Raw genomic sequence first — 117,826 nt, 5'->3', positions numbered from 1 at the left:
ATTTTTCTTACTCAAGAATAATAATAATAATAATAATTATTATTATTATTATTATTATTATTATTATCATCATCATTATTATTATCATTTTATCTAGGCTATTTAAAAAAAAGGGGGGGGGGGGCAATCCACACTCATAATAAACAATATAAGTGGTGGGTGTAGTAAACAGTGAAGGCATGATCCATTAGGTCTCAAAACTATACGCCCTTGCTGCTCTAATAATAGAGTATTATTTGGCGGACAGCAGGCCTGTACGTCTCAAACGTGCTTTTGCCATAGCATATTCACTTCTTAAACAGCCCCAGCTCGCCCTCTAGCGGTGAAACTGAGGATTTAGGGTTCAGTTGATGTGTTTCACTTCCCATTCTCACGTGATTGACAGCTTTAAAACCCCTTTTAGGTGAGGGTATGAATAACAGCTTCAGTCCAAGTAAGAGACGTGATATGTTCAAGACCTTCTGTAATACTGGCTGTCGCTCTGCTGGCTGACCCCATGTAAACCCGACTGGTGGGAAATATGGCCACCTCTGCTTTCATATGTAAGCCAGATTTTGAAGGAGAGAATTGGGCATCTATTAAAGCATAATAAGAGTGAGGACACAGCTCTGAATCTACAGTTTTAAGGCCACCTCAGAGGGCAAATCAGTTCTCCTCATTAATGCGAGATATAAACCATTTAGGGCAGGTATCTTCAAATCTCATTGGTGTGAGGTCATGGGCTCAGGCAGTATTTGTGGCATTTTTAAAAAGCTGCCAAACATGTCAGAATAACTACAGAGGCATAAGTACTAAGTACTACTGCAGGTATGAGTAATGACAGTAGATTTTGGCACAAAGTTCCAGCCCAAATTCTTTTTTAGAAAAGGTTCGACGACCTCAGTGTCAGCAACTCCTTGTTTTATGACTGTCTATCCTTCCTGCAAAGCTTAGATTAGGTAGATGCAAAATGAGTTTCTCTCATCTACTGAGCCCTAAGATCAGCCATTTTCACCCCTGCTGTTGTTATCGAGTACATTCAGGGTTTGTAATTCAGTACTACTACTTCTCTTAGGATAAAAGTGGCCTTTGTCTGGGTTACTGTAAGCTTTTTGCTGGCACTTTTAACACAGGAAGTGGTTATGAATATGCGTTTATAATCTTTCTTATTCTTCCTTAAAATAAGTTTTATGAATGCTGGAAAAGTTAAAACAGCATTCCCAGCGCCGTGGTTTGGATGAGTAATGGAGCTTACGCATTAGCTGGGTGGAAAGCTGTTTTCAAGCTCCTCGACTGAAAGAGTAGCAGGAAGTGTGAGAAATATATAAATGTGTTTTGGATTTATTTTACTACTAAAAAAGAAAATGAAGATGTGGGCAGTACAACCTCTTGAAAAAAAATGTATAGTATATTTGAATTTTTTTTACATTATTTACAATATTTACAAATAAATACATAAAAAAATCTCTTTAAAAAAACAAAACAAAACAACAGCAACAACCTTGAACCAATAAACCCAGAGCGGCTCAAACTTTGCATGGATATTTATATTTTCTTATAAAACACATTCAGATTACACAGCTTGTGTGATGTGCAGCAGTGTTTTAGACAAATCACTTAAGGTGGCGCCATTTGATTGGTTATGCATGCCTGGATTTTACAGCTTTGTTTTTGACGCAGCGCGGTGGAAAAAGATCTGATTGCTCAGAATGAATGTTGGAGCCAGAATAAAGGAGCGGGCAGGTTTTAGAAAACAAAACAAAACAGGCAGTTGTGGTCCATAAAGCAGATGTCTGTTTTGTAGATTCTGATGGTGTTTGTGCATCTCTTTTTCAGGTGGTGATCCAGAAAGAACAGATATTTTTCCTGTAAAGATAAGAATGATTGCACCATTATTACCCTTTGACTTTATCCAGACCATGCATGCAAAATACACGTGTACACACCTTCACACTGCCTATGTACAGCATAGTAATGAACACACTATGAAAACTGTTTTTTTTTTAAAAGAATATGATGCTGAGTTTGACATTTAAGAGCTACACAGAGTTAATGTAAAATAGTCAAAAAATGATCAGGAGTATCAGGAAGACAGGTAAACCGATGGACTGCCATGAAATATTTAAGCTTCAGCTGTACCTGCAGTATTTTGTGCCACACTCTAGGTGATCCCTGCAGCTGGCACCGACAGGCTTCAGACTGTTCCAGCGCCACAACAGTGAACGTTTGGTTCGCTGAATTAAGCCATGCCACTCGTCAGGCACAGGCATTGAATGAACCTGTAAAGGCAAATACTTGATCCTTTAGCTTTGTCATATAAAACACTGATTAGAAAAAAAAATATTTCCATGAAAGTTCAACAAACAATAAATAACTTACCTGAACGACACATAACAAAGACAGAAAAACAGAAAGGATGATAATTTTTTCCTGGAGAGTCCTCATGCTGCTTACAGATGACGTTCAAGACTGGGGCTGTTTTGCTGCAGGCTTGGTTTGTGAGCTACGCCTGTATTAAAGGTTTTAATTGGGTTGGGGAGGAGTTACCTTCTGAATAATTCATTAATTTGTTACTTTATTGACTAAGGCGTAAGGTTTGGCAGACTGAGCAGGTCAAGTCAAAGTCACCGATGGGAATCTGTTGCACAGTGGTATTTATCACAAAGGTGAAGACAAAGTTTATCTATGTGACTCCAAAGTACACTTTGGACCTCAACCTACTAAATGAGGGCAACTCCACGTCGGAGGTTTCTAAGTGAAACCCTAACGTGACTTTAGACTACTATGCATTTAGCCATTTGCTCCACCCATGGAGTCTTGCCAGAAGGAACTTAAAAATTTAAATGAAGTTGCTTCATTAGATGTCCAAGATCTGACGAAGTGACTTCCTGAAGATTCCCTGAATTTCCCCCTTTCCCTACAATCAGTTTAGTTTCTGCCCAAACAAAACTTTGAACAGAGAGACCGCTTCCAGACTTTAAGCTAAGCTAACTAATAACACAACTTAAAAATCATTCAGATATGAATATGCAATTCCCCAAATTATGCAAAATATTCAATAATTTAGGATTTTGTGCACTGAAGTTTACATGAAGCTGGAAAAAAAAAAGAAACTAACAGTTAATGCAGATATAAACAACCATTTCTATTGGAAAAATTTTTTTATTACACCATATTCACCCGTAAATATCAGGGGTTAAACTGCAGTTCACTGACAGACCACTTGGGGCAATAAATAAAAATGATTTGATAAATATCTTCTTGCTATGATATAGCAAGTGTATTTATAGCGTATGCATGTAGAGATGTCTTTATGCATCATAAATATTACAAATAAAGTTATTATTATTATTATTATTATTATTATTATTATTATTATTATTACTACATCCTCCTTAATGGTTGGGCCATTCTGAACAAAAGTCTTCATGACCATCACCACGCATTGATTATTAACATCTATATGTTTAAAAAAAAAAAAAAAGATTTATTGTTTCACGTGTTGCCCATATGTAACAATGGTCACTAATATTTGTATTCATGACGAATTTTGTTCGAAGAATTAGAAATAAAGTCTTTAAATATCACAGATACATAACAGACAAAAATTCCAATTCTGGCGATGCTGAGTATTTTTACGACGACCATCAGGACTTGCGTGAATGCTACGGCAAGTACTGCTAAGTTTTATGTAAACCTTTAATTGTTGTTATTCATTCCTATATTACACATGTCTGTTCGGCATGTAGCGATATACCGATTTAAAATATAGATGAAAGACAGTGAAGGCAGCATTTTAATCTAAATGATCAGCCTGTGGGCAAACTTAGATCAGCAGCCATGATGTGAATCCCGAAGGATACAATACAATTGGGTTGTGTGTGTGTTTTTTTTTTTTTTTAATGATTACTACCGGCCACACCAACATTATGGTATTACGGTTTTCCACGTAAACATTAAAACCCAAGGTTTACAGGTTAAGTTTTTTTTCCCTTAAAAACTAATCAGGTTTTCTCAAAAGCTTGCAAAGACAATGACTGAATATATCTTTATATTGTTGTTACAACCAAAAAAGACGTTTTGGTTATCAGCCTACATACAGCACTATATTAAAGAAGCGAAAAAGCACCGTAGGCTAGTCCATGTTAAAATGGCAAACTTAAAATAACAAAGCTTCAAAGGCATGCATTTCTGTAACAGAGCACCTCCTATGGGTGCAATGTGTAGGTGGCCCAGACTTTGGGCATTTAGATTGTTACCAGAAATGGTTTTATTCACTTTAAGCAGATTTGTAGGTGTCAGCCACGAGTAATGTAGCTGTGAATAATAAAGTTTCAACACTGAAATGCAAACAATGCATTAGTCAGACCTTCCTCTAAAGTTTGTCATAAAGCCAGTCATGCTTTATTGGTCCTCTGCAGAGCAATGATTCAATACTTTTGCAATGTCAGACAGGAACTACAAACACACCTTCAGGGAATAGCATAGAAAGTTTATTGTTGAGTCATAGCGAACGACAACGTGCAAACTGTCATACATGTGACCCTAATGAGAGATTTGTGTATAAATCGTGATTATAGTTAAGTACTGATTTTGCCAGGGAGTAGTAGTAGTGTAAACAATGTTCTCTTTTAGGCACAAAACAAACATACACACTCAAAAAAAAGAAATTGAACACAAAAGATTTTGTCAGCGAAAAATAGTGACTGAAATGGCAAAAACATCTATATTATAGTGAAACTGTGTGCAACGTTGGATAGAAAAATAACATTTAGTCATAAGTGCTCTAAAAATTCATAGGCCAATAGGAAAACAATGCGTTTATTATTAAAAATGCTTCAATAAAGTTATAAAATGCTACAGAAGTTAAACTGGGGAAAAAACAAAATCAGTCTAAGTGCTTCAAAAGTTTTTGTGTGTTTGTCAGTGTCACTACCACAAAGCTTCATACGCCGGTTTCAGCAATGTAAATCAGTAGAAATTATATTAACATATTTATGACAGTACTGGAATTAAATGAAATAATATTGTATTAGACATTCACAACAGGCAGAAAGCCATCCTGTCATTGTTGGGTTAATACTGATTGGATCACAAGGGGGACACACATGTATATATACACTAGGGCTGCCACAAACGATTATTTTGATAGTCGACTAGTCACCGATTATTTTTGCGATTAGTCGACTAATCAGATCATGCATCCATTGGACGTAAAACCTACAGCTTATTGCACCAGCATGCATCTGCTCTTATATAACTATCATTAGCTTACAGCTTGAAGTGTTTAAGGTAAGTGCTAACTAAAAATAAAGACAAGATGATAGTTTATTAAATGTTAATGACATTTGCAGATTGTTTCGGTGAAGTTTAATAAACTCCTTGCCAGGGGCGGAGCGTGGGAGTGGCTTACTGGGCTTAAGCCCGGGTTGTTTTGTCAGAAGCCCGGGGTCTTTTGGAGTGTAATTTTTTCATAGTTAGATGTCTGGCTGACAACTGTATAAAACAAAAAGTACACACAATATTCGAAGCACATAGTGCACACTGTGGGAATTTACGACTGTGCGTGAATCCCCCCTGATATTGGTATGATCCGAGCTCAGGCACTAAGCGACTGAGCGAGAGGGCGGGGCAGCTGCTGCCTGTGAGTGCGCTGTTGGAGAAACGGAGCCAGCCATACTAAGGAGAGCTTAAGTTTGACCAGGTACCAAAGCAAATCATTCGTACCATACAAATAATGTAAATATGACGGTGTATCACGAAAGATTGATATCAAACTGATCACTTGACCAATTATTACGTTACTTGCTCTTCAAGTGAATCAACAACTGGCGAAATGAAAAGCCGAACAAATGCTATTTTTTTAGAGAGTCTTAGCTTACGTGTGTTTATTTCATATTTTCAGTTCTTACCCTCCCCGACTAAATCAGTTTCAGTTTTGTACTGAAATATAAGAATGGACATTACAGGGTTCTTTCAAAGAAAAAACTCAGGTAAATGTTATTTTATATATTATGCTTTGTATGTTGTTCAGTATATTTCTATGCAAAACAAGAGGGATTTCAGTACACAGCAGTATATTCACATTTGTAACCAGATATTTACATACACTTTAGGGAGAAAACATAAAACATTTTTACTGTACAACATCAATTTAGAGTAAACTTTTGTTTTAGATAAATATTGAAATATCTTTTGAATTAGTTAAATGTCAGAATAAAGAGAGACAGAGCTGTCTATTTATTATCACTTTCATCAAATTTAGGAGTACATGTACACTAAGTTTATTGTTAATTAATAAGAAAACTCCAGAGGATTCCATTCTGAGCTGAAGAAGCTTCTGATAGGTTAGTAGAGTCCATGTGAGTAAATTGGTGGCACACCTGTGGATGCATATAAGGCAAAACACAGAGCCTGTTTCTGTGACATGGGAAAATCAAGAGATGTCAACCAAAACACCAGAAAAAGAACTGTGGAGCTCCATAAGTGTGGCTCAAGTTTGAATACAATTTGGTGCCATTTGCAATTAAGAAATACAGATAGTTTCTCTCTTTACTCTTAAAGTTAACAAATATGTTTTTATATTTATCAATCTAAAAAAAATAAACATTTAGTCTGATTTGATGTTACAATTAAAAAAGTGTTTGTGTTTTTATCTGAAGAGTGTGTAAATATCTGTATATTTGATGATTGTCAGCACAAAGAGGGAGAGAGAGGAACAGAGAGGGAGAGAGAGGAGAATGAGGACAGAACAGAGATGGAACAAGAGCAGGTGAGACACACATGTTAGTCAAATGGTCGTTTACCAAAAGTATCACCGTATCATAGGTACTCATGTATCTCGTACCTAGTGTTTCTTTTTAGGTTTGCTATTTTTCAAATTCTACATTTATTAAGTTATGCAGGCTTGTTTGCACAACAAGACTAAATAATTATATAAACTTTTCTCAATCTAAATAGTGGACTTTGGTAGAATTAAAAAATAAGTGTAGTGCAGGTCTATGATGATTTTAGTGCTACTATCATCTAGTTCTAATTCTGGTTCTGTCTTGGTTAAGTCCTAAGTAGTCCTGATTTTGAACTGTTGTAGTCCTGTTTTAATTCTGGATCAGTTCTGGGTCTGGTTGAATTGGGGTTTAGTCCCTGTGTCTTGATACAGCCCTGACCTTGTTCTGCCTTGCTGCTTAATTAAAAAACTAGTTTAAGGTGTCCTGCACATGTGATATATATTTTTCCCTATATGAAGTCATTCTTTTTTGAACAAAACTCAAAACAGAGCCAATTAATCTTTCAGTCATTTCTACCCCCCCCCCCCCCCCCAAAAAAAAAAAAAAATCCCACATGCATACTACCCTTTTGGGCTAAGCCCCGGGTGTTTCAAATGTCTGGCTCCGCCTCTGCTCCTTGTTATCTAAAATATAACAGGACACCGGAGTATATTCTCGAGCATCTCACACTTCTGATAATCAGTTGTCTGCTTGACGTTTATTCAGCTGTGTAAAAACTATAACTTTAATCTCAGCCAAACCGATTTTACTCAGGAACAAATAAAATACTAAAAAAAGCCAAACAATAACATTTTCAAGTTATCTAAGTGACTTATATTACATGTTTAACCTGAGTAGCGAAAGACGGCGGTGGGTTTGAAAACGATTTGCCGGGAATCCGGCGTTCCCGGTGAACCCCGGGCTAGCTATCGAGCTGGTGGGTAACAGACGTCTCCGAAAATGTCGGAGCGCTTTTGAAAATATGTGGTGTCTTGATAAACTGAGCAGATATTTGAGGTTTACACAGCTACATTCTCGCCTGAAAATATGTTAAACGTTTATTTTGTGACCCAAAAAGAATAATAAGAGTAATATTAAAACTAACTAGCTGCTGCCATTGTTGGAAACTGCTGGATGGGACAGAGTTACTTCTTCTTCGGGGTTTAACGGCAGCTGGCATCCTTGTACATGCAGTGCTGCCATCTTCTGTTTCAGTCCGTTATTACACTCTTAAATCCTACTACTTATTCCTGCGTCTTTTGTGATCTTACAAAGCTTCAAACGACGCGTAGACTATTAAATCAGTCGTGACTAGTCGACTAATTGTGGCAGCCCTAATATACACTGTAGATTACTGAGCTTGGCTACACAGAACATCATTTTAAAATGAACAAGACCACATCGCCAGAGCATCTGAAGCCAAAAGGCTAAAAGACAAGCCCAAAGTAATCTGCACTTCAAACGGGCTGCACTACTAGACTGACTTTTTACATCCACTTCATTATAACATACAACCAACCTGGCTTCTTAATACTGTTTTTTCTTGCTTTTTAAAACTAACTCTGACTCCCAAACTAGTCTGGGAATCTAGTAACTGTTCAAGCTCTAGCCAGTTGCCTTGTAGATAGACACAACGTCTTTTATATTCAGAAATGCAGCAACAGCTCACACATATATGGCCACTTTGCAGTACAGTGTTTTTCCCACTTCCAGGATGTTTGATTAATTCAAAGCTGGGTTGTTTAAGGGGGTTAACTAACCTCATGTTAATCCAATTCAAAAATCCCATAGTTAGGAGTTAAAATAAAAACAAGCTCAATTTAAGATTGACTGGAAAATCTGGATTTCAGCATCATTACAACTTGAAATGAAGACATTATCCTCCAAACCCAGCAACAAACACAACAAAAAGACAGTTTTTACCACTTTCTTAAAACCATGAATGCGAAAATAGATTCAAATATGAAAACCACTGTATTAGTGTTACTTGAGAATTAATGGGTGAACCTCTTGAATTGTATTGCAACCAAGGCAATCTTCCTCTTTCCACGTTCTGTTTGCTGTTACGATGAGAGCAGGGGCTGTCGTTCGGCAGCAGTGCTCTGAAAAAGAAAAATATAAAAAAATATATATAAAATGCAAATATATTACAACTTAAAGTACTGAGAGAGGAACTGTGCTGCTGCATGAGTAAGTCAGGAATGGCAGTGAAGTATGTGAGAGTTGTTCAGGACATGCATGTAAGGAGTAGATGGAAGAGATCCTGGAGTGGTGGAGATATGCAACAGAGAGAAGAGGGATTTAAATTCACAGAGGACAAAATGCATGTGTATGAATGAGACAGATGCATATAGATCGATAAAGATGCAAGAAGTAGAGCTAATTAGGGGGAATGAGTTTAAGGTAAGTTAGAGAGGCGAGGCTGAGATGATTTGGACATTTAAAGGGGAAGGGTAGTGGAGATATTGGACAAAGGATGCTGAAGATGGAGCTGCCAGGCAGGAGGAAAAGAGGGAAACCGCACACAAGGATATAATGTAGGAGGGACATGCAGAGGGTTGGTGTGACAGGAGAGAATGCTAAGGATAAGGTCAGATGGAGGCAGATGATCCAAATACCTAAATATCTAATCAGACAATGGCCTGTATTTGTATAGCGCTTTACTAGTCCCTAAGGACCGCAAAGCGCTTGACACACTCACACAATCACATGGCAGCAATTGATTAGCTGCTGAAGTTCAAACTGAACATCAAAAGGGGGGCAAAAGTTGATTTGAGTGACTTTGAACATTGCATGATTGTTGGTGCCAGTAGGGCTGGGCATTTCAGGAAAATATCCAGTAAGCAGCAGTTCTCTGGGTGCACATGGCTTGTTGATGCCAGAGGATGGCCAAAAAATGGCCAGACTGCTGCTAGCTCATAGGAAGGCAACAGTATCTGCTCTGAATAGTCTTAAAATCTACTACAATATTTGAATTAGGGCTGCCGCAAACGATTATTTTGATAGTCGACTAGTCACCGATTATTTTTGCGATTAGTCGACTAATCAGATCATGCATCCATTGAACGTAAAACCTACAGCTTATTGCACCAGCAGCATCTGCTCTTATATAACTATCATTAGCTTACAGCTTGAAGTGTTTAAGGTATGTGCTAACTAAAAATAAAGACAAGATGACAGTTTATTAAATGTTAATGACATTTGCAGATTGTTTCGGTGAAGATTAATAAACTCCTTGCTATCTAAAATATAACAGGACACCGGAGTATATTCTCGACCATTTCACACTTCTAATAATCAGCTGTCTGCTTGACGTTTATTCAGCTGTGTAAAAACTATAACTTTATTTCTCAGCCAAACCGATTTTACTCAGGAACAAATAAAATACTAAAAAAAGCCAAACAATTACATTTTTAAGTTATCCAAGTGACTTATATTACATGTTTAACCTGAGTAGTGAAAGACGGCGGTGGGTTTGAAAACGATTTGCCGGGAATCCGGTGTTCTCACGGGCTCTAGTGAGCCTTGAACCCCGGGCTAGCTATCGAGCTAGTGGGTAACAGACGTCTACGAAAACATCGGAGCGCTTTTGAAAATATGTGGTGTCTTGATAAACTGAGCAGATATTTGAGGTTTACACAGCTACATTCTCGCCTGAAAATATGTTAAACGTTTATTTTGTGACCCAAAAAGAATAATAAGAGTAATATTAAAACTAAAACTAACTAGCTGCTGCCATTGTTGGAAACTGCTGGATGGGACAGAGCTACTTCTTCTTCTTCAGGGTTTAACGGCAGCTGGCATCCTTGTACATGCAGTGCTGCCATCTTCTGTTTCAGTCCGTTATTACACTCTTAAATCCTACTACTTATTCCTGCGTCTTTTGGGATCTTACAAAGCTTCAAACGACGCGTCGACTATTAAATTAGTCGTCGACGATTTTGATAGTCGACGTAATCGTGACTAGTCGACTAATCGTGGCAGCCCTAATTTGAATAGACTCACCCATTAACTGATTTCAGTTAATTCGGGGTTTTTTTAGTTGTAGTTTGTAGTTCTTTAGAGTGGAGCGCAGTATAGCATTAATTAAACAGGTTTGATTTGTATTTTCTAAGTTTATTTTTCTTGAGCATTTATAGGGCTTTTGGGGCATGTTGTGGACTAATCTAGGGTGCTTCATAATGAAAAATAAATCAATTTATTTGAACTATATTTTAGATTATTTTAAATTGACCACACACACCATCATAAATCTGAATGAAAAAAAATGAGCCATCCTGTATGAGCAAACACAGAACCAGGCTCAGGCCATCTGTCCCAACATAATGACATCACACAGTTGCTTTTTGCACAAGCTCACCTCGGGGACTTTCTGTTGACACACCAAGAACATGAAGATTCCTCCCACAATGATGGCCAGGCCAATCAGCATGAAGGGAATGTTCTCCACAACGTTCTGCTGAACACCAATCGCCTTTAGCTTCTTGGCTGCTGTGTCATCAATGGTGGCGCTCTGTTAAGACGGTAAGAGAGAAAAGATTGTGTTATAGCACATAAGAACACAAAACACAGCCCCTACAAAAGTAAATGGTAAATTTACGGCCCTTTCATTTACCGTCTGTTCATCTTTGTGTTCAAGTTTATGAAGAAACTGAGACCATAAGAATTTTATAAACAAGTAATATTAAATTTACTGATTAGTGATTTATATTAGATTAGTCTTCTGTAGCTTTGATTTTGTGGAATCATAGTATCTACCTCTGTATTTTTCTTTTTTTGCCTCCACACAAGTTAGATTTACTAATTTGCAGTCTATCTGAGCAGGATTACACAATGCTTTAATACATAAAAGAGATAAACGCGAGGTACATACTGAAAACAAAATTGCCCCCTTTAACTACAGGGTACTCAAGGGAGTCTTTTCCCTTTGAATCATTTGTATTTAACTGAGAGTTATAACAGAAAATGTATATAAACCAGAGCTCAGACAGCTTTTGTGGTGTGTGTGTACGGGTATTAACATCATTGTGGGGACCAAAAATTGGAAGTTTACTTTACAGGGAGTGCAGAATTATTAGGCAAATGAGTATTTTGTCCACATCATCCTCTTCATGCATGTTGTCTTACTCCAAGCTGTATAGGCTCGAAAGCCAACTACCAATTAAGCATATTAGGTGATGTGCATCTCTGTAATGAGAAGGGGTGTGGTCTAATGACATCAACACCCTATATCAGGTGTGCATAATTATTAGGCAACGTCCTTTCCTTTGGCAAAATGGGTCAAAAGAAGGACTTGACAGGCACAGAAAAGTCAAAAATAGTGAGATATCTTGCAGAGGGATGCAGCAGTCTCAAAATTGCAAAGCTTCTGAAGCGTGATCATCGAACAATCAAGCGTTTCATTCAAAATAGTCAACAGGGTCGCAAGAAGCGTGTGGAAAAACCAAGGCGCAAAATAACTGCCCATGAACTGAGAAAAGTCAAGCGTGCAGCTGCCAAGATGCCACTTGCCACCAGTTTGGCCATATTTCAGAGCTGCAACATCACTGGAGTGCCCAAAAGCACAAGGTGTGCAATACTCAGAGACATGGCCAAGGTAAGAAAGGCTGAAAGACGACCACCACTGAACAAGACACACAAGCTGAAACGTCAAGACTGGGCCAAGAAATATCTCAAGACTGATTTTTCTAAGGTTTTATGGACTGATGAAATGAGAGTGAGTCTTGATGGGCCAGATGGATGGGCCCGTGGCTGGATTGGTAAAGGGCGGAGAGCTCCAGTCCGACTCAGACGCCAGCAAGGTGGAGGTGGAGTACTGGTTTGGGCTGGTATCATCAAAGATGAGCTTGTGGGGCCTTTTCAGGTTGAGTATGGAGTCAAGCTCAACTCCCAGTCCTACTGCCAGTTTCTGGAAGACACCTTCTTCAAGCAGTGGTACAGGAAGAAGTCTGCATCCTTCAAGAAAAACATGATTTTCATGCAGGACAATGCTCCATCACACGCGTCCAAGTACTCCACAGCGTGGCTGGCAAGAAAGGGTATAAAAGAAGAAAAACTAATGACATGGCCTCCTTGTTCACCTGATCTGAACCCCATTGAGAACCTGTGGTCCATCATCAAATGTGAGATTTACAAGGAGGGAAAACAGTACACCTCTCTGAACAGTGTCTGGGAGGCTGTGGTTGCTGCTGCACGCAATGTTGATGGTGAACAGATCAAAACACTGACAGAATCCATGGATGGTAGGCTTTTGAGTGTCCTTGCAAAGAAAGGTGGCTATATTGGTCGCTGATTTGTTTTTGTTTTGTTTTTGAATGTCAGAAATGTATATTTGTGAATGTGGAGATGTTATATTGGTTTCACTGGTAAAAATAAATAATTGAAATGGGTATATATTTGTTTTTTGTTAAGTTGCCTAATAATTATGCACAGTAATAGTCACCTGCACACACAGATATCCCCCTAAAATAGCTAAAACTAAAAACAAACTAAAAACTACTTCCAAAAACATTCAGCTTTGATATTAATGAGTTTTTTGGGTTCATTGAGAACATGGTTGTTGTTCAATAATAAAATTATTCCTCAAAAATACAACTTGCCTAATAATTCTGCACTCCCTGTACTTGTGGGGACCAAAATCCCGGTCCCCATGAGTTTGAAGGCATTTTTGAGACTCAAAATGTGGTTTTAGTGTCAGGGTTACAATTAGGTTATGGTTAGGTTTAGGGTAAGGGTCAGAGTTAGGCGTTCATTTTTGATGGTTAGGATTAGGGTAAGTTGCTAGGGAAACCACACGTACGTGTGTGTGAGTGAGTGAGAGAGAGAAAGAGAGAGTTTGTACCTCATTCAGATAAGCCACAGGGAAGACTACTGTCCTTACATTTCCCGTTTGACTGAAAGAGAATGACATGATAATCTTTAACTATGATGTAATGAAAAATAGCAATTTGGAAAACACAATATAATATACTTGTGTAGTATAAATATACTTATACAATATCTTCCCGGGCAAGTTCTGTAAATACATACTATCTATATAAAGCTTGATTACGTATTAATCTCACACCATAAATTATGTGGAGAGTTACATAATTTATTTTTGGACTTCAAGCTCAGTCTCTAGTACCTTTAATTTGAAACAGAATAACAGATATAACATAAAAGTGCCATATCTGGGCTTGTTGGCATCAAAAGAACTGCACAAACTTTCCTTTCAAAGTTCAATATTGCACAAAAGAGCAGACGCTTGGCTAGGGATTGAATTTGATAAGATTTTACTGATATCAGCCCCAACATCAGTTCTGTTTATAAGTTAGATTCTATATTTACTCCCTTAGGCCTCAGAGACAGGGGGCAGCCTCTCTCTGACCAAAGTATTCACCATTGTGAGTGCTTTTGCTGCTAGCAGATAGCAGCAGTTGCCTGTAGTTTGCACCAACTCGTGTGCAAAACACTCACCAAATACTTGCTAAGTGGTAGTGAAATTAGAAACAGTGTGAGTTAGCGCGGTTAGCTCGTCAACGCGTTAGCGCGGTTAGCTCGTTAACACGTTAGTACTGTACAGCCCCGCGCACGGGGCGATCCGCGCTAACTCGCAAACTGAGATTTGCCGCGTTAACGTCATTTTAACAAGATTAACGCTGGCAGCACTACTTTAAAGTAAAACCTTCACCTTTTGAAACATGCTGGTGTGTTGCAGAAAGGCACAACTTTTACTTGTCTAAAGATTTTGCAATCTATTTCACAGCAACCGCGAGCAACCTCCAGGAACTGCTCGTCATCCAAGCAGGAAAAACACATTTTTCCCTAATGACCAAAGACTGGTTTCTAAGCCTCAGTTACTGGGGGCTTATGAGCATTTGTTCCATGGGAAAAAAGTAGATTTGAACAGTTTTTTACCAACAGCATAAATACTTTTATTATCTGAGTTTAACTACAGTGAAAAAAGAGAGTATAAAGAGGTTTTCTTCACTGACTGGCATCATTTTCTTTGTAATGCACAACACTGTGGTTGTTGCATTCACAAAAGTAAGTGTGGACTGTGTAGCACCCATTCGAGACTACAGTACCTACAGTTAGCTTACTTGAAGTTAAGAGTTTTCTGTCATTCCGAGTCATAAATAAAGTGACTGTGCAAATGAAAATGAGAATAAAAATCTATTAGAATGATACAAAAGTTCATGTTGCGGCTGCAGTGATGCGGACGCTGTACCGATCCATCGTGGTGAAGAGAGAGCTGAGCATAAAAGGGAAACTCCTCCTTCCTGGTCCATCTACGTCCCCACCTTCTCCTATGGTCACAAGTTTTAGGTAGTGACTGAAAGAACGGGGTCGTAAATACAAGCAGCAGAAATTAGCTTTCTCCAAAGGGTGGCTGCCCTCTCCCTTAGAGATAGTGTGAGGAGTTCGGCCATCCAAGAGGGGCTCAGAGTAGAGCTGCTACTCCCCCACACTGGAAGGAGGCAGTTGAGGTGTTTCGGGCATCTGACAAAGATCCCCCCCTGGGTGAGGTGTTCCTGGCATGTCCAGACCCAGTACACGCTGGAGAGATTAGATCTCTCAGTTGGCCTGGAAACGCCTTGGTTTTACCCCAAATAAGCTGGAGGAGGTACCCAGGGAGAGGGAGGTCTAGCCTTCTCTGCTTAGGCTCCTGCCCCCACGACCTGGCGCCAGATAAGCGGAACAAAATGGATGGATTCGCAAAAGTTAGTTTGCCAAAAATAAAGAGGTATATTCTAAAAGCAGAAGGCATGCACAGGACAGATCCAAAATAGCCTGGTGGACAGAAGAGCACAAATCTTGTAGATGAAAGCAAAATGATTTGCATGGGAAAGAAAGGCCCCTTCATGACTCTATGGCAAATTACAAATATTCTCCAGGATGTAGGCCAATGTGTTTCCTTGTACATAAAAAAAAGCCAAACCTCATAACCAGAGCCAATTATCTACTGATGTCAGTACGTTTAAGAGACATTGTTAACATTATTCAGTATAATAAATTCTGGCCACTAATGTTGTCTTGAGGGCTCCAACCTTATACATTTTAAAATATTGATGTAAACCTACTCACATTAAAGCTGACTCGCCACTTTAATATAGCTTTTGTTATTTTATCTTATTTCAAATAAAAATAACAGTAATGTGTAACTATCTAAACACATACAGTCTCATTATCTTGCTGCTAGTTCCTTCTGAATTCAGATAAACACGTAACAAGTGAGCCAGGTCTGTGCAAAAGTCCACCCATAATGATGATGGTGGCATTATTGCTTTACAATTAGCTTACTGGCAGCCCTTCACAGACATGGGTACTCATGCAGCTATTGCGGCTTCACTCTTCATACTAATATAGTGAAAGTGAAATTCATGAAAATTCAGGTTATTCAGCTGCTTGAACTGATGGAAAGAGCTGCTGATTACCTGAAGGTGGGAATTTGCTCTACATAGACGTTAATCTGGAGTCGCTTGGCTGTTTGGAGAACCACTCCTGTTAGCTGTAAAACACAAATTCATTTTATTAGGGACACAGAGAATGTGGGGAAAACTCCTGTCACTCCTGATGTATGAACACGTATACCTAAACACCTAAATAATTGTTTTCTGCCCACACTGTATTATGGCCATAATCTTTATAGTAACATGTTGACATTATTTGTAAACCAACAAACCACTGGATAGAAAAACACAGAACTATGCAAAGGTTTTTAGTTAGGTACAGTAGATTTTCCATCCATTACATAATACCATCAGGGAGGCATGTGCTCTGTTCCAGATTCCTCATGCAGCTTGAGAATGACCTCAAACATACAGCTGGAGTGATAAAAAGGTAACTTCAGTGAAAAGAAAAGAAATAAACTGAGTTAATCTGAGATTATGTGAAAAAACGGAAGGCGGTGAGACATGGCAGCTGTCAAATAAACCTAATTGGGAGTTTAGTCGTTTCTTTCTTCAGTTTTCTGCATTTTGAAAAACTTAAAAGAGAGAAAAAAATCTCAGGATGTATCATGTATTTATCTAAAGTTACCCCAAACTGTTTGCATAGTATTGCCTGTAGTTTTAATATCTTTACTGTAGGCAAAAATAACTTCACAGCTCTGGGCAAGCAGGGAAGACGGCTGAGGGCATCACAACCCAGCAGTTATGATAAAAGTCACAGGACTTTGATCAATCTTAATGATATCATGCCGTGACAGAGTGATCAAGAAGGATAAACACAAAAAATGGTAGCTTGTTTATTGGATTCAATACTTTTGTAACCGTAAAACCACCACTTTATATGTGGGTGTGTGAAATAATTAAGTGTACTTTTGTACGAAAGCGTGAGAGCGAATGTAAGAAAGAGTTCTGTGTTAGACTGGTCAGACTGGTGTACAAAGAGCATCTTAAGAGTGGCGTGGCAGTAAAGACGAGCAGAGGTACACCAATCTGCAAAATATCGCATCTGCAAATTGTGAACAAAAATCCGAAAAATACTGCACAATGTAAAAATGCTAAGACTTTAAGTATCTCATCATCTAATAACATGATCAAAAGACTCAGAAAATCTGGAGAAATCTCTTTGGTGTGACAAAAAAAGAAGAAAAAAAAAAGTATTTTCTCTTAAATTTTGAAAACATGGTCGCTGCATCCTCCAGATTCAAGTGGAGAGGGATCATCTGGCTTGTAAATTAGTGTTCAGTTCAGAAGCCTGCATCTCTGATGGTATGGGAGTGCATCAGTGCCCATGGAAGCCATATATAAAGCTATACACAGGCTTTACATTAACATATGCTCTAATCTTGTCTGGGAAGAACTGCCATATTTCTGCAAGACAATGCTAAACTCCATACTGCATCTATCACAACAGCTGTAAACCAACTGAAAACATCTGGAGCATCATGAAGAAGAAGAATGCTTTCTGTCTTTTATTGTGAATGTAATACAGTTTATTTATTTTTGGGAATTTCACTTTTTATTAAACTTTTAACTATTGCAGAATCATTCATCATTTTTTTTCTGTTTTCTCTGAAAGTGTATCATGTAAAATGTGTAAAAATAAATAAATAAATAAAATCAGAAGATTATATCATATAGCAATTGTTAATTTTTGGCTGCTGTGGCATAAATCTTTCATTGGATGGTGGTCTAATACATTTGTTAAGCATTACACAGTATGTTCAGCTACACGTTGTGCTGCTGGAGGTGTTTTTTTCAGTCTGTCTCTCGCTATCAAGACTTTACTACAAGTTCAACCAGGTAATTAGAGTATTATTATCATGATAAGAGCAGTTAGAGCTTATCTTTCGTGACAGCCCCGTACCACATACCTCTGATTTAATTTTTAACCACTATTTTAAACAGAAGCTCAACTATTGGCTAGTCATGACAAAAAAAAAAGCTGAGACACTACTCCATCTAGTGTTGAAGATTTAATACTATATAAATCATAATTGTATTAGACAAAATATGTATTATAAATTGAAGAGAGATTCACAACAACACGAGAACAAATTAAACATTTAAACTTTAAAGTTGTGATTCCTACCGGATTGATATCAATGGCAGTCTGGTGCTCTTCCTTGTTTGGCGTCATTCCGAATACATCCTGAGCAAATTTCTCATCTGCCTGGTAGAAGTGTGGTGAAGACATTATGATAGGAGCCCCTAAACAGCAGGAAAAACATTACAGAAGGTATTAACAAAGCAGAGGCAACATCTCACTCAACATGAGGAAAATATGCCATGTGTAAAACATCACTGTTTAATATTCTAATAATGCTATGGCTTGTAATAAACACAGCGTACACTTGTCAGGGACACTGCTAAAGTAGGCCCCAGAAATTACAGTCAGTGAATTAATTTCAGGGAGTCTTTTGCTAAGTGTTGACTCCATATTCTTTACAGTGCAATGAGGAAATGATACAAGTTATTACTCAGCACTAACAACCATAGTTTGTTTGCTTTAAATCAGATGCACCAGAGCTCATCACAACAAACCACAAGAGAACTTTCACTTCACTTATTCTACTGTGTCTGAGGAGCCAGAAAGTAAATATGGGAACAAGTTCTCGTGCTTTGGACTAGTGGATGCATTTGTAATGGAGACGGTCTCTGGCTAGCAAGCATTACTCCTTTTGTGTGTTTGTGTGTGTGTGGGGTGGGGGGTGGGGGGGAGACGACACACGGCTGACAAAAGGAGCGGTTAGCTGAAACTTGGTACAAACTGATACAACTCGGTCAGATCATGTTTTTGCCACAAATAAACATTTCCAGAGTTCATTGGTTTAGTTATTTTATTTTAAACACAATTAAAACACAATTTCTTTATTCTCACCTGTCCACACAAATCACACCATGGGGGAAAGAAATGAGTCTGAACTAATGTAAGTTAAAAAGCAGCATATCAAAGATCATTTGGCTATGTTTAACACAGTAAAACATTGTCTTACCTTCTTTACATACAGACACATTCAGCAGGCCAGACCCCAGGCAATTACCAGCAGGCACACAAAAGCCTGCGTTGTCTGGGTTCACAGTCAGATTGGCGAACACTGAGCTGGGAGGAACAAATCGATACCCAGTGATCCCCTTCACTGTCACATCCTCCTCATACACTGTGTACAGAGACCTTAGAAAGAGAGTTACATGCTTGTTAATCTCTGGATGCACTGCGTTACTGGACAATGACACATGGTTTGAATTCATGAGCTCAGCGATAAGCTGATTTACAGAAAACCTGCATTGAACAAACTGGTTACACCATTGAACAAACTGGTGTAACCAGTTTGTTCAACGGTTGTGTTGACACCTCTTATTAACTAAGCTGTTAGATGACCTGTAAATGTGACTTCTGTTTCTAATATATTAACAATCACAGAGGACTGACATTTGTTGTTTTAAGCAGCATTAAATAGGCTGTGGCCTCATTTAGGAGGCTAACACTGACCAGCCTTGAAACCAGCCAAACTAAATTAGGATCCTTAATCCAATATTCAGACCAGGGAAAGGCTCAGGAAGGCTGTGGGGGGAGCCATTTCACTAGCTCAAGCCAAGAGGGAAAATACAGCAAATGCTGCATGAGTCAGCAGAATATGGCTTGAAACTGAACTGAAATAACCTTCATATGAAACTAAAAAAGTCCAGATGCTCAGCTGAAAAGCATATTCAGCTACAATGACTAAAATAGAAACAAACATTTACAATGAATGTTTTATACATTTCTAAATTCAAATATTTTAAATTTACATTTAAGTTTTTTGGGTTTTTTTTTTTTAAATACACAACCTTTTAAATTCAAGTGGCGTATTAAATGTGTCTTTCTTCAATAAAGAACAGAACTGTTCTTTATTTTATTTAAGAATAATCAAAAAAGAATAATTACATTTTGAGTCACACGGCTTCAATCCAAATTTGAAGGTTTTGGAGGTTGGCCTGCCTAGAGCCCGACCTCAACATTACTGAAGCAGTGTGGGATCGTCTTGACAGAGAATGGAACAAAAGGCAACCGGCATCCAAAGAAGAGCTTTGCATGTCTTTCAAAAAGCTTGGAGAACTTTTCCTGAAGACTACTTCAAGAAATTACAAGAAAGTTTGACAGAGTTCAGGCTGTGTTCAAGAATAAAGGTGGTCATACCAAATATGGACTGGAATGGAATTTTTTTTTTTTCAAATCATGAATGTGTTTCATTAAATTACTGCAATTATTTCCCAATTTACTAGCACACCAGTAAGAGATGAGGGGTGGCTCAACACTTTTGCACAGTACTGTATATGCAATCAAAAGATTTAATCTTTCACTGGTACAGCTTTTTGCTCTACTCACCTGCACAGGTCAGACGAGAAAATGTAGAGCATATCATTCTTGGTGATTACAGGATGGAAGGCTGTTCCAATGGTTCCATTAATCATGTTGCACTCATCAGACGTCCACCAATTCAAGGAGCTGCACAGATATTCAAAATGTTACAAAGTTCGAAGGTTTAAAAATGTTTCAGACATTTAGCATGCCCAGCTAAAAGCCATGGAAAGCCATTTGCTGGGCAAAGAGGACTGGATATATTTGTAGGTTAGGAAGCACACTATAAAATAAGTGTGTTTCCCAAAACTGCTGCTTAAGGTACAACAGCCTAGTCTTAAAACAATTAGGTTTGTAAGACAGGCAGAGATAAAAGGCAGTGCAAGAAAGACGATCATATTTTGGGGGTTTAGTGAGTACAGATGCAGAGCCGATGGTTGGCTGTTCTTCTCTGTGACAAAGATAAGAGAGTTTGGTGCTTTACCTAAGTAGTTATTTCATTATTGATTACATTTTTTAAAATGATGTTAAAGGGAGAAACATCAGCGTTTGATCCCTGCAGTGAGTGATTCTGTTTTGCTGTTGGGGGGATTTGGCTAACATGGTTTGACTTTCCTCATTTAATGGCTATGAAATGAAATGATAATTATAAAAGGTATATAAGCCAAACTAGCAGCCAGTGGTTATTTTGGTCACATGTCTGTAAACAGACTCAGTTTCAGTGTCCTATCGGCGGTGATATAAGAAAGAGAACGAAAACTCAACAGGAACACAGTTAAACCCACCTTGATCATATGACACAAATCACTTGGTGTGCATCCATTAACTTCATGTCACCAACAAAACTCACTGATGAACAATTTTACTATTAAACTGTAAATCCAACATGTGCTACAGGTGAGAGGAGACAATTACCTTTCACCTTTCCACATGTCCACTCTGGAAAAGTCCCTATAGTTCTGCTGACCAGTGAAAAACACATATTCTCCATCATTGGAAGCATTGTTCTGTAAGATGGGGAAAAAAGTGTTTTTTGTTTTTTTTTTAAATATAAAAAAAATTTGGTTTACACAAAGAACACAATTACACATTTATGTGCATTAAAGAGACCTTATAGAAAAGTCCAAAAACATCATCCAGATCAGGTCTAATGGTTTTCAAGGCTTTAAGAAGTCCATCTTCATATCCCCACAGCAGCTCTCCCACTGTACGAGTGGTAAAAAGGCCTTGCCCGGTGCCCCTCATGTAGGCAGAGATCAAGTTGGCTTCAATGAAATTATCCTTGAATCTTTCCATCACTGTCTACCAGGACAAAAAAAACAAAAAAGGGAGAAGAACGCCGTTACAGGATTATTAGTTTGAATAAACATAAAGCATACAGCAGGCCATGTAAGTAAATATTGAGGTATATATATATAACACATTAAGAAAACAACTTCCTTATTTAATCTTGCTGATTGACTGAGGTTTTGCAGACATGTGAACACAAACCACATGCCCATGTGCCCATTAACCATGTTACGTGAACTTCTCCACAATTTTGGACAAGTGACAATCATGGTGACAATGTAGGATCAAGTGACTAAGCCCCCAGTCACACAGACCTAGATATTGACCCTCTGGCAACCACCAGTTGCTAGGAAAAAACATCTCATCTCCAAGCAAAAACCTCCATTTGACTGCTATCCATCAATCCTCTTCTGCCTACCCAATTAAGGGTCACCAGGTGGATGGATCCTATCCCGCTGCCATAGGGCGAGAGGTGGGGTACACCCTGGACAGGTCGCCAATATGTTGCAGGGCTAACACAGAAAGACAGAACCATTCGCACTCATATTCACACCCGTGGGCCATTTGGAATCACCATTTAACCTCCATTTAGATTGTGAATGGAAGTGATAGACTTGTCAACAAATACTACCCAACTACTCTCCAAACTGTAGTGAAACCGTAGAAAGTGCAGCACAAACCAGAAATCTACCCCCTTTGAAACATGTTGACTGTAGCGCTGAGGCAAAACATTACTTTGAAGACAAACCTTCTCCATATAGGAAATGCTCCACAGGAAATGCTATAGGCACTGGGCAACCTACTAGCAACCAGAGCAAGACCCCTAAGAGGTCTTTTCTGCAGCACTTTCTTTGCAACCAACATGCAACCGACAACCAGCAACTCCTGTGAACCACTCAACAACCAGTTGAGGAATATACATAAGCAATGCCCACATGTGAGAAACCTTAATATTCATCCTAATGTGAGAAAACTATAATACTGTGAGTGGCAGATCAGATCGGTGCTGTAGACTTCTATTGCTCACCATGCCAGGGATATTAACTGTCCTGACGAGGTCACTCTCTGGACCTCGGGACATGTTACGCTGAAAAATGTAGGTTTTAGTGTTGACAGCTGTTACTTTAGTGCCATTATCCTGAAAGTCAATTTGCTCCATAGGCCGGTACTCTCTGTGGAGGAAAAGCAAAACATTTTTAGACAAGAGAAAAGATTCTTTGTTACAGAGCTGCAGCCAAATATAACAACTAGCTTTGTTTGTGATTAAAAAAAAAAGCTATAGCATAACTCCCTACTTTGCATCTGCACTCTTTAACACGCCATGTTATATAAAGCACAATACATGAAAAAAGTGTGGGGATATTAAGATGTGCAGTTCTTCACATGACTGATAATGTCACATTTACTCTACATGGAAAGTGGGTTGAAGATTGTTCGTCTTTTGTGGCTCATTTCCCTTGACACACATCTGTGCAGTGTGTTTGTGACTGTGTTTGTGACATGTGACTGTGATGCAATTATTGGAAAAAAAGAAGAAGCTTTTTTTTAAAACCATAAAACGTGTCAATGGTGAGTTGTTTTTTAATAACTCAATAACAATTTCCTAAAACTGCTTTATTTTAACTGATTTGGTGACCCAGATAACGTATGTAAGTATTTACGTTAGCTTTCAGTGCTACTGAAAACAAGTCAGTGCCAAAAGAGATAAGATGGTTATCAGCTGTGTGCAGCGATATATTATACTATCACTGGGTATATAGATAATATGAATCAAATAAACTTTCTTTTCACCTTACACGTATATCTAGTTCAAAGTGCTTTACAGGTAAAAAAAGGCAAATTAAAATTGGCATATATTAAAAGAAAATTAAACAGAATAAACTTTAGAACATGTATACACCAAGTGAACAAAATAAGGCCAATAAAAATTAATTTTAAAAACGTAACGCTACATAAAACAGGAAAACCAAACTGTCAAATGATTAAACCAATAAATTAACCTATCAGCGAATAAAAATAAAAAGATCTGAAAAGGGAAAACAATGAAATAACATCATGTCAAACAGTAAGTTAAAAATGTAAAACAAAGTAAATAATATATGTAAAGCACGTTTAATCAAAAGCCAGTTTTATGAACGTTGAGATCCTGTGGGTGTGGACTGGGTAGAAAATAAACTGCACATTGACCTTTCATGGCACAATACCACTGAATGAACACAATAAAAAAAACAATAAAATGTGCTTTCGGAAAAATAAACGTCTCCGTGTCACAGTTCGTAAGTCTCAGCACCAAAACTAGTACAAAAATGCTGTCTCTCAGGTGCTTACAGGTATCCAAGCACAGGATTGCTCTGCATCTCTTTAAATTTATCTCTAAAAACATTCACGTTTTTTTCTTAAACACACTATAGACCAGGGGTGGGGAACTCCAGGCCTCAAGGGCCAGTGTCCTGCAGGTTTTAGATATCACCCTGGATCAGCACACCTGAATCAAATAATTAGTTCCTTACTAGGCCTCTGGAGACATGTGTCCAGAGACTTCAAGACATGTTGGGAGGTAATTTAGCCATTTAAATCAGCTGTGTTGGATCAAGGACACATCTAGAACCTGATAGACAGTCATGAGAAAATGAGAGTGTTTGTGCGACGACAGTGTCCTGTGAGAGCTAAGCACACCCTGGGATTCAAAAGCTTGAGCAGAAATGACTTGATGTAACAATTTTCTGTATTGACTTTATCACTTCGTCACATTGTTGTCGAGGAATTTTGGCCTGCTCTTTTCACAGCATTGTTTCCGTTCATTGAGATTTACAGGCTCAGCTCTCTTAAGGCCCTGAAACAACATTTCAGTCAGGTCGATGTCTGGACTTTGACTGGGTCATTGCAACACTTTGATTATTTTCTGTTTTCAGCCATTCTGTTGTAGATTTGCTGCTGTGGTTGAGATCATTGTCCTGCTGCACGACCCAGTTTCAGCTGAAGCTAACTGTCAGACAGATGGCCTCACATTTGGCTCTAAAATACTTTGGTATACAGAGCAGTTCATGATCTAATCAATGACTGCAAAACAAGAACAAATCATCACTCCTCCAAAACTGGCTGAAAATTTGTATGAGGCGTTTGTGCTGATACACTGTGTTGGGCTTTCTCCTAAAAGTAGGGCTGTGCATTGTGGCCAATCATCTCTTTGGTCCATCTGAAAAAAGCACAGTGTTCAAGAAATCTTGTGGTTTGCTCAGATGCAACTTTGCAAACGTAAGCTGAGCTGTCATGTTCTTTTTTTTAAGAGTGAAGAGACTTCTGCCTGGAAATCCTGCTAAACAAGCCACGCTTGTTCAGTCTTTTTCCAACTGTCATGAAGTGTAATATTTAGATGCTAACTAATGCCATCTGATTAGCCGGACCTGGCTGCTATTTACCTGCTTAATTACTATTGTAGTGTCTTTTTCTGGTCTTTTTAACTGCTCCACGGTTTGTGTGCAGCAGTGTTGGCTTTGTTACTTTTATCAGGTTGTTGATTTTCCAAATCAGATGTATTGTGCTTTTATAAACCTTTTTCATCTAACTCAACACCTTCACTAGTCAAACTTATTACTAGTCAATAAATTTGTATCACATTTATTCTTAATATACATCGTAAGACTGGCACCACTGGATCTTAAAAGCTCCCATTATGGGTGCTGATACATCATTGCTTTGCCTCCACCTCTTAAAATGTTCCAGTAACTTGACACTTAGTTTTTTTTTTGTTGTTTTGTTTTCTTTAAATCAAGAGATGAATGGAGAAACAAATGTTAAGTGTTTCTCCTTTTCCTCCCTCACCTGTATGTATACGGTCCAATCTCCACCACAGCTGGCCTCTCCCCATCCAACACCTCTTGGGGATTTGTGAGATTGAAGAAGTAAAACTGCATGTAGATATGTGCCGGTGGATCCTTCCAGGCCTCAAACGCATCTGTATCGTTTTTCAGAACGACTTGCTAATGGGGGACAAAGGGCGGTGGGGTTAAAAATGTTATTTTAGATGACTACTGTGCTGATGATATGCAGTTTCACTTCACGTTACAGGGTATGAACCTGCTGAAACAGATGAAATCATCATTTGGTGTCATGACACACACACACACACACACACACACACACACTCACAGGCCACTGCTTTTCGGCACAAATACATAATCAACTCAATGAATTTAGCAACGTAGCCATTCTCAAGAGGACCTGCTGAAGTTCAAACTGAGTATCGTAATGGGAAAGAGACGTGATTTAAGTGACTCTGAACATGACTGCTGGTGCCAGATGGGCTGGTTTGAGTATTTCAGGGAATGCTGTTTTACTGGGATTTTCCCCAAACAACTAGATTTTACAGAAAACTGTGTGAAAATAGAAAGAATATGTAGTGAAAGGCAGTTCTCTTGGTGAAAATGCCCCGTTGATTGTGAAGGTTAGAGGAGAATAACTAGACCACTTCAAGCTGATAGAAAGGCAACAGTAACAGTAATTACGTGTTACAACCAAGGTATGATAAAGAGCATCTCTAAACCCATAACACATCAACACAACCTATAAAATTGGAAACTTAGGCTACAATTCACACAGACTCACCATAATTGGACAATAGAAGATTGAAAAACTAATGCCCAGTCTGAGGAGTCTTGATTTCTGCTACAACATACAGGTGGCAGGGGCAGGATTAGGCTGGAGCTGATGGTGTAATGGTGTTTAGATATGTTCTTTGACCTCTTAGTACCATTGACTGTAGAAAACAGTTTTCTACAGTCAATGCTTAGTACCAGTTGAGCATCATGTAAATACTACAGCCTATCTGATTATTGTTGGTGACCATGGCTATTGCTTCAGCAAGATAACGCAGTATGTCACAAATCATCTCAAACTGGTTTCTTGAACATAACAATGATTTCGCTGTACTCAAAGGGCTTCCACAGTCACCAGACCTCAATCTAGTAGAGCACCTTTGAGATGTGGTTAAACATGAGATCCACACTATAAATGTGCAGCCGATAAATCTGCAGCAGCTGTGTGATGCTATCATGTAAATATGGACCAAAATTTCAGAGGAATGTTTCCAGCACCTTTTTTGACCATGTGAATTAAGGCAATTCTGAAAGCAAAAGGATAGCAAAAGGATATCCAATCTGATACTAGTAATGTGTACCTAATAAAGTGTCCAGTGAGTGTTTATGCCACATATGATACACAATATTTGGTGAGAATCACAAAGCACAAATAAAAGGCAAAATGATCAAATGCGAAATACTGAGATGGCATCTATGTCACATGTTAAACTATATTTAACAATGAATGTTATAAAAGCATACAATACTCTCTGTGCCAATTGTCGAATAAGCAGTGGAGAACTTTTTTTTTTCAACTGATCCACACAAAATTTAATTTAATTCAACTGTCTACAATACAACAGATCTGTCTAGCAGATAATCACCTGTTCTCTCATGTAAATATTTTTAGACCCTGTACAATCAAAACAGTTAAGACAAACTCAAAGCTCTTACTGCACAGCACTGCCTGTGCCCATTTAAAATCATCTGATTTACTATCCTGATTTTTATTACAGTTGAATTAAATTAAATTTTGTGTGGATCAGTTGAAAAAAAAAAAAGTTCTCCACTGCTTATTCGACAATTGGCACAGAGAGTATTGTATGTAAAAAAAAATAAGCGAAATGGCGCAAATTCAACAAAGTATTACAGAATGTAATACGTCTTTGTTGAATTTGCGCCATTTCGCTTATTTTTTTTTACAATTACTTAATAGGTCTGAACCATACTGAGATTTGGGTTTTGTCAAATTATGTTTGCTTTTACTGAGCGGTTATTGATATATTATTCTATTTATTTAAACTATTACAAGCCGTGTTAATTTTAGCTGTGCTACCAAAAGATTTCCGCATGTTTAGGATACATAATGTACACATTGTGTGATCTCATCTTTTCAACCCTAGAAATAAACACTGCTACTTAAGTAAATGGGTGACAGAACAGATCTGAAATTGTATCCTAAGGCGAGCCATTTGTAAAACATTCAACATTCAAACCTCAAACGCTTAAAACTGTTAAAAACACTTCCATAAATAAATTCTACGCTGTATTTCTTAGACGCTAAATGAGCTAACTTTAGCTACTATGACAATGTCTCACGTTAGCTTATCTGAGGTTAACGCCTACTGCAAAGGCTAGCCTAAATTAGATGCTTACCTTTTTAACCATCGACTGTACTAAATGTGGAAACACGCTGGTCAAAACCAACGAAATGCCGAGAATCAGCATCAGTACAGAAACAACTCCGACGCTGTAAACGCAACATGACTTTAGCACCATGACGAGGCAGTAAAAGGCTAAACACTTCTCTCAGCTTTCACTGACAGCAGCTACCCACTGTTTGCTGTTTTTGTTTTGAGAAGCCAGGAACTTGCTCGGTAGAGCAAAGACTCACTTCCGGAATAAAACACTTCGCTCCTACCACATCCGGTTTCATAGACTGTCGATAGGGTCAGTGAGCATTCAGCCGTAAAAAAGAAGCTGCAGTGATTTTAAATAATCCGTTTAACCTTTGTTATGGGTCTCAATGGTGAAATATGATGTATGAAAAACATAACAAATTAAACTCCCTCCACAATAGCTGGTCGTTATTATAGCTGAACCGCAGAACGAGTAGGCTATCTATCTTGAAGGCAAACATTCTTTGTTTTTTTTTTAATCTAAAGCAGTAGCAGTTTAAACCTTTTGTTACGGACTTTAAAAAAAACAAAAAAAAAACATATTTGTTAAATATGAGTATAAAATTGTGTCATTCATTTCAGTGCGACTCGGACTAAGCTTTTTTTTAAAAACAACAAACTGCAATAAAGAGACAAGAGGAAAAGACAAAAGAACCAAGACAAGCCAACTGTCACGAGGGGCAGGACGGACAGGTTCAGTCTGCGAATCACAAATTACAGTTCTTTATTCACACAACACCAGGCGCTCTATATACAAGTGGGGGAAGAGGGTGTCCAAGGATTCCGAGGTTCACGGGAAGCGTCGGGCTTTCCAGTTTCTTGAGTGTGTGATTGTATCTCAGCAGTTGTGGCTCAGGAGGTAAAGCAGGGTGTCTACCAGAAGGTCAGTGTGTCAGTTCTGATCTGCATGTCAAGCTGTCCTTGGGCAGGATACTGAACCTAAAGTTGCCCTCCTGATTTGAGTAGTCTAGAAAAAGTGCTTGTATGAGTCTCTGTGTGAGTTTACATAGGGTCTGGTAGTTTCAAATGTTCTTCTTACTAAATAAAACCGTGAGTTAAAAACTGCAATTTGTAATTTATGCATTTGTCTAATATTAAAATTAATTGAACAATCTCAATCTTTCTGTGTGGATTTTTCATGTTCTCCTGATGGACAACACTTCCCACCCCATGAATCATGAATTCCATGCTAACGTGATCAGCTCCCTCAATAACAGGCTGCTTCACCCTCAGGTCCTCCCTTCCTGCAGTGGTCACACTATACATTCAACACTAACCACAGTCTGATAACAACACTTAACAACAAGCACATAGTTATTCTTGTGAAATAGTAGTGTGAAATAAAAATGCATGTTAATAATGTAGGTTACGATATTATTTTATTGATAATCTTGGCATTGCGCCTTTTTTAATTAATTTATTTATTTTAAACAAATACAGATGTATGTGCGATTTCTTTAGTCTACGCTACCACTCAAAATGATCTTATCTCATATACTCATCTAATATATCTCACAACTTGAATTAAATATTCTACGTTTTAGGAAGTGGCATAGCAGTAAACAGCTTCTCCACTAGATGTCCGTGTCTTACCATTTACTAAGATTTCTGGTTCTCTTTGCTGCCTCTAACCTGGAATTATAGCGGACCTTATACCGGGGTTGTCATTCGGCTAACCAGACTAAACTATGAGTAACAACGTGTGTCAGTCTTTGTCTCACTTTGTTTTCTGTTTTTTTTTTTTCTTCTCTGATCAGAAATTCCCAAATTAGACCGCTTCATTAAAAAATGCTGCTCATTTTCATCTGAGAAGCAGATCAGAACACACTTTATATTAGTTTATTATAAAAAAAAAAATACCAACAATTTAGTAAAAATGTATAGTTTACAAGCACAAAAACCCTAAAATTAGGAAGAAAAAAAACTTTGAAAGAATGGCTACTATATGACACAGTGAGCTATCCTAGCATACATTATCACATCTTAACAAATGACATAAACGTCACACCCTTACAGCTCAGACAGGTTCACACCTGTATTATTACGTTTCACCGCAGTCCTGTTGCAACATAGACCCATAACATCAACATGACTTGTTCAGCTAGCAGCATTTCTCAACTTCAGAGATGATGCACACTGAATTTACAGCCTGGAGACCAGGTGACACCCTGTGCACAACTTAAACAAACACCCATTCACAATCTTTGGGGCACTGAGAGTCCAGATTTGTGGAGGTTGAATAATATTAGGGTAGAAATGTTATGATATATTAAGTCCTGCTGTGTTGATCTTCACCATCCAACATAAAATACAATCAAAGTTTTATTTCTGTTGCTTTTCTGTCTGGTAATCATCTTTGTGTTTTACTCAGGATTTATCCATACATCAGTGTTTTTCTTTCTGAGTAAGACTCAAGTGTGTTGACTTTTTTTTTTCTTAAAAGGAGTGGCACACCAGACACAAGAAATTAGACTATTTAATCAGTGTACAATAATTGGTGTAAAAAAAACACTGGGTATGGAGTTTGGGCTAGTGCACAGCCCTTTTTCCTTGTACAGTGAAAATGACAGAGTTTCAAAATTATTTTCATTCAGTAAGTGTTTTGCAACTGTTTAGAAAATCAGGTGTCTAGCTCCCTTAAATAAAGCTTGTCGGCCAACCTAAGTGACCAAAAAATGTTTTAGTCCTGCAATAGACTGGAGACCCACCAAGGGTGTACCCCATCTCTCAAACCAAGACAGCTGAGATAGGCTCATCTGTTTTGCGGTTCAACCCCAAATTGGATAATTGGATGAAAATTAATAGATGCTTTAACATTTGCAAACTATTAGCAGTTAAAGCTTAAAGATAATTGGTATCAGTACAAAGTACAACATTTGCATCTAAAATATAGTGAAACATTACATAGAATTACTTAAATAAAGCACATCCCCTTAAAGCATTTGAGTAAATTTCCTGAGCTATGTTCCAAAAAAAGAGAAACAAAAGAAAAAGAAAAGAGACACTGGACTTACCATAAACAATGCTTTTCGAGTTTCAGGAAAGCTCTAGGGTTTCATCACTGTGATGTGTCCTTTCTAAATAATAGACTTTTCTTAGAATGTAACATCAGTGGCACATCTCCAGGGGACCATTATTTTACAATATTTAGCTTACATACATACATAAAACATTTGTCGCTGTGGCTCAGGAGATTGAGGTGGTCACCTGTAGTTAGAAGGTTGGCGGTTCAGTCCCTGGGTGCTCCAATCTGCATGCCAAAGTGTCCTTGGGCAAGATACCTAACCTTGACTTGCCTCTGATGCATTCATTGGAATGTGAAAGCACATAGATGTAGAAGAGAGTGAATTTGTGTGATTGGAAGAAATGAGACATGTTGTATAAATGCTTAAGCAAAAACATGCTACGTCATGTTTATAATAGATTTGATAGTTTTATATAATTACTCCATTTTAAATGTAAAAAAACCAAAACATATTTTTGACCTGATAAAAGCACAGCTCTTACGCATGATACCTGCCTGTGGCACTGATGGCAAAGGAAGCTGTAATTGTTCAAAACACATTTTATTTTATTTTGTTTTAACAAATAAATAAATTGTAACCCTAAAGTGTTTTTCAAGTGTAATATCACTATAAAAGCTCGAGACATTTTTTTTTGCATTAATATTATTATTATGTAGTTGAATTAATAGCTGAAGCAGAAGTTTAATGCATGAAAACGCGTGACCGCCTGTTCTGTGGGCGAGGGTCCAAATGTTCTCAAATGTGCGCCCCTCCGGTGGGGTTTTGTGGGAAATGCCCCTTTAACCACAACATGAATGGGGGGTACAATAGAGAACAGAACAGGGCTCGCTCGCCGCGGTCACGAGAGCTCCAGGGGAGTGACGTCACTTTCCTAAACCGGGCAGCGGCCGTTGAGTTGAGTCCCAAACCAGAGACGAGCAGGAGTCCACCAACAGCTCAACTTTTAATGAATGCGGGCCGAGGAGAGCCGCCGTGAAGGGTCGCTCCGGTTTCGCCTTCCGTATGCTCCCTCCTGGTCGACATAGCTCCACATAGACTCGCTGTGTTCACACTTGTTCAGCGGCTAATCTGGTTTTAGCTATTTTTAAAAAGCGCTTGTCTCTTCTTTTATGTGTCTCGCGCTCCCCGCGACTCTCGGCACAAGGACTAGGGTAAGTGTGTCCAGTAATTTCACATCATGTAAGCAGTTTAGGTCGAAATGATGCTTAAGAGTTGAACTGTGTGTGAGTCCCGTTGGTGAATTTAAACGGAGCACAGCTCTCGTGTAAGTCCAATCTGATATCCAAGCTTTAACCGTGTCTCTCCGCGTATTCATAATATCCGTGTACAAAAAAAAGAAGAAGAAGAAAAAAAAATGTGGCTGTTTGATGTGCAGTGAGGCAAATATGCAAAGGTTAGTTGCTTGAGACGCTCGGGTCAGAGATGCTTGTTGACAGCAGTCAGTAGTGAAGTTTGCTTTTCAGCGGGACATCCTGGACAATTATTTTTTATTCTACTCCCGTGCTTTCTGCAGAGAAATTATAACAGCACACGCCAGTTTCATTGTACGCAAAGCAGGATCAAGGTTGCCTTATGAATGCGGTTGGCAAATAGCTTGAATGTTGGCTAGATATTGCAGGAGTTATTTTGCACCCTCCCACTTCTCTAATAAGACTTAAAATCTGATTAACTCTTTCTAACTTATGCTTCTGTGCTTTCTACACATTTAAAAGATGTTTATTCCTGCACCCAAGACTGCCAGTAATGTTTGCAAAGAATCTCAAATTGCTTACACTGTGCTCTGAGTTGTAATACAAGCAGACCTTGGAAATAATGAAGTAAGTTAGATGCCCAATTTCGGCAGGAATGTGCCAAAGGATATTTGGGGGTTAAATCACTGACAAGGTCATTTCAGGCTTGAGGAACTGAAAATTACTTGAGGCAGTCAGGCTGCAAAAATACAGTCGCCAGACATCCTCAAGGGTTCTGCTGTGATTTATAACATCCTTGTAGGAAACGATAGAAAGCGAGGCATCGTAATCAGCAACAGGTTTAAAAGAGAATTGCATGTGGTACTATAAAAGAGGAGAAATTAAATGAAAAAGTGCTTCTGACATATAACAAATGTAGGACTCTTTTTGTCCCTTAGCGCTACACTACAACTCATTGATGAGGCTTTAGCAAACACTGCTCTTTAGTTTTTACAGACTACTGTTTGTCTCTGCTTCTGTGCTCTGTGTTTACAGCTCACCAAGGCTAACCTATGCGAATATAATGTTACAAAAAGCCCAAAAATCAAGTCTTCAGAAACACTGAGTCACATTTAAAATGGGAACTAACATCACAGAGGCTAAGTTTAAACATCTGTGTGGCTTTTTTTCCCTCCCTTCTTCGCAGTCTCGACTGAGCGATTGAGTGAGCGACTGCATGGGTCGGACTGAACATGAAGAGCCTCAAAGCCAAGTTTAGAAAAACTGATGTAAGTAATGTAACATGTGTTTCTGGCTGTGTATGTTGTGTACATGCAACCGTGTGTGCACATGTGCATGTCTGCATGGATGAGTCACTGTCTGTGCATGTATGTCTTGAACAGTCGGCAATGATTTTTGGCAGAATTCCTCAGTTTTTGGACTCCGCAGCAGAAGCCTGTGGCTTGTTGATATTTTGATATTTGCTGTAGAAAAAAATAAATGGGTTTAGAGAACTAAAACAAATCATGATGCCCGTGTAATCCATTTTGGAGCTCTTTATAAACATACTTGATTTCGCTTGGCATGTCATGGGATTTTAAGGGCCCAAAAAAGGATGCAGAACTATTTACTGTGGTAGCTTTTTGCTTTTTTTACCCTGCTTGACAACGTAGAAGCTATATGCGTTTCTCTTTGAGTCACTTTGGAAACTTTTTAAATGAATCCTACAAAAACCACAGATACGTCTGACTCTGCATTGCTCCGAATGAGAATTTGATCCTGCTGACTATGAATCATTCTTTTGGGAGGAATTGCTCCAAGGTAGTTCAGTCATTTGTTCGGTCACAGTCTGAGATGCTCCACACTCACAGGAAGTTAGGCGTCTCCACAGCGTCTGACTCATCTTTTGTCACAGTGACCCTAATGACACAGAGCCAAACGGCAAGACAGGAAAGGTCTGCAGAGTTTACTGGATTTAAGGAGGGTGTGTCAGAAGTGGAGACGTTGGCAGCTGTAGTGAGGAATGGTATCTAAATGAGACGCTTGGTTTATGTAAACAGTTTCCATGTGATCAAGTGTGTGGTGGGGCAGGATGGTGAGCTCTGATTTAATGGCATGCTCTGCTGAGAGAGAGGGAGAGAGACTGATCTGCAGAGGAGGAATTAGGTGAAGTACTTGCACCCTTTTATTCAATTATACCCACAACATGAGCTGCAAGGCATAACACGATTCGGGATTATTGTGTAGTGGGCTAGATGTGTGCTAGTGTGGAGAAAATGAAACCCCCCCCTCTAGATCCACACCTAAAACATCAAGGAAAACAATAAAATGTGCACTTAAAATTATTCTGGGAACAACAAAACAGTATCAACAATTTATTCCTAATGTTTGATTCCATTTTTTTTTTAAAGCTGTGTCATTGCATATAAAATCAATCAAATCTTAGATAAGGTCCCCCCCTTGGAATACATTTTCTGTTTTTGTGCAATAACATCAGAATATTTAACGAAACCATTAAAAATAAATGGTTGTTATTATGAATATTTTCTCAGTTAATGGTTCCCAAAGTCTGGTGCTTTTTAATTTGAGTTATTTTTTTCAAGCATTTTGAGCCTTCATAACTTTTTAGGTACACAGCTGAAAGGTTTGTCAGAATGGAAATCATTTTTACACCTACTCCAGATGTCACAACCTAAACCCTAAATCACAATTATTCAGCTAAATTTTTTTTCCTGCAAGCGACATTGAGCATACATTATAGTTTCAGTAGCAAGCCTGCACCGAATTAGCATCTGTGATAGAAAGTAACAGAAAGAAGCATTGGTACCCTGGATTTTTGCTTTGTTTTCTGATAATTAACTGACGAAAACTTCAAAATACCTAAGTGATTTTGGGTAAACCTTTAAAGTGTCACACCACCATGTGGGCTGGTCTTAGCACGTGCTGATTTCTCACAAAAATGACCCAGTTTTCTCTGTTATGTCTCTACTGCCGAATATCAGTAAATTATTGCAAATTCATTCATTTATGTGGGAGGAGTACAATAGTGTCCATTGTTCTTGAAAATGTGGAGTCCAGCACTGGGCTCCAAGGTCAAACAGCTCCTTCACAGTGCGTGTAATGGATGGTGTCTGCGTCACCTTTGCCAGGTGTTTTCCTGTCTAAGCCCCTGTTATATCAGTAGCAGTTGCAAATTGTTTGAGATGCTTTTACAGTGAAATGCCCATCCTCACTAAAATAGCCAGTCGTAGGTGGAATGAGAGAGGAAAGAGAGAGCTGTGGATGTGAGCGTTGCTTAGAAACAGAACCGATGCCGTTTGCTGTCATGCATGCCTTTGCAGACCTGCCACCCACATACAGTACACTATTGCACTTTTGATTGCTTGGACAATTCATTGGTTTGTCTCCTACTTTATGTAATTGGTCCCCATTTTCGTATTTGTAATTTGATGTTTGGACCTGCACTTCTGCGCCATGCATAAGTCATAGACAGTCTTTTGATAATAGCTGTCTCTCTTGTAAAATTCCATGTCAAACTGACTATATTCAGGCAATGTTTTGCTGAAAAGTAGGCCATATTTTTAAATAATTTAATAACCTCCTTGATCTCCCTGCAAAAGTGTCTGTTTCTTTATGGTACACATTCCTCACCATCAGTCAGTATAACACCCTCAGTGTGTCTTGTATTGATTTTACTATATTCAGAAAAACAGTTTCTGTCTTACTGGCTGCTTGAAAAGTACAGTAGCCAACTTTTTTTTTTTCTAAAATGTTAGATTTTTTTCACCATTTAATTAAGAACAGATGCTTAAAAGAAGCTTACTTAATTTTTTATTTTAAAAGCAAGAAACTTTCAGTAAAGCAGACACTTGTTTTTATGCTGTAGAAAACTGGTTGAAACAGTACCAGGACTTCAGTCCACACAGAGTGATAAAACCTACTGGTCGTGATTAGGATATGCAGCACCAAAGTTTCACAGGCTGCTGTGTTTACCTTAGCCTATAGTCATTCCATTGCTTTTTACAGAAACCCTTAACAGCCATTAGTACTATTTCAGTCTGGCAGTGACAGATGCTCAGGAATGTCTCCCTGAAAAACAGAGGCTCCTTTAAAAGAGAAAATCAAAAAACAATAGTAACAGAAAGTTTATAAATAGCTTTTTTATGACATTAAGGTATTTCCGGACAATGTGCAATGGAAACTGTGGTTCAGTGTCAAATCTTAAATAAATGCTTCACTTTAATGATCCTTCTCCAGCTCAGCCAAACAAGCCTACAACACGAGGCTTAACAGGAAAAGACCAGCCTGTGTTAATGTCACAGTGTGATTTATGAGCTATAGAAGGTCAATGATAACACACTGAATACATGTTTTTTTCCAGTTTGAGAAGGGTTCATGATGAAAATTTATTCAAGCCGTAGCGTAGCTGTATATGACCTGTAAACTTTGTAATGACACATTTTATTCACATAAGGAAAAGCACGTGAAACAGATTACTTTACCAAAATTAAACTTCTATTTAAAACCAGGAAAACACCCTGTTCGTGTCTTTAATGCCACGTCTCCCACTCAGTTTTGTTCTAACCATTGCATTGTTAGAAACTGGGGTCATTTATTTTGAATATTTACTGGATTGCACTCTGCTTTTTTCTGACGTCCTGTCCTCCTTACCGTCATAATAATAATAATAATTAAACTTACTATTACTATTAAAGTTACTATTAACTATATATAACTGCTCAAACAAGTGAAGAAGTGGAAAAAAAAAGAATGCATTCAAATGCTATGCTCTCAAGCTGTTTCATGTGTTGTTTCACATGATATCTGGATTGGGGCAATAAACTTATTTGTTTCTTTCTCACCAACTGTATCTACAGAGAGGAGAGAATTTGAATGTTCAAAATAGGCTTTCACTTGAGAGAAAGCTGTGCTTTTTCCTATTATTTCTGGCTATTTTATATACAAAATTGTATTTTATAAACAAATTAAACCCCATTTAAAAAAGCTAAGTAATTTGTATCAATAAGTGAAACCCTTTTATGCTACTCTTCCTTCTTCTCATGCTTACTTGCAGAAATTGTGCAAATGTGACATGCAGAATTTTCCATTTAGTGCAGCATAACAATTAGAAGTGTAATCTTAAAGTTTAATATTTAAACCTGGTATACAGTAACACTAATATGTTTATATGACATAACACCTGATCACCCTTTACACTCCCTTTGTGCCAGTTGCCCCTGCACAACTTAATCTGCGATAAAGACATGGACACAAACACTTTGCGTGAATAGTGAATATTAAATGTGTTTATCATGGGAGTTACGTTCTAAAAATAACCTGCGATAGGTGAAATCCGCGAAGTAGCCAGCTTTATTTTTTGCAATTATTATAGATGTTTTAAGGCTTTAAAACCCCTCACTACACACTTTATACACTTTTCTCAGACAGGCACGAAGATTTTCACACTTTTCTCTCTTGTTTAAACATTCTCAAAGTTCAAACCTTTGTAGAAAAATAAGTCCAGTATTATAGAATGAAACCAAAGATCAAACCTTGTTTTCAGGTCCAAAACATGGGAATACAGCAGCTGTGAGAGAATTCAACATTAATGAATCAATGGTACGGAAGTAGAGGAAGCAAGAAGAATGAGTTGAGTAAAGTTTGACTTATCTGACGGATTTGATTCGCGCCTTATAATCCAGTGCTCCTTATGGTGTGAAAAATACGGTAACTTTACCTTCCTTTAGCATGTCCAGAAGTCCAACTTTTTGTGCGATGGTTAGCATCTTCGTCTGCCTTTTGGGTGCTACCGCAGGTGCCTTTGACGGTGCAAAACGTTTTGTGGACATTTTTGTGTTTGTTGGGGAGAAAACTTACAAACATACAGTACAGCACTTCAGAGTCACACTGCTAGCGATCGAAGATTTATGTAAATTTGACAAGCTGAATGCATTCTGTGCTGTACAGGAGACACGGCACAGGATTGATTGACAATGGTCTACAGCCAATCAGGACGCAGAACACAACGTGCTGTTTTTACAAAAAAAAGCATGCAAAATTGCACACAAAAAAAAATTCTGCGAAACAGCAAGGCTGCGAAAGGTGAACTGCGTTATAGCTAGGGACCAGTGTATAGTGTGATCTTTCTTTGACCTTGTGTTTACTTGGATAAAAAGTTAACAGTTTTGACGACGTCAAACTTGGCATGAATAGTTAAAACACCTCTGTCTTTGTGGTGTGTTGCTTTAATGTTTAGGCTGCTGTGGCAGGGTGTGTCACCTTCAGGTTTAAGTGTGATTATTTGTGAAAGAGAAGATGGGAAGAAGCCATTGGGGTTAATTGATCAGTTTTTAACCACACAGGAAAAAACCATTGCCCCTGTGTGATAGGATTTTTTTTTTGCCATCCTTGTGCTATATAGACTCACTGAAACAGTGGGTATAGAGCCCAGACATTGTAATTGGTTACTAATACAGCTAAAATCTGATATTGTGGCATATAAAACTCTGTTTGAGTGAAATGCCACCTCTATCATAAGTCAACATTTGCCATTTTCCACTATGGCTTTACTAAACTGGTGTCATCATCTCTATTATCCATGACAGAAACCAGGGCTTTCTTTCCTCATTATGTTTAGCAAATCCAGTATCATTTACTTGAATTATTTTACAGCATGTAACAACAGGTTTGATGAAATAATAGACATGAATGTAGAAACCAGCTCAAAACTGTACAGTCAGGCACACTCAGCAGAATATGCAGGCAGGTTAAGTAGATCAGCTTCCTCAAATGCTGCGCTGTGAATGCACTGTGAGGCTGAGTAGTGTGAAAATGCCTCCTACGCTTGAGGTGATCATGCATTTCCAAGTTTAATATTAAACAGCGTTAATGCTGTACAAAGAATTGACTGCGAACACAGGTAAATGTGTGATTTTTGTCACAGATTATACAGCAGCGATAATAACATGGGTTTTTCTGCACTGGGGTCATCATGGCTGAGCTGTGCTCTGTCTTTTGACACAAATTCAGTGCATACCAATGCTTGATATAGAGGGAGTGGCGCCATTTTTGCTTTATCATAATCTGCGAGCAGGTGTGCAGTTATGCAAGGTCAGTGAATCAGAAGAATTTCTCTTTACTGTTAAATGGAGAAATACCACAATAACTATGTTTGTAGCTGTAAGCTTGTCTGCTAGACTTTGTGTCTGCCTTGTAGTCCTTGTGCCTGAGCATCTCTTTGGACTATGCTACTGACATTTTGGAATTTGTGGATCATTTCAGCTAAGCCTATTTACCCAAACAACCAGTATAATGAGGTGTGTGTGTGTGTGTGTGTGTGTGTGTGTGTGTGTGTGTGTGTGTGTGTGTGTGTGTGTGTGTGTGTGTGTGTGTTGGAGAGAGGCTTGTGTTTAAGAAAAGCAGACGGTGTAATCTGGTTTCTGGGAATGAGTTTGGCAAATAGCCACAGTGAGATTTAAAGCATTCTGCTTCAGCCATGTCTGAACAGTCAGCTTTCAAAAACTGTGCATTGGCAGTGTTATTAAGAAATATTTTAACTGTCTTGTTAAAATGAATTAAAACATAATTTAATTTAAATTCAGTTAGGTCAATGTTACTTTATTTAAACATGTAAAAAAAAAAAAAAAAAAAAAAAAAAAACTGAAGTAAGCCCAAAACCTTCTTTAAAGTAAGGTACCCTAAGGATGTAAACGCCTTTCAGTTTATTAATAACCAGCTTTGCAATGTAATATTAATGTACTTTTAATTAATTTAAGTCTAAGCTGAACTGTCAAAGATTAATTAAGTGTAGAATATAGGCCAATGCTCAGAACCATATGTGGTAACACTTCTATCATATGTTACATATAATCTGTATATTTAATACATGTGTTATATATTGTGTTGAAATAATGTGTTGGCAAGTGTTATCTTAGTTCTGTATTAGTGTAGATGAATATGGAAGTACTCAATATGGGAGTATTGCAAAATCACATTTGAATTTCTCCACCCATACCAATAGTAAGCTTTCCTTACTGTGTGTTTAATATGATTGTTTCGTGCAAGTCTGTTTTCTCTTTAACTAAGCTTAAACTATGTACTATTTTTTGGATTTAAATGTTTTGTGTAGAAAGCAGCCTTTTGGCTTTTAATTTGGAAGAGAACAAGTATTTCATTCCAGCACTGAGTAGCTTCTTTCAGTTCTTGGTCGTGCAAACACTTTTTGGTTGATAACAGAAATAATTGAGATTTCAGAACGCCTCCCAAATGCTACTACAGTATAATACATACTTACAGTGATATGATATGAACACTATTCTAAAAACATGTACACTCTAACTAATGTCACAGTTAAAAACTGTCAGTACACGGTTACATTTACAAGGTTTTAACTGTTATTTTACAGCGTACCTATTCAAATCTATGGCAACAGATTCTTACTATAAAAAAGTAGTACTTTGCTCTAGAATATAGACTTTACAGTCTAATACTCTCAGCTTTGTTGCTGTTGTAAAAATAAAATTACAGTATTCCTGCTGTAAACTTGGAAGCTACTGCAAACACAGTAGGAATTGGCAGTGCTGGATCAAAACTGTTACTGTTAAATTAGCATTAGCATTAGAAAAGTACATTTTTGTAGTCACTTTCCTGAGTGTTACAATGTCACTTATTATCTATTGTATCTACCATAACCACATATCCCCACATATCAAAAAAACAACTTGCATAAAAATTAGAGATGGCACGATACCACTTTTTTATGTCTGATACCAATATCATAAATTTGGATATCTGCCGATACCGATATGAATCCGATATAGTGTTTTTTAATCAACAAAACTGTTTTTTTTAAATATCTTGCTGCATTTTGTATAAGTTCATACTCAAGTTTAAAACAACAACTACACTAAAGCTATTCTGTTATACCTGTATGCAAAAAAAATATTTCATAGTTCAGCAATACTGATCAATCTAATAAACTTAAACCTACTCCATCCTCCCTATTCTGGTATTTTAAAGAGTACTTAGCGTAAATATTAAGCGACCTAACTAATAGGGTTCTAACTCCCAGCAACAACAAAAATAAATAAATAAAAAATAGGGAACCACCCCTCACGCTCCACCTCATGATGCTTAATCGACGTAATCAACCTTAATTTGATGCAGTGTGAAAAAAAAAATGCACAGAAATCAATTATTTTTCAAGAAATATTAAATAGATTCAACATCTTTCTTCAACAGAATTGCAGACTGCACAGATGGTACCTTCCCAAAGGAAAAAGTACTATAGCTTACTAGGGTATATATATTAGACTTAATAGTTACTATATACAGTAATGGACTTCTATTCATTTTACATCAAATTAAAACTTTGGGTGTCAGATAATTATTTATTAAAAGCTAGACATTTTAAATGAGAATAAGAAAGAAAAGTATGTCTTTGTGCTCCCCTTTTCCCTGTTAATGCCCTATCGGCCCCCCTGGCTAAACTTTGCTAGATCCGCTCCTGCACAGTTACCAGCATCAGCTATGTAGAAAAAGATCCTGGTGTAGAAAGTAATATTAAATAAATTCTAACAACAGCTTATCAAGCTTAAACGTGCTGCTGTTGTTTATCCACTGGTTTCCTCTTTCTGGTGCAAAGTGGGCCAAAAACAAACAAGAGAGACGGACTCGCGACAGAAAAGCCGATCAGCTGATCATTAAGCAGTTTCATGATTGAAGTAGCAGCAAGAAGAGGCAGTCGCTCCATATATCGTTTGTTAAGCTTAACGCAGGAATGCTTTACAAACATTCAGAGATGGACTTACACACTTGCTTTACTTCTCTCGGGATAACTTTGTCGGAGATGAAATGCCAGGGTGCTAGCGAAGCTCCAAATGCTATCCAGACCACCAACAGGTCCTGCATGCCACAGCCGCTCTATCACGTGATGCATACTGCTCCGACGTGCTAACGTTCTGAGGCGAGTTACGGCGTGTTGCAAGTTTTGTGAGGTGCTTTCGTGATATTTAATGGATCGGATTACATTTTTTATTTTTCTCCGATATCCGATCCAGTAATTTAGGTCAGTATCGGACCGATACCGATACGTAATATCGGATCGGTCCATCTCTAATAAAAATACTCGATGTACATGGCATATGCACAACAGAAATATAATTGAACGCAGCATTGGGTTGTTGTATAAAAAGTGCCTATCACGTCTATTGTGCACCAGGTAATCTACACAATTTCCCTGTTAAACTGTAAATTACAGGCAGCTAGATTTGATAGCTTTTCACTTTCATTTTACACTCTGTCTATTGTAATCTGTAATCTAAAACAACCGTTTTAGCACAGTTAGTTTGTTTGCTGGTGTACTGTCCAAGAAATCGTCTTTGTTCTAGTTGGCCTATTTCCTGCACTGCAGAGTTATGATAATGCTGCCGTTTTAACAAACATCCTGAAGACAGCTGCTGGCCAGTCTGGTTGCCTATTACTAGCTAAACCTTAACACTCTTTTTTTTTTGATGGTTTCTAAGAACAGTGTTTCCATCAGTTTTAAAGCTTGGAAAAGAAAGAAACTATTGTATTATATGGCATTAAAAGTTACAGTAGCATACTGTCAGTATTGTTTCTTCCTCAAAGGCATCATTCTTTTAATTATTTAACTTTTCACCAAAACAGCGTAATTTTTTTTTACAGTGTCATGTAACATTTTTGTAGCATACTTTTTCTTGATTGTGTCATTAGTTTGAGAAATCTTCACTGACTCTCGTGTGCTTCGACCTTTTGAGGCCGCATTAACAGCTTGGTCCCTGCGGTTTGAGCAAAGCTTCTATAAATGAGTTACCTTGCTTTAGCTGTTATCTGACTCTCAGCGTCTTACTACCCTCCCCCAAGCACATTTTCACAAGCTGGACAGTTGTGGACTGAGATGCAGACACATACTTACACACACACTGATTGACTGCATGTTATTGTCTGTGTATTCAATTATTGTTGACAGTGGTCCTGGTGTTATATCCTCTTCCAGCCCTTCAAACTGCCAGACTGCTTAAACCTGCTCCCCCAGCTGCTGGACTAAGCAGGATTACTCAAGGCTTACACACTCACACACATTCAAACACATGCATATATTCACATTCATGCGCAAAGACCACTATCAGACACACACATACCCATGCCTTATCATCCAGCCTCTCTGTGTCTAATTCATGTGTGGATTATGCGGTCTCCTCTCACTTGGCACAGCTGTTCCATAGCATAAATTTAACAGAGCTGTTAGAATCTAAACTGTACACGTAGCTTTTGCTGTATTTTTGCCATATTCAGAATATGTAGCGTCTGTATGTGGTTGTGCAAAAACGGGAGGAATGAATGTCCATTTCATCAGTCCTTATCAGGAGTGATGAAATGTGTCCACTGTGTTAACTGGTGCAACAATGCAATCATAATCACATGCTGATCATCTGAAAACATTTATAAAAGAATGCCTTTTGCACTGGGTGGTTAAACATTGAACCAAAAGAATTTACTGGGTTATAAATGCAGAACATCAAGGAAAATCTTAGAAAAACATTACATTCTATTTTTCCCCCCTGTAAAGTGTAAGAATCACTGTAATATATTTGTTCTTCAATTAAAGAAGTTTTCCTTATAAGTAAGCCATAGACTGCACTTGGCAGTGTTTGATTAGGCCCAGTCTAAGTTGGTTTGGCATTTAATGGTTTGTTCTGGCTGGGTGTAGTGAAAAGGGTATTAGTACTGAGAGTGACAGTAAACCCTTAGGGACAGGCGGGCATTAATCTGGGAGACTAGGAGGAAGGGTTTGCATCTGTCTGTGTGTGTGTCAATTGTCAGCAGGAGATTAGGGAGTACACAACTCTAACGGATAATTATGACACTTGCTGCATACAATCTGAAAATATTGTATCTTAGAATCAGTTGAGAGAATATTCCAAAATGTCAAAACGCACATGTAATGGTGATTATAGGTTCAAAACACTTGCCATATAGTCACAGGAGCTTTAGAAACCTGGTACGGCTCACCAGCATGAACAATGAAATGGAGCTAAAAGCTTTCATCACTTAACCATTTAATTGATTGAAAATTGGTCATCTAGCTGGATAGTGAGCCTTTGAGATGCATGTTTAGTATACCAGTATTGGTTCTTTATAGGCTGGAGTTAGTTAACTGCTGACTGCACTTGCAATGCTCTCATCATTCCAGATTTACTCCACAAGAATATTAAAGAATACAGCCTTGAACTAGTTTCAATTAATCCAAGGAAAGGCAGAAGAAAATAGCTTAGGGTCTGCTTAAACATGGATCCAATTAAAACAGGACTTTCCCATGGGATCCCTTTATTTCTTATCGCCTGTGCACATGAACTGCAGACACACTGCTAGAAAACCTGCTCGTCAGCAAATACATGAAACGCAGAGCGTGTAAAGAAGAGCCGGGTATGACGATCCTGGTGTCTGCATGTGTTTGCATGCTCATTTATGTGTGGGTGTATGTTTGTGCATGGGCTAGTTTGTTGTCTCATGTGGGTGTGAAGACATCAGTGGTGATGTAAGGTTAGCCTGTTGGCTGCCTTGTGTGAGTATTGATGTAATCATGTCTGAGAGAAAGGACATTTATCAGACTGGGTTTAGGAAAAAGCATGTGTTACATCCAGCATAGCATGACTGCACTACATGTAGATGAAGTAATGAAGTAAGTAAGACCCAACAAATCACTGATAAAAATGGCAGAACCTTTAAAACAGACAGAAACCGATAAGGTGAGTGAAAGGAGTTCAGTTAATGGGGAGTAGGGAATGAAGACTGCGATGAAGTCATCATGAGCAAAATGTGACAAAAAGATGATATTACAAGAGCAAAGAAATGGTGATTGTAAATGATGAGGAAAGGATGAAACTGTGTAAGAAAAAGCCTATTTCTCTGAGAAGGGTACTTAGGCTCCCTGCCCCCAGTTCAGTTCAGACGGGTTGTTTACTTTGGCCTTCTCTGAACAACTGGAACAATGTTCATGCTAGGAGATGGATGGAGGGAGGGTTAGACACAGTTCATCTGAAAAAACTGAGACTTTCCTTTTTAAGAGACTTTTGGCATTGTACTTCTGAGAACAGTTTGCGAGACGTGTTTCTTGTTCTGTGTAATGGTTTAAAATTAAGTGAAGCAACAGACAGGTTTATGTATAAGATTGGCGTAAAGAGTTCTAGCTTTTAGCTCAACACAATGTCTTTTTTTTAAAAAAAAAAACAAACAAAAAAACCCCCAAAACTTGATACACATGAGAGTCTACAGTTGAGTGTGTTTAAACTGGCTCCTATCTTGACTGAAGTGGAACTGTGTATTTTTTTTATACTCCCTCAACTTTATGAGCAACCCTCTAGTGTAATGAGGCTGGTCGCTTTCCAAGTCTAGCAGTGTTTATTTATAGGGCAGGAAAAGCTATTTGTGTCAGGAGGAAGTGTTGTACGAGAACTATTTTTTAACTGGAGGTCCCCTTGCACACACAAAGCCCCCATGCTGGACATCCTATGCAGTCCTTTGGCTTTAAAATTGATTCGAAGTAGTGTATTTTATTGAAAAAAAAATTGTTAATGGGTTTCAAGTGATCTACTGCCTCTTTATAGTCTAAGGAGGTTGCAGTCTGTAATACAGTTGGTTCATTAAAGCTTTAGCTTGTACACAATTAGCTGATCCTTGTATTCACAGCAGATGTGAATGAGAACATAGTTACAGTGGGCTTTGCTCAACAGTTGGTCTTATTGTTCCTGTAACTGCACAAGTTGTTTATGACAGGAGCACAATTAAAGCTATAAAAGCAGAGGCAATTAGGAAGGTTGACTAATTTGTGTTGTTAATTTGTGTGTGTGTGTTTTAATAAGACAGTGCTTAGTGAAGAAGTGAAAAGAATGGAGGGAATTTATGGATGTGCTCACAGTTTTGTTTTTTGTTTAGTTTTTTTTTCCTGTCTTTATGTGTACTGCAGTGTTGGCTAGTGATTTAAAAAAAACTGGGAAAGATGGAAAGAAAAGCAAACATGTCAACCATTGTCATGTCTTGTTTTAACACAAGTCAGCTACTTTATCTACTTCCCTTTGATTAACAAAAAGTTATGCAGTAAAACACAATGCAAAGAACAGAGCATTCACTACTTACTGTGGAAATTTAATGACTTCTATGACTGAAACAAAAATGCTGGAAATTAATTCAATCAAATTGCATTTGTATATAACAGTGAGGCAGGCCAACATAGTCATGCAGATGTAATGCATTTGAAATGTATGTTTGGTCACTGAATCCAAGACAAATAATTCTGCATGGCAGTGTTGGTTTTTGGGTAAGTTGGCACAAATTAATAAATAAATCATCTTCATTGGCCGACATCAGGTGTTAATGAGAGCACCATTTAACTAAGTTCACTATTTTTATACAATGGAGTCTATTTACAGGTCATGGTGAATATTGTATACGTTTGGGGGAAGGAAGTTGTGTAATCTTTTTGTTGCGTCAGAGGGAGCTGGTGAGTCTGATAAATTGATGTAAGTAATCCATTAAATAAGCATGGGTAGGTTCAACATATTAAAGAAAATCTCTAGGTCATTGTTTTTGTTGGCTTCTGACCACTTTAGTCACCACCACTAGTGTAATACACCCAAATCTGTGATGCAACTATTAGTGGTTGAGTTGTAGTGTGAGGTCCAGGTTTGGACAAGAAAGAAGACCTCGTGTTTTCTGTTCGTTTCTTTAGTTTGTATTCTAATTCTCCAAAAACTGTCCACCAGGAATTGGACAGTATTATAGATATACTATAGTGAATCTTGTAGTCTTTGTAACTACACAGCTAACTAATGTTAGTTAAAGGTCAGTAGTAAAGTATGTCAGGCAGTTTTTCACAGTCACCTGTGAAGCGAGCTGGCTGAGTGCTCACTTACAAGTATTTATTTATTTATTTTTCAACAAAAATGTGTCTACTAGGGCTGGGCCATATCATACCGTTCACAGTAATACCGGTATAATGTTGGGCAACGATAAGAAAATAAAATCTCGCGATAGACTATGGGTAAAACGCGCATGCGCAGTGCCTTTTATTTTCATACGCACATGGCGGAAAAAGCATGGCGCAGAATGAGAAGGGCGAAAGCGGATCGTTGAATGAAACGGATGAACCAGAATTGGTTTGTAAAAATGCTGCAACTTCAGTGGTGTGGAACTGGTTTAGCTTTCGTCCGTCAGATACACAACAAAGTACTATTTTTGGTAGAGCATGCTAGCGGGCCGTCGTTATTACCATGTTTTTTTGGAAAATACGGCACACTTAAAATCAAACCTTTGATTTTTCTGAAAATCGACAGTGCCCCTTATAATCCTGTGAGCCTTATGTATGAATTCTAGTTGTTTACTGACCTCGAAATGATTTTATGTCGTACACGGCGCTCAAAAATCTGTCAAATGTTTTAGTACGACTTTGCTAAGCTACGAACCCGCACCGCTTGATGGATTGTCGGAGCATTACGGCTATCGTAGGCAGGAGCCTCGCTGAGTGATACATACTGTGCTTCAACATAATATTACCATATTGTGTGTGTATAACTTCTTAAGTTTTGTGGATATTATACATGGTTATGCTGAGGATATGTCGGCCAATTTCCACTGGAAATGCCTTTTGGTTAAACAGTCAGCAAGGAATTTGCATTTGTACTGTTAAATTTTTATATAACTTTAATGCACATAAAAAACAGCTGCTTGTTTAAGTGAAAATACATTGATGGGGTTTTTTGCACTAATAAAGTTGTGGAGTTGTAAAGTATTTTGTCTAGTGTGTCTTATATCGTCAGTTATATCATTATCGCAAATTTTCAAGTGTATATCGTGATAAATATTTTTGGTCATATCGCCCTGCTCTAGTGTCTACCAGTTTGTGTTTTGTCCTCATCTCTATATACTCCCACCTAGCCAACCTCCAACCCCACCACCCCGAGCTGGACCAGGCAGGCAGCTGCCCCACCCTAAGCGTGGTTCTGCTAGAGGTTTCTTCCTATTAAAAGGAAGTTTTCTCCTTCCCACCATCGCCAAGTGCTTGCTCGCAGGGGATCGTCTGATTGTTTGGGTTTTCTCTCTAATATTATATGTTCTCTACTTGGTAATATAAAGCACCTCAAGGCAACTGTTGGTGTAAATTGGCACTATATTAATAAAAATGGAATATAATTGAATAAAAGTTTTTCATCGAACCATTTAAATGTGAATGAAAGACATCTTTTCACTTGCTCCTGCCCACTGCTGATTTGCTGATCTGATCCCTGCAGCAGAGCTGAGTCTATAAAACATTTTAAAGTTTAGGTTACTAATTAATTTGCATATTAGGATTGGTAATAGAAAATATAAGTCTAATAAATTATGCTTCTATGGATTAAGATAGAAGCATAAAAAGTAATTACATGAGCTTTTTTGTGCTGATCTCTCTCCTGGTGGTCCAGTGCACAAAACATGTTATGTTGGGCACTACAGCATGCTCTAGTTTTAGAGCGGAATATCTTTTGTAAAGAAAAGATAAATGTGCTAAATGTTGCTGGAGATTTATAAACAAGAGCGTTAAACTAGAAAATACTCTCATGATGTAAATTTGTCTGATTATCTAAACGTGCGGCCCACATTCGACAGTGTTGTGAAATATGTGGCAGCATCTTTCCTTACAAAAGCAAGCATCTGGTCTTTGTTTGACAGTTCTATGCTAACCCTTTCTATTCTTGCTTTCAGAGTCTATTAAACCATTGTGATGTGTATGTGTATGTGTGGACTTGTGCTTGTGTGTGCTTGTGTGTGTTTGTACTACAGAGGGCAGTAAGCAGTTTCAGCTGTGGCCTTAGAGAAAGGATGTATTGTCTGAGGACATTTGAGGATCTGTTTTGTTACAGATAAGGGGTTTGAAGTTAACGTCCACAGCTTGATCAAAGGGCAGAGATATTGTTGATGCACCAATCTCTGTATTTTCTTCTGCTTCTTTTCCTTTTATTTTGTACACTGTTCTTTCTTACGTCCTGCCTTCTTCTGAATCTCAACTGTTCTCAAGCTGAAAATACCCTTTCTTGTATAGATGTGTTTTTCCCCACTGGAGTTAAACCTTGTTGTATCTGTGTCTGACTTACTTTTAATGTGAGTAAAGCTAAAAAGATTCTATCTCCAGTAAACATAATGAAGATAAATGTAGGTGAGTTAACTGGTGCAAGTTTCAAATCGAGTAGTGTAGTGTGTGTGTGACTAAATAAGTTTACCTGTCTGGCACAGTGTTTCTTTTTTTTTTTTTTTTTTTTAAATTCTAATGTCTAGTTTTTTACCTTGTCTGTTACCTACTTATACAGACACAGATTTTGCTTTTTATGAATTTTCCTTGTATGACTCCCTAATCCTTGACAGGACATCTGGCAAAGCAATTGTTGTATTTCAATGAAATTTACCATGGATATACATTAGAATTCCTGGGAAAGGTTTTGCATAGATCTGTTGAACAATAGCGTCTCAGATGCCTTCTGGTGTTTCTGATTCTTGGGTCAATCTTAACCAGCTGGCTCAGAGAAGTTGATGTCCTGTTCTCTTTTTTGTTGTTGTTGAGTGATTTAGAGCATACTGAAAGTAAACAGAACTACATGAAAAGTGAAAGTAGAACAAACACCTTTTCATTCCTAGATCAACATGAATGTCATTTGAGGGTAATACTATTGGGTTTCCGAAAGTAAATGTTTATGTGTTAAACTACATCTGCTCTTAGCAGTGCAACTCTACAAACATACAGAATCTGATGTAGGAATTACTACTTCCTGATATTAGTTTATTTTTCCTTCTGAGAACTAAGAAGGGAAAACACAAATTGTTTATGCACAGATCTTTAGGTTAACAAACAGGCAGACAAACACACACACAACCGATAGGCATCTGTTTGCTATTTACTTTAGAAGGGCAGAGGAGTTTCAGAGCTTGACAGAGAAATGTATACCCATGAAACACATGTAGAAAAAGAGTGAGTCTTTGAAAAGAGTACAAGTCAACAGAAGTCAGAGTTATGCCACTTTAATATTTCTGTCTCTCAGTATCTTTTCTAACACAGTAGTTCCTTTTTCTTGGGTCTTTACTACTGTTAAATGCTGGCTTCTTGCTCTCTTGTTCTTGCCCTTTCTGCCTGCTTCAGGCTTGGACAAACAGGAATCGCTTAGTGTTATCAGCACAGTCTTTGTGTGTCTTAATGAGCGTCAGGGCAAAGACAGAGAGGGAACACACACTCTGAGTGCAGTGTAAACACTTGATGCAGACTTAGAAATAGAAAGAAGGGGGGATCTTAAAACTAACACCGGCAAACAGCCAAAGGCAGGGGAAACTGACTGAAACCAAGAGAGAGAGGAAGTAACAACCCATAGTAGAAGCAGTATGGTGGGGTCTTACTAGTTAATAATCTCAGAATAAGTGACCTGTGACATGTTGCTTAGGCAAAGCACGTGTATATTATTCAGAGTTATTCAGGGTTCATGTGTTGTGCACTCACTTATGTCAGTGTTTTTCAAATCTGTTTTGCTTTTTGCTTCATTGTGTCCAGCTTACACATAACAAGGAACAAAACTTCTGCTAATCTATTGTTTTTCAGTGATAATTAATCTGCCAAGTTTTACTTTGATCAGATTAATAATTGTTTATGTTAAAACACTGTAAAATCATATTTGTTGACTAATCTGTTAACTAATTGTTTCAGCTCTAATGAGCACTTCAAGGTTAATGAGAAAAACTTGGACTGGTCTGCCTTTTGGTGCAGATAAAAACATTCATATAGTGTAGGGTCAAGGTCCTACAATATTAGAGAAAGAGCCCCTGTGATCCAGCAATCCCCTGTGAGCAAACACTTGGGTGTGGTGGTGAGGAAGAACTCCATTTTAACAGGAAGACCTCAGGCATTATAGGCCTAAGCCAGGCTGTGAGACGGGTTGGCCATCTGCCATGACTGGTTGGGGCAGGGTGAGCATAGAGGAAAAAGATTAGCATAGAGACAACAAACAACCCACATGAAAGACGTTTGGCTGGCTGGTGGGAACAGAAAGGGAGAGATCAGACTCACAGTTAATGTAATAGCGATTATATAAGGCCATACAGAAGGAGAGTAGAGGCAAGGTGCCCAGCGCATCACCTAACCAGAACATTTCTGTGCATTTTAAAGACTTGATTCTCAAAATCTAACCCCGTCATTGTCTTCAAATTGACTTTCCTTTTCAGAAAAAAAAATGCTTTCCTTCAGGAGCTACATATTTAAATACTAATATACCTGACATACTATTATACTTCTAAATATTAGACATGTTTTTAATAATAATCCTTTAATAATCCTTAATAAACTCACTAATAAGTCTCAATGAAGTGAAATTCTGCATTACAAATAATAATTCATCTTTCCTTGGTGGTGTGCTAGCTTATACATTTTCCTGTCTTTCTTTTTCTTTTCCTTTTTTTTTTTTTTTTTTCTTTTTGCCTGTCCCGTTTGGCTCTTTTGCCATCAGAATTATTGTCTAAAGGCGAAGAAAGATGCCCAACGGACTTACTTGACCAAATGGACCGTCCCAGCCTTGCCGTAATGGTCTATTTGATTCACCTTTTATTGTTTATTTTATTTTATTTTCACTTGCTAAATACGGGACAGACTTGACTGGGGAAAAGAAAGGGGAGAAAGAAAGAGGGAAAGAAAAACAGCGGGGAAGAGGGACGGGGATAAAGGGCAAAAAACAAAAACCAACTAAATAAGCAGACAAAAAATACATATATCAATCACCTGGATCACCTGTTGAGAAAGAAAAAAGAAAATAAGCAGAAGAAAAAAAAAAAGAGCAATATAATAAACAACATCACGATGATCTATGGGAATAAATACTAAATATTAAACATTATTGTGGGGAGCCACGGCCCCGTCCTCCAGGGCATGAAGCAGGTATGGAGGAGATCAAAACTCCAGGCATCCAGAGGCCCTCAGAACAAGAGACTAAGGAGGACCAACAGAGGGGCAGCTGCGCCACTATCCCAGAAAGAGCTGAGGAGAGCCCCAGATGAGGTGTCACTCAGCAGCCGCGGAGCAGAAGCCAGGGGGGGTTGCAGTGACGTGCCCATGAGCTCCGCCGGCAGCCAGCTGTGCCAGAGTGACCGAGCCCCAGGCCGAGAGGCTGAGGGCACCCCACCCCCGAAGTGGCCCGAGCGAGCCCCAGGCTCCAGGCCCCGACAAGCAGCCACCAGGAATGAGCCGGTGTGTACCTGGACGCCCATCCCCGGACACAAAGAACCACCAATGCACCGATGTCTGAGGGCGTCTGCCACTGGCAGGGGAAGTGGTGGGGGGAGATAGGCCTCCATACCTTGGAGGGCCTGAGATGTCCCTAGAGAGGTGGCGTCTGATACCCGACCTGACATATGGACACAGACAAACAGGCACACACAGATACAAACATCCATTCCCACCCTCATGCTCTCATATGCAATTACTCAACACTCACCCAACGTGGAGACAGACATAAAGAGACACTGTACACACAATCACACTCCCCAAGCGTACTCTAAGCCCCAGATCTAGGTACCCTTGCCCCTGGAGGGGGAAACTGCACCCAGACCCAGGTAGTGTTACCCTTTTCCCTGGGGTGGAGAGGAGCAGCCTGCCCTGACTCGGCAGCAGCAGGGAGGCCCCACATTCTAGACCCCAATCGGACGGCCAACTCCTCCTCCCAGACCCCCCGCTCCAACAGGCAACAGAGAACGGGGGTGTGTGAAGACTCCAAACCTCCCTCTGCCTGCTCATATGTAGTGTTGATGCATGTGTGTTCTAAGGTGCATTTAAAACCCAGGAGGGCATGGAGCTACCTGCCAGAGAGCAGCAGGTAAGCGCACAGCCCCTCCTGATAGCCCTCAATGTCTACGTGTATTTAAAATTGAGAGGAGGGCGACGACGCCAGGGGTGAGGTTGTACACCCTGATGGTCTTTTGGATTCGGTGTAGCGTGCCCACCCCCAAGATCCTATATGTATGTGTTATGAGAGTGTGAGTAATGTGAATGTCTAAGTTGTGGGATAAAATTGAGGCACAGGCAGCCAGAAGGGGACAGAGGGGGGGATGCCTCCCCTGCACCCTGGTGACACACCTTTACCCCAAGGCCCTGCATGTGTGGGTGATTGTGGTGGAGCAGGAAGAGGGAGGCAGCTAGAGATGGGGAGGGAAGGCAGGGAGGGGCAAGTGACCCCTCCCTGGGGCCAGCTCCCCCGCTGACCCCAGTAGGCACCCCCATACTCCGCAACCCGCCAGGGAAAGGGGGCCCAGGCCCATTCTGACCGGGGCCCAGTTCAGCAGCGCCGCCCGGCCCCACCACAGAGAAAACTGCACCCACCCCGTCATCCACTCATCTTCCAGACTACACAAGACAATAGAAACCCAGGCTGAGATCTTCCTCCACCTCTCCTATATCTCCCCCTCCTGCAGAGTGAGTTCCTGAAGAGAGGAGACCTCCTGCATAATGTAACAGCCTCCCCCACCAGTTGAAGAGCCCTCCAGGTGGCTCGATGCACTGGCGGAACCCTGCGCCAGGGCCGGGCCTCCATACACCCACCCGCCCACAATCCCGGCGACACACCAACCAGGACCCAAGCCCCCAAGGCCCAGCCAGGGCCCCAGCCCAGAGACGGAGCACCCACAGAACCCCACGCCCGTCCCGGACCCACCCAGGGGCAGCCAGGCTACCAGGTCAGTAACCGTCAGCACAGACCCTCCCCTGGCCCCGCTGCACGCAGCCACGAGGAAACCGTCACTAAGAGCCAACAGAGCCCTTAATAGGCCATGACTGCAACCCCGGGTTGAGCCCTCCGAGGAAGATGCTCTTGGGGAATCCCCCGATGCCCCAAGCCTGTCTTACATTTGTATACATTTTTTTTGTTGTAGAAAAACTTGAAAATACACTTCTTGTTCAACCTTTTTGTTGGAGCTTACATCTTTGCTGATATTGCACCACCTCTGCCACTACATGATTATTTCATCAGCCTCCCGTTGATGACACCGGTTGTGTATGTGGCTGAAAGTGGAGCAGTGCATTCCGCTCCACTTAAATCTGTCCAATACAATGTAGTCTAACGCTATCGCTGTCATGCTGCTCTGATGCGACTGCCCTTCATTCTTTCTTCGGCTTTGCAAAGTTACATAGGCCATTAGGAGCGATCATGTTATAGTAGACATCAGTGCTAGTGGCAATTTTTATCCCAACATGCAGTTCTTGTTAATGGGACCACAGCATTCACTATCCCACTGTATCCCAACTATATCATCACCTGTTGTGTAGGTATTTAAGAACCAGCATAGTACTTTATTGCACAGGAAGGAAGACTTGCTTGAAAATAGTGCGAAGTGGTAAAAATGATTTAAAGTGTCGCCCTACACTGTAGACATTGTAGGCTTTTAGATGAAGTGTACTTAAAGTGAAAGATGTTGTGAAGTAGGCAGTAATTAAAAGATGGGGATAGTGGGCCATTCTACTCTGTTCTTTTGACCTAAATATTCTGAAGTTCTTTGAAACAAAGTAACTGACAACCAACAAAAGCATGAAAAAATGTCCACTGAAGCAAATATACAGGGTGCTGCTACGCTTGTACTAGTGGTGTTTATTATAGCGGAGTAAAACTCTTGACTGAAAAAAATACATCACTTCAGCTCACCGATCCTTGGGCTTGTATGACTGACCATCTTTAAGGGGAGCTTTATTCCTCCTTGGGTGTGATCACATTTCAAGGAAAAGGCATTAGTTTAATTTCAGCTTGTATTAAATAGCCTAGTCTATCTCCTCCTTAATGGGTGGGCCAATCTGAATGAAACTTTGCACAAACATCGCCATGCATATAGCAATTATGTACATCTATATGTTTTTATGTTTATTATAAATACCAACTCTTTTGAGTTTCCTATACATTACGTTCATTTCATCATAACCCTGCAAATGCATTGTTACGTTTTCCATTTGCATTTGATTCATGTCACATGTTCAGTGTATGTCAACCAAATGTAACTTTAACACTCACCAAAATTTGCATTCATACCGGAATTTGTTCAACTCGCCACTAAATGTGAAATGAAGAATTTGAAAAAGTGCCCAGAGAGCACATAGGGTGGGTTTTTGCAAGTATTTATAATTAAGTAATAAGTGTCTCTGACTGCTTTGATATTCAGTCTGTCATCCAAGGGGGTGGGTTTGTTTTGCTACTATTTCTGGATTACAAAGGCACTCAATTACCACAGTAGGTTCTGCCCTTCCTGGTTTCCACAAAACAAGATAAGGAAAGCGCTGGCCACACTAAACAAGTACTGTCCCTGTTTAATTAAATGTCTTGAATTGTGTAAATAAACTACTTATATTTTGTTTGTTTATATTAGTCAAAGTTTTGGGGAAACAAGCACAGAGTTGGTATTAATTTCTATTTTCTAACCTCATTTTTGTCATTTCTATTCCAATCCCAAGCACAACTATGTTGTATGAGTGATTGAAGTACATTCTGCATGTATGAAATCACCAGACTTACAATAATGTAAAAGTAAAAAGTAAAAAGCAATGTTAGTTAATTAACTAATAATTAATTAATATCATGTCTCAGATAATTTCCAACATGTGACATATATGGCAGTTAATGTGTGAAAATAGCCTTGTTTTGCTTTTTCCTCCCAAAATTTTGGGTTTAGTTGGGGTTGCCCATATGTGCTATACATTGTAAATCTTAGTCCTCTGGTGGAAATAAAACCCGAAAGCTGTAAAAACCTGTTAATTTAAAGGTTCCTGTGTATTCTTGTAAACAAACAGAAGTTATATTTGCATGTATTTTTCCCATTAACATATAATGTGCATTTTTGTTTTTGTGCATGTTTTGAGTTTATATGGCTCCCACCGTAAACAGTTCTCCCTTTTAAAAGAAGTTGGATCTCAGTGGGGCTTCCTGGTTAAATGAAAGAACTAATAATTTTATGTGGTGTGGTGAGATTAATAAAACATTTAAAAGCCCTTTATTAAATGTTTTGTCACATGTACAGCATGTGTGCATGTGTTTTCCAGTCTTATTTGGTTTTGTTTGTTACATTGCTATATTTTAACACCATGTGTGTTAAGGGAGTGTTTCTCTGTAATTTATTTAAAATCAAATCTGTAATGGTTCTTGGATGTATTACATGTGCCTGATAGAGCCCATCTTCAACTTGCACACCTCAAATCTTACCCCCCCTTTTTTTTCCTGTGTCTTCTCAATGTCCAGCTGAATGTTTTTCTAACCAATCTGTTATTTCCAGTCTGTCAGAGAACCTTCTCGTGCTACCACATGGATGTCATGTGTGCGTGGGGGTGGTATTGAGTTACAGCTGGATAAGAATTGCTTTTCCAGAGTTAGCTTTTAAAAAATAGCAGGAATACTCCTCTGTTCTCAGCCATCTTACACATTACATTTGAAAACACAAACACATTTTAATATTTTTTCATACTCAATAATCTGTTAATTACCTTGTGGCTTATTAGGCTGCAGAGCTCAGTGGTCATCTTTGCTCTTTCGGTGACAGGAGTGACAGGATTTTTATAGCCCAGCATTTTTCCACCAGTTGTGCAAAATGTATTGCAGTGGTTGCATTTGGGTGTTTGCCACAGAGGTTACTTACACTCTGTGTTGCTTTGCCTGCTTATTGCGCTCCTAAAATAGCGTCCAGTCTACCACCACAGGTATTTCTAGAGTCAGAGAGTTCACCTCCTTGTCACGTGTTGGTCAGTGGGCTATCAGGTCAAGATCTAATACTGTACTGCATCCTAATATGCACAGGTGTTTGTAGGAATAGCTGACACATGAACTTGTTTGCTGTTATGTTTGGGGTCATGGATTCAGTTCTCTCCCTGATTCTGCTATTAGATTTAAGGAACCTCTTCCAATATTCCCCAGTAAAGGTTTCCTTAAATACATTTCCTGTTAATAAAGTAGGTCATTATAGAAGTGTTTCAGCTATGCCAAATCTTGCTCATTTCATAGCTGTATCCTGCAATTAAAGCTTGCTGTGCTGTATCTTGTACTATCAAACTGCTCTGTAGCAAGATGGTCTTTGAATGAGATCAGGCTAGAAGCTTTCCAATAGCTGACTTCTTTCTGTGTGAGCAGCCTATCAGTGGTATAAAGGGCCATTTGGTTTGTGTATGCGTTCTTTGGTGAGTGTGTCTAGACTGGATACTGTGAGTGTGTGCTCTTGTACACATATGATAACAAATGTTTTGTGTGGGCCACAGCAGAGCTGAGAAACATTCCTCCCTGTGAGAAACATTACTCACATTTTGGGCATCACGGCGACTTTGACTGCAAAGTAAACATGCTGATATGAGTGTTAACAAATGGAGCATACCATTTGTTCACATTATTATTGATATTATTTGATAAGTTAGTAGATAGGAGATAAGTCTTAAAGTCAGTAAAAAGTCTTTGATAATATGAAAAATATGGGACAGTGTATGCAATACAATAAAAACAGTACACACTGATTTGCAAATCTCATAAAACCCATAGTTTATTCACAACAAAACAATAAAATATTTAAACTGGGATAGTGTAGCATTTAAAAAAAAAAAAAAAAAAAAAAAAGGTGGTGGCAGTAACACATCTCAAAAGTTTACATGGGGCAACAAAAAGCTGGAAAGTAAGCGGTACTAAGACGAAAAAGCTGGCAGAATAGTTTCTGTCTAATTAGGTTAATTGTCAACAGGTTAGTAACATGATTGGGTATGACAAGAACATCTTAGAGGCAGAGATTTAAAGAATTAAAGATGGGCAGAGGTTCACCAGTCTGAAAAGCTGCATTTACAAATGGTGGAAAAATGTGCAAAATTTGAATATCTCATCATCTACAGTACATAATTTCAACAAATCCTATGAATTTGGAAAAATCTATGTGTGCAAGTGACAATGCCAAAAATCAGTATCTGATGTCTATATTATTTAGGCTCTCGGGTGGCCCTGCATTAAAAACAGGGATGATTCTTTCATGGAAGTCACTGTTTGGGTTCACTTCCAGAAACATAGTTTTATCGTCAGAAATTTAAAATTCTTTTTGGAAAACCTGGACAGAATGTCCTCTGGGCTAAAGAGGAGAGGGACCATCCATCTCTGATGGTACAGGAGTGCATCATTGCCTGTGGAAAGGCAACGTCAACGCTACATCTCCACAGTGGTAAACATGGCCCTGTCCCTACTTTTTTGAGATGTGTTGCTGACATGAAATTCTTGCCATTTAACAGTGTCTCACCTAACTGTAACCTTATGGGGTTATATATTTGTATATTTATATTTTGTGTAGTCTTCGTATATTCTTCACCACCTTTTATTCTCCTTCTTTGTCCTCTGTCTTTAGACAAATGAGTGGAACAAAAACGATGAACGCTTGCTTGCTGCAGTGGAGCATGGCGAGGTTGAGAAAGTCTCATCCCTTCTTGCCAAGAAAGGTGCCAATCCTGTAAAGCTGGACAGTGAAGGCAAATCAGCGTAAGTGGTCTTGGACTTATCCACTTACTTTTTTCTGATGGTATTTAAATGTTTATGTTCCAGTGCAAGAATTCCATTTGATTCTCCTGAGGTGACGATAAAGTCAAAGCATAACTTTTGCTTAAAATAAAAACTAATTTGTTGATATAGACACACAGAGATCACAGTCTGCAGTGCCTTTTGTAGAATGAGGATGACATGGGGGAAGCAAACTGACTTGAGGCTGCAAACCAGAGAAATGCATTAAGTGTTGACACCAACATGGTTTTATGTCTGGAAAGCTTGCACATGTTTTAAAATAAATATCCAGCAAAGCACAGTGAATTTTCTTATTTCCTTTCAATTCAAAGATTAAACATATGTCTATACTATATGCTCAGATTCTCAAGTAATGGCCTTATATAACTGCTTTCACGCTCCACAGCACAGTTTTAAAAATGAATGGCCAATCTAAAAATATGTCTCTTTTACTTTTTCTTGAAACGGTGACATTAATTCAGCCTCTTTGAGATTCTATGTTTTGAAAGCAAGTTCACTTCCGCAGAGCCAGTGGAGGTTACTGTTACTGCGTCACCGCTTAGTATTAGTGATAACACAGAGGCTTGTGTTAATATTTGACCCTTTTCTTTTTTTTCTGAAACTCAACACCTCTGACCTCGATTTGTAGAGCAGCTCTCACAAAGCCAGGAAAATCAAATCTCAGGAATAAATGCAGTGAAAAACAAATATGTAGGTTTTCATTTATTTTCCCATTCACCTGTAGTTCACATCCTTGGCCTTTTTCCTCTTGTGTGCTGCTAGAACACAGAAACACACATCCAAATGCATGCAAAGCCTTTGTAAGTCATGGCAAATGTGTGGGCTTGGAATCGCAATGCTCCGATCTTTCAGCACGCACGAAGGGGGAGTCTACAGTATCTCTATGGTGATAAAACCTGACTGAAAGGCATGTAGACATACTTGTGTGTTTGTGTGTGTGAATGTGTATCCTACGCACACACTAATGGAAGGCTGAGCTTGCCCTCCCCCCCGTTCATCTTACTGAGGTGGAAAGAGGTCGTATTGATCATTTGCTGCATGCATATGCACAAACCTGCGCACACAGTGCATACACAGGGCAATTTTTTTTTGCATACGCAGTCATATCGACTTACAGCATTCCTGCTCACAAGTCAGCGCTTTACCAGTTTTTCTAGAAATGGTCAGTAAATGGGTATATATTGCAAGAACTGAAGCTGTGCCCAATAACTGCTTTTACTTATTTATTTTTGCTATAGCTAAAGCTTCCCTAAAATACTATCACTTCCAAGCTTATCCATTGCTTTTATCAGTGCTGACATGTTTTTCTGGCAGTTGCATATTGCAAAACAGTGGTAGTGGAGCTTTTGCATACCTGGGTCACGTGAATACCTTCTTCTACTGTAAGACTGGCTGAAACACTGACAGTCAAAAAGCTCCGTAGACCTACTTTTTTCTTCTCCATGGTGAATATTAATTAAGAAATCGATATTTCACTTTCAATAAAGGATCTGATCTGTAAGCATAATTAATACTGGCTTTTGTATCAACAAGATCAAATCTCATACTTGTTACACGGTTTAAAAAAAAAAATAGTTTGACCCTTTGGGAAGTGCACGTATTTTGTTTCATGTTGAGTTGGAGCAGAAGAGGTGCTCCCATGCCTTTCTGCTAAATATAAAGTTACAGCTTTTAGCTGATTGGTTGAGCATAAAGACCAGAGGCAGAAGGAAACAGCTAGACTGGGTCTGTCCAAAGTTTATGAATTCTAAATACAACAGCCTCTAATTAACACACATGCTTAAAAAAAAAAGAAAAAAGAAACGAAAATCAAGAGGAGGCTCTAGGAAGACGCTGAGTCGGCTAAGTTGCTGAGAGGGATTAAAGAAACTAAGCATAAGCGTATTACATTATAAGGACCAGAGCGTCGTATTTAACAGATATGGGAGTAGTTTAATCTTCTCATCTAAACTTAGGCGAGTGAGCAAATAACTTTATTTCCTAAAATGTGAAAACTTTTAATTGGAGACTAAGAAATCACTCTTCAGTGTAATTTAGAGTGGTAGATGGAGGACTAGTGTGGCCGAGCAATCAGAAAAGTAGATGAACGTTTTATTATTATTATTTTTTTAATCTTTTATTTGCACTCACTGCTGCAGCATAAGGTCCTCACCAGAGCTGTACCATGTTTTATAATATTTGTAAAACTGTTAAAAGCATCTGTGTTGCTGTAAAACTACTGGCAACAAAGTACTGTGTGTGTAATTTGTTCTTTTAATTGTGTGTGTGTGTGTGTGTAGTCTTCATGTAGCTGCTGCTCGTGGTCAGATAGACTGCCTCTCTTTCATCTTGGCTCATGGAGCTGACCTGTCAGTCACTGATGCTGCTGGTATGTATAGCTATGTTCACTATAACTTAAAAAATAGTTTCTGCATATATTTGAGAGTTTCCCTCTATAAATACTGTAACATGAACAGGTGTAATGTACTGTCTGGACTGATACATAAGATTTCACATACGTTATCTCAAGCACCTCATTGCCTGTCTTCTTGCTGCGTGCATGTTTTTCTCTTTTTTTCCCCTTTGTGTAGGTTTTAGTCCTTTACACCTGGCTGCCAAAAACAACCACACCGAATGCTGCAGAAAACTCATTCAGGTAAAGCTCATGAAGTGAAGTTGGGTTTTATTAAGTTAAAACTATTTAATTTCCCTCCCCAAATGCCTTTGAATTAAAAAGAAATTGATTCAGTCTGTCAATCCAGATATTTAAAATACATATACCCTGGTCTCTCAGTGTTAAGATGAGACATAGTGGTCCCCAACCCTGGGCCGCGAGAGTTGAGGCTTGGGTGTGAAATTTATGGTTTTCAGGGTTTTTATCGTTTTTTTTATCTTTTTTTTTTTTTTTTTTTTTTTTTTTTTTTTTAGCATTTTTAACGTTAACTCAATTTCCCTGGGTCTTTTCCTGTGTGTTATGAATAAATCTTCCCCTTTTTGTACTGGTACTGGTGTTATTTTGTTGTATTTATCCACGACACCTTAAAGGCCAGCCTGTGAAAATATTGTCGGACATAAACTGGTCCATGGCGCAAAAAAGGTTGGGGACCGCTGACATACTTCTTAATATAAGGGCTATAAATTATGTTGGGTATAAATGATTGGGCAACATGACTTCCAGATGTGTTATACAACAAAGAACTGATATAAATATTAACTTAAGATTGTTTTGATTGTGACTGTCAGTGTCACCCAGCAGGACCACTTGTTCTTGTTTATGAATAACAGTGTGTGAAACCCACATCTTGAATCATCTTACTGTTCAGTGAAGATGCCTGAAACCAAAAAATTTTATTGCTTCATTTCTTCAATCTGCTGATTCTTGTGTGTGCGTGTTTGGGTTTTGGTCAGCAGATCTTAGCAGAGACACACACACACACACACATCCAGCTCTGATCTGCTGACCTCACTTCCTCGTGATAGTCGGCAGCATCTCTGCAACATGCACCTGCCTGATCAAATAGTCATTCAAGTCTTTTTGTATATAGCAGAACACAGTACTGTGAAAAAGAGAAGAACCAAAAACATTCAGTCATATATTGTTGTGACGTTGGACCCCAACACCGGCCCAGGAGCTCATCATGCCAGCCCTCCTCTGCAGCGGGCCAGAGACCACACCCGCGCCACAATTGTTTACTGCAGATGTATGAATTTATGGTATAATCTAATATTACATGAAATTGCATTTGCCTGAAGCACCACTGGCAAACAGACTGTGGCATCAGTTCCTCAGATAATAAACTCCAGTGTGTATACACAGTTTATAAAAAAAAATTGAAATTAAGCAAGCAACACACAGATACTTCAAACCAAATTTAAAACGTATATTTTGAGTTGTTTGGGGCCTTTCATGATTTCACTTGATTAACAATAGTCATTGCATATGCTGTATGCGTATACTGTATGCTATTGTTACTAATAACTTTCCCACTTTATCCAGAGTAAATGTCCTATCGATGCTGTAGATGGATCAGGAAAGACTGCTCTGCATCACGCTGGTAAGTATATCAGGATCTTGAGTCACTGATTTAAAAAAAAAAAAAAAAAAAAAATAGGCTGCTATGCTTTGAAAAGGATGTGGAATAATATCTACTAGTTTTAAGCTCTAATTTTATTTGAATAAAATCATCATCATATTTGGTCGTAAGTGACTAAAATGCATTTTAGCCCAGTTAGTTTCTGTTAAACACAATCCTATTTTTCCTCACTCTCTTGTTTTAATTTCTCTTGTTTTGTTTCACCCCCTTCCAGCTGCTAGCGGGAACATCCAGATTGTCCAACTGCTGTGTGAACTCAAAAGCCCCATCAACCTTAAAGACACAGTATGTACTTCCATTCTTTTGTCCATTCCCCAGACTTATTTTTCCTGGCTCAATAGATTGGGGGGCTCTGAAACAGAAAAAAGACCACAAAAATGCTTCAATGAGTCCATTTCCAGGGAGGAATGTATTGAATTTGTTTGAGGAATCATTGTCCGTTTATTGACTCTGATTGTTGTATGTCAAATAGTTGTTAATCCACATTATGAAGGCTCCTCATTAACTGACTGCTTGAGGATTAATATTGTAGTGTTGTGTGTGTGCGCGTGTATGTGTGTGTGTGTGTGTGTGGTAAAAAAATCAGCGTACTGTGGGAATGCAAGCCGCAGACATGTGGTCTCCATTGCAGTGACGCACCATGCCTGTGGTTTCTGTCTGGCTGGGGTTGTGCGAGCATGAAATTTTGTGTGTGTGCATTTGTGTACAACAGAAACTGATGGTCTGTCAGCCTACATGAAAAGATGTCCTGTTATTTCCGATTAAAATTAATTTTAGCAATTTTTCATGTTTAAATCAATGGCAGTTTGTATGTTCAAGCTTCTTAAACTGGTTCTTGTGACCACTTTTTACCATGTGCTTTTTGGAGTTGTAGCTTAAGTGTAGTTTCAAATCCTGGCCCTGCCAGTTTCTTATGACTTTTACTTGTATTCTTCATAAAATAGTAAGACAATAATAGACAATAAATAATAGACAAAACATTTTTCTTGATGCATATTGGACTGGTGAGAAACTAACTGTAAATAGTGGTGCAATTTGAATTTTGGTATTCATATTTTCTTGTTGAAAAGTGGTCCAGCCAGCGAAATCTGAAAATCTGTATGTGAGGTTTGCAAAGCTCTGTCTTTGTTTTGTGGACATGTAGACTGTGAATGCATTAATGCATGCCGGCTTGTTAGCCTCGGGCATACGCTGTAATATATATCTGTACCTGGTTATATAAGTTACTTTCAGCTGTTCTCTTATTCACAAGAGGTCACCACAGCAGGTAGCTCCATGCACGTGTGTGCGTGTATTTATTTACTTTTTTAAATGCCGGATGCCTTCTGGGATGTTTCCTCCTGGGATTTAACCAGGGATCTTTTGCTTTGCAATACACTATGGAGTAACTCTGTACCTGATTATATATTTGTGACTTAAACAAACACTCGGGAATATCTCGAAAGAAACAGAGGGACAGCTGCTAGGCCTGACATGTGTCAAAGAATGTGTATAGAAGAGAAGAGGTAAATGTAAACTGTAATATGAAACCTTACTGCTGTTGGACGAAAGGGGAGGGGAAACCTTTGCTTGATTTCTGTCATTTATTTTTAAAGTTTCAGATAAAGAGGCCAGGTTATGTACAAGTAATCTCTGTGAGCCAAAGTTTTTTTCCTACTCTTGATTCTTCTATGATGTCATTGACAGTGGATGTCCTTGTATGGTCGTCTCAGGCACACAGTTCCGGCTGTGAGTGCAGCAGTCCCATCTACCTGCTGTTTAAAAAAACAAAAAAAGTGTTTCAGAGCAGCAGCCAATCAGAAGAAAGCTGACTTAAAGGGCAGGCTAACTTAGAATAGCTGAAACGACTTATTTCAGAAGATGAACTGAAGGACTGCACTAAGGTGTGTGCAATACAAATTCATGCTTTTCTGTTTTGGAGCCATGTGTGCCATAGCTTGAAATCTTAACAAAACTGGTAAAGTAAATACACAGATTGTGGAAATGGGTATAACCTCCTGAGAACCAGCCTTTTCGTTGATGTCCTCTTAAATGGACATTTGTTTTTGGTCTATATCTTTTGATTTATTTGAGCTACCCTAATAAGTCCTGTTGTGCTCAAAAGAGGACATCCTGGCCTTTCCAATGATATCTCGTGTGCTTGGATGACCACTTTTATCTCCAAATAGGCAGAACATCACAAAAAAAGTTAAACTGAAAGATACTCATTTCCTCAGTTCTCAGGAGGATATAATTAAATAGACAAACTAAATTAAAATAAATATACATAAATAACAGCAAAAACAAAAGTAATGGTAAGAGAGGGAAAGAAGAAAGAAACGAAAATCCTGCTGTTGTGTGTATGCATGAGAAGATGGACTAAACAATACTTGTATTGTTTTGAATTCAGATCTAATCACCAAGTCATGATCACCATGGTCAGACACCTCCATTTGATAGACATCTTTTTGAAGTCTAAGGGAGCATGTTGTTGGTTCCACCTGATATCTACTTTATTTCTTGATCTAATTGGTATACTATGAAGGGCTCAGGTTTAAGCTCTCTAACTGTGCTACACTTGATTAGTGCCTACATCTAGCTCTTTCATCAGTATTCCTCTAATATTTGACCCATCTGAAGAAGTGGCATCTTCAGATCATTTGGTGGAATACCTCTTTAAGTGCCTTTTAATATCGCTTCCCAAAATATTCATAGATTAAGACATGACTAAAATATAATAAGGATTATTTTTGAACTCTGCAAAGCTGTAGAAGAGTCCAAGAATAAAACTGTGGAGCTGAAAATTAGCATAATATTTAAAGCTCAGCTTTGGCGCAATTCATTGTTATGCCCTCATAATTCTTCAGCATCCGTGTATTTGGATTTGAGTGGGTTGAGATTTTTTACTCTACTATTTACTCTCCGTTTCTTGGCATTTCTAGATACTTTTTTATTGCCTGTTATGATTTGACATTGATATGATGTGCTCATATATTCATATGATGTAGTATTACACATTCAGCTGTTATCTATTAAACAGTTAGGTTGAGCAAGTAGTGCAGTAAATTGTTTACACACTGATGTATAATTATCACACAGTGAGAGAGCAACTGTGGATAGAGTATGCTCACTGTGGTCACTTAAAATCTTAACTAAGTTACTTTTACCTGAGTAATGAAGTATGTTTACATTTTACTTGTAAAGTAATATTTCTGCACTACTTTTACATAACTGAAGGAGCCCCTTTAAACGGAGCAACTGGGAATAAACTTGATCATACACAAGCAACTACTGCAATACAGTGTTGTAGTAAGATATGTTTGAAATAGTCTAAGACTGCAGAAATGCTGCAAACACAATTAAGCGTCATCTGAGGTTGTAGTATACCATAAACGTACAAGTTCCTCTGAGCTGTAGTGTTGTTTATTCATCTAGATTGCTTAGGATTCAGTTGCTAAATGTTGGAGCTACCTGCTGAAGACAGAGGTGTGGTGCTCAAAGCAAAAGACAAGAAAATGCACTGAAAAAGTCAGAAAAAGCGGTGTCTCTTTACAGAAATCATGAACTGGTTGCTAGTTGTTAGCCGCTTCATGTAGGAACTGTTGCCCTTTGAGCTGTGATATACTTGCCAACTTTATCACTGCAGGAAGGCTTTAAAAAATGTGAAGGAGGGCATAATTGTAGAGTCTTGCTTGTGAAATAATCATAAATTGTAGAAATTGACTATAACTGTGTCCTTCATTTGGTTGGTGGGCGCAGTTAGGATCCATTTCAATTATACCAAACTGAGGAAAAAAATTTTATATTTTATTTTGAAGTGAACTGTCCTTTTGAAAGCTCACATCACAAGGTGCTCAGCTGTCCTGTCTTTATAATGACTGGCTCTGTGTAACTGCTCATTTTCCTTATGTTAAACACAGTTTGTGATCTGCGTTGGGGTAATATGTGTACCCTGCTTTCGAGTCATAGCTCAAACATTTCTACATGGCAAAATTACAGCATTTGTGTGCATTCCTGGCAGCATGGCTAAAATTAAAGCATGAGTCAAATTTTGGCTCGTATAGTGGAGAACATCCATATACAGTATACAAGGAAGTAGCTGGGTGAGTGCAAGATTGGAAACAAAGATAAATATTTCTGCAACATAAAATGATTGTTGTCTTTAATGGCGCTCAACTACCTGAGAACTGAGACTCTTCCCACTGATTCATTTTCCTGCCTTTTTTCATGAGTAAGAGGTGTTGTTCTTACATTTAATAGTCACATGCAGAGGCCTGCATGTATGTGCAGTATCAGTGTGTACATGAAACAAGAAAATGAAAGTATGCAGCTACTTGTAAATGATCTGGTTTTGTTAGGCTCCAAGATGTCTGGTCCATTATCTTCTATGTTTAATGACCAAAATCAACAACTTCATTAGGTATAGCTGGTCAGCTGCTTGTTGTGAAACTCAGTGCCTTTAAGATATAGATTACCTGATTATTATTATTATTATTATTATTATTATTTTAATTATAGAGGTAGCCCCACTGAGTCTCAATGTCTCATTTACTAGCAAGACCTGTTTCAGACAAACATATTAAAATTACAATGAAGTTCAAACAGCATGGGGAAGAAAGGTGATTTAAGTGACTGAATTTTGCATGTTTGTTGATGTTAGATGGGCTGGTCTCAGTATATTAAAAACTGCTGATTTACTGGGATTTTCCTGCACAACCACCACTATAGAACAGTTAAACTGTCAAATTTTATATTCTGGGTCACATATAGCACATTTTGATTTTAAGTGGGCTGGACCAGTGAAAGTGCCCCTTTAGTCAGTGTAAAGAAATTTAATTAAACCTTTATTATAGTTCAGAAATAGCTCAGAAAAAGAAGCGCAGTTTCAACTGTGTGTCTCAGTTTTATTACATTATAAATATAAAAAGCATGAGAAGACCACACTGGAAGAGAGTCCTGTCAGTAAAGAACAGAAAACTGAGATTGCAGTTTAAAATTGGACAAAAGGAGATTGGAAAATGTTTGCCTCATCTGACAAGTCTTAATTTCTGTTGCAATATTTAGACGGTTGGATGAGAATTTAGTGGAAACAACATGAAAACATTGATCTATCCTGCCTAGTATCAACAGTTCAGGCTTGTGGTGGCAGTGTAATATTTGGGGGGCATATTTTTTGGCACACTTTGGTCCCTTAGTACCAACTGAGCATTGTCAAAAAAACACCACAACCTACCTGAGCATTGTTACTGACCATGTGTATCCCTTTGTGACAACTTCTGTTAACTGCTTCCAGCAGGATAAAGCCCCATTTCACCAAACTCATATTTCAAACTGGTTTCTTGAGCATGACAATATGTTCACTGTACTCAAATTGCCACCAGATCTCAGTCCAACAGAGCACCTTTGTGGTGTGGTGAAACAGGAGATTGTCATCATGGATGTGTCATCTGACAAGTCTTCAGGAACTATGTGATGCTGTCATGTCAATATGGACCAAATGTTTTAAAGAAATATTTCCAGCACCTTGTTGAATCTGTGCCATGAAGTATTAAGGTGGGCCTGAAAGCAAAAGGAGGTCTAACCCAGTGCTAGCAAGGTGTAACTAATTATGTAGCCATTGACTGTACATGCAACCAGCAGACTGACGGTTTTAGGATCCTGTTCATACAAACAAAGACACTATTTGGATTTAAACCAGTTTTCAGGTGGCAAATGAACATATAATGGTAATGCTGAGAATACTGTTGCATGGTGAGTGTATTCAGGTTTAAGCAGAGCTGTGTTTTTATTTTAGTTGTCTTGATTGACAGGCCTCTCTGACTGTAACACCTTGTCCTAACAGTTAACTTGTCATGCATGAGCTCTGCCCAGCGTTTACACTGTTGCCCATATTTGGGTAAGAGGGCTTTAAATGTCAGACACGATGACAGCAAGTTTGAAACACAGCGAGTAACACATGCCAGCAAACTAGCAGTAATACACCTGTGCGCCCACATGCCTTTATACACACGCATTGAACCTATTACCCAGAGAAGAACAAAATTACTTCTGTCTTTTAGATTCCAGAGAAATATAAAACACAGACAGGGCAAACACAGACACATGCCTGTTAAAGTGTTTAGCAGAGCTCAGAGGAACCCAGAGCATAGTTCTGTTCTCTGTGGTGTGTGAAAGCAGCAGCCTTGTAATATAAAACACACACAAAACTATGCTGACAGACGTTAGTGCTTCTTGAAGTTCGTTTTCCTACTTTTTTTTTTTTTCAGGAAAGACTTGGATCCCCCTCCCCCAAACATGTTTCACGGTGGAAATGTCTGTTAATACTCTTCAGCACTGAGTTGTTTATCTATTGCTCCTCATAGTTTTTAGAAACTACAGTGGCTTGCAAAAGTATTCGGCCCCCTTGAACTTTTCCACATTTTGTCACATTACAGCCACAAACATGAATCAATTTTATTGGAATTCCACGTGAAAGACCAACACAAAGTGGTGTACACGTGAGAAGTGGAACGAAAATCATACATGATTCCAAACATTTGTTACAAATAAATAACTGCAAAGCGGGGTGTGTGTAATTATTCAGCCCCCTGAGTCAATACTTTGTAGAACCACCTTTTGCTCCAATTACAGCTGCCAGTCTTTTAGGGTATGTCTCTACCAGCTTTGCACATCTAGAGACTGAAATCCTTGCCCATTCTTCTTTGCAAAACAGCTCCAGCTCAGTCAGGTTAGATGGACAGTTTGTGAACAGCAGTTTTCAGATCTTGTCACAGATTCTCGATTGGATTTAGATCTGGACTTTGACTGGGCCATTCTAACACATGGATATGTTTTGTTTTAAACCATTCCATTGTTGCCCTGGCTTTATGTTTAGGGTCGTTGTCCTGCTGGAAGGTGAACCTCCGCCCCAGTCTCAAGTCTACTGCAGACTCCAAGAGGTTTTCTTCCAAGATTGCCCTGTATTTGGCTCCATCCATCTTCCCATCAACTCTGACCAGCTTCCCTGTCCCTGCTGAAGAGAAGCACCCCCAGAGCATGATGCTGCCACCACCATCATATTTGACAGTAGAGACATGGTGTGTTCAGAGTGATGTGCAGTGTTAGTTTTCCGCCACACATAGCGTTTTGCATTTTGGCCAGAAAGTTCCATTTTGGTCTCATCTGACCAGAGCACCTTCTTCCACATGTTTGCTGTGTCCCCCACATGGCTTGAGGCAAACTGCAAATGGGACTTCTTATGGTTTTCTGTTAACAATGGCTTTCTTCTTGCCACTCTTCCATAAAGGCCAACTTTGTGCAGTGCACGACTAATAGTTGTCCTATGGACAGATTCCCCCACCTGAGCTGTAGATCTCTGCAGCTCGTCTAGAGTCACCATGGGCCTCTTGGCTGCATTTCTGATCAGCGCTCTCCTTGTTCGGCCTGTGAGTTTAGGTGGACGGCCTTGTCTTGGTAGGTTTACAGTTGTGCCATACTCCTTCCATTTCTGAATGATCGCTTGAACAGTGCTCTGTGGGATGTTCAAGGCTTGGGAAATCTTTTTGTAGCCTAAGCCTGCTTTAAATTTCTCAATAACTTTATCCCTGACCTGTCTGGTGTCTAAATCCAATCGAGAATCTGTGGCAAGATCTGATAACTGCTGTTCACAAACACTGTCCATCTAATCTGACTGAACTGGAGCTGTTTTGCAAAGAAGAATGGGCAAGGATTTCAGTCTCTAGATGTGCAAAGCTGGTAGAGACAAACCCTAAAAGACTGGCAGCTGTAATTGCAGCAAAAGGTGATTCTACAAAGTATTGACTCAGGGGGCTGAATAATTACGCACACCCCACTTTTCAGTTATTTATTTGTAAAAAATGTTTGGAATCATGTATGATTTTCGTTCCACTTCTCACGTGTACAACACTTTGTGTTGGTCTTTCACGTGGAATTCCAATAAAATTGATTCATGTTTGTGGCTGTAATGTGACAAAATGTGGAAAAGTTCAAGGGGGCCGAATACTTTTGCAAACCACTGTATACCCTTATGCCTTTGATGAAGTAGCTCTCTCTAGACTGGGAATTTCCCTTATCCATCTTAGGCAGTCAAATATTTATGCTTGAGCATTACAAGACTGAGGTTAAGTGAAGGGTTACACTTGGGGTCGGACCCTGACAGTCCTGGATAAAAATGGGATAGCCTGTCTTATGAAATACTGCACTCATCCACCAACTCTCTGCAACCTGCTGAGCTCAATCAGTAATATGATTTGGGGGATTTTCCCATGCTCTTATTTCTTTCATCTTAAACATACCATCTGAATTTTTTCTGTTTATCTGCTGGGGAATTCATTTAGAGCAGTAGACATTCACTCATTTTTCACACAGGCCTGAGATTTTTCTCACCTTACACACAGTTACCATAGTCTGTCAAGGCCCACGCTGTGACTAGTTATATTGCTGTGGGTGTGCGTCCATTTAAATCTGTGTCATGTTGTCTTGTCTTTTATTTTTCTCTATAGGATGATTTTAGTCATTTTGTTTTCTCGTTTTTATGTTTGTTTCTCCTAAAGGATGGTCTCACTTCCTTGCTGTTGGCAGCCAAACACAGTCGTGCAGAAGTATGCAGCACTTTGCTCGACTTTGGTTCTGAAATCAACACTTCTGACAACAGTGGCAGGTATACAAAACAAAAAAACAACAAAAAAAGACCCCAACAAAGTCGACACACAATAAGACACAGGGAAAAAATTACAAATAAATTGTTGCTCATTGTAGGATATTTGATTGATGTTGAAGTGGTGATCAGTATGCTGTGTTGTCTGTGTTGTAGGACGGCCTTGATGCTCGCAACCGAGTCCAACGCAGTATCTGTTGTTGAAGTGTTGGTTCAGAGAGGAGCAGACTTGTCAGCTATAGATGCAGAAGGCCATGAGGTTTTACATTACGCTAAGGTCTCAGGCAGCTCTGAAACCAAAACTGCCCTTTCAGCTGCACTAAACAAGCATCCGGTCTCAGGTAAGAGTTGTGCATAAACACAAACCTACAGTTCAGAGAAAGATAGGAAGTGAGTGCAGGTGGCTTTATGCAAGTGTTGAGGAAGTATTCAGTAAAGGTTTGTATGTAAATTTTGTGGACAATGTCACTCAGGCTGCGGTAGGCAGGCATATTTGTTTTTAGTTTTTTTCCCCTCCCCCCTTAAGGGCATTGCAGTGAACCAGTACATTTCCAGGGAAACTTACTCTGTACCTAACCTCAGTCTTAACCCTAACCAAAAACAATGTGAGATCCATTCTTAATGCTTTCAGGTTTTTTTTGCCCTCCCAAAACCTGATCAGTGCCAATAAAAACTCACATACTGCCCCTGTGAGACAGAGATCCATACTGCTCTGGGTTCAACACAAAGTTAACACTGCCACCTGCAGTTGGCTTCCTGTTACTGTTGAATTTTTCTTAGATGTTTAGTGTGTTGTACCTAACAATACCTTTCCATCTTTTTTGGCAGATACGAAGTCTCCTAAAAGTCCCCAGGTAAGATATCGACCATCAAAAGTACTAAAACATGTGAAATTCCACAGCGGATGACAGTGAATAAACATTTTAGCACTGCCAACTGATTTATAGAATTAGGAAGTAAAATAAGGAATAAAACCAACTTCAGACTAATTTCAGTTTCATAGCTACAAATAATATAGTTCAGTTTCTCTTATATGTTAGTGTCATAATTCCGAGCTTTGAAAAAGAAAATCTTTAATTGCTGTTTTTGAAAAAGAAATCTTAATTCTTACTGTAGCACCCACCGATTGACTCCTCTTACTAACCAGCACTGAATCCCACTTTTCTTTCTCTTTTTTTTGTCACCTTCCCCCTCTGCCTCTTTTGCTGGCTCTTCAGCATGATCAAGTAGCTAAGATAAGTGATGAACGGATCATAACTCCCAAAAAACGAAAAGCACCTCCACCTCCCATTAGCCCACCTCAGGTAAATGCATGTGTCTCTGTCTGGCGGCTTGTACCAGTGTGCCACTCTCCATATTAATATTAATGCATGTTTGTAGTGTATTCATACAAAGTAATATAAGAACAAAATCAGTGATTGCTTATTTACATACTATCTGTAAAGGTCTCTTCGACAAACTATTAACTGATTTCTGGTGAGAAAACATCAGCCAAATTTTTCTGTTCATGTGCATGTATAATCACTGGCCACTTTATTAGGTACAGCTTTCTAGTACTGGGTTGGAGCCTCTTTTGACTTCAGAACTGCCACAAGTCTCCATGGCATAGATTTAATTAGGGGCTGGAAACATTCCTCAGAGATTTTGGTCCATATTGGCATCACAGATGTCCATAATGCAAGTCTCCCATTTCACCACATCCTGAAGCTGCGCTATTGGGTTAAGAGCTGGTGACATTGGAGGTCATTTGAGTACCCTGTATTCCTTGTCATGTTCAAGAAACCAGTTTGAGATTGTTTCAGCTTTGTGGTGTGGCATGTTATGCTAGAGGACATGGTTAGCAACAATACCCAGGTATTAAGTGATGCTAAGTTGTTAGTAATAGGTGCAAAGTAAAAAAAGAATATAGGCCAAGCATCAGATTCTCCATTCTCATGTTCAGTTTGAACTTATTACACATGCAGACTGTCTGGACACAAGGCAGGATGGATCCATGCTTTCATCATGCTTACTCACAATTTTGACCCTGCTATCTGAATCTTGCAGCAGAAATCAATACTCATTAGACAAGGCCACATTTTTTCCAGTCTTCTATTGTCTAATTTTGATGAGTCTGTGCCAATCAAAAGCCTCGCTTTCCTGTTCTTGGAGGATTTGGAGATGTTCTTCTGCAAGCCTTGATCGTATCAAGTGGTTATTTGAGTTACTGCTGTCTTCCTATTGGCTTAACGCAGTCCAGCAATGCTTCTCAGTTATCTAGCATCAGCAAGTAATTTTCACCCAGAGAACTACTGCTCACTGGATATTTTATCCCTTTCTGACCATTTTCTGTAAACCCTAGAGATGTTTTTTGTAGGAAAATCCCATTAGATCAGCATTTTCTTTAATAATCATAAATTCTGTTACTCAGTTTGAACTTCAGCAGGTTGTCTTGACCAAGTATACATGCTTATATGTATTGAGTTGATGTCATGTGATTCGCTGATTAGGTATTTAGTATTAGGTATACTGAGCAGTTTAACAGGTAACCTATTAACGTGGCCAGTGTGTATATTTTATGCACTGACATAATTTATGTTATTTTAGTTGTTTACTAAAACATTTCAAGTAAGTTATGTTATACATATGGGTTTAAAGTGCACACCATCAGCTTTAATTGTAAGGTTTTCGTATCCAAATTCAATTAAAAGTTTAGCGATTACATCTCTCTCTCTCTCTCTCCCTCTCTCTCTCTCTCTCTCTCTTTTTTTTTAAGAGGCCAAAGGTAAAAATTGTGGAAAGTGTGGCATTTGCAAGCTGTTTCTATAAACAGTCAGTGCAGTACAGGCCATCCTTAGGGATTGTAAAATGTCTGAGAGATGGTAGCGACATTAAAAGTGGACAAATCAATGATAGTAATTTATCAGGAAAATTAATGCAACAATCCTCCTTTAGAGCTCTGGACCCTCTTCCCCTTCAATTGTTACATCTACTGGCACTCCAGCATCCAACAAAAGTGACACTCCTAAAAGATTCAACTACAAGGTAACAGAAAAACACAAGGTATTAAAAAAGAAATATGAAACTGAAAGCTGCATTAGCCTTTAGGCTTCCATTTTAAGTACTTGGGGTAAATTCTTTCCATCAGCCTTCATGTGATGTTTTTTTTCCTCCCAGTTTTTTCTGCCACTCGTCACTCCTTTCTCCTCCCCTTTTTTTTCACAGGAAGATGAGATCAGAGGAACAGCATTGAAAGAGGAGGTTGACAAGGAGAGAAACATGCTGCTGGAAACAATCGAAGACCTGAAGCAAACGGTGGAGACGGTGACGGGTCCTGAGCTGGATACAAAGGTGACTAATATATAGTTGACAGCACTTTGGTGCTTTATTTAAATTCCATATATGCAGGTTTTTAAACCGGGTGTATTGACTAGACCAAATTATCTGGAGAAAAATAATTAAATTAATAATAAGTATTAGCATGCCTTGTACATGTGAGTACCCCACATAGAGTCAATATACTGCATTTATATGTATTTTGTATGAAAGTTAATCTCTTTTCATGCATTTAGGAAAAACTTGAATCAGAGATGTTTGTGTTGTGCATATTTTTAACTAAATATTTTAACTTTAGATTAATCTTAAACAGTTTTCTACGTATAATATGTTTACAAAGAAGCCAGCCTGCTTTTGTAGTTTAGTGCTAAACAAACACAACAGCTTTTCAGCATTCTTGAAGGAGGTCTATACTAAGCTTAAGACGTGCCACGACTCGTGTTGTTTTTCAGTAGGCAGGTGGTGGTCCTTAGCGTTGTCTTTATGCCTCAGTCTGGTATGTGAATGTATGTGTGCGTATGTCCTGGCAGGCCGAGCAAAGTTTCACAGCGTCTGCTGCTCTGGTTTCTGCTCTGCAAGCCAAGATTATGGCTCTCACTTTGGAAAACCAGCAACTTGCAAGCAAACTTAAGGTATGTAACCCATTCATTCATGCTCAGGAGTTTAGCTATGAAACAAACAACCAAAAACAATCAACGAAACAACAGTAAACTGCTTGTTTAAGCCAGGTTACTACTGCAGATTGTTTAAAGTGATAGATTTTTAAAAAAATGTTTTCTGTTTTTTAACAAACCACAAATAATGTAGTAGTAGTAGAAGTAGAGAAAAACAGAAGCACAGAAGAAGTCGGCTTACAGTATTTCGGTGTTTGATCCTTTTATGCCCGGCGGGAAATCATGAAGATGATGAATGCCTCTTTACTGAGCGTGCTCGTTACACTTAGGAAATAGGAATGTGTCAGTTTAACTACAGATTATGTGACATTTGTTTGTGATTTAAGCCGGAGCCTGAAAAGCTTACGAAGACGATTGCGGTGGTTTTTGAAAGCGTTTAAGACTTCGAACAACAGGATTCAGTTTACGTCATCAAGTATACTATTGTTTTGTTTCGTTTTTCACATTAATAAACACACAGAATAATTACACTTTTGTTTGTGTTTCCGTTCTAAGTTTTGTCCTAGAGCTTATTTAAAGCATATTAAAAAGGTAATAACTTGTGTACTCTTTATGGTTAGCTGAATGCCAGGGAGCACTAGGAAAACTGCAGAAAAGCTCAGCCTAACAACAACAACAACAGGATTACCAGCAAACTGCACATTCTTAAAAGCAGGCAACCTATAGTGTGCATATGCATCAGTGCAATGACCTTACTGGCTTATGTGTCATGTGCAACGGTGTGTTTATTTCTGGTAACCAAAACGTAGTCCAACTTTTACATGTTTTAATTTAATGTTACTTTTAAAAGTAATATTACTCAACACTGGTTTCTGTTTAACCTCCTAAGACCCGAACTCTACCACGGCATGCATTTTTAATTTCTCTTTGATATTTGGGCTGATTGGGACCCAATGAGTGTAAAAACAAAGAATTACCAGATTTTTTATTTTTTTTTTACCTGATTTTTTGTTCCTAAGAAAAACGAGAGCCACATATGAGGATATTCGTTTAAAATTTTGATAGAACAGTAGCAGTATAATGTCTTCATAAGTGGATATCAGGCCCTAGTAGAGCAAAATTAAATATTTTGGTCTAAATAACTCAAAATGTGATGTTCACATATGTGGACGCCAGGTCCTAGGAGGTTAAATAAACAAAGCTGACACTCTAATTATCCCTCCTGTCCTCCCTTAATGCTGCTGCTCAGTACAGTTGAGTAAATGAGCAATAATGCATTTGTGTAATATCTTATATCTAATTGTTAATTTAGTGGGTGTGTGCATTATTAATTAATCTGCCAATCCTGATCAAATTAAACAGTTGACCCAGCTTTGTGGTATTTTCATAAAGTGACTGTGCCCTAAAATTGTGTAAATGTGGCTGAGATTGAATCCATCAGATTGTGTGTGATAGAAAGAAAACATGGCCACTGGCTGTGGATTGTAGTAAGAAGTGTTCAGTAAGAATAGAAAAGTGAAAGTTTATAGTGTATTTTCATATTCATATAAAAAATTTTTATAAATATAAATTTGAAAAAATATTTTATATGAAAAATTGGGGAAAAAAATTCATATAATTTTTTTTTTATAAATATAAATTGGAAAAAATATTTTATATGAAAAATTTGACTCCTATTCTTAAGACACCCACAGCTATATAAATACTAGAGATGGACCAATCCGATATTATGTATCGTATGTGTCACGTGATAGAGCGGCTGTCTCTGCGAGACCTGTCGGCGGTCTGGTGGAGCATTTGGAGCCTCGCTACATGCTTCCAATCCATTTAATTTCGGAGAAAACTATCCCAGAGAAGTAAAGCAAGTGTGTATAAGTTCATCTCTGAATGCTTGAATAGTATTTCCGCGTTAAGCTAAACAACTGATATTTGGAGCCACAGCTGGACTGGCCATCAGAGTTTCATATTGAGGAGAAAAGGAATCGATTTGTCCCGTACTTCAGCTAGAATGGAAAAAAAGACACAAAGCTGGAGTTATTCTGTTTTTGCTGCACAGCTGCCTCTCATTCTCTCCCCCTTCCTCCCCTGTTGCTACTTCAACCATGAAACTGATCAATGATCAGCTGGTCGGCTTTTCTGTCGCAAGTCCCGTCTTTCTTGTTTGTTTATCGCCCACTTTGCGCCAGAAAGAGGAGACCAGTGGATAAACAACAGTAGCACGTTTAAGCGTGATCAGCTGTTGTTAGAATTGATTTAATATTACTTTCTAGTATTCGCTGGTGTTTGCTGGAGCCACGGCTGTAAAAGCTACTGGTCATGATATCGGTTTGGATATGTGGTGAGAGGGAAACATGAAGATGAAACCAGATGTCCTTACTGAATCATCAAAGCTGAACAGTGATGGAGAAACAGGTTTACCTTTTAGGTGACAAGAATGAGTTGAAGGGTTTGAACTGTTTCTGAGAGACAAATAACACCAGGATCCTTTTTTTTATGTAGCTGACGGCTGGTAACTGTGGAGGGGCGGGTCTAGCAAAGTTTTGCCAGGGGGGCCAGGCAGGGCATTAACAGGGAAAGGGGGGCACAAAAAATACTTTTCTTTGTTATTTCATTTAAAATGACTAACTTTTAATAAATAATTATCTGAATCTTACAACCAAAGTGGTCATCTGATTAAATGTATAGAAATCCATAATTGTATATAGTAACTATTAAGTCTAATATATACCCTAGTAAGCTATAGTACTTTTTCCTTTGGGAAGGTACCATCTGTGCAGTCTGCAATTCTGTTGAAGAAAGATGTTGAATCTATTTAATTATTGCAGAAAAATAACTGATTTCTGTGCATTTGTTTTACACTTGCATTAAATTAAAGTTGATTACGTCGATTAAGCATCGTGAGGTGGGGGGTGGTTCCCTAATATTTTTGCTGGGAGTTGGCAACCCTGCTAGTTAGGTTGTTTAATATTTCTGCTAAGTACTCTTTAAAACACCTGAATAGGGAGGATGGTCTGGGTTTAAGTTCATTAGATTGATCAGTGTTGCTGAACTATGAAATATTTTGGGTGCAGTGTATTTTTTGCATACAGGTATAACAGAATAGCTTTAGTGTTGTTGTTTATTTAAACTTGAGTATGAACTTATAAAAAATGCAGCAAGATATTTATAAAAAACAGTTTTATTGATTACAAAATACACTATATCGGATTCATATCGGTATCGGCAGATATCCAAATTTATGATATCGGTATCGGACATAAAAAGTGGTATCGTGTCATGTCTAATAAATACCTCTGTTTTTTGCTTTGTAGTTAATCAATCAAAGCGAATGTGAGAGAAAAACATAGCTGCGGTTTCATTGCTGAGCTTTTTGTATTTCCAGCCTCACTCACTTTCATTCACTTTTGCCTGTTCCCTCATCCCACAGAAACATCCATCCCTCCAAGGAAATGAAAACCTGAAGGAGATGAGTCGTCCAAACAGCATTGCCTCCAACTCATCTTTCCACTCTACCCAGGATGAGTTTGAGTCATTGCCTCAAGTCCCCTCCACCACTCAAGTAGAAGGGGAAGATCCAGGAGCTAACTCTGTGATACTGGAGGAAGAAGAGAGGGAGAAACTACGAGGAGGAGGCGAAGAGGAGATCAGATTGTTGAGGCAGACATTAGAGAAAGTTCAGATAAAACTGCTTGAAACCAGGAAGGAAAACCAGTCGCTTCAGGCTCAGCTGAAGCCAGAGCGAAGCAGGGAAAGAGAGGACAATGAAAGCGAGAGAGGAAGAGAGAGAGAGCTGATGGAGAGTCTAGCAGAGCTGCAAGCCAAGCTGACTGACACTCAGGAGAGATACCACCAAGCTGTGGAGGAAGTGGAGAATCTGAGAGTACAGGTGGGAACGAGAGAAGGCCAGGAGAGCCAGAGACTTACATCATCCACACTTGAACATGAAGTAACGCAGCTAAAGGCCCAGCTCGCCCAATCAGAGTCAGAGGTAGATAAAGCAACACAAAATATCAAACGTCTGGAAGAGGCACTGAAGAAGACGGAGGAGGATAGAGGGAGCGCTAAAGAGAAAGAACAGAGGGCAGCACAACTTGAGGAGCTGTACAAGGAGGCACAGGAGGAAGTCAGGGTGCTCCAGGTAAATGCAGGGTTCTTCTATATGAACAAAATTGATTTGTCCAACCTTTGTAGTCTGTTTCATCTCTGCTTGAGGCTGACAATTCAAGATTTAGCTGATCTCAGAGGAGCAGAGGTTTTTTTTTTCTTTAAACTGCTTTTTAAAATGCAGTTTGCCACATATCATTCATCTTTATGGCCTGCAATTTATCCCCTTTCTGTTGCTTAGGAGGCTCTAAAGGGCACAGTGCCTGTTGAATCTGCAGCCAAAGACTTTGAAGAGATGAAGGCTGCCCGAGATGAGGAAATCACTGGACTGCAGCTCCGCTGCAGGGAACTTTCACGCTCCTACAGTGAAACCAAAAATCAGCTCAATGCCACTCAGAAACAGCTGGCTGAAGCTCAAGCTGAGAAGAGTACCTCCCCCTCTCCAACTTTGGAACAACAGGTGCAGGTGTTAAACAGTAAGGTGGAGGAGCTGCAGAGGCTGCTAGCTGAGGCTGAGAAGAAATATTCATCTGCTCAAGAGGAGATTTCACTACTGAGGAAGGCGGCAGAGGTTCAGGCACAGAGCTCCGTGGCTCTTGCTGATCAAATGCAGGTGATGTCGTCTCTGGGTAATGCGATCAAAGAGCTGGAAAATGAGGTGGAAGCCTTGAAAGAGGAGCTACATCAAAAGACCACACAGGTGGAGGCTCTTCAACACAGGTGAGTGAAAAATAGCGACACAAACACAAAACTAAATATGTCAAATTTTGATGATGAACATGTTTCCTATTTTTTACTGAGCTCCACCTTGGTTGGCTACAACAAAAATCTTACTTATACATTGACGCACCTGTATAAATAACCTTTTGGATAATGTGAAATAATAACAAGTAAAAGAACCTAATATTGTACTAATGATTATCAGTAAATGAGTATAAAATTAAGGCACAGACTATATATAAAAGAAGGATGCACACAGTGTACCACAAAATCACCGATAGGTCTTGTGGTGTAGCAGCCTCAAGTTTAGCATAATGATGCCAAAAGTGATCATAATGAGGTAATAGAGTGCTAGTATTAGTGTTATCAGCTAATACTAATTGGCTTGTTTAGGAATGTATATCTGTAGAATGGCACTTCATTTTTGAGTTTCCTGCAGGTGTAACTATGCAAGTTAATGAAAGAAAAAAACAAGCTGACTAATCTTGATTGTTAGAGAAATACGTTTATCTCATTTTTTTTAAATATGAAAATGAAAAAAATAAAAGATATTAAAATATATTCACATCAATTACAGGGTTACTGGGTTTATCCATTTCCATTAAATGTTCCTCCCTGCTAGAATAAAATGTACTTTAGTTCTAGTTACTACCATGTGTCCCCTTCACAAACAGGCTGACAGCTGAGAAGGATGTCACCCCAGATGACTCAGTCTCCTGTGTGGAGCATGACACAGTGCGGGAGCAGCTGGAAGGTGAAGTGAACCATCTGACACACCTCCTCCAGGAGGCCCTCAGGAAGCAGGATGAGATGGCCCTGGAGGCTGCTGATGCCTGGCAGAAGGTGGGAGGATAGGCAAAAACAACATATCCACTTTCCAAAGGCTCTTTTCTCTCTAACATTTAGTACTATCTATTCTTAACACTTATCTTAACCGCTCATCCATCCATCAGGCACGGGATAATGGTGCAGAGCGAGAAGCCCTGCAGGAGCTAGTTATGTCAAAGGAGAAGGAGAACCAGACGCTGACCTCCAAACTGGCCGAGTCCCAGGATGCTGTGTGTCAGCTCAAACAGCTGGTGGAGAATCACACTGCATCAGAGAGAGAAAAGAACAAGAGGGTCAGTAATGAAATGGCAGCTAAAAGTATTTTCATTTCACGGTGAACTTGTTCAACTTGTTCTATCTTGTTGTAGATAGATGACCTGTCTCGAGAGGTGGTGAAACTGAAGGATGCCTTAAACAGCCTATCACAGCTCTCCTACAGCTCATGCTCCCCCTCCAAACGACAGCAGCAAAATCAGCAACTCGAGACGATGCAGCAGCAAATCAAACAACTGCAGTACCAGCTTGCTGTAAGATTTCTCATTAATAATTAGCGAATCGGTTTAAAAGCTCCCCAAAGGTCACAGAAATGTTCCCTTAAACTGCTTTTGTAATAAGTTACAGCACAATCTGTCACCACGCACGCACACACGCACACACACACACACACACACACACACATATAACAGCCAAAGCACAGCCATGGAAACAGCCACATTCCCATGTTTGTCACCCCCAGGCTTCAGTTATAATCAGAGAGATCTGATGAGCTTATTCCTTACTGGAGTCACAACAGTGCAACCTTCTGGGGGCTCTGTAAATTACTTACACTAGCTTTGATATAAATAAAGTACAGTTGTTAAGTTTGGGTTTGCCTCATGTCTTTTTAGGAGTCAAAGAAGCAACACAGTGAAGTAGTGTCAGTTTACAGAATGCACCTCCTCTATGCTGTTCAGGTAAGTCCATCCATTTGTTTATGTCTTCTTGGACTACAGCTTAATGATGTTCACTTTTAAGGGATCAGGTCACCCTAACTAACTTTAAGTCAGGCATTCAGATACTTTTGTTTGTGATTCGTTGGAAGGTTTTTCAAATGAATGTCACGTAATATTATCCACCTAGAAATCACTTTAGCAGTTGTTTTCTTTATTTTTAGTCAGTTGACTAACTGACCGTCTGTCTTGGACCTTTAGGGTCAGATGGACGAGGACGTCCAGAAAGCCTTGAAGCAGATCCTGATGATGTGCAAGATGCCAAGCCAAGCCAACGAAGCCTCCTGAGACAAGCAGGGAGTGCTTTACCAAAAGCATGTTGTCAGACACACGGTGCCTCTGGATGAAGCTTGAGGATTTGTTTATAAGGAACTGGTTTACAATCAGGTGTTCATTGCCTTTACCTAATGTCATTTTGACCCAGTTACCTAACCTGCACCTGGTATCAACATGTCTAGGTAGCTTACTGTAATGTGAACGCACATGTAGTTGAAGTCGGCCGTGTCCTCCCAGCTCATCTTCTTGTTAATCACATCGCAGGCACAATCATGACAATGAGAGGCTGTTTTAATACCAGGATGAATGCAAACATTCATGGACCGGCTGTCAGGATCTAGATATAGCGTGCATGTTCATACCAGGTGGAATTGGGGCGTTAATGTTAGCATGTTTGTCAGGTCAGGGTTGTGCTCATCAGCTCACTGATAATTCAGATAAACAGAGGAACCAGGTGTTTATCGTGTGTGTACCAGCCAAATTTAAAGTGTGTACATGTTAACACTACACTGAAGATGTGCAGTAACCCTAAATCACATGCAGTTGCACACATGTACCCATCAGCCCAGTGAAAACAGTGAGTCCGTTTCTGTTCGAGTGTCTATTTTATGATACAGCAGTGTTAGTATTATCTGAGTTTGCTGTAAAATGTTAACTGTCTACATTTTCCCGATAGAATTAAAATCATTTGTGCTGTGTTAACAATTGCATGAGTCTTTGCTCTACAGCAGCTCAAAAATTGCTGGACTTGTATGAAGAAAAAGCAAAATGCTGTTTGATATTTTCCTATCAGTTAAAAAAAAAAATTGTAAAAAAAATAATAATTATTAAGCCGTTTTACCCTGTCGTGTTTTTTTTTTTTTGTTTTGTTTTTTTTTTTTAAATAACTGTACTTAAATGATAAGGGTTGATATCTTAGATGTCCTTGTTTTGTGTCAATGTTTTTCCTCGAATATAACAACGCACTATTTGTTCCAGTGGCACCTGAATTAGAACATTTTCCTCTTAATATTAATATTATTATTATTATTATTATTTTTACATATGAGGGGTTAACTGTTTACTGTAGTAAAAAAGTAACAAATCTGAATTGTAACAAAAGTCCAGCAGTGGGCTGAATATTTTTGTCTTTCTGACACAGAGGGGGATAAGAGTTTTACTTTTTATATTCCCTCTACTCTTCTAAGAGTTGCAATCTCTTACATGAAAAGCATGTAAAACGTATTGCTTGATATCAGATGGTTGAGTTGTGTAAAAACAAAACACAAGTTCTCCTATCATGTGCCTGTAATCACACAGTATTTTTTTTGGTTCTACAGCAGCTTCAACAGGATTCTTTGTACCATCTTTTAATTTATTTATCTTTACCAGAAATTGTATTCCCCCCCCCCTCCCTTTCCCTCAGTTTGTAATACTGTTCTTTCTCTCAGTGCTCCTTTGTGTGTGCAGGAAAACACCGTACAGTGTACTCTATTGGACACTTTTAAAATGCACAACCCGTTCACTGTTTAACTGGAGTCATACTGAATTAAATTGTATCTAAGTGACTGACCTTCTCACTGACCAGGTCTTTATCGCCCGTCTGAGAAATGTTTGATCGTATGCGTGTCTTCAGTTCTTCTCGTTTTCTCTAAGCCTTGACTGAAACGTTTTTACCAAGAAAGGGAAACAAAGAAGCAGCTTGTCCTGTTGGTTGTTTCTTTTCTAACACTTTTGTAGTAAAAAGAGAAACTTGTTTGACAACTGTATTTTATCCACATAATAAATTTTGAAGATACTGCACATTTATCTGTTTTCTGTTATGATTAAGAAAGAGTAGCATTTAACCAGAAAATGAGTGATGACTGAGTGCTTATAGCTAATAGGAAGGCAACAGTAAATCATATGATTGGGGATCATACATGAACACTACATAACACAATACATAATTGGTTTATTTATTAGGTACACACGTTCAACTGCTCAACAGGCATGTAGAAATGGCCGAGACAACCTCCGGAAGTTCAGAGAGTGCGAATGAGGAAGAAAGGTGATTTAAGTGATTTTGAATGTAGTATGGTGACTGATGCTGATCTACTGGGATTTCCCACACAACCATCTCTAGGGTTTATAGAGAATGGACTGCAAGAGATGTCAAAATCCCTTGTTGATGCCAGAGGTCAAAGGAAAATGACCAGACTGCTTCTAGCTGATAGAAAGGCAACAGTCACTCAAATAACCACCTGTTGCAACCAAAGTCTGAAGACAAGCGTCTCTGAATGAAAAAACAAAACAAAAGTAACCTTGATTGAACCCATGCAGGCACGGGAGAACATGCAAGCTCCACAGAAAGGTCTCAAACTCATGACCTTCTTACTGTGAGACAACAATGCTAACCATCATGCCACAGTGCTGCTACTGTGTGATTCTGTCATGTGAATATTCTATTAGCAAGGTGTACCTAATGAAGTGGTTGTTGAGTTGCACCTTCTCTACTACTTCTTCTACGCTAACCAACTATTGAACTTGTACACCAGAACACTTTAAGGATCTGGCACTTTAGTCAGCAAGCACCTCTGGTAGAACCCCCCCCCCCCCCCCCAAAAAAAAACAAACAAACAAACAAACAAACACACAAAAAAACAAACAAAAAACCTCTGTATATGTGACTCGACTAACAGGATGCACTGGCCTCATAAGTATTTACCAGTATTGACCAACAATACTCCTTTGCAAACACCAAGTCATTCTAGCAAAATTAGATTTAACACACGTTTTGGATCCAACTTTGAGAGAATCAGCCACAAGGTTTCTTCATTCATCTCAGAGTCATTAAAACATGAACTCACACATATGCTTGGCAAAGATCACCAGCCAACAATTACTGGACAGGTAATGTATGACCACTAGATGGCGGCCATCACTAACACTAGATCTTTCATATCCTAATAGGTGGTTTTTACAAAGATATCTTTATCTAACAGGGGACAACCAAGTGAGATAAAATTTACAATGATACCCTGCAAAGCAGGCTGAGATCTCAACCAAACTGACCACTTTGTATGGAAAAGACTTTCAAACAACACCATCAAGAAACAAAACATGGGAATGTATTTTGGTGTTATATAACTTCAGTAGAGTTTTAAAGAGCATCTAATGTATGTATGTGATATAGTGAGGCCATTTTGACTCAACATTAGATTGTTTTTTCCTAAAAAAAATATCCACAAATCTCCACTTCAGAGTTTAATATATCAAGGGAATTAAAAAAAATAATCTAGGATGTATTGTTTGTTTTTCTGTTGGTTTAGGCCCACCAGCCTCCATGTCAACACTCTGTCCTCCTTCAATGTCCTCTCAGCTTTGGCTCTCAGAAGTCCTGCCAGTCTGACTCTTGAGTAATGTATCTGCCATTCTGTTTCCTCTAACCGGTGGCACAACTACTTCGTTTCCTGCCCTGGCCCTGTGTTCTGCCCGCAGGCAAAGACACACTTCCACATAAGGATGCAAAAACACACACACCTCTGCCTTTACACGACAACTTCCTCTCAATCTTGCTTTCACACACGTTCTGTCCTCAGGCCTTGGGTGTTAGTGGGCCCTAATCCAGTTAGGACTCATATTTGTCGAGCATCACAGCTGCAGAAAACTCTCCAAGTCTGGAGTCTGTGAGTGGCAGGATGAACTTGGCTAAAAGTTCGAGGCTATGATTTATGATGAGTAGAGCCCAACTTTTACGAGATTGTGTTTGGTTACTTGACTACAGTTCAACAGATTTTTCACAGTTTTCCTGAAGCTTTAACTTTGAATAAAGACACCACAAAGGTAGATTTTTTTTTATCTGCTTATTCCAAAGACTCAAGTGTAGGTAAAGCAGGAAATAAAACCTGAAATAATTAGATATATTTCAGGTATTTTACTGCCAAATGTGAAATCCTGCCAATGTTATTGCTGCTAATGGTTGCAGCTGCTTAAGTATGAAAATTTGCCATTTATTATTACTTATTTCATATGCTAAAACTGAAAAAAACTTTGTTTCATCCTTTTTAATAGATGGTTTATTTAGGAAATAATCTGTTAATCTGCAATACTATCTTTATTTAAATACTCAAAACCAGAAGCTGTATTTTTGTGAAAAAAAAAAAAAAGATATCAAAGTGTGATCATGGACGTTAATTTTGTCAGTTATGTTTCCATGCCTAAAACTCACTCTTTGACAATAAAAACACACCACTGTCATACTAAAATGTAAGAGGTTGAAAGATTCAGCCATGACACAGTAAATCTCTGGGGACCCAGGGGTGAACCGTGGGGAACTCCAAACCACAGCCTGGATATATTTTGAGCATGTGTTTACAACATAGGGTTCCTAACTATCTAGATTTCCTAAAACAAACAAATAAATAACAACTCTGTTTTGTGAAAAAGAGTTCAGAAGTGAGGAGACAGAGTAAAGCAAAAGGGAAGAAATCATACCAGAAGGTCAAAGCCCAGGAGAGGAAGGCCATTGCTGAAGGAGCCCATTCAGGGAGGAAATGAGGCGAGTTTGTGGCCAAAAAAATACCAAAAAAACCCAAGGAGAAGCAAGAGCAGCAGATCAAGAGGGACAAGTGTATATGTTGAATCACCAGGAGGATGACTAATCCACCACTGAGACTCTCTTCTGAAGTAGCGTACAAACTCGACTCAGCTGCCAAAGGCATGAGAGGAGCAGGCTAAGGAGAGGAAGCTGCTGATGAAGAGGTCAGCCCTCTTGTTAGTTTTCTTGACAACCATAACTTACTAGTGATTAAAAATGGCAGCAATAAAGTTGTGTATTTTGATCTTCCACCTTGTCACATTTTTTAAAATGTTCTCTGTTTTTTTGTTGATTTTTTTGCTGTTTGTTTAAACTCTGTATTTCCGGCTAATCAGGATTTGTGTTCTTAGTAAATATTGTTGAATTGCTTTTTGCTAACGTGCGTCATAACTCGCATGCTTGCTCTAAGAGAGCTGGCCTGTAATGTCAGCGTAAGTGTCGTGTATTTGTTTCTGTTGTTCTCCTACTTAATTATTTCCGAATATTTTCGGCTGGTAATGATGACACCTGGACCGGGACTCTTTTTGCCTGTCTTTGAACTGCTGTGAGTTTACAGAAAGATTTATTTACAGGCATTGTTGTGTCTGCTCGCCAGGTGCAAAACAGTCTGCCCTAATCAAATCTGATACCGTGAGTGCTTAGAGGTTCTTCTGTCTGCTATCAACCTCTCTGCTTTGTGAAAATGCAGTGTTAAAGAGACAGAATGCACACAGTATGTCGTCTGTACATGTAAAAGTGTGTGCAGAGCAACATTGCTGTATATATCTGTAATTTTACAGGGCTCAAAATATTTTGGACAGTAATGTGTGTGTAAGCAGCAATGTTGCCTCACAGCAAGAAGGTCTGGGTTTGAATCCATCATCTGGCTGAGGCCTTTCTGTGTCTTCATGCTCTCCTCATGTTTACATGGGTTCTCTGTTGGTACTCCAACTTCCTCCCACAGTTCAAAGACATGCAGTTAGTGGGGTTAGGTTAACTGGTGATTCTAAATTGCCTGTAGGTGTGAATGTGAGTGTGAATGGTTCGCTGTTGCTCTGTGTTAGCCCTATGACAGACTGGAGAACTGTTCAGGGTGTATCCTGCTTCTTGCCCTATGGCAGCTGGGATAGGCTCCAGCCTTCCTGTGACCCTGAAAGCAACAATTAAGGGTGATTAAATGGGATTAACCAGGCTCTTATGTTTAGCTTGGTACATATTTATCAGCATGTACTGCATATTAGCAGAGAAATAGTAATAATTTTTCAAAAAACGAACGAGTAAATAATAATCCAGGAAAAGGTCACCAACATGTAGCCACACATCTGAAAGCATATTGATTTGCTCCCCTGATATTTAAAGGCAAAGGTTAAAGGTATCTGATCAACAGTATGGGGATACTTTTATGTCTGGATTGGTCCTCAACTGTTCTAAACTCTACTGAGTGAAAAGAAAAACTGAACTTTAGCTTGACAAGCAAATTCTGACTCCTAACTTCATTATTTGCTTGTGTGCCTCCTGCTACATGGTTTGGCTCACTAACAAGCCCCAATAGCCCTTACAATTTCTCATTGACTGCAGTCTCCATGGACAGATTTTTTTACTCATAACACAGAACATATTTTTATATATGCAACCAGAACAATGAAAACGAATAAGTGGTGCCAGGCATAGAGAACACCGATCATATCTTGTGTCTCTCTCAATCTCCAAGGAGTAATTTTAGTGATTGTCACCAACTGGGATTCAGCTTAAAAAAAAAGCTTGCAAAAATATCACACGAACAAAGGATTTTAATTTGCTGCTAAAGCTGGCTGATGTAAAGTTTCAGATGGGGTCAAAAACTAACGAGGGTGGGGCTACGGTGATGGCTACATTCATTATTTGTACTGTCTATACATGTGGCACTGTTGTCCACCTATTCCAGGTTCTAATTAAAGTGGCAGTCCATCAGACTGCAGAGCAAGTCTCGAGAAAGCAGCTGATGGATATCAAGGACCACCACAACAACACTGATTTGGCTATGCTGCCAGAGGGGAAAAAAGACACAGGAAGACCCATGGTAGACCGGTTAATAATAACTGAACTTCCAAAATAAAAGTTGAAAATTAGTTGAAGCATATATTACGGTAACTTAATATTCCCGGACTGTGTGTTGGCTGGATGGAGCCAATCCCTGCAACCAGATAGAGGCTGTTATACCAGCATATTAATACTGGTGTTTTAAATGAAGATTTCATTAACAACATAAAGGTGTAGTTTATGATTTGCTACATTTACTTTTATTAGAATCTCCTGACTGAATATCTTACAGCCATCTTCTACAGGCCTAGCAGAGCTTGCTAAATATACTAGTTCCCGGGGAAAAAAATAGAGCTATCTTCTCGGTGGATGCATTGTCTCCGTAAACAACTTATGCGACTCTACACCTCCAACAGATTGTTTATCTGTTGTTCATCTGCTGAGTTCAGTGACCAGCCATTCTATTGTGACATGTAGTTGTGTTAAGTGCCTCTCAGAAATGCTAGGCACAATTGGCTTTTGGCATCCGGCCTGTTATCAACAGTTAAAGGTTTCGGTATGTCAGTAATTTCGGCCATGATAACTACTTGCATGTTTTCAAGTCATCAGCGGCCTCGGTGAAAAACCCCCAGAGTAATTCTCACTGATCCGTAGCTCTCTCTCTCTTTCTCTCTCTCTCTCTCTCTCTCTCTCTCGCTCTCTCTCTTTTTGGAAGAACATGGAGACCACAGGGGTGTTTACATGTGTATTTTAATGGGAGGTCTGATGGTAGTGAAATAAAACACGTCTGACATTTTTATGCATTTCAATCTGCTTTTTCGGTTCCAGTCCCAATTTTTCTGTCTTCACTTTACATCCTTCACCTAATTTTTTATCTCATTTATCTCCAACCTCCTCATTTTTCACATTTGCACCCCTGAGCCCTGCTGTACATCTCCACGGTTTGTCACTGCTGTGCGCCAACTTGCATTCCATCTAATACAACCGCATTTTATTGTCATATAATTAAGTGATGTGTGGAACATGTTTGCTGTGTTCAGCCACCAAGCCATCAAATGTTCTCAGTTTGTCTAACACAGGCTGGCCTTGAAATAAGACCCCGCAGCAGACGAATGGAGGGGCGTAAGAGACGCATGCAGCTTAATTGCTGCAAGATGTAACCTCGCCTGCAGCCCGCGGCCTACAAACACACTCGCACACATTTATGCATGTGAAAGCCAGCACAAACACACAAGCATGTGTGCAAGTAGAAAACACACTGAAGGAAACACAAACTGGTCTAAGTGTGTTACCAAGTGACAGCATGGCAACGGAGGAGGGGGTTCACATGCTTTTTTTTTTTTTTTTGTGGAAAAGCAAGGTTTTAATTCAACAAGAGGCCATCCTTTGATGGGGAACACTCAAAAGCACTTCTCTCTGAAACCAAACCAAACCAAACCCATCCAAAATCTACGTCGTGCATTTCCTTACGGCCATGTTTAATGGATAAAAGATGATATTAATGCAAAGATTCTTTGGAGTAGTCTCCTTTTGGCTCTTCATAAAAGCCCACAAAGCATTACTGAGTAGAAACGCTGACCAGTATGGGAGGGGATTGAGGCAGGAAAGAGGCCTGATTTGATCTTTAGCAGTTTTAAAAACCACAGGGATCCCCTCTAAATTAAGCCATTACAATATAACATTTCCAGGACAGCTGATACGGTGCAGCATGTGAACATTTAGTGCTGTCCCACGCCGATGAAAAACGATAAAGAATGTGTGACCATCATGTAGTTCCATAAAGAATCAATTGGGAAAGTTGGAAAAGCTGTTCACTGGAACATTTCCTATGGGGAGGAGAAAAACAAACAAACAAAAAAACGTACATTTGAAGACTTGAAAAACATCATCTCGATTGTCGCTCCAGGCCGCACGCTAGAATGACATCACAAATTACGTCCTTGACTCTTTGGTTTCTTGCTCTCGGAGAAAAGCAAGTTGGGTCCCTTAAAAGGGGATTTTACAATGCTATACCATCTCTGGGCACGTCGATGATGTTCCCTGACATCATAGCGCTCACTGCGGTGGCAACCCAGGTCACTGAGGTACAATTACACTCACCACTATGGGAGACCGCAACACAGCAGACACAGAGAAGTTCAGCAGGAGGGTCCACCACGGAAACACTGCAAGCAGTGCATTGCGAGTGGTTATAGAAGCCATGGTTAAGTTACTGCAAACACAAGAAGAGCTACTGATAAGGTGCCTGTTCTGATTTAGCACTGAAGTTACATGAGAAGGAAGAAGATACCATTTACTGCGCTGTGTTTCAGGAAAACATAAGCCAGCTACCAGTTTGTGTATGCACAGTAAATATTCAAATATTGATAGTATTTAAGCCATAATCGTTGTGCTGTATCACAGATTAAACATGTTGTTTTCCTCTGAAATAGATGTGGGATAGTTGGATGAGTTCCCCGATCTGAGCAAGTTTTGGCTACAGATGCAACCCCTCGAGATATTTATTTCTGCATCTGATTTAGCACAGAATGATTGCAGCAATACAGTCTGGAGGTGGGGTAATAGCAGCGGGCAGAACAAGGCCTTTGATCAGACCATTTTCATGTTTATGTTTTACATTAAAGCATCTTACAAATATGTTAATAGTGAGTGTGTCCCAGGGCACCTACACTTTAAAACCAAACAAATCCTACAAGAGTATCACATGATCGTGTGTATGTCATGAAAAATGTGTGCAAATAAACTTTGGTAAGGAGCCACAACAACAGCAAAAAAAAAGGAAAAAAAAAGTGCAGCATGCTGTTTCAAATTGTAAAAGAGGACACAATTACAACATTTCTGCAACAACTATTAATTGAAAGCAGGAGAATCACCTTTTGAAGCCCATCGGCTGCTTTTATCCAATGGGACTGTCAGCTTGTACGTGTCACTTCAGTGTTCACCTATGCACTGACATTCTGGATGCCTGGTGATTTAATTGTCATGCTCTGCCCCGCCATTCTCACTCTAGACCAGGCTTCCTAGTTTCAGGTCCTCTCGCTCACTCCAGCCTCCACACATCAGGTTCTGATGAGTCTAACTGGAAACACGTGCTCCACGCTGGCTCCCCCGACAGATGGGACAATAATCATATTATTAATGACACAGAGAAAGAGAGAGAGAGAGAGAGAGGAAGAGAGGTAGGGTGGGGTGGGGTGGTGTTCAGGGTGGGGGGAGTGGAGGAGGAAAATCCACCCTCCTCAAAGACTTTCTGGTCTTAAATAGCTCAACGCTGAGCTGCTGACGCTTCTGAGGAAGTTATTATAGGAAAAGAGCACCTCTGTGTTTGCATATGGAATATCCTCTCAATTTAACTCAGTGCTCACCAGGCTTAGCCCCGTGTCACTCATTTTAAAGCAGCTGAACTCTGGATGGACCCTGGTTCATGCACTGACTTGGGAAAATGTGTGTGTTTCAAATATATGTAGCCTTCTTTGAACTTTTGTTGTAGAGCTCATCTATTTTTCAGTGAAATTACGTGTGTGCCTGAGAGAAATGACACTTGAATACGAATCGTTCTGTATCCACATTGTAAATTCAAAGGGTCACTTTATTGGATCTCTTTCAAGTGGGTGGGGAAACCAACAGAAAGTGAGCACACACGGCCAGCAGAGCACACGGATGCTGTCAGATGGCTTAGCTAGAGGAGGCAGCTAATGCACATGCTCTATTGGCCCGTAACATGGACATCTTTTAGCTGATGCTTCAGAGAGTGACTTTGGAAGGATTCAATAAAAGGACTATCAGTGACGACTTTCTGTGCTGCAAATTAAAGACAAAAAAACTTTTAAAACCTGCAGTTCCTCGATTGGCCACTTGAATTTGGCTCCAAAAGGGGCTATTTTTCAGACTCCAGTGTTACAATATCCAAATTTTAAGAAGAAACAACAAAACAGCAAAAACAAAAAATTAGTTATTTTATGCATAATTAGAGGCTTGGCCACTTTCACTCAAAACCTTTGTCTTGTTCGCCTTCTGGTTGCACTCACAGGCAATCATTCTGCAGTCGCACTAGAGGACTTGGTAAATGGAGACAGCAGTATAATGACTTTCCAGTCTTGTTGCCTCTGATATGGTTGCTTCAAAGACAAGAATCAGGTTGGCAACCGCTTGCAGCCGTCTTCAAAGTGAATCGATGTGCTAGGACAGCAATACAACAACAATAAGATGGAGTCATGCTGCTATCAGTTTGAGTTTAAATACGTAGGCAATTATATGCAATCTGCTAGTGATTAACTGTGACAAACTGGTGAAAATCTCTAATCTCTCGCTGTTTACATATATACAGAAATTCACATTAACAGTCAGAGTTTGATAGATTTGCAGCAGAAATTCAAAAATATTCCTCAATAAATAGTGATGTAGTTGCTGCAGGATGGCAATTTAACTGCAAACCTTGCTCAGCAACCCTGCTTTTATAAAATAATTAGTTGAGTCCCTCATTGCAAGGAGACTTACAAATTAGATGACAGTTATTTGCAAAAATTCACCAATCTGTCTGAGAGTGATTGCAATTAGTTCAAGATAGACAGCAATTGTTTGCCTCCCACCAGGTGAACTGTGGAAATCACCTTGCAGTCACCTGGTGAATGGTCAAACAGAGGTTGACGGTGTTGCTGGCTTGACTTCTGGATCACCACTTTGTTGCTACAACTAACTGCAAAGCAAAATAAATCAGTGCAATCACTGAGCAACCGCACATTTTTCAGTCACAAAGAAGTTTCCGTCAATTGTGACTGAGCCATTAAAGGAGTCAGGTGTTTAGTTTATTGAGGTGAGCGCATTTAGCCACCATAGCCTTACAAAAAAAGAAAGAAAGAAAATGCATTTAAAGAACAATAATAATATTAATATTGTGTGGCTAAAAGGTAGTTTCACAGAGATTAGCTTGGATTTCTGTGAAACTGCCTCCGGACTGTATGCCCGAGGAACAAAGGTGCTGGAACAAAAGTGCTGTTTCCCAGTGCTGGTGGTTTGTGATGCATCCCTATCTTTCAGAGTCCATTCAGTTTCCTGAACAAACTGGAGACACAATAATGAAAGCCAGAAAACAAAAAGAGGATAAAGAATAGGTCATTTTGATATTGTTTGACTATGTCTCAAACTATCAGGTGATGCATATTAGTGTGGGAAAAATGGAGGCACCACAAGTAAACAGAGGAAGCTTTCAAACATAAGGCAAAGTACTGTAAATTGAAAGAAAATAAAAAACCTACTGATCACACTTTTCACTGTTAGTTCTGCACAATCGAGAAGAAGTGGCTAAAACACAGTGCATCACTTCAGTGCCCTGATTTTGGATTACAAAGGAAACAAGCTGAGCTCTGTTAGAAGCTGAGTCACACAGTCCAGATTCACCTGCACCAAATTACTCAAGCAGCCCAAGGCTGTGTGTCTCACCAGAGCAGGAAACACTGAGCAAGTACAGATTGTGGTGGTGGTGTGGGGGGCAAATTGCGAGAGTGGGGGTAGCTTGATTTCGATTTGGAATAATGTTTGGGTATCCACATACTTTTGTGTATGTTTGTGCAATAAACAGACAAATGATCTGTCTTGAACAGAACTCCACACAAATTATGCACAAAAATAAAGGGCACATGTTGAGAGGCAATTAGGTGGTCCACTGCCTTAATGACTTATTTCACCCCCGGTCACTTCTGATTCACTTTGTATCAAAGCACCGGAAACTACATTAACGCTGAGTCAAACCTCCAGGAACCACCTCTGTCTCTCTTTCATTTGCCTACTCTCTCACAAACACACTCACACGCTTACAGTACCACTGCATGCACACAGGAAGGGGTCTCTTAGTTTGCGGCCAAGTGACCAAAAATTTACAGGCGCGTTGTATGAACCTGTGGCTGTAAATGTGCACGTGTGTGTGTGACAGGGTCTGAGACGGCGAGCAAGAATAAAAAGGTCCAACACTTGTCTATGAGTGCCTTATTAAGAAGGTGAGAAGTGAGTTCGGTGTCTGGAGGAGGGGGTTAATTGTGCTCTTAAAAGAGGACTTCAAAGCGAGGCTGGTGTCAGAGCTGAGGGGCAGAGGAGTGAGAGGATGAAGATGAAGAGGAGGAAGGAAAAAAAGAAAAAGAGTAACTGATGTTGGAGGTTTAGGGGAATTCGTAGGACAGAGGTTATAGCAATCATTTTGAAATCCCCCGAGGACAAAAAAACCCTTAAAGTCACAGTTAATGAAAAAAAAAAAAATATATATATATCAATCTCCGCTCAGTGTTACCTCTCTTAGATGTTTTTAGACACGATTTTCAGATATGTTTAGAGGCTCTTTGGAAAATCAGAGGAAAGAATGTACAAGAGGAGATGTTTCCATCAAGAAACAGAAGCAATGAGAAGAAAAATTAGCATTCAACGGTTTGAAGTAACCTGTTGTTTGGTTGAAGACAGGCGCAGCGGGGCTTCCTCAGCATTTTGATATCATAGAAACTCACTCAGCTGATCAGTTTCTCTAGTAAGTATGTTTCATTTAAGGCTTTTTTTTTCCTAGCCAAAATTAGCACAGATTAACACCCAGACCTACATTTAGCTGATAACTCATTAGCTGCCCACCCATTCAAATATGTTCTGATTAATTAACCGAAAAATCAAGATGGAAAAGCCAAAGTGCCATACTTGAGGATTCTAGTTGACCAGAAATGTTACATCATGGCTGCTACTTCTGTCATTTATATGCAGATCAATAAAAGGTCTCCCAGGTCAATGTTGACAGTAGTTTTGAGATATCATTCTTAAGCTTACTGTCACAGCTGCCGGGGCGAGCCGTGTGGTGTTGGAGGAAAAGGAGGACCCAAAATGCAGGCAGTGACTGATGATTCGAGTGACGTTTATGTACAAGTGGTGGAGTGGCAAAAACAGACAGTGAGGGAAGAGAATTTACAGAACAAACCTAAACTGGGAAAGCTAAATAACAAACCGGAGATCATACGAACGGGGTGAGAGGCAGAGAGACGCAGACAAGGAACAGGACACCATGAAACACAGACGAGCCAACAACGAACACAGACCGACACCCACTATATATACACACACAAGGTAATCGGGTAATCACACACAGGAGGGAAGAACAGCTGATCCTAATACACATGATGACTGGAGGACACAAGCTGAACACAATGACAACAGACAGAGACCTTCAGAATAAAACAGCAAATCTAGAACCCGAACGGAGGAAAATAATCATAAAACACAAAACGCTGGGTCAACGACCCAGCACCATGACACTTACTGGTTCTTAAACTCGGGGAAAGAGCCACTGCAGGTGAATGTGAATGTTTAGGTAAAAACATAGAGTTGAATATTTATGCTAGCTTTTTTAAGTTCAAAATACTGATTTTCTTTTGAATCTATATCATCAATTTGCATGTTAGAAAAATTTAGAGACCCACTGCTCAGATGGAGGGCTTGCTGTGCTTTCATCACTTGTTGAAGACTAGGGCTCTGTCTTCTTGTTCACTCACTCACCAAATAGTTTCTGCAAGTCCAAAACAAGTACGAACCACTGGTACATCTACTGGGATGTGCCACTCCTGCACAATTATTTCTGGCTGCTCGAAACTGTGTCTGCCACTAAAACCGATGGCTGTGGCACATTTATGGCCATATTTGCCATTTTTGTAAAACTATATGTCGGAACTGACTTTTAATTCTGACTGCAGCTGTCATAGCTCTCACTATGTATGTACCCTACCTCCTCCTTAATGGGTGGGCCAATGTGAGCAAAACTTTGCACAAAACATCATCACACATATAGTGATTAAATGTTGTTGTTTTTTTTAAACATGTCAGATTATTGGCTAAAGCACATTTGACACATTTGCACATTTGTTATCTTCTCCAGTTAAGTTTCTTTCAGGTGTAATGTTCAACTTTTGTTTCCCATGTGCAACTTAAAAGTGCATATGGGACTGAACAACTAATTATTTGTATTTTTTTCCTTTTCAAAAGACGAGCCAGTGTCCGACTGAGACTCACCAGTAACAAAATCCCATTAGCTCCATATCTAGCTGCCATTCTGCAGAAGACAGAAAGACGGGCTGTAATGCATGATGGGCTTTGTTGATGGATGCAGTTTACAGCTTCTGTACACTGCTCGTTGGTGTGTGACAATTCAAGTACAATTCATCCATCTATCCATGTTGTTCAGCTTCTGTCACAGTCTGGCTGTGTGGAGTGAGGAGGTGAACCCAAGTGCGGACACGTAAAATAGACAAAACCTGAGTGCAACAAAAGGAGCCGTTTATTCAAGGCTGGTGAAACAGAAAAGGCAAAGGCAAAACTAAACCATAACCTAAACTGGGTGATCTAAACATAACAAAACCCTAGAACAAGAACATAAACATAGAAACCTGACATGAATTCATAACTCTGGAGACATGGCATGAAGCGGAAACAAGGTAGGATAACAGACAATCGGACGAGGAATGAATGAAAACACACCGACTAAATAAACACAGGAGGCGATCAGGGGAAGTAGAAACAGATGGGGAAACAGCTGATATGAATGAACATAATGACGTCACAGGGGAACTGAAACTAAAAACAGTGAACATGGTACGCCAGACCTCTTCAAAATAAAACAGGAAACAGGAGACGCAGACATGACAACACGAACTTGACAACGCAGGTACACGCAGACATGAAACACATGAAGGGCGAGGGAGTCTTAAACACAGAGGAGTGAGGACACAAGGGGAATCTAATAAACCTAAGAACTATGATGGCAACCTCGGCGTAATAGAAATGAACTTAGATAACCTAAAGAACTTAAATATAAACCATAAACATCAAAATATATTAAAACTCAAAACACTGGGTCAGATGACCAAGGATCATGACAGTCTAAGGAGCTTGGAAAGAAAAGCATCTGGATTTCTTTAAGTTGCTTGAAGACATTTCAGCTTTCATCTGAGAAGCTTATACAGGAGAGACTTCTCCAAGCATGACATCCCCGTGTACTTCGGACCCAGCCACACACTCAGACAAAAACTGGTTCATTCCAAAGACAGAACTCCTAAACACAAACTTAGCAACGTAGTGTATGCTGTACAGTGTAGCTAGGAATGCTCAGACCTCTACATTGGAGAGACCAAACAGCCACTTCATAAACGTATGGCACAACATAGAAAAGCCACCTCGACGGGTCAAGACTCAGCAGTCCATCTGCAGCTAAAGGATAAAGGTCACTCTTTCGAGGATGCCATTGTTCACATTTTGGACAGAGAGGACAGATGGTTTGAAAGAGGAGTGAAATAAGCCATTCATGTCCACTGTGAACAACCATCTTTGAACAGAGGCGGTGGTTTACGGCACCAACTATCTGCCATCTAAAATCCAGTTTTGAGATCCCTTCCCAGACGCCTTAATGCCGACTCACATCCTGGGCCTACTGACCTCAGGAAATCACATGATAGGGTGGGGCCAGGTTTCACAGTGGGTTCACCCGAAACCTTGGCTGATTGTGACCTACACCCGTTTTCACACCTTGTCTCGTGTGATCAGGTAGAATTCAATTCAATTTTATTTTATTTATATAGCGCCAAATCACAACAGTCGCCTCAAGGCGCTTTATATTGTACAGTAGATCGTACAATAGGATCAACAGGGGGTCCATGTCCCTCTTGGGGATATACTCCCATAGGGCTTAAATCTGGGACTCTCCACCATGTGACCCTAGAACTGAAGAAGCTTCTCGGATGAGAGGTGAAACGTCTTCAAGCAACTTAAAGAAGTCCAGACGCTTTTCTTTCCAAGCTCCTTAGACTACGATGACCTGGATGACTGAGAACCTTCAAAGACATGATTGTCACAGCTTCTCCAGTTCAGAGTCACAGGTGGTGAAGAAAATGGATGGATGGGTAATTCAAACAGAGCCCTGGACCAGCATGGCTTTTGTCAAAAGTAGACCCGGTGCTTTTTTTGAGTGATGCGGACAAATAGCAGCTCATTTGGTGGAACTGCACTGTAGTACAGCATTGTTGTAGGTAGCTGCTATCAGCTCCGACGGCTGCGTAAAAGCGGTAATGCATTGTAGCTGATCCTGGTGTATTTTTTGGGTAATGGGATTGCTAAAAGAAAATATTTGATGGATGAACATTAGATAAGAGAACTGTCCCAACAACTAATAGGTGGATTGGCATGAAATGTGACATTCATAATCCCAGTGATTTTTGGAGTCTTTCTATTTTTTTAATGCAACCAGCAGGTCAGTGTTTTGATCTTTTATCCAAATTCCCACAAAAACGTGCACCCAAGATTTCTCTGTATAATGGATTTGGTGATCCTTTAGCCCAACACTACATTGTCTGTCCTTGTATCTAATCTACTAGATGGCCTAGAATATCAGGAGTTAATCAAAGAGCCAGACAATTAATAATCTAATAATTTTAGAATGAGTAGTTTTGACCTTATCTTACTTTACAGACACTTAAAGGGCATTAGACATGTCACCTATGTACTTCTCACGTTAGCAAAAGTAAAAATAATACTTAGTCGCAAATAAAATGACAAAAAGAAAAGAAAAAGTTTTCAGAAGTTTATATCAGTATCCAAAACTGTTCATTTAAAACATGACAGTAATTGATTCTCTGGTGAGTTTTAGGCTGACCTTCTGATTGGTTGTGTTAGATGTTAATTTAATATAACGTAGACAATTGGACATTATCATGGTTGCAATTAGGTCTTCTGACAGGCAGCTGTAAAGCAGATGGCAGATTGCAGCTCTCAGACTAAACACTCCAGACCCAGAGGAGACAGATTCATATTTTCTGATACTGCTGCTGTCGGGTAAAAAAACCTTTTTGGTCTCCAGTGTTAGTTACAGACCAAGCTTCTGGCAGTAATAAAGCACTGGAGGTTTGCACCACCTAAACTCAACTATAACAGTGTAAATGTGTAGTTTATATCCATAAATGTGCTGTATGTAAATGAAAAACCTTGTGACGGCAAAAGCATGACCTCAGATAACTCCCGGTGTTTAAGCCACATGCAGAAAGCTGCACACAGCGACAGGTGGACGATAGCTGGAGTCAGATCACACAGAAAAGCGATGTTAGAACCCTGGAAAAAAATAAAACACTTGTCCAAGAAGAAAGTCCAAAACATTGCTTATACTTCCCAAACAGATTCTTAATCAGCTTTAGAATTTTTCCACTGATTCATAGTCCATCCATGTTATTTCACCTGACACTGATTACACACCTGTTGGACAGATGGCTTTGCAGCAGTTGCACTGAGGATTTTACCCAACCGCAGCACCAAAAAATGAAAATGAAAATATAATTTGTAGCTGAATCAACTTGGCCCACGGCCCTTGCGTGTCTTTTCCCCCCACAGTTAAAAAACATATTTCATTGCTCTTTAAACTATTTGTTTTGTGTAATGACATGCTAGCAGGGTATGTGAAGACAACACAGAGCACAGAGTTCAAAGTATTCAGCTGAAAACGCTTTTCCAAATGACTTGCGAAACATTTTAAAATGTAAATAAATACAGTATGTAGGATATTTAAACACTATTTTTAACTGAAAGTGCCACAATCACAAGAAATGTGAGGATAGACATAAACCTTTACAATCATGTCGCATCCCCCCCTCCCCCGTTCCTTGTTTCCTGTTACATAATGCTCAAAATATTTCTAATAGCTAGTAGAACTGGACTATAGGTAGGCCAGTTCACCACCATGAAGCCATGCTGTTGGGATGTGAGCAGAATGTGCTTTGCTATTGTCTTGCTGAAATGAAAGCTAATGGAGCTTGGTCTAGAACCTGCATATGTATATCACTGATTATTAATAAGGTATTCAGAGACTTGTAATTTAATATTTAATTTCATTTTTTATTTGCATGATAGATAGTTAGATAGTTTGATGTGCTTTATGCAGTTTGACCTGAGGCACTGAAGATCACTGCCATTTAATCATGGCTTTTAGCTTAGGCCATTGCCATTGTTTATTTTATTACTGACTGTAATCATTGATTATGTTTTCATGTAGATAATCAAAACCTCCAACTGTTTACAGTTTTGCCCACACAGTCCTTAATCGCTCAGTCACATCAGAGTAAAAATAGGACAGCAATCTCCGTGTTACTAGGAAAAACTGGTGGTTTCGGGGTGATTGGACAGAATTTATTTTTGGTCCAATAGCAAGTAGTTCAACTGACCAGACCATCAACTGGTTACCCAGAGATTAAGTGCACAACAAGCTTTCACAACTTTTCAACCTGCGACTTGTCTGACTCTGTCAGACTGGTAAAGGTTTGCAGGTAACTGCCATCTAAATTATCAACACAGACAGACTGGGAATGAGTCTGAGTCAGTGTGTGCTGGTGAGTGAAATCTGTGAGGTGTCTCTTTGTGGTAGAAGACTCGACTCGGCTGGTTGTATTCTGTTATCCTTCGATATAAAAGCAAGGCCGTAACTACATCACTGTTCACGGAGGAATTCAGATTTATGAAGTTGTGGCTGGACTCTGAATTTAAGTAGTTAATGTGAATTTCTGTGTATCTAGAGGAAAAGAGATTTGTGTTTTTTGCCAGTTTATCCGTTAATTACTGTATTACTGTAAATAGATTGCATTCCAATTGCCAGTCTGACCCCATTCAACTGCAAGCAGAGAGCAGATGACTTCATCTTCAATCAATCAATTTTCCTGTAGACTCCTGGTGGAGCATATGTCCGCAAAAACACCACGCCAACGGACTCTGTTCTGGGCCGTTCTCTTCAGCTGGGTCCACATCATTCCGGCGGCCTTCACTTTGCTCTCAACAGATCTTCTCCACGTCTGTTTGGGTCTCCCCAATGACTTCATCTTATTGCAACCATTGCAAAGGAAACAAGATTACAAGTTCATTGTACACTTTTGGTCAACACCATGGTCTCCACTACTGTTGTCCTCAGTGTGCTGACCTGATCCCCATCTTTCCTTCAGAATGACTCAGCTTGTCTCAGATTTTCTTTTCATGGCAAATTATTTTTATTAACCTAAATATTGAGTTTTTTGCACTATGTCTTTATTTTATACAAGTATTTCAAAACTCGATTGTATTTGCTTGGTACCTGCGCTTCTCCACACACATTCACACTCCACTACTGGAGTGAGCTTTGATACTAAAGCAGTGCCAATGGCTTTATGACAGTACAGTCTTGGCCTCTGAGGTGCTTCCTTCCAGCCCCCGTCTGACAATAATTACAATGATTCATTTAGTTTTATTATTTAACAGACATCTCCATTTGTGTGTGTCTTGGCCTATAAGTCGCTAAGTGACAGGTCTTTAATTACAAGCACAAACAAACGACACCACGTACATATGTTCTGGTTTACTGTAATGTGGGAAACACCAGCATGAAAATAATGTCATCAGACAAAGGATTACCGAGGCAGAGATATCAAATTCTGCTGTTTATTAGCTCTTACCTTTCCCCCTTTGTCTTGCTGTAAAAAACAATCATCATTAATGTAAATCAGGTAATCCAATCTGCAGATACGGCGCTGCTTTGATCCGCTCATGTCAATGAGGGAATGAATTTAGATGTATATACAGTAATGAATTGGATCTAGAGTATCTGGCCCTTAGTTTCACTTCTCATCAGAGGCTTACAGCAGCTTAAGCATGTGTTTCTGATCAGTTAAATTAATCACCGTTTATCTGGCTGAAGTTTATTTCTCACCGGGGGAAAAAAACAAAAGCCCACCTCAAATCAGTGTCTTGTCCATGTTGCGCTCTCTGTCTCTGTCACCTGCTGGAGATTTGCTTAGGTTTGAATTACAAACCAAACTTGGTGTGTGAGCTGCAGTCAGGTAACAGGCCAAAAGAGCCTGAGAGCAGCGCGCACACACGTACAAGCTCGAAAGTGGTGTTATTGTTGCTCTGTGCGCTCCTTCATGGATGTCATGCATGTATGTGTGCGTGTATGTGTGTGTTACCAGAAACACCAGGCGGTGTGAGTAATGCCTTAGCCTTTGGATGTCTCTCTTATGAGGCGACGTCAGAGTCTGTTAGTAAATGATTAATCAGCAGTGTTATTTCGGCTTATGCTGTCTGATAGCATTTTTCCTGGAAGCTTTGGAATTTGTCTTCACAGCTGGACTTTTACAAGAACTCTCTGCTCTGCAAACGAAGAAATGCAGGAGCGTGCTGTAGTGTTGCAACAGTTTGAAAAGCACTTGGGCAGCGGCATTATCTGCAGAGCACTGATGACATGTCTCCATATACAACACTGGAGGACAAAAGTTATTAATAGCGACGACGTTATTAACAAACACACGGATTATAAGCAGAAAAATAAACCCAGAAAACTAAAACCATCTTTGTATCGGGTTTTCTAAAACATGGATTTTTCCTCTCGGCCCATAAAGTATTGACTTGCGGTTATCTTACAATGTATCTCAGTGGTGATGTATTTGTCATTTAACCTCTCTCTCTCTCTTCCCCCATCTTTCTTTGGTAACAGCTTCACCACTTGTCTTTATCTCCCAGACAAATTGCTGCCATGACATCATTCGCTGTTTCATATATCACAGCCCACCCACTCATCTCGATACTCCCCCTCTTAGCACAAATAGCCCTGAGAGCTGACATCCCCAAAGCTTCAGCTCATTGCCCAGTATCACTTCTCATCCTTGTTAGTTCGTGTTTGTGAAAATAAGTGCGCAGTCACAACTAAAAAGCACTCATCAAATAACTACCTGAGCACAAAAGTATCTTGTTGAGTGACTAAAGTAAAAGATGAAAGAAAGAAAAATAGCAGCAGGGTGACTTCATCTTCCTAGCAGGTAAAGAAGGGACCATACACCTGTATTTATGGTCAGTATGTGATAAAATGTGACATCACTGTCTACATCAAATGCCACATATTGCCAAAACAATATTCAGCCTCTACCTTTCAAATAAGAAAAGAGACTACTACAGTATTATTACACAAATAAGTTGTTTTCAAATGACATTCTTTGTGTGTGGTGTCAAATACAATGATCTGGCACAGAAAAGGGCAAGCCAGATGTGCACATGTGTTATGTGCAGAAATACAGTTCTTATAGTTTTGACCCTGTACTTCTGAGTACTCTGACTTCCTCCCACAGTCCAAAGACATGCAGTTAGTGGGGTTAGATTAATTTGAGATTGTAAATTACCCATAGGTGTAAATGTGACTGTGACTGGTCATTTCTCCTCAGTAACTCAAAAGCATGCTCTGTTGAGTTGTGACTGACTTAACTTGAGAAACTCTTGGGTTGCTTTTGGCTCGCTACTCATTTTCACTGTGAGGTCAGTTTTGCAGCATTTGACTAAATCTGAGAGTACAACCCTCAGTAGTGTCTTCACACTATAAACTGCACTGTGTGATCACACTTGCAGATCTTTTTGGTGTTGTTGAGCTCACCAGTGCCTTCCTTCTTTTTAAGAATTTACCAGATTGTTGATTTGGCCACTCTTAACATTTTTGTTATCTCTCAGATAGGTTTATTTTTTCAGCCTAATGATGGCCTCCTTCACTTGCATCAACATCTATGTGGACCTCATACTGAGATTTCCAGTGAACAGAAACCAAATGCAAGTTCAGTACTTGGAATCAGCTCCAGATCTTTTTATCTTCTTAATTTGTCATGAAATACAGTGGACGGATATAGTATTTGATCTCCCACTGAATTTCCAAGTTTCCTCACTTACAAAGAAATGAACCAATTTATAACTTTTATGTAATCTTTTTTTTTTGCTCTCTCGCCATTAAAATGAAACTACCCTATAATAACAGACTTAGTCTAGTTTATTTTTTTGTAAGTCAGCAAACTTACAAATTCAGCATGGGATCAAATAATTATTTCCCCACAGTCATTGGGGAACTAGCCTCACCAGGCTGCATTTGGTTTGTCGGGCAATTGTGAATTTCAACCTCTGAAACTGGGGAACTCCATAAAAAATTGCCTGTAGATCCTTATATGCTCATAGATGCATCTGTGAACACTGTATAAAAGTTGCAGTGTCAATCAAGTGATTAAATGAGAAATAATAGTAATGATTATAATAATGCCATGTTTCAGCATGAATAACCCATTGTATTCACTTACACCTGAGATCAAACAGTTGCTTCCTACTTTTGGATCTGAGTTCACTAACGGTAACTTTGTAGATTAAAATAAAAATTCACAAGATTGCGAATTCTCTATCATCTGCATCATTTTCCCACTTCCCCAAATCAAGCAGACTCCTCTTGATTTCACGCTAGTGGCTGGATATGCTAGAAGTTTCGGACAGACGTATATGATGCCAGACGCACTGACAGATTTACCACCACACTGGCCACCGCATCTGCTGGGTTTACAGTGGAACAGGTGTGTACGCCAGTATCTTTGAATTTACTAAGGCTGGCAGTTTGACACCACTTCCAAACAATGCTGTTGTAACCTTTTAGGGACATGAAAAATATGTATATAGAAAAGAGACAAAAGCAACATACTAGGCTGGAGAGGGCCTGAAATCCAGGCAATGTAAAAAGAATTTGGGTCATTCTTTCTTACCGAGTTAACTGGCATGACCTGCTGGTCCTCACATGCTGAAGTGACAGCAGCTCTTAGAAGCCTTTAATAGGCTGCACACAGCCAAACAAAGCTGTTAAACTATTATTAATCCAGATAACTTTGAAGCTCATTTCAAATATGCACTTGCTGTTTTACATTTTAGCATCAAAATAAATGGGGTGCAGCTGTATAACAATGCATCTGAGCGATAAGTCTGATTTCAGTCAAAGAGCGTTATCTAACTTATTTTGCATTTTTCCAAATGAGCATTTCCAGCCCTGTGCCACAGATGTCCACAAAACACAGGGTCCGGGCTCCCTCTGTCTGCAGGTTGCAGAGACGTGACCAAATCACTGAAGACCCACAACAATCCTGATTGGTAAACACGTGCACATAGACAGAAATTTACCTCAACCACTCACCAGAGGGGAACATAATTCATGACTTGCCCCTGACAAGCATTTTCAATTCTGTCTGCTAGAGTAATACAGAAAAATGGATAAAATTCACTGCCAGCAAGGAAAACAAAAAGTTCCTAAGAGTGGAAAAACAGACCCTTTTAGGGAGGATGGAAAACTGGAGAGTGACAGTAAGATGAAAAAAAAGCTCAGTCGGTCTCAGTCATAAAAACTAAAAAATGTCAGCAGTCATGGTGAAATTTCTCGATTTCTGTTTCACTTCTATGAGATTCTGGTTAGACTCACAATGCAAGTTTGGTAATTTGAAATTGTGTGTATGCATTCGATCGAGCAAAAAAACACCTGCACTGTTTGTTAGTTAACCAAAGAATTCCGTTATTTGTATAGACGACCCATATGACTTCATGTTCAAGACAAGCAAGAAAAAATGATTTGTCCATGACTTTGATTGTGTTGCATATCTTTCTTGCAAAATACAGTATTTTCTCAGTCTTTCCTTTTTTTTCACTGATTACTAATTATTCAGTAGAGAGATGATGTATGACATGTGATGCGGGCATTAGTAGGCTGAGTCCTTTGGGTGGAAACAAAAAATTCACAACTGATGCTGCCATTGAGAGCTCAGGTGACTTTTCAGGATCAGCAGTCAAACTTTCAGTAACAATCCTTGCTTTAAGAGCATTACACAGTTTAGACTCAGGAGAAAACATATGATGGCCGTATTCTTTAAGACACCAAGAGATGCCCATCAAGGCTTTTAGATGCATTTTGTTACTTTTTTGTGTTTATGTGAAAGTTTTTTCTGCAGAGGAAAAGCTCTGAACATTTTCTCCTCCTCCACTGACTCTACTGTTCTGCTTTAACCTCCTTCCATGAATGCCTGATTTACCAATGTCACACTTGGGTTCACTGCAAACCTCCTTGGCATTTGACTTTCTAAACAGACATGGGCATCGTTTTTATAATAAATTTGATTTCTTTTTTCTTTTTTTAAACTATGCTATTAAATTTTTTTACATGTCCTTGTTAGGTAAAAGTGTTACTTTGATAAATCAGAAGAACAGCTGCCTATCATCTGGTGGAAAGAGGTGAAAAAATGTCTGAATGTGAGACTAATATTCATGCCCCTCCTGTTGAGACAGCGGAAGTCTTGTCTCGGTGCAGTGGACCAGTCAATGTCAGGTCTGAGATTAAATCCATAACCAGACACAATATAATGAGGTTTCAAACCAGCAGCCCACTGGGACAGAGCACTGTAATCTCCACCACTGAAAGGTTGAGTAGTCATGAAATCACATGTGTTTGTTTTAGGCTCAGTGGGAGAGCGACTAAGGACTCCAATAATGTACTTTCTATGATTACCCTGTTGCCCTTTAAACAAGTAAATCTCACATGTATACGTCAAATATGTAAAAAAAAAAAACCCAAAGTTATGTGTGTATATATATAGATATATATATATATTTCTGATATTTCTGTGTAAACGGTCTGCATCAACAGCTGCAATGTTATCTCAATATGAAGCAAAATCTCAGAGGAATGTTTCCAGCACTTTGTTGAATCTATGCCATGAACAATTAAATCAGCCATGAAGGCAAAAAACTGTCCAACTCGGCATAGGAAGATGCAACTAATGAAGTGTCTGCTAACTGTATATTCATGATATGTCATCTAATCCAAATTAAGTCTTCAATGTTACTTAATTCAATGTAAATTGCTGACTTGACACTGGATGAGTCGATTAACTCTCCCAGTAATGCTGCCGACAATTAAATTCATTGCTTTAAGTACACAAGATCACACTGTCTTAACACTAGTGCAGTCATTTTTAGAAATTTGAGTGTACAGTTATGACAAATTACATAACATCTTTCCAGCTGACATCAGTGTTTGAACTCCTGTATGTAACTATCATTTAAAAATGAACAATGGCAATTACATCTTCCCCTTCTTCTTTTGGACCCCATTACCCTATCCCTTGGTTACTCTGTCTCACCAACCCTCTACATCCCTTCTTTCACTGCATCTGTAAATAATCTCTGTGGTCTTGCCTCGCAGGTCCATATTTAACATACAAGGGAAAACTAGTCATTTTTTCATTTTTATACTGTCAATAAACTGTTAAAAATGCACACAGCATTCTACCCTCAATGAGCATTTTCCACCAGTCTACAGCTTGCCTGTACATTTGCAGGATACACTTGTTTCCCTCGAGGCCTGCTGTAAGTGTGAAAATGTCTCCAGGCAGCAGTAATGCACGTGTTCCCGGTGAGTTAACTGAGCTGAGGGAAAATTACACAACACTTACAGCATGAAATGAAGGATACAACCTCTGCAGAGATTGTTTCTGAAGAAAAGCCCTGTCCATAAGAGCAGCAGGTGGTTAATGACAAGAGAGGTTTAACTTAGTAGCTTACTCAGCTGTCTCAGTCATTCAGCCCACATGGCTAAAAAACACACAATGCTAACGCTGGCTTATTGGTCTGCTGATGATATGCCTTACTTACTACAGATGCTTGACAGATCACATCAAAGACACAGTGCTGACAGCATCCAGTCTTTTTGTTGTTTTATTATCATCATGCCACGTTTTTAGAGAATGTGTTGAGCTGATGTAGGAAACTATCTGCATTTGTGAGGTCTGGAAAGTACTTTGTGTTTTGCTGCTCACATACAAAGCTAAAGAGAGAATATCAAGCTATAAACAAATGGACAAAATCTGCAAACATCAATGGACTTGGTGTAAAATTAAGTCATATTTACTCATTGTTAGGTGTAAAAACTGCAACTAGAAAATAATATGGGTGGAGTTTAAATATTTTATCTGCAATGGCACCACTGTAGTGCACTTTGAGTACAAAGAACCAAAAAACTGGTAAGGAAACAACCTGAACCTGATTATTTATTATATAACCTCTCTGGTTTTTACCAAACAAGGATTTCTGTATGTATTTTAGACTAGAGGTAGTGCATTACTTAGCTAATTCTGAAGTAACACACAACCACAGACAATCACTACAACATTTCTCCCATGTACATGCTCCTGTTACCTCATCACTCATCAGCAGCTCAGAGGAGACCGACAAACAAACCACTATGCAAACAAATGTCACACGACATGTTTATTTGTTGTGCAGAAAGTTCACGACAAGTACTGCAGTCATTTGTGTTAATCCTTCTTTGGTTCTATCAGACATTAATCATCTCTTTGGGAAACATGTGGCCTCAGTTGGGTCTGCATCTAAGACATCAAAGATCTCGTCTCTTCTGTGTCGTTGCCTCCATATGAGGGATTTGGCTTCATTGGACACTTTTTTTTACAAGCTGCAAAAGGATATTGCCGACTCACTCAGTGTGTATGAGAGACGGACAGAAACTGGCAGTCCACCTCATGCCGTCGTTTCTATTTTGTTGCCTCCATATGAGTGACTTGGACAAACTTGACACATACTGATGTTTAGGACTGAGAAGTCAACTTGCCAGTTGCACTGGCTGCCATATGAAGAGCCCCTTTGATATTTACACAGATATGTCAGAGCTCCAAATACTGTATGTCACTGTCATATTTGTAAAAGAGCATCCAGATATGAAACAGCTTATGGCATACTTATAGTATTATTCAAGAAATATTTTTTTATACCATTATCTTGTATAGCGCAGAATAGATTACAGCTGCTGTACAGTGTGAAACAGAAAACTATAAACTATAGTCAGCTCCATTTAAAGCCTACATAAAGTAAAGTCAACAGAAAGATTACACACCAAATCAGCACAATCCCAATTTGATACTCCTGTGAAAGAGTTTATACCTTTTAAAGCCGTGTATCCTTTAGAGTGGGGGTTGCCAATTAATTTTCCCAAGGGTGTCACATAAGAACCTGGGACTGTTGTGAAGGGCCACAGCAATGAGCTTATAAAGTGATACAATTAATATATGCAGGTCCTCCACAACAGAACTAGTTTTTAATGTAGCCCCTTGGGAAAATTAATTACCCAAATCTGCTTTAGGGAGAGCAAAAGTTCCCCTTATAGTACTAATAAATTACTGCAGTGTGATCTGCTATAATAATAGTTTCTCACGGACCCAAAATAACATTATTTGCAGTAAACGACACAATATGGTTGTCTTGCAGATGCAATACCTTCCGTCCTGTAGATATGAAAAAGCTGTGGGCCATACTTTGACAACTGTCACTCTAGTAAGACTTAAAGCAGCAGCACTGTGCATTTATGTGGACTGGAACCAAAGTGACACAGAACCATGAACTTTTTACTCAAGAAATGCATATGTTTTTAATATTTAAAGTTACAGTGTAAAATTTTCACTGTTAGATGTAGATTGCAGATTGCAGTCAGCTGAGATCTGCTTTCTTAGACCTCCAAATTTTTAGTCATGTTTAGTCATGTTTAGTCGTGTTTTAGTCAGTCATGGGAGATAAATGGATGTGTCCCAGAGTTTTTCCCTATCTGTTGAAGGCTGTCAGTTCACTGTTTACCTCAGCTGTCAATGCACGGTGAGAAGCATCCATTATTCTGGAAGAGGCTGTAAAACGTTTTGAAAAGAGCCTGATACAGATCAGTGAGTCAGAGAAACTCACTTCTGACCAGTGACAGTGATAGTGCCCCCCCCCCCATTAGCTGTTGTTAGCTGATGTTCCAGGTTAACTGTCTTTTACATTCACTGGTTAGATTTCTTTATATACTCCAGGTATGACCAGGTTAAAGACCTTGCGGAAGAAGGAGGTTGCCTTTTGCAGTTTATGCAAACACATAGGTGTCGATATTGTCTACAGATCACAATGCAACTTATACTGATAATGTCAAGAAACCATGGCTGACTAAGAGAATGCAACATGAATGTAAGAAAAAAAATTCTGCTGTGTAATGAATTAAAAAAACCTGATCAAACCTATAAAAATTTAAATATAAATTGAAAAACTGTGAGAAATTATAAAATAGATTACTATCAATTTATTTTACTACTACTAAAGGATAACAAAATAATATGAACACATGGGAAGTATTAATTGACACTTTTAACAACAGAACCAAAAAAACAAAACTAGAATGCGAAAATAATTTCCTAATAAAAGACACAGCTACCAATGACACATGAAATTATAAATCGTTTTAATGACTCCATTGTCAGTGTTGGTCCCGGTTTGGCCAGAGAAGTTGCAAAAACTGAGGGAAGATCACTGAAGCAAAAAAGAAAAAAAAAGGAATAACACTAACAAGTAATTGGGTTGTTTTTATGAGGGATACCGATGAAAAGAAAATCATTGATAGAGTAAACTTATTTGAGGCCAAGAAATAATTGGACCTGGTTTGACTCTACTTACATCTGTAACACGTTTTTAGATAGTGGTGTTTTTCCTAAAAAAATTAAAACAGCTACACAGATTGTACCAATTTATAAGGCTAGAGATCTATTTCATTACTCTCTCAGATAATTAAAAAATATTCTGCAGGAGACTGTATAATGTATTTGTCACAAATAATGTGCTACACTAACAGCAATATGAGTTTAGACCCAACAGAACTGCAGCATATGCACTAATAGTTTGTTGATAAAAAACAACAGTAATATAGGCTAAGCAACGGGGCTATTGTCTTAAAAAAGGCCTTTGACACTGTTGATCATGAATGATTATAAAACAAAAAACAAAACATATGTCTGGAGGTAGGTGTTGCCTACTATCATTTTCATGGGTGAAAAGTTATCTTGGAAATCTGAACCAGTGTGTTTAAAGCTGATATCTATGTTTGTTTGCACATTTCTATAAACCACTTTGCAAAGTACTGTACAGACCAGTGATTAAAATGATAAAAACCCAAAAGCCTTGATCCAGTCTGTGAGGGGACTTGGTGTCTCTGTCACTGAATCTACTATTGATAATTTGGTAATGCTAAATTCTCTCAGAAAAAACAATATTTTTCAAGTTATATTCAGTTAGATTTTTTTATATAGCAGCATACAAGAACAACTGTTGCCTCAAGGTGCTTTACACTGTAAGACCCTACAATAACACAAAGAAACCCCAGCAATCATATGACCCCCTATGGCCAAGCACTTTGGTGACAGTGGGAAGGAAAAACTCCCTAATAACAGGAATAAAGCTTCAGCAGAACCAGGCTCAGGGAGGTGAGGCCATCAGCCAAAAATGGATATTGGTAAGGGGAGGAAGACAGAACAAAGACATGCTGTGGAAGAGAGCCAGAGATTAATAATAACTAATAGTTAAATGCAGAGAGGTGTATAAACACACATCGAGTGAAAAAGGTGACTGAACAAGAAACACTTAAGAGAATTTTCCCAGCAGCCTAGACCTGCATCCACAGGGTTCAGTGCTAGGACCAATTCTGTTTACATTATACATGCTACCCTTAGGCAGTATCATCAGAAGACATAGTATACATTTCCACACCTATGCAGATGACACCCAACTCTATCTATCCATGAAGCCAGATAACACACACCAATTAGTTAAACTGCAGGAATGTCTTAAAGACATAAAGACCTGGATGGCCGCTAACTTTCTGCTTCTTAATTCAGATAAAACTGAGGTCATTGTATTCGGCCCTGAAAATCTTGGAAATATGGTATCTAACCAGATTCTTACTCTGGATGGCATTACCTTGGCCTCCAGTAACGCTGTGAGGAACCTTGGAGTTGTTTTGACCAGGATATGCTCTTCAATGTACATATTAAACAAATATGTAAGACTGCTTTCTTCCATTTGCGCAACATCTCTAAAACTAGAAATATCCTGTCTCAGAGTGACGCTGAAAAACTAGTTCATGCATTTATTACTTCCAGGCTGGAATACTGTAATTCATTATTATCAGGATATCCTAAAAACTCCCTGAAAAGCCTTCAGCTAATCCAAAATGCTGCAGCAAGAGTACTGACAGGGACTAGAAAGAGAGAGCATATTTCTCCTGTTTTGGCTTCCCTTCATTGGCTTCCTGTTAAATCCAGAATTGAATTCAAAATCCTGCTCCTCACATACAAGGTCTTAAATAATCAGGCCCCATCTTATCTTAATGACCTTGTAGTACCATATCACCCTATTAGAGCACTTCGCTCTCGCTCTGCAGGCCTACTTGTTGTTCCTAGAGTATTTAAAAGTAGAATGGGAGGCAGAGCCTTCAGTTTTCAGGCCCCTCTTCTGTGGAACCAGCTTCCAGTTTGGATTCGGGAGACAGACACTCTCTCTACTTTTAAGATTAGGCTTTTTGCTAAAGCATATAGTTAGGGCTGGACCAGGTGACCCTGAATCCTCCCTTAGTTATGTTGCAATAGCTGTAGACTGCTGAGGGATTCCCATGATGCACTGAGTATTTCCTTTCCAGTCACCTTTATAACTCAGTATGTATTAATAGACCTCTCTGCATTGAATGACACTTGTTATTAATCTCTGTGTCTCTCTTCCACAGCATGTACTTCATCCTGTCTTCCTTCTCTCACCCCAACCGGTCGCAGCAGATGGCCCCGCCCCTCCCTGAGCCTGGTTCCAATGGAGGTTTCTCCCTGTTAAAAGGGAGTTTTTCCTTCCCACTGTCGCCAAAGTGTTTGCTCATAGGGGGTCATATGATTGTTGGTTTTTTTTCTCTGAATGTATTACTGTAGGGTCTACCTTACAATATAAAGTGCCTTGAGGCAACTATTGTTGTGATTTGGCGCTATATAAATAAAATTGAATTGATTTGAATTGAATTACTTATTTATGTCTCTTTGTGCCTCCAGTTTCCTTTCTCCAAGACTCAGATTGGACATACCTGCAGTACAATCCCCTAGATGTTGGTCACTCGTGCTAAAGTTTGTGTGTATGCCTGTAAGCTCCTTCATTAGAAATTCAACTACTCACCACTCTCACCTGCTTGCCTCCTCCTCTGGAACTCTGGAAATACAAGGTGAGAACCTCACTCACCTCACCATTCAGCTGGACGCTCACTTAGTCACCGTCCACAGAGCTTTTCATCTTCCACCTGCAAGTAAGCTTTCATCCTTCAAACCAACCTGGAATTAACCACCCTCTCCCTCTGTTTCAGTTGCCTTCACACCAAAGACTCTCGCTACTAATTAATGTCACTGTGTTCAATCGGCTTTCTTAAATTTGCAATCTAACTGTCCATGGGGCCTGCTTTTGGCTCCACTCCTACGTACAGGCCTCTTGGCCCCTGACAAGAGGGAATAGTACTGTTATGTTACTCTTTGAGTATTGTTAAGTCTAAAAGGGCATGCCCACTCAGTAGCAAAGTCATGTGTAAAGGAGTCCCCGCAGTGCTAAAAGGCTGAGCATATTGGTTAAACTTTATAAGCTATACCTCTAAATTTCTGTCTGTGTACTGCAGATGGAGGTCTGCAGCATACAAGTGGTCATGCCCCAACCAGCAGGCATTTCCTACCTGTGGGACAGGCTGGGTTAGGAGCAACTAATCCTAGCCAACCATCTATGGATTGCAAAGCATATGTTGTGTTCTGTGACTGATGAGTTTCCTTATTTTTCTTTTTCAGCACACAGACTGAAATTGAAGTGCAATTACATTGCTATGACGAGTGGGGCACTGATGTAATCCACTCTGGCAAACAACGCAGTAACATTCCACTTTCTACTTAGTAAAACATCTCTTTGGATGTTGAAATCAAGTCAAATGCTTAGCCCTTTGATTTCCACACTCCACTTTTTCCTGCCCACTCCAATCAACATAGAGTAGCTCTGGGAGATGAACTCTATCATCATCAATACAAGGCAGCACTGACGTTGTTTTATCTATCTGTCTGTATAGACTGCCTACCTATCCTTGATGGTTTACATAACATGTTTCTTCTGTTTTGCAAACTTCATTTATTATTTTCCTCTTTGCAGTGGTCCACTGAGGACTAAAGCATCTACATATGTGGATTCACCTGCAACCAGGATACGTGAGGAGCAACAGTGGAGGGAATCCATGACTCAAGTTAGCAGAGGAGGGGAAGCCCAGCCTCACTGTGTTCATTACACGCAACAGACCACTGTGATGATGAAGCGTGATGACTCCTTTTATGTGAGACCAAGTCTCATGTCTAATGGCCCTATCATTACTGAGTGTAAACAGGAGAAAACACTGCATACAGACATGGGATTAGTTCTGGAGTAAGTGTTTGTTGTGGTTTTGAAAGCCGCAGGTTCCCGTGCGTCTGGAAGTGTGTGCTATCTCTGGTAGCAGCGCTTCTTCTGATGCTGCAGATGCATTTGTTGTTGTGAGGCCCAGCATGGAATCAAAGTGGCTCACAGAACATGATCAAAGGTGTTCGTGTTAGCCTTGTAAAAGCTCGCAAGTCTGTTATTATTGTAAAGTGACAACTTACATCATCAATCAACCGTCACAAACAAATTAGGACTAGAAGGAGAATGCCGCATGATGTTTGCATATAAATGTCAAAACATCATTTCTCGACAAAAGAGAGAAAAGTGTAGAGCTTGTTGTAGACATTTTGCACACTGCCACAAGCGCACTGCAACAGCAGTTCGGTAACTAGTGTTACAAACTTCTGTAAGTTTATAACATGCTGTAAAACTTCAAAATGTGAGAACATAATACTGGAATTAATACACTCCTGCGAATCTTCAGTATCCACCACTCAACATATGAAGCCCTGAATCGAGTTTCTCTACTTTTTGAAGCATGTTGAACTTTTTCAGTCCGTATTTGATAGTGACAGTATAGAACATTCAGGAAAGCAGCAAAAAAAAAAAAAATTATATACCTACAATTACACTGTTCAATTGATTGTTGAACAGTGTAAATGGTGATACCTTTATGATTAAAAAAAGCATTTAGTTTGCAGTAAGCACAAAGAAAGGGATAAAATATTAAAGACTCCTTGGAATCATTCAAAATGTTAATTTAGTAGTTCTGTGATGGTTATTTTAGTTATTTTTGTTTATATGTTGTTGTGATCTGGTTTCCAGTGTTTGCATGTGTGAGTACTATGTTAACAATTACCTATTAGATCAACAATGGACTGCTGTCATATTCATCTAAGCCCTAGTTGCCTTGGGGTAGCAGTGCTAGTGTTTTAGGGTGTCGTCTTGTCTTAACTGCTTATTTTCTGCACCTGATGAAGTGTGGATAAAAGCATACCAGAGGTTTGCGTGCAAGGGACACTCCTTTTGTTAGTCTTGGTTTTTTGGTGTTTTTCTTTTTTTTAAATTAAAACCTGTGTCCAAAAACTCTCGAGTGAGTCGTTGTTCAAACTTACAAGCCGGGTTGTAACACAAAGGCAGCTTTAAAGGCTAAACTTGTGAGCAGGCAGCAGTCCGGAAATGTAGTACATTGCCAAACTTTGAAACATACAGAATAACAATGAAACACCATAAACTAAAAAAACAAAGACAAATAACAAACAAACAAGATTAAAGGGAATTGGACTGATCCAGAATAGCATTCTGGCATCTTTATTTAATGAGAATTAAATTTGATTGGCAGGTTAATGCATATTACTGCTGAATGAGTTAAATGTTTGTGCTCTATTGCCTGGTGTTGCTTCCAATGACTGCCTGAAGATTAGTTTTCAGTGATAAGAAAATAATTACACTCCGCAGACGTGTTTGCGCCCTCTAAACATCTGCTATTTCTTCTCATCTCTGTGATGTGTTCATGTTGTGATGTAAATAAAGTTGCGAGAAGGGTTAATATCAATGGAATAACACTTTTTAAAGTGGTAGGTAATTTCAAATACAACTTTTCAAACAGTGCAACAAACAAAAACTGCTTCATCTTCATCCTATAGTTTGTATCAGTGTGTCTAGCTAGCTAAACATACAGTCACCGTTTTCAGAGAGATGAGGAAAAAAATTAATGTGCAACATAGTGATGGAGAACGATTAAAGAAAGACAAGACAAGAGAGGAAGATAAGAGATTATTTTCAAGGTAAAAACTTTTCATTAGGTGACATTTAATATACTTGAAAATGAAAGCTTGCATGTAATAAATTCATTTAAGTTTTAATCAGACAGACTATTGGATCTTTGATTTCTGAAGTTGTGCTTTTTATGTAATTTCTTTAAGTAACTTTAAGTATTTTATCATTTAAATTACTGCATGAAAAAACTTGGAAGGATAAATTTGTTAGCATTATGTTGGTGCAAAGCAGACTGTGGTGTTCATTGACAATGTCAAGTTATATCAAGAATAGAAGACATGAATTTAAATTCAGTACAGTGATGCTAATTAGATTATGTTTTAAACTAGACTTATAGTGTCTCGGGTTGGAAATCAGCCCTGTGAAACATCTGCCTATATTCAGCAGAAATTTGCTGGGAAAATTTGCAGAAAATAGTGAGTATCAGAGAAGCACGGGCCAGGTGATCACTTCTAAGTAAATGCTAAGAGTGTTTTCTCAATAATAGCGAACATCTTAGGTCAACTATCGTTTACCCTATCAGAAACAGTCCAGAGAGTCCAAAAGATCCCGGATAATCCCCCATTTATGTTATGCCAAGACTTCAGGCTTTTTAAAAAATTACTGAGCAACTTTAGTTACATTGACCTAGACATTACTTGACAACCCCTTGTCAACCTCTGATCACTAGTGAAAAATGTGTATTTTCCAATTTTTCTTAGTTTGCATCACATGTTTCATAATTTTACCACAGCTCAGTGAGTAGTTGGTGAGTGTCTGCAGACAAGGTGGCATCTTCTATGCAAAATACAGATGATGATGGCCATCTGCTAGTAGCCAAAGCAAGGGGGGTTTTGCTGCAACATCCTCTTTATGACCGATTAACAAATGCCCGCAAACTCCAACAACCACTTGCAAACTGGCTGGGAAATGTGACTGTTGGTTGCCAGGGGGTTGCTGATTGGACTCTGGACCTTTTCACTTGACCCTAA

At 39.1% G+C, this 117,826-nt stretch overlaps 3 protein-coding genes across 5 annotated transcripts; 1 reads left to right on the top strand and 2 right to left on the bottom strand.

Annotated features, from left to right (window-relative positions):
* Positions 1 to 1,366: 1,366 nt before the first annotated feature.
* LOC146383674 (liver-expressed antimicrobial peptide 2) lies at positions 1,367 to 4,344 on the bottom strand. Its single transcript, XM_084935069.1, has 3 exons — positions 2,359 to 4,344; positions 2,119 to 2,258; positions 1,367 to 1,845 (listed from the first exon to the last, which is right to left on the bottom strand). The coding sequence occupies exons 1-3, from the start codon at positions 2,422 to 2,424 to the stop codon at positions 1,812 to 1,814; spliced, it is 240 nt and encodes a 79-aa protein (XP_084791195.1). The 5' UTR covers positions 2,425 to 4,344; the 3' UTR covers positions 1,367 to 1,811.
* A 106-nt stretch (positions 4,345 to 4,450) lies between these two features.
* scarb2c (scavenger receptor class B, member 2c) lies at positions 4,451 to 28,299 on the bottom strand. 2 transcript variants are annotated; one of them, XM_084935068.1, is made up of 12 exons: positions 28,043 to 28,294; positions 25,632 to 25,789; positions 22,837 to 22,981; positions 21,630 to 21,821; positions 21,435 to 21,526; positions 20,547 to 20,666; positions 19,174 to 19,352; positions 18,270 to 18,388; positions 16,166 to 16,239; positions 13,588 to 13,639; positions 11,107 to 11,259; positions 4,451 to 8,848 (listed from the first exon to the last, which is right to left on the bottom strand). In XM_084935068.1, exons 1-12 carry the CDS (start codon positions 28,163 to 28,165, stop codon positions 8,810 to 8,812), a joined length of 1,446 nt encoding a protein of 481 aa, XP_084791194.1. In that variant the 5' UTR covers positions 28,166 to 28,294; the 3' UTR covers positions 4,451 to 8,809. The 2 variants fall into 2 exon arrangements, 1 of the variants encoding a protein (XP_084791194.1); XR_014800782.1 differs by lacking the exon at positions 4,451 to 8,848 and having other exon boundaries at positions 11,191 to 11,259; positions 13,588 to 15,409; positions 28,043 to 28,299.
* A 3,588-nt stretch (positions 28,300 to 31,887) lies between these two features.
* rai14 (retinoic acid induced 14) lies at positions 31,888 to 84,184 on the top strand. 2 transcript variants are annotated; one of them, XM_084935066.1, is made up of 21 exons: positions 31,889 to 32,242; positions 33,468 to 33,549; positions 58,673 to 58,803; positions 61,122 to 61,210; positions 61,413 to 61,477; positions 62,819 to 62,876; positions 63,130 to 63,200; positions 71,447 to 71,553; positions 71,707 to 71,891; positions 72,379 to 72,404; positions 72,768 to 72,854; positions 74,485 to 74,574; positions 74,755 to 74,880; positions 75,396 to 75,497; positions 78,907 to 79,617; positions 79,825 to 80,303; positions 80,978 to 81,146; positions 81,257 to 81,424; positions 81,500 to 81,658; positions 82,019 to 82,084; positions 82,322 to 84,184. In XM_084935066.1, exons 2-21 carry the CDS (start codon positions 33,514 to 33,516, stop codon positions 82,406 to 82,408), a joined length of 3,012 nt encoding a protein of 1,003 aa, XP_084791192.1. In that variant the 5' UTR covers positions 31,889 to 32,242; positions 33,468 to 33,513; the 3' UTR covers positions 82,409 to 84,184. The 2 variants fall into 2 exon arrangements, with proteins under 2 accessions (XP_084791193.1, XP_084791192.1); XM_084935067.1 differs by lacking the exon at positions 72,768 to 72,854 and having other exon boundaries at positions 31,888 to 32,242.
* The last annotated feature ends 33,642 nt before the right edge of the window (positions 84,185 to 117,826 follow it).

The sequence above is a fragment of the Perissodus microlepis genome, chromosome 7, assembly GCF_051167445.1.
Source record: "Perissodus microlepis isolate ML-2025 ecotype Zambia chromosome 7, ASM5116744v1, whole genome shotgun sequence".
Classification (NCBI taxonomy): domain Eukaryota; kingdom Metazoa; phylum Chordata; class Actinopteri; order Cichliformes; family Cichlidae; genus Perissodus; species Perissodus microlepis.
Note: the sequence above shows the minus strand (reverse complement) of the source record. Positions and strands in the feature narration are given on the sequence as shown.

Bases quoted from the DNA above. Each gene is read 5' to 3' on its own strand.
- scarb2c (XM_084935068.1), bottom strand. From the start codon at position 28,165: ATGGTGCTAAAGTCATGTTGCGTTTACAGCGTCGGAGTTGTTTCTGTA. The intron at 21,527-21,629 runs GTCTCTTTAATG...CCCATCTTACAG, and splicing joins TTTTTGGACTTTTCTATAAG to AACAATGCTTCCAATGATGG. The intron at 11,260-13,587 runs GTACAAACTCTC...CCGTCTTAACAG, and splicing joins CTGTGGCTTATCTGAATGAG to AGCGCCACCATTGATGACAC.
- LOC146383674 (XM_084935069.1), bottom strand. From the start codon at position 2,424: ATGAGGACTCTCCAGGAAAAAATTATCATCCTTTCTGTTTTTCTGTCT. The intron at 2,259-2,358 runs GTAAGTTATTTA...TTGCCTTTACAG, and splicing joins CTTTGTTATGTGTCGTTCAG to GTTCATTCAATGCCTGTGCC. The intron at 1,846-2,118 runs GTACAGCTGAAG...TTATCTTTACAG, and splicing joins TGTGGCACAAAATACTGCAG to GAAAAATATCTGTTCTTTCT.
- rai14 (XM_084935066.1), top strand. From the start codon at position 33,514: ATGAAGAGCCTCAAAGCCAAGTTTAGAAAAACTGAT. The intron at 71,892-72,378 runs GTAAGAGTTGTG...CTTTTTTGGCAG, and splicing joins AAACAAGCATCCGGTCTCAG to ATACGAAGTCTCCTAAAAGT. The intron at 82,085-82,321 runs GTAAGTCCATCC...TTGGACCTTTAG, and splicing joins ACCTCCTCTATGCTGTTCAG to GGTCAGATGGACGAGGACGT.